The sequence below is a fragment of the Beta vulgaris genome, chromosome 2, assembly GCF_026745355.1.
Source record: "Beta vulgaris subsp. vulgaris cultivar EL10 chromosome 2, EL10.2, whole genome shotgun sequence".
Classification (NCBI taxonomy): Eukaryota; Viridiplantae; Streptophyta; class Magnoliopsida; order Caryophyllales; family Amaranthaceae; genus Beta; species Beta vulgaris.
In genome coordinates, this window is record NC_079203.1 from 43417707 (window position 1) to 43561885 (window position 144179).

Sequence of the window (144179 nt, forward strand, 5' to 3'; positions counted from 1 at the left end):
TGCAAGTTTGATAGATGAATAGTGATTAATTTATTATTGTGCAAATATTGCATATATAACAAACCTGTTGGAATTTGTATAATATTAGTTGATTTAGTTCCTAAAAACCTATTATACAAATAGACTTTTTCTTTGTTTTTTAGTCCATAACTTTTCGAGTTGACCTCAATTTGAGGCAAATCCATAACTTCACAAGAATTATTATAATTTATTTTTGTTTGTTTATCCAAACCAACTTATCTTAATTTTAGCCATACATGATACATGCAATTATACACATAAAGTATAGAAATGCGTAGTTTCCTTTGAGTCCCATATTTCTTTTCTGTTGAAACATCGCAAGCATTTAGGTTCCCAGTGCTTCATCATCTATACACATGTTGAAAGTGCAGCCTTTCCTTATGTTTATTTAATAGTGGGTTGAGTTGGTATATGTCATTGCCATTGGATTGCACACGAACTTTCTTCAAGATTAGTTCAATGCTGCTATTGAATATTGTTTTTTTTTTGTACTATTTCTAAATTATTTATACTCATCATTCACCCTTTTTATTCCATTTGATATTTTCTTAATTGGTACTTGTTTATTTTTTTTATTTACATTAATTAAAAAACGAAATTACATCCTACAAGCTATTAGGACGAAACATGAACACAAAGCAAACATCAATTACTATAAGTTTCACTAGCTCTTGGCCTCTTACATATCCTATTGAGAAAAACTAATGTTGATCGAATTCAAATGGACCTTGTCTTGGAAAATTTTTGGTAGGCCGTTGAAAATATTTTGTCGAAAAAGACCTAATATAATAGAGAGAGCATGTTGAAAATGACCTAGTTGGTACTTGTAATACTCTTGTGCATACTCATTCTAAAATTTGATTTTAAAAGAAAGTATTACTAATTCTGGTCCTCCCATTGCAAAAATTTGCTTTATTTTTTGTTCAAGTAATTGCTTGTCAAATTTTCTAAGATGTCCATAATACCATACATAATAATATGTGAAACATTTAATAATGATATAAAAAATTAAACTTAGAGTTTAGAAATATTTATTTATTTCTATTCTATTCCAAAAAAGAACAAGTAATAATAGTTGATCGAAGAAACTTTGTGTTTTAGACTAATCAATAAATTCAACATTATAAATTTGCTACAAGATTGTCGTAAAAAAGATAAACTCAATAGTCAACACTCGAGTTAAAATTCGAGTTAAGACCACCAAGATATCAGCATTTACATCACCACAAAGTCAACTCTACTCTTACGCCCAAAATGGGTCACTTACAGAAAATACTTTATCTACTTAGTGGGTCAACAACCCACTACTAATAGAAATGAGTAAATAGTGGAATCCAACTCATCAGTTTTAATAGTTTTTTAATGCTCTATTTCTAGTGAGTTAACTATCCACCGGGCAGATGTAACATTGTCCGTCACTTACCTACTTGAATGGCCAAATTTTAAATCAGCTAAACTATAGTGATTGAATACTCAATACTCATCTTAAATGATACTATTAGTTAGCAGCATTTTATCAATCTGTTGGCTTTAAAATCTAAACCCGCTTAATTGAAATAATGTGGAACCCAATTTGAAATTGACTTTGTTTACATAACTATGACTCTACAACAACAAACAAAAAAAAAAAAAAAAAACAGATACTATTCATTCATTAGGCAATGTTGGTGGCTGGTCCATCAAATGATTACATAAAAAAATTTACAATTACATATTCACATTGCTTCCATAAGCCTTTTTGGATTTCACTCATTTTAATCCTCCCTTACAAGATTAGTACATATCATTTCTTTTCTTTATTTTAAGTTCATTTTTGGATAAACAATGTTATCATTTCTTGAGGGCAATGATTTCTCTATTATATATGTATGTATGCTTTATTGATTGTAAAATCCACCATTAAACAGTAGTTCTTGGTAAAATTGGACCACTAAGATTAAAAATTGCATACACCACTTACCACTACATTCGATCATAATCATTTTGGTTGTAATATAAATTGGCAATCATGTTCTTTGGCCATATTCAAAGCCGTTTTACACACTACTTCACCATCCTTTTTCCTTAAGGCAATACATTAATTAAGGCTCTTCTCAAAGCCACAAAAACAAATAATTTCATTGAACCAAACCTTTTCGCTTACGATGTTAGGTTTCATAAAAGGAACTCTTCTTTATTCGACTGTCTTTTATTTTTTGGATTAAATGATGCATATACTCTGTAGAAGTTTTTTTTTCTCGCTAAATCTAGAATTAGTTGTCACAACATATTTTATATTTAAGAGAAACACTTTACATATAGTAGTAGATTAAAGGGAGTGTTCGGTACAAGCTTCTTAAGTAGCTTTTAGTGTCTTGATTTGGTTAAAAAAGTAATTAGAAAAAGATAATAGTGTTTGACAAGGTAGTGATGTAAATAGCTTTTACTAGTACAAGTAGTGTTTTAGGGCGTGTTCGACAACAATAGTTGTAGTAGTAGCTTTTAGCTGTTAGAGTAGCTGTTAGCTATGCTCGTACCTATTAGTGGTTGGTGTGTAGCTTTTTGCTGTTAACCGTCCAAGTAGCAATATAAGATATTGATGTTCGGTAAAGTAGTTGTCCAAGTAGCACTATAAGATATTGATGTTCGATAAAGTAGTTGTTTACAAATAATCAATTAAATACTCAAACAAAACTTTAATATATAATTTATGCACCACTAAAGCTACCCCAAAAGCTACAAATTGTAGCTTTTCACAAACACTACTAAAACACTACTTGTAACACTAAAAGCTACTTACACCACTACTTCGCCAAACACTACTATTTTTCTTAATTAGTGTTTTGACCTAGTCAATATACTAAAAGCTACTTAAAAAGCTTGTGCCAAACACGCCCTTAGTAGTATTTGTCAAAAGCTACAATTTGTAGTTTTTAAGGTAGCGTTTACTTGAGTGGTGTATAAATTATATATTGAAGTTTTGTTTGAGTTTTTAACTAATTTTTCGTAAACATCTACTTTGACAGCTTCTTTTACCGATCGAACATCAATATCTTACTCCACTATTTGGACAGCTGACAGCTAATCTGACACCTAAAGGCTACCACCACAGTTAATGTTGCCGAACACGCCCTTTCTATGTTTACCTATCAAATCCTATCACTTAATTTACATAAGGACATTCTTAAAGTACAAATGTATTTAATATAATATGTTATAGATTTGTTATTTTAAAAACATTAATGATTAAAAAAGCACATCAAGTCACGTGAAAAAGTGAATGAAACGCGAATTTAGAAACACGGGTTATTGTATCAAATAATAAACTTCAACTTTAATCTAGCAAGCTAAGCATCTGGTTCTTAAAAGTTTGAGATGAGAAAGCGAGTACCTAGGAATACATTTTGGTAGTCATGAGGTGTTAATTTGCTGGCTTTACCCTCGTCTCCCGGCCCCCAAAGTGGGTCTCATTGAAATATCATCCATAGAGATGGAGTCATAGAGCTACCAAAGCAAATGAAGGACCAACAACAAGTGGTGGACGACTTTATCAGTGAAGTTGCACACCGGTTTTCACGGGGATCAACAGAATGAAGTGGTAGATGTGCATCAACAAAAAAGGTCGAGCTACATCCTAGCTTTAGCCTCACTACAAAGTATGGTCTCCCTTTCTTTTTAATGGTTACAGTTCAGTTTTGATACTGTTTACAAATTTATGTTTGATTATCATTTGTGATTAACGGGTAAGTAAATATATGGTCATGTGAGATCTTGTTTGATTTCCTCATATGTAGAATAGTAACTTTTTATAATTTTTACCTCAATGCAAATTTGAAGATGTTAATGTTCCGATATGTACATTGACAAGCGTGAAAAGGTAAGTGTAACTATTAAAAAAAAATAAAGTAGTATATGGTAGAATTTTCTTATGAATGTAAGCTTTTATTTGTCAAAAATAAATACAAAACTTTTCTGAAAAAAAAGGCTAAATACCAAACTCTTTGGTGACGAACAACATGTATATTGTTTGTTTTGCCCTTTCTTTTTTTGCAACTACAATTTTTGGATGTTCTTGCTGCACAACCAATATGTTCTTAGTTGTACAATCGTAGTGACCTTGATGCACAACTAAACTGATCTTATTGCATAGTTCATTTGATATTGGTGCACAACCACATTCACCATCGTGCACAACCAAAATGTTGTTGATGCGCAACCAAGAAGTAAGGGTATTGGGGTCTTTTAACAAAATCGTTCCCAACAAACTATTTGCTAAATAGTTGCACTCTTTCTAAAGGTTTTGTAGTTAGAGAGGCAAAACCCTACTTTAAGATTGGGTGGTCTCTAGAAGAGACACTTTATATAGGTCATTTAAATGAGGAACCCTTAATATATCACTTAACGAGAAAGATAAACCTTAATGCAAATTTTAAATCACAAATACATGTTTTCTCTTGTTGAAAATACTTGCAACCAAACTTCTTTGCACAAACTTTAATTCAGAAGGTGATATATAATATGACAACTTTCCAAAACTAATCTAAATATGATATAAGATAACTGATTATTAAGTTATTAAAAGTTTAAGTTATAATTAAATTTTAGTTGGTGTCTTGTAAGATCTCTGGGTGATTGACCCTGTACAAGGGCAGGCTAGAAGAAATCCTTCTTATAAAGGACTTTTCGAAAGAGGGCTCCAAAAAAAAAATTGGCTAACCAATTTTTACACATATGGAGTAAAATGCTTGTTCTTTTAAATTAGTCAATCTATATATGATCCTTAAAAAATAGTACAATTGGAAAAGGATAGCTTGGACGTAGAAATACGAATTAGCCGAGTCTAGTTTGGATTAGATAGAGCATCATTTGCTTTTGTTATCCTCATGTCCTCATCCATCCATTATCCATCTATTATCATCATTCATTTATTTATCATCCTTAAGCTTCATTCTTTGGTTAATTCACAAGTAATGAGAAATGTTAGTTGAGTTATAGAGGGTCATTACTGATTTGTCAAACAAAAAAAAAAAAATTGAAACTAGTAAATATTGAGGTAGAGTTACTATATTTACATTAGTCATTTTTTTTTTGTACGATATCAACTCTCTCCATTACTCCCTCCGTCCCAAAATATAGTTCCCATTAATTTACATATTTGGTGTCCCAAAATATAGTTTTCATTTCCATATTTAGTTCCACATTTTTCCGTAATTTGTCTAGAAAAATCGTGTCTCATCATTTATTTGTTTCTTGATTTTTGTTTTTTCCTTTGTTTATTCAACCAAAATATTACAATTAATGCTCTTTCACCAATTATACTCCATTCTCGCTCCTAAAATCATCTTTTCCACATTTTTTAAAAAGTTCGGCTCAACTCGGCTCAATCCAAGCACAATAACCTTTGGTTTATCATGATGCATGCCTGAGGTTAGATGTAGATCAATTCAAACTCCATCGATGAAGGATCCTAAGAATGTGATATAGGCAATATACGTTGAATACGTTGATGCACATTAATGAGCTACACATGGGCATGTAGCCATGTAATATGTATCCTTACCTTAATCATTCGACGTCTCACCTGCCAACAACCCAATTTGCATAGATTTGCCACATCTTCAGGCATAATTCAAAATTTTATAAATACACTTTTGGCAGGGCCCAAATTAAAGTTAATGCATTCCCATGATAAGTATATAACCCCTTTTAACATATAGTAGTAGTCGTATTTCATACTCTTATGATAAAAGCAGCTGCGTGTAAGTTGTAACGACGTGTTTTCTACTTATATAAAATAATGTTAGTAACTGATTAACATCTGGATTTATTACTGGAGATCTTACAAAAATTATGAGTAATGACTAATGACAGCTTCCTCGTATTAGTAGCTTTAATTAAGATTCAATTCATGTGCTTTTTTGTCAACCATATAACATGAGATCTATCGTTCGAATACAAGTAAATATTTTCTTTTGTTAAGATTTGGGCCTACCACCTCAAGTCAAATTCTAATTATATGACCGAATCCCGACCACAGTGAGTAAGGGGGGTAATGGGGCTGGACTGGAACTTCGTGCCTATTGCAAAACCCAACATCGTCCCCTAAGGATAAAATAAGGTACCACCCACCAGAGCTGTCAATTCAGATGTGCGGATTAGATTAAGGTCAGATGGTTATATGTCAATGTGTTTTTTTTGTTGATTTGAATTTCAATTTAGTTGAATTTCAAATTAAGTTTATTCGAGATAATATTGTCATCTTGAGTTATCTTCCTTTGTCTGTTCATCATATGAATTCTGCTATTCATTATATGAGTTCCTTATATGTTTTACAATAACAATAACCAAAAAAAAAAAAAAAACAATGACAATAATGATCAGGATCATAATGATGATGATTGATAGCAAATAATTAATAGTTCCCAACTTCCCATGTTTTTAATAAATTGCAACATTTTAACTTGTACATTTGCCTACATACAACTTTGACTATTAATATTTTTAATTATATATTAGTAAAATATATATAAAAAAATTAGATATACATTGAAACAAAGTAAATAACGTATTACTTAATAGCATTTCTTTCTCTATACTAATAAAGTTCGGTTATGAAGTAAGACGAATTCATATAGCTTCAAACAAGGTCATACAAATCTAATTTAGTTGAACCGAGATAATAATAATAATAATAATAATAATAATAATAATAATAATAATAATAATAATAATAATAAATAATAATAGTAATAATAGTAATAATAACAATAGTAATAATAATAATAATTAATAATAATAATAAATAATAATAATAGTAATGTGAATTTGCTTATAGGTTTATTGATAATCAATCAATCATTACTCATTTTAAAAGTACAAAATGACTAGTCCTTTGCTTCAATGTGGGAAGTATAGAAAGTTTCCTAGCTAAGCATGGGAAATTATGGGTAGGTTAAAGTGTGGCTTTTTATGTTTATATCAACCAACATTAATTTACTACCACACTTATCACGAATTCGACTTTCCATAAGCCATGTTTTTAATTTACATGTCAACCAAACAAGTTCTTCCTCCGTTCTAAAATAAATAAAACACTTCTATTAAAAAAAGTTCCCATTAAAACACTTCTATTAAAAAAAGTTCCCATGTGAAAAAGAGAAGTATTTCATTTTCTTTTTAGAACGGAAGAAGTAGGGTATGTTCTCTGCGGCATAAAACAACTGAACTGAACTAAACTTATTGGAGTTGAACTGAACTGAACTGAACTGAATTGAATTAAATTAAATTGAATGTAATAAATATATAAATAATATTTTAAACAATAATAATATGAATATTAAATAATAATTATAATGATAAGTAATAATAATGAATAATAATAATAGTAGTATTTTGGATATTTTTAAATGATAGTTATAAATAAATAATATTAATAATCATAAATTAATAATAATAATAATTAATGATAATAACGATAATTAATAATAATTATTTATATTATTTGTATTAATATATTAATACTTGATGATGATATATAATAACAATAATATCTAAGAAGTAAATTAATATTACTATTTTAATAATTAGATTTAATAATATAAAAATATATAGTAATAAAAATAATGATTGGTTTGGACCACGAAAATTACATCATAAACCATCTTGACGCGATTTGATCGATTTATTGGCTAAAAAAAGTGGGTTTATTTGTGCTTTGACCTAAACCATGTTCCTCCTAATAATAATAGTAATAATAATGAGTAAAGCTATAATAAACAAAATAATATATAGAGACAACATAATAATAATAATACTTAATAGTAATGATATATATTTAAATAATACTACCTCCGTTTCTTTTTAATTGTTACACTTACACTTTTCACGCATGCCGATGCACTACTTTGAGCCTTTATATCTCTAATTTTGTATTTGTAAAAAATATAAAAACTACATATTAATAAAATACATACTAATACGAATCTAACAAGATCACACATGACTATGTTTTTATTCACGTATAAATCACAAACGAGAGTCAAAGTGCAATTTGTGAATAGTGTAAAATGTCAAAGTGTAACAATTAAAAAGAAACGAAGGTAGTACTAATAATAATAATAATAATAATAATAATAATAATAATAATTAGTAAAATAAATTATACCAACATAATAATAATATTTAACAAAATGGTTATAAAAGAATGGAGCTGAACTGAACTGAACTGATTGGAGCTGAACTGAACTGAACTGAAAATAAGCTAGAGAGAATAAGCCCGTATTGTGATTACCATTATATTTTATTTACAAAATTGTACTAAGATCCCTTTCCATTTCTACCATTCATTACCGCCTATAAACGGGATAGTAAGACCAACATTTGGAGTACCTCAACTCAGTGGACTGTGAACGAGGCAATGAAGGACCTATGCGTGCAAGTTTTCCAGCATAGAGTAGACTCACTAGATCTCCTGGGTATGTTTGCTGCCACTGCAAGAACTCTGAGTCATGTCTAATGGTTTAATTTTTGCATCCCAAACCACACTGAGCGACATCCACTGGCTAGTTCAAACATCTAAACACACACGTTGATGTCTGAGACACACACACGCCAAACCCATATAAACATCCAAATACATACATTGATATCTGATACATAAGTTGAAGTTCGGCTCAAATGTGACAATGATTGAGATGGTCTGTTGAGGAGCAGAGCCTGGGATGATCATGTGCTGTAACTAAGACATACATCAATCGTTTCCATTCCCATTCAACTCACATCATCACGAACCGAATTATCATTGTTTATGACAGGAGGAAGTAATCTACATACCGAGTTATCATTGTTTATGTCTAACAGGAGGAAGTAATCTAAATACTAGTCCCCAGCCTCTGGAGTCTGGACAGTCTACTCTTTTGCACCAAGCATAAGATACAACGTGATTATACCTGCAGGCTGCAAGCAATCAGAACTACACGATCAAGATTGTAGGTAGGTCGTCATGCCAGTGCCTCACAGCCTGATCTTTGGAACGTAATTTCTGTATCTTCATCGGTTAATAAAAACTTGTCTGCTTAGCTTCTTCTGATCAAACTAACTTCATTCTGGAAAGGTGAAAAATTCTTGATTGGACAATCGTGAATTTGGTATTTAAATAGTTTCACTCGTAAGCCTTCTTCATCCTTTTCTCCTTTACGCTTTCTACAAGTCTCAATCACTGTGAAGTTAGAATTGCAGACAGTTTTGGCACCATCAATTGTATCAATCATCTCAAGATCCTCATTAGCACCACCATCTTCTCCCACCTTTTGATCAATGCAATTGTTACCATCTGGCTCTAAGTATATAGGCCCATTTATCATCTCTGAGATGTAATTCATTGCTCTTTCAAGAAGCATTGAAAACTGATCATCATTGAAGCCTCTTAAAGCTTGACTCTTAAGGTGTACAAGCCATTCTGAAACAAAAGAATTCACTATCAGAGTTTGCATAAGAATATCACAAACTGTCTACTTCCCCCGTTTCAATTTAGTTGTAACACATTTAAAATCACGGACTCCTAGGCAATTTTTTCGAGAGGAGAGAGATAGAGAGAGAAAATAAAAGGGTCCCATGTGATAAGAGAGAAATAGAGAGAATTTATTACCCAAAATGAAAGTGTCACAACTAAATTCAAACTTCCTAAAATAGAAAGTGTCACAACTAAATTGAAAAGGAGGAAGTATATAAAATGGCTGAGTTGCCAGCATTCCTTTAGAATAAGGTGCAGCAAGTTCTTCAACGGAAATGAACTAATGATATAGAAAGTGCACAGAGCATGGGGGACACCGTATCATGTTTCATCCAAGTATGGCATGGCAGAAGATGCGGTGAAGCCTATGGCAGTAAAAAAAATATTAGGAGGGTCAAATGGCAGAACCACTCATGACTCACCCATAAATGCCACTGGAGTTGACAAATTTGTTTTATTTGCATCCTCTACCATCACAAATTGAGTAGATACCCACTTCAACAACTGACAGTGTATGAGAGATTCAGAGAAAGCTTTCGTGTACGAGATGACTTTAGTCTGGTCACCGTTATTCCTGCAGCCAAAATTTAATTAGAAGTCCTAGACATAACATAATTCTGGCTTCACAGTTAACAGTCTGTTTGGTCGGTGGTATAAACGGCAGTACTGGTGATGTCTATTAGTGTAACTTCGTAAGAAAAGTCTTTAGTCAGTATCAATGCTTATTCATCCCCAAAAACATCTCTTTTTAACATAGAATTTCATTACTATCAATTACCACTTTAGAAGGTGGTATTGAGTGGTAATGCAAGTTTATGAGCAAAATCACATAATTGAGGATGAAGTTTCATTATCATGGACATTGCCAAGGGATTTTTTTTAAAATATTACACTAAAATTCACTAGCATTGTAGCATCTCTCATACCTTGCAAATTGCAGCCCCTTGTCTGCAACAAACAGCCATGTTGTAGCAAGGCTGTTCAAGTGATGGCTACAAAGACGAGTTTCAAATCCTGGATTAAAGAAAGGATAGTCTACCAAAATGACAGCATCAAACATGGCTTTTCGCAACAGAACTTCATCAACCACAGTCTGCAGACACCAATACCAACAGAAGCTAAATGTTTATATGAATGCAGATTATACATTACCTGTTAAAGGAAAGAGATTGTTTACCCATGAATGCGTTCCCATCATTTAAACAGCACAAAGGTCCAAGAAAGAGAGTGTTGTCTTATAATTCAAGTATCCAGTCCGCAAGGAACTCCTCTAACTGTACAGTGTACAGAAGACTAATAGCTGACTACAACTACTGATGAAGTAAACATATTGTGACACAGGGCTAAGTGATACGTTTCACCTTCACATAACATTGATCTGATAATATCAGCGAAAGTTTGGAATTACTCATCTCAAAACGTGCAGAAAATATACACTTACCAGTAGAGAGTTAACAGGCAAACCGGACTCCAACAGCATCTTGAGAAGAGTATCTGTCAAAGATCCCCAATCAGATGTTTTCAGATTGTTTTGAATTATAGCAACTTTATTGATTCAGTATATATGAAAGGGTAAGGTGAAAAACTTTTCAAAAAAAAGAAGCAACTTTGGAGAGCACAAGAACCAGTTCTCATGAGAAAGCAAAAGAGAGTACACAATATAACAAACATAAACCTTTAGAGATAGCAGCAAAGGGTAACAATTTCCAGTTCTCCGAACTCAAATCATATTAATACAATTAAGGTTTTACCTGGAAAGACAATATGTAGGCCAAAACAACACCAAGAAAAGCATTAAAGATCCCACAGTTTGGCAAGGCCTATGGGATAAAATGAACCCATTCTAGCTTTAAGCAACTAAGAGTATATGAAGTTAATAGAGAGTCAAAGAGAATACATTTGCGGAAAGGGAAGTAGAAAAGAGATATGGAAAAAAGTAGTAGATGGTCAAAAGAGGACCAGCAAGCAGAAGACTTAAGATTAGAGTGAACATGCACAAGAAAGGTATTAGGAACATAGGGACTGAGGTGCAATATGCTAAGAAGCCTAAGTTTATAGGTAAAAGAGGACCCTTCTACTGCACTAATAAATACATCCTTATAAACCATAGTTCTCTAAGGTCAACATAGTCTTTACAAAAACAAAAAAGGAATATGCAATCCAAGTGGCCTCCTCGGAGAATGTCAGTTTCCTACCAGTTTGCATCATAAAACAGTCAATGTACACATCATCTGGATTTTGTCTAAGCTCAGAAAAGAGGTATTATTGCATAAGATAGTAACAACAATCATTCCCTAAAGCTTCTCAAAGCGGGAGAAAGATATGATCTATGGATCGTTCTTTTACAAAAGAGCAGAAGTGGACATTTATCTGGTTGCATTTCTTTTTAACAGCTATGCTCAGATCAAGCAGAGTTCCATAGGTATGCTTGATTCTGTCTTTCTCTTAAATCATTGAGAATGAACAAGTACTATATTTGCCGCAACACATTTGTTTGGAAAGTACGCAGACTATATCATAGCAACAAAAGAGAAAGTTCACCAGAATAGATAATCCAATCTCATAGAGCAAATGGTGTCACTCGGACAGGCCAATTTAATGAAGCACGCACTAATTGGTCACATTTAACAGAACACGAGAATAAACCAAATGCAAACAAGAGCAATAACTTCTCTATCTTGAAACATAGAGAAGATATAATTCAACAAAAAGAATATCACCCAAAAAAGTCACTAGATAGCTAAGCAAGTACTATCAAGAGTAAACTAGTACTACTATAGAAAAAGAAATTGTTAAATGTCTCAATAATAATAAAAAAAATCATCCAATTATAGAACATCCATAGCAAGTAAAATTCCCTCCAGAACAAGCTACAAGGAAATCTTACCAAAGAAGTAGCAACTTCTAAAGCCAGTAATAATATTAACAGCCAAGTTCAGGACATCTTTTTCCCGCTTCTCCTGTGAACCCTCCAAGCCAAACTTCAAGCAGAGACTAAGCAAAAAGGTCTGGCACATTACAATCCCAGCTAAAACACCAACCCTACTACCAACCCGAAGCCCATTGCGAACATCGTCACTAATCATTGGGAAAAACATCTTAAAATCATCCTCGAATTCGAAACCACTCTCCCTTCGTTGAGCCGTCCAAACTTTCACTAAGTCCACAAAACACGGCGAAAAAGCCAAACTATCATCATGATCATCCACCCCCTCATAACAACACAAGCTAATGAAACTCGTTAAACGATCGATCAAACAGCCAATCTCTACAATAATAACTTTATCTAAGCTCAACCCAGTGTGTTTTCTCAAGTCCAAAACCAAATTATACAACTCAAAAAATAGTGGAGCTAAAACAGCAACTTTTTTCAGACTACTACAACAAGGACCAGTGCTACTAACTAATAAGTGGAAAAGCTCTTTAAGAGCTAAAATTTTACCCAAATTATCATCTTGAACAATCATATTTTTATGGGTATGAAAATTTACAGCTGAATGAAACCATATAACTTCAATGGGTGGGGAAGGCATAGTTTGAATTAAGCGGGAAAACATCAAATTGAAGTGAGAAAAATCAGAAGTTCCAGATTGTAGCTGAGATAAGAAAAGTTGAATTGATTCTTGTAACATGGGGTGGTAAAATTCAGTAGAAAATGTGCAAGTTTGATTTGGAGGGTTTATGGGATTTGCAGCCATTTTTAAGCACGAAAAATGGGTGAATTGGGGAAATTAAATTGTGGGTTTGCTGAGAATTAGAGGGTTTTCGAAAGAAATTCAAGAAAATTAGATGTAAAATGTTTGATTACTTGGAATTTGATTGGGGAGTTTGAAACCCTAGGTTTGTGGGAATCGTGTGTGTGAAGTAGGAAAAGTGTGCGGTTTCTCTGTAACGGGCGAAAGAATTTGAATCTTTTTTTGGTGCCACTTTAAACTACAGGCAACAAGGTCTTTTTTTTTTCAAAATTATAGTCAACTATTTTCTTTATCTTATCCTGCCATTATAAAAAGAGAAAGCAAATTATTCTTTAAATGAACAATTGACCCTATTTGGCAAACAGAGTTTAGAGTTTAACTAATAAAGTTCAAAGTTTGGAGATGTTTGGTAATTGGATTTTGGAGCAAAAAGATAGGTTTGGACCACTTTTAGAGTTTTGACTAGTCAGAAACTCTAAAAGGGGAGTTTGGTAAACGAGAGTTTTAGAGAGAGTTTTGGAACGAAAACTCTAAAAATGAAAAAGCTCCTATTAGGAGCTTTTTCTTTAGAGGATTAGGTAGAAAAATATTTAATGACTTTTTTGCCCCTAATAATAATACTACACATATGTATGAAAATGTCTATAAATGTCATTTTACACAAACAAATGGCAATAAGTTTTTAGTAATCAGTTAATTTTTACCACACACACTTATAAAAAACGTTGTCAAATCTGCTGAATAAAAAGTTAAAACTCTAACAGCAAACTCTAAACTCTATTTTCCAAATAGGCCTTTAGCTGTTAGAGTTTAGAGTCTGTTGTTGGAGTTTTAACTTTTTGTTCAGCAGATTTGATTGCTGATTTGACAACTTTTTTTTATAAATGTATTTGGTAACAATACTGCTTGCTACAAGCTTATTGCCATTTGTTTGAGTAAAATGACATTTATAGACATTTTAATACAATGTGTAGTAGTAGTTTTAGAGGCAAAAAAGTCATTGAACATATTAAGAGCTTTTTCATTTTGAGAGTTTTCATTCCAAAACTCTCTCTAAAACTCTATTTTACCAAACTCTCCTTTTAGAGTTTTTGACTAATCAAAAACTCTCAAAGTGGTCCAAAACTCTCTCTTTTCTCCAAAATCTAATTGCCAAACCCCCCATTAACTCCTGACAATTGGCATGTATATGTCCTCCAAAAAAAAAAACTCTTCATATATGTTACTATGTACATTAATTTTAACAATAATAATTAGGAAAATTTGGATTTTAATAATCTGATCTTTAATCATTGTAATTGAAACAATATCACTTATTAGTTATTTTTAATAACCCAACCTTTTAGTGGTATCCTCTCATTATGGTGACTAGAGGTGTGCATCGATACAGGAATCGGCGAACCGGAATCTGATATTTTTTTGGACCGGGATCGGATTGGACCGGAATTTTTCCGGTCTGGTCTTGGACCTGTTGGACCGATTTTTTTTTTAACAAATTTTTTTAAAATTTTATATAAATATATATTTATAAACTAATTACAATAATCTTAAAGTAATAAATAGTAGGTTTTAAACTTTCTATTTTTTAAACTTTTTTTAACCTATTTTATTTTCTAAAGTAATAGAAATTCCGGTCCAAGCGGTATGGATAGAAAATTTTCAAGTTTGGACCAGACCGAACCGAAAATTCGGAATCAGTTTTTTTTGTGGACGAGGACCGGACCGGAATCTCCGGTCCGGTCTAAATTCCAGTTTAACCCTGATTTTGCACAGCCCTAATGGTGACTAGTGACTTGAACTTTCAACTATTTTTTTTTCCTCCTCCTACTCGTTTTTCTCTCCTCCCCTTTCACCTCCATATCTAGTTTGACCCACCCTTCCCTTCCACCAGCCCTACCCCAGCCACCACACCAACCCCCCCCCCCCCCCCCAAAAAAAGCCACCACCCCCCTTCAAAACAGGCTTCACCACCCTAGCCACCAGCCTCCCCACCTCGAAATCAACCCCCCCTCCGAAATAAGCCTCAACCCCCCCCCTCGAAATAAGCCTCCCCCCCCTCTCTGGAAATTAGCCCCAGTCCACCACTAAATTAGCCTCCTACCCCTGAAATAAACCCACATCCCCCTGAAATTAGCCTTTATCCAACCCGAAATCAGCCCCCAATCCCCCTCCCTCCAATCAGCCCCAATCCCCCCCCAAAGTTAGCCCCACCCGAAATACATCCCCCCCCCCGAAAAAAAAACCTTCGAACATCATACTTGCTAGGAACCAACAGTTCTCTTTTACCAAGGGAACTCTACTGCATCACTTCATCAAATACCAACCTATAACACTCATTTGTCGTGCTCCATTTATCGCTGCGACTTTGTGGTCAGCCTAAAATAGAACCTTAGCAGTCAAATGGGCTAAAATGAACGTTATGACCACTGCAAACGAAAAAAAAATCGATATGGGCCAAAACTTTTCTTTGTTGCTGCCACATCCTACGAAGTCGTCGATTTGTGTGGATGTCTCTTGTTTGGAGTAGAACCATGAGTTGTTCACGCTTTGACAGTTGTGGTTCTTGGTTGGGGGTCATTACAGGTGATTTATTACGGGGAGATGTTTTCGGACAAATTGGTATCTGCGAGTTTTGGGTATGGGGTGAGATGGGTGTGATGAAAAGGGCAGAATCGTACTATTTGTTGAACTTAATGGAATTAGATGTGCTGGTGATGGAGGATTGCTAACCACAGGGTATCAGTAGTGGTAAATTGTTGATGGGTGGTAGTAAGTGACCGTTTAGTGGTGGTAGGTGATGAGTTGTGTGAGGAGGCAAAACTTGATGTGGAATTAAGTGATGGTGAATAGCCTGGCAGTAGTGGAATGGAAGTAGGGAGAAAAAGGGGATCGTTGAAGGGTAACGGTGGCCGGTGTGCAAGGACAGATAAAGGTGGAGTTGGAATGGGAGGGAGAAAGATGGGTCGTGGTGGCCGGTAGGGTATTATAGAGAAGGGGGTTTTCTAAATTCAAAGTAAAGTTAAAAAAATGATATGACCAATGAGAGTTTGACACGTGTCACACTTGACCTGTTATGTCGTTCATAAACAGGTCAAGGACAATTATAAGAAGACACCAACAAAGGTTGGATTATTGAAAAATAACTCATAAGTGGGATTGTTTTAAGAAAATCACTTAAATATTGGATTATTAAAATTCAATTTTCCTAATAACTATCCATACTAGGCCTCCTCTTCTCCCCCTCTCTCCTCATCATCCTAAAAAATCATAATCCTTTCCTTCCAGATCAAGGATGACATCATTCTTTCGGTAGGGTTAAGCCCCCAATTTTTCTTTTTTCTAGTCTTTATCCATTCTCTCTCTTTTTGAGAGTTTTTTTACCCAAATTTGGGGTTCTTCTCTACTTTTACAGGAGATTGGAGTTTGATTTATTCTCTTCTTACGTGGAAGTTTGATAAATGCTATTGGAGTTGTGGCTGAAGTTTGAGACTATCAATATAAACATATTGGGAACTCGGATGCGGTCAACATGATTAGATCAATAATGTTCTACCCTAAACTATGTCAGGATGATAGACATCCCCATCAGTAGTAGATTGATTCAGCACATCAAGGGGATTGCACTGTGTTACTCGATCTGATTCATTATAGTTTCTTTCAAGACGAGTTTGTTTTAATATTGTATTATTGTCTGATAGAATCTTATTTTTCTTTAGGACTTGTTATAAATAATGTTCGGTCTACGTACAATTAATGGAATTTTTCTTTTTGTAAAAAAAAACGTATATGAATTTTAGCATAAAAGATAATACAAATTATTAGAATAGGCGGTCTAATATTAACATAAAATTAGATGAACTCAAGACTGGATTTTTCAAACAAGCCTATTCCATTTCAATCTAACCCAACACTATCCTAATCATCCCTTCTTTTCTCCTTCATTTTTTTCTTGATTATCGAACTATAACAGATAATTTCAGAAAAAATAACTCGATAGTTTTACCGAACGGATTAAACTAGTCAATAAATGTATTAAAGAATGTCATTACTGAATAGATTAAACTGGTCACGAAATATATTAACCTGGTCCCTAGATAGATTAAACTAGTCACTATATTAAAAAAAGTGGTATGTTCTCCTCTTAATACTGGGCTTTGGTCGTGCCTAATTTTAAGTCAAAATTAGGCGGTCTCTTACAAGACCAACTGAAAAAATAAACACTAGGGTACATGCATGAGTACATCCAAATATCTAATTTTGTGTATGTGTTCATTATTTCCTTACTAGTTAATGGGTAATTTTACTTTCAACCCGATTATTTTCAGACCATGTCACGGGTCTATTCATCGTATTGCCTCGTGTCAATGCAAGTTTCGGGACCGATTTAGTCTGTTGTAATTGATTTGATCCAAATATCAAATCAAGCAATTATATGTGCTTGGGACAAGGAGGCACGGGGATCATATTTAATTGGGACCCAATCTACTTGTCCAAAAGAAGGTGAAAAGCCATAAAAAAACACTTCCATACTTGTATTCAAATATGATACACTAGAAAAATATTTTTTAGTTCAAGACCATTTCGATTGGGTGGTTACCCAGTCGATCATATTCTATAACTTTCGGTTGATCCTAATTAGATTATATCAAACTTTATAACTTCGAGTTTTTTGGGTTTGTTTGCCATTGGTTCATTTTGAGTTTGATTAGACCAACATGTAAATCTCGGGTTTTTTAAGATTCAGGTTTTTGTTGGATCACTAGTTGTTAGGCCTTAGCAATACCCATAGTTGTTTGATAAGACTCTGTCATATAATTGTTTGGGTTGGCAATTGTCGTTTTATCATAAGTAGAAATTATAGCTTGATTGTTTGATAATGACTTGCACATCAAGGAATAAAGAGTTTGAGACCTCTTATAGTTATTTTGGGAGGAATGAAGGACGACACATAATACTTGTATACAAATGGGGTGACCTTTATAAGAAAAGGAAATACTAATTAGTTTGACACTCTTATGAACTATTGGGTTAACTTCAAATGGATATTTCTCACAGCACACTAAATATTTTGGGAAGATTCAACTTGGAGATGAAAATATGGCTCTCTAGCTTTCCAACGCCTGATCAAAAGCTCAATTTCGATAAAAATGAGTGAGATATAGTCTTTTGTAAATAAGGTTACACATCTAACGTGCGTGCACAACCACATCGTGGGGCGAGCCACATATAAGAATTTGTCTTTTTCTATTATTCCAAGTCATATTTAACTCTTTGTTTAGCTGCAGGAGTTCTTCTTATTGAAAAATACTACTCCCTCTATTCCTGATCCATTTTTCAATCTACATACTGTTATTTTTCTAGTTTTAATAATATGACTCGTCTATTTTTTTTTACCTTTTCATCTATGTGGTTCGTTATTTTTTAATATAATAACCCATCTTATAATTTATCTCTCCATCTTTAAATTTTTCTTTCTTAGTTTTCAATTTTCTCTCACACTTTTGGACTTCATTCTTGGTTCTCCCACAAAGTGAAGTGAGTAAAAAAGAAATAGAGGGATATAATATAGGCTCAAAATTCTATGTATTTGGTGCTCTATAATGTTAGTTATGCCATCTTAGAGGTGAAATAAGTTGTTGTATGTTGATGCTGGAAGTTTGGTGCTTGATTAAGAGTTTATTCTTCTTGCATGTTTTGTTTGTTTGAGATTCTTAACGTTGGATATGGTTATAATGCTGATTGATGATGTAGTGTAGGCACTAAACTTGTTATCGTTAAACCTTTGAATTTTGTGTCCATATATGTGCTAATTAGTTGAGAAATGAATTTGCATGTATATTATATGTCTGAATACAAAAGAAAGTATGTTAAATACTCCTTCAGTTCTTTGAAAATTGCCATATTCTTATTTTATTACTTCATTTGTTTTTAGTGATTTGCTACCTTGTTATGGGCACAAATTTAGAGGAAAGAAGGAAAGGTGTGGTGATGACTATAACTTAATAGCAAAATCGTAAATATTTGAAAGATATAGCTAGAAAGATGACAAAAATGAATGGGAACATTGATACTTTTTTGTGGGTCACGATTACCAAATAAATTAAAGAACTGTATCAAGTACTCCATCCTTCCATTTTCCTTATTTCCACTTTTGAACATTACTTTTTACTCTCTCCTCCACTTTTTCACATGTGTTTTTGACACCCTCATTCAATGTTCCTTCAATCTCATTGGTTGGGTGTAAAAAAATATTTTTTACTTTCTCTCTCCTCTTTTCACATGCACACCCATTTAATATTCTAATTCTTTTTTTAATTACAATAATTCCAAAAAATACAACAACTCCCAATGCAAGTACATAATAATTATCTATACTAATATATTAAAAGGCGTGCGTAAACCAGGAACGATGCCACGTGGCGCTCTCCCTAGGGAGTTTTAGTTCATGTAATCCATGTACAATAAAAAAAAATTAGAAATTACATAATATAGGTTTTGATCCCGTGACCTCAAGTTCATGCACTAAAGTTTTAACCACTAGACCAAATTGTATTTAGTGCTATCATATCAAAGTACAATATTAATAAATGAAATTATTCTTACCCGGGGGCCGGGGCATAGCCCGGGCCTAATAACTAGTTGTTTCCTTAATTCCCGTACCCAAAGTGAAACGAAAATTATAAAATGGGACGGAGGGGGTAAAAAGGAACATTCATTTATGAAAAATGTAGCTAAGTAAAAGGGAATAATTTACTAAGAGTCAGCCCCGGCACAAACAATATTGAGGTCTCGTGCTAAAGTCAAAAAATAAGTACCTATAAAATCTATCTCGGAGGCTTCTAAATTGTTTCAAAATAATTTAAAGGTATAATTTTTTCAAAAATATTAGAACGCAGAATAACACCTATAAAATCTATCTTGCGAGTTTCTAAATTTTCCAATAATCATGGCTTATAAAACCATTACATTTTCATTGAGTTTACACCAACAAAGCACACATATAATAAAATCAATATACATTTTCTCCAACAAACTTCCCTAACATAATATAAATCCATATTCAATCAGACAAAGCCCATAGATAAATCACTAAAAATATATAAAAGAATCTCAAACTCAACAAAATTAAGAACCCACATTTTTCTAACACACATAGAAATCACTGATAAGAATAATCTTCAATGAGATTATCCAAATTAATTAAAAAACCCAACTTCACATAAATAAATCCCACACAAGAATTCACTAAAAATTCCACATCCAACTTAATTCCATTTATAAAAAGAGGAAATTACCTCATATACCTCTGAGATTTGACGTAATTCTCAAATTATCCCTCACATTTGGGGAATTCCTTAAATACCCCTAAACTTTAACTTTGTGTTCAAAATACCTTACTGCTAACTGAACCCTAATGCCTTTAGTTTTTTTCTCTTTTTCTCCTCGATTTTTTCTCTCTCTCTCCTCCCACCACCCTTCATTAATTACTATATAAAGCTCCAAGCTTTCTCTCTCCTCGCACCTCGATTCATTTCTCTCTCCGCCCAAAGATTTCACAAATCCCAAACTAAAAACTCCATTAAACCTTTTCTTTTCTACTTCTCTTCACTTTCTCTCCTCTCACAATTTATATCTGAAAGAGATGTTTTGTTGGTTGGGAATGCTAAATCTACTCGAATCTTCATCTTAGTAACTCTTGTGGGATCTCACGAATTTTGTGCAAATCATACGGGTTGAGCCCCCAAATTTTGAGAATTTAAGAACAGTAATTTGTAATTTTTGATGTTTTAGATAATAATGGTGGCTGCCATTTCTATAGTTTTGCAAGATCCATTAAAAGGTTCATCTCAACAAGGAAGTGAAGCTCATGGTAGGTTGCCGTTGTTGCCATCACAGAGAAAAATTAGAGATCATTGTGCTGCTCTTCTAGACCTAGAGTGAGAGAATTGGACTAGAGGATACAGAAAGAATAGATGGAAGATGAAGACTGGAAGGAGAGATAAATGCATGGAGGTAGGAGGAAAGAGAAAGCTTGAAGCTTTAGATAGTCATTAATGGAGGATGGTGGGAGGAGGGAGAGAAAATCGAGGAGAAAGAGAAAAAAGACTAACGCTGTTAGGGTTCCGTTAGCAGTAAGGGTATTTTTGAGCATAAAGTCAAAGTTAATGGATATCTGAGTAATTTCCCAAATGTGAGGGGAAATTTGAGAATTACGTCAAACCTTAGGGGTACTTGAGGAAATTTCCCTAAAAAAATGAAATTTAACAAAGATTGAACATAAAAAAGGAGAACTTACTAGAATACCTAGACGAGTCATACGATAGTCTTTCATATACTCCTTCCTGTGGTTAAACATAAAATTCAAAATCTACAAAGCAAAAAATAAATAGGAAGAATTTTTTTTAAAAAAAAGTTACATCCTCTCTTGTACAGCGTACTCCTTTTTACTTTTTTTTTTTTTGATAATTTGGCGATTTCATTGCATTCAAAGTTTAGTACATTAGGGACCATTGCTTAGTTACATCAACAACGAATTATGTCTATCAAAACAACATAAACCAAAAATGAACACAAGCTAAACAAGCTATAACAAAACTCTAACCCAAGTTTGTTCCAATCAACACCAATTAAAATAATAATATTTTTATTTTAACCGAAATTGGTGATGTGATTTTTAGTAGCTTCATAAAAAGTTGTTCATAAAATAGCTTGTAAGGAGAGAGATAGAAAGTTCAGAGGTTTGGGGGGGGGAGTAGGGAGAGAGAGAGAGAAAAGTATAATACTTGATTTGAGTAAGAAGAGAGAGTTGCAGACTTGCAGTAAGGAGGACGTGATTTCATGAGGAGGGAGAGAAGTACAGCAAGGGGAGAGAAAAGTAAATAAAATTTGGGGCCATCTAAATGTGAAGCCCAGTGTTGAGTCCCATTTTGGACCGGCACAGGACCATGCCTGCTAAGAGTTGTGTTGAATGGGTAAGGAGTTATGTTTTATAATGTGTGGAGTAAATCAAAAAGTAAAGAGAAATAGTTGAGACCATGCTACCTAAATAGAAAAATAGCGAAATCACTTAGGATCTATGGACAATCTAAATTGAAAACTCTATCAATTCTTTAAAGGACAAAGGAAGTTTATCATATGATTTGCATGTTAAGTTATCAATTCCAAATCTACAAATCAAAATGTGTCTCTTTTTTATATCTATTTTTTCTGCTTTTCACATGACTTTCTTACAAAATGTAACAACCTACATGTTGCGACTTTTACGATCAATATAAAATGAAGGAAATCAGGAATAACTAGTAACATCTCATTGACAAAGAAAAGGACATCAATTGTAACACCTTGCGAAATTCCATCAATTATAATCTTCACAATTCAGTCCTTTTTTTCTCTCGTTCACTCCCACTTGCCACACCCAAAGCTACACTACTCACTAAAAGTCTAAAACCAAAACAAAACAAAACAAAGACTCCGCAACACATACATATACTACTACTTTAGAAAGAGAGAGAAAGTGAGTGAGTGTGTGTCTATCTGTGTCTGTAGCTTTTGGGAATCTTTCATCCTTTGAGATCATTCATCATTGAGATTGTGAAAACCCCAGAAAAAAAAAAAAAAACAAACCAAAAACCATAGTTCTCTGTTTTTGTGCAAAAAAATTAAAGAATCTTGCATTATATCCCCACTACATCGATAATATCTCTTAAATTAAGATACTATTGGGCATTTTACCTTAAACCCATTTAAGCAGAAAAAGAAAAGATTGGAACTTTAAATGGAAGTTTCTATTTCATCCTGAATTTATAAACTTGATCAGTTTATTCATGCAATACCCTTTATTTAATTGGTTGATTTTGATAGTGAATCTGATCAGAAACTTCATTTGGGAATGAAGGGTGGTGATGGAGTGATGGCTCCACCTCCGCCGTTGGATTGGAAGTTCTCTCAAGTATTTGGGGAGAGAACTGCTGGTGAAGAGATTCAGGAAGGTATAATCAGATCTTATTTTTTCATTAGATGTTTAAGTTTAAAACTGGGTTTTTGTCAAATTTTTCTGGGTTTTTCTGACTTTTTTTGTTTTATGTGATTTCAGCACTTTACTTGTTTGTAGTTGAATGTAGACTGTGAAGTTGTTTTAGAATTGGAAGTGTGGAATTTGAGATTGAATTAGTATGTGAATCAGCATTTCTTTGATTGGATTATGATGTGTTTTTAGTGACAATTTTGGTGTTTTTCCTTTTGTGATCTTTAATTTGAGATTTTGGTGGTGAAGTTTATTAGAATTTGAGTTCCCAATTTGGTAATTTATCTTTTGTAATCGAGGATGCATACTTACTAGTTACTACTATTAGGATTTGCTCCCGGCTTTGACAGCCGCGGTTACCTTCATTGTTATTGTGTATAGAATTATTTGATGATGAAAAGGTCTGGACCTTAAGTTTGCTATTGGGTAACTTCCTAAGTTATCGTTTTCGTCGAAACCACATCTATTAGCCTCCAATTCTCTTAGGTTATCTTCTAGCTTGGTTTGAGTTACTTGAAGATCCGAAGATATGGATTGAAGTATGACTTCTTGATTTTCAAACATCATAGGTCAATTTGATTTGCTGGATGATTAATGATTATCTGCAAATCTAGCTTATTAATATTAACTTGCTTTTCTGTTTCGATTACAAGAAATGGCATTTAAGGAAATACTAATATATATATGAGGTGGACCAGAGATCCTCCAAATCTTACTTTCGACATAGAAGTGTAGAACCCTAGTGAATGTGAGTGGATGTATAGAAACCCACCAATTGAGGCATGGTGCTCGCAGCTGCAACTTTTTGTTGGTTATAGCTTAAATCACTGATAAGATATGAAGGAAAGAAGATGCAAATTAAATGCTGTTCTGGTGCAATACCTGACAGAGACTGGCAGCACCTCATATATATTTAAAAAAGAAGCATGAGAAATTGACTATATTGATGCTTCTCGTGGCATGGAAGGTTTGTTCTTAGGACCCTGAACTTCGTGGACCTATCTGGTGAAAAAGTTATTGAAAGCCATTCTTTTCATTAGTTGTCTGTGGTAGAGTCAGGAACAGGCATCTTAGTATAACTCTGATATTTCTGCATGTGGGTGATCCAGCATTGTTCATTATAACAATGAATTTTCTTTATTGCAGTTGATATAATATCAGCCATTGAATTCGATAAAACCGGGGACCATCTTGCTACTGGTGATCGCGGGGGTCGGGTTGTTTTGTTTGAGAGAACCGACAAAAAGAATGTAAGTGCAGTCATGTTTGGTTGAATTTATCATGAATAAACTTCCTTTTTTTTGTTATATTATCCATGCTGTCCATATCACTGTGACCTATTTTTGATGTGATCATATGATATGTAGCATGGTGGACCTAGAAAAGATCTTGAGAAGATGGAATGTTCAAATAGTAGGCATCCTGAGTTCCGTTATCAGACTGAATTTCAGAGCCATGAACCTGAGGTATGTATCTTCATTAGTTTAGCCATCATGTTTGATGTTTGTCTCTCTTGCTCTTTGTAGTTCTTTATGTTCTAACAGCAGTGAGCCCACACTATTACTGTTTGGTTTCAGTTTGATTACCTTAAGAGCTTAGAAATTGAGGAGAAAATCAATAAAATCAGATGGTCTCAGATGGCTAATGGTGCATTATTTCTTCTTTCCACTAATGACAAAACAATCAAATTCTGGAAGGTGAGAAATGTGTCCTTCCATTATCTCTTTGCAGCTTATCATAGGATTTGTCTATTATCAAAGTACCGTTGTATTGAAATAGTTGGTTTATCCTGTATATGGAGGTATTAACTGTATCATGCTTCTTGTCTACTTCTTCCATATGGTAGTCTTGATTAGATCTAATACTCTATCTACTCCTCAAAGTGGAAATTGTATTAATTTGTTTGATGCCTTTTCGAAGTTTACTTGATTTAAGAACTTGTCTAGAGGTTTTAAAATGTGGATATTTAGAAATTTTGATACTTCTGTTGGATATGTAAAAGCTGAGAAATGTTTTCAGGAGAGTTAAGAATCTGAGATAAACAGGGCCTGATTGTATCAATGAAGAGAACACTCTTGTTCTGAATATTGTTGAGGATTTTGAGTAAATATTACCGTTCAAAACTTCAAATTGTTGGAGAGCTTGTTATTATGTTTATTAAGATATGGGAGAAATGGAGAGAGAAACGAGTGGAATATAGGTGGTTATTAGAACGTTGGATGATGAGAAAAGTGACAAGGTGTCATCATCTTGTCTTATCTTCCATGATTTATAATGCAAATCGGCAAAACGAGGGTTTGTCCATTTTCGGTAGACTTGAAAGTCATAACATGGCAAGAGCCAGAACTCGGCAATGCTTTTGCTTGTGTGTTAAAAGTGGATTTATTGGAGTAATTTAAACTCACACCTAACCATTCTGTGCTTCTTATGTGTCTCATAAGGAAGTTACGACTTAAGAGTGAATGCTTTGCCAATTAAGAGATTTGCCGTACTTAACTCTTGTAGGAGCCTCTTTAGGAGCACTCCTGATGATGTAGTATACCTATGAGTGACACCAAGGACATTAGAGGATTGAAGTCAAGGAGTCCCTCTGCCATGCATTTGCAGTTGAAATGATACTGATAAATCACTGATGATGGGCGAATTACTATGAGGAATTAGTGGCACGTGAAAATTGACTGGGGACCTTCACTATGAGGAACTTTTGGAATGTCAAAACTGTTGCACCTAGGACAATGTGACCTGCAATCAAGTTAACTGGAATTCCGAAGGAAGTATATCTCTTAAAAGAAGTTATCTTGAACAAATTTGGTAGTGAGAACTGAGAAGTAGTTTGATTCTTGTACAGTGGTGGCCGCGTTCTTAACTTATCTATATGACCTGTGTTAAATGATCTCTTTTATATCTTGCTGGACATTGGTTCTAATTACTAATTAGTAACCTGAGGTTGCATAATGTGACTTTTAAACTATATGAATTGCAATAATCATACATGTGATGCGAGAAGTGCTGCTAAAGATGATGTCAACTTTTGTGGTATGTTAGCATTGAATTCCACCTGTAACTATGTTTCTTTCTGGGACAGGTCCAAGAGAAGAAAATCAAGAAAGTGTGCAATGTCAATTTAGATCCGTCAAATATTAATCGAAGTTGTTCTTCAACTAGTGCAAGTATGCTGACAAATTCCAAATGCATACCTAACGGAGGATGCAGTCTCAAACCTGCCAATTGCTTGAGCACTGATTTTTCATTCCCGCCTGGGGGTATTCCGTCTCTACGCTTACCCACGGTAGTCTTGTGCAACTATCTGTAGGCAGCTGTAATTTTAGTATTGAATGAAGTGGTTGCTAATATGGGATTTTGCTATAATCTTTTCTACACTAATTGTTTATTGATACTCTTATAATTCGAAAGTACACAATAAGTAAGGATTCACTATGAGCATAGTATCTTCGTAAGCCATCATATTATTTGTCTTACTAATTTCCAAGGTCGATGTCCAGGTAACTAGTCAAGAAACAAGTCTTATGGCAAGTTGCAGAAGAGTATATGCTCATGCTCATGACTACCATATCAATTCTATTTCAAATAACAGGTTTGTTTCTTTTCATTGAGATATGTTTTCATGTCTTACCAATGCTAGTATGAGGACTTATAACAAATATTGTTCACTAGTTCTATTTGCAATTAGTACTCATCTTTTTTCTTTTTCTTTTTTCGTTTTGTATCACATAAAGTCTGTTTGACCATGTTTTTGCATGATTCTGCAGCAACTTGATTATTGGCACTTTGATGTAATTTATTTGTCATTGTCTCATGACTCCCATTTCTTTTATTTGTGTTTAAACCGTTTTTCGCTTCTATCATGAATTGCATAGAATGAATGAAGAAAACCTTCCATGCTCCGATTCTAGAATGCTATCCTCTTATATTGATGGACTTGTTAAACTAATCATTGTTTTACAAGTAGAAAGCATAGAATCCAGAAATTTGTACTTTTGGTAGCGACGTAGCGTATCGTTGGTATAGTTGTTCTGAAAAGCATTGAGCTATATTTTAGCGTTGACTTACATATTTACAATCAACTCTAATGAATACATCGCTGTTCTACCCTTTACTTATCTGCTATGAAGCAGTTGGTTTGTAAATTGCATTGTCAATCAAGGGTATAACAAAAGCAGTATCTTGGCAATCACAGTGGTAAGTTGCTATGCTTCTTGGTACCTCTTACTCTGTCCTGGTCAGACAGTGTTATTGTTACACTATGAGTTATGTACAAAAGTTATATGAGTTGTATCGGTTAGTTGTTGGTGGGTAATATATGTTCAGCTGATCAATTTTTGTTTGACTTCCAATGCACTGATAGCATTATGTTGGGAGTAAGGCTATTTACGTTTCGCTCTCTGTAATTGTGCTCACAAGAATCTCATTAGATGCATTTGGGTAAAGGTACGGTGACTGGTGTGGTTGTTTTGTCAAGGGTAAGGATGCATATTGCATACATCTTCGCCTGCTTAAAACTAATTGAAGGAAGGGTTCTGGTTGTTTACATATTCAACATTAGATGGAATGCAATCCTTTCACCTTGTCCTTGTGGTAGTTTTATTAAGCCTCAATCCTCCCACACTTTTAAATTATGAGCAGATGCATCACTATTAAGTATCAATACTGTAATAAAAAAAGAATGAGAAATGCTTACTTAGGCCATCTACGAAGTGGTATTGGGCATCAGTAAAGTAGATTGTAAAACAACGTGAATCGTTTGCAAATGTACATATAGACTACACAGTAGACTTTTTCAGGTATTGATGAAAAAAATAGGCGTTATGTTGGGTCAGTCCTACCCTGTCTCGTTTGTTAACATACATACACTTACGGCCCGTTTGGTTAGCGGTACTAAATGGTGGTAATGTTAATGGTTATTTAGTGCAAACTTGTGAAGGCATTCTCATGCCAGCATCCATGGTAATGCTACTTTATCTCAGAACACCTATTTTCTTCCTAAAATTTCATGAACATCCATTACTACTTGGGGAGGTGGTATTGGGTGGTAATGGAAATTTATGAAGGAAAACACATGTTATGACATCAAGTTTCATTACCATATATGTTAATATTAGAATGTCTTTATAAATTTACACTAAAAAGCATTACCATTACCATAATTTAGTACCACTAACCAAACATGCCATTTATGTTTAAACTCCCCATCCTGTCCCCTTGAATAGTTAAAAGGGAGGAAAAGGAAATTTTGACTTTCTATAATTTATGGTTATGACTACCTTTTGTCTGAAACACATCATTCTTCTTTGATTGATCTTGATTAGCTCAGTATCATTTAAAGTCTCATCTCTTTCATTTGGTATCAGTTGTCTCAAATTGTTTGGTTTATAGTGTTGGCTTGCGAGTAGAGCATCACCCTTTCGTTTTTCCATTTTTATAGTGATGGCGAGACCTTTATTTCGGCTGATGACCTCCGTGTAAATCTCTGGAACTTGGAAATTAGCAGTCAAAGTTTCAATATCGTTGATGTTAAGCCTGCAAATATGGAGGATCTGACTGGTAGAATTCTCTTCTTTATCAAGAGTTGTTACATACCTAAATTTATTTATTTTTTCTTTCATCTGCTGTACTTTTAAATTACTCTGTATGAACGGATGAACTCTTGCTAGTTGAAATTCTTAAAAACTTAAAACTTGCGTTTCTAACTTCTAACTCATTCTTTCTCCCCCTTTACGATAGAGATTACCTGCGATGGTAAGATGATTGACCTATTCATTTTTTGTTATTTGTTTATTTATATTTAAAGTGAAGGGTAACTAATGCATGCAGTTCAGAAAAAAAAAATTATGTTGTTAATTTTTTTTAATATCTATCTTGATTTTGTATATTTTGTCTTTATATTGGTTTGGGGTTAGGCTGTGTATATCTGATCTTCTCTAGATCCTGCTTATACAAGATGCCCAATTGATTGTTTTTCTGATTATTTGCCTGTTTTGAAGAAGTAGGACTATAACTATAAGCATAAATCTCCACAGTTATACTCAGGCTGTCCATTACAGAATAATTTAGTTTATCAAGTCAATTATTAAACAAAAAAGAAAAGTCCAGAAAATTAATTAAAGATCGGACAACTAAAGGATGGCCATCTACACTTTATTATGGCCTATGGGAACTCTAAATTGTTTTTTTGTACTTAATTTCATATGTCCAGTAACTACATGACTGATCTTCTCACCCATCCTATAGATGGTGGACTGTTCCTGTAGATGGATCAATATTGATTTGAAAATAAATCTTTACTCTGAATGAATTTTCCAATGCTATATTTGGGTACTGATACTCTTGAATCTTTTCTTGCAGAGGTGATAACTTCAGCAGAATTTCATCCTACCCACTGCAACATGTTAGCATATAGTAGTTCAAAGGGTTCTATCCGACTAATAGATCTACGACAGTCTGCTTTATGTGATAGTCATAGCAAGCTGTGAGAGATCTTTCAGTACTTGAGTTCCTCTTTCTTTTAAAATTATATCATAATACCTTTATAATTTTTTATTGTATGGGTAGATTGTTGATCCATGTCAAATCTCACAGGTTTGAGGTACAGGAAGCTCCTGGTTCAAGATCCTTTTTCACTGAGATAATTGCTTCAATTTCAGATGTCAAATTTGCGAAAGATGGTAGATATATGCTTAGTCGTGATTATATGACTCTTAAGGTCTGAATCTCTCTACTTCTCCATTTCTGGAGGCTTGCAAGCTTTGCAAGTTATCATGTGTGCTAGTTGCATTCCATAGTTTACATTGAAATTTTTGGATTGCTCCAGAAAACAAAGTAGTTTGGCAATATGCACCTACTGTAAGGAGAAATACGAACTGAGGGTAAATGATGAGTGACAACATATCATTAAATTAAAATATTGGACAGTTATAAAGGGTAAACAATGGTCAGACTGATGACATATGTAAACCTATTGATAAGCAGCTTTGATTAATTTTTAAAAAAATGTAATGAGGAATGAAACTAGCCGGAGCTTACTACAGAAGCGCCAATTTGAACCATCCTAATCATCTAGTCGGATAAGTTCGTTCAGCATCAGATGAAGATAACAAGAACAAAGGGCACTATAAAATGTTAGCTGTAGACCCACCTAACCCTTGAACTAGGTCAAAGAAAACTTTGTGAAAGTACCCAAACAAATGACAAGAAAGAAGCTACAAGTAAATAGGTTATCCACTCTCTCCGGAACGGAAAACCATGATGCTAATACCACCAATATGATTTCCTGAAACTAGAACGAAAGAAAACTTAACAGCCTTCAAACTGTCTGTATATGGGCTAAAATAAAAGGAAAAAAGGGATACAGTTCTAGTAGGATAACGAATTAGAACGGAACCGAGTTGACATCACTGAAGCAAGCAATGTCCAAGAAGCTGAGGGCTCAAGATTGATGGAGGCAGGGAAGCCCAGCGTCAACCAGAATGAATCTGACAGAGGCACTGATGAAGATCTGAAGATGACGATTGAATGCTGTAGGAGACAACAGTGGCTGGGAGCAGCTGGAGCTTGAGGCCTTCTAACACCCGTAAAAGAAGCAGCAATACCAGCAGTCAGAGAGCCAAAGAGAAGATACACTTCCAATGAGAACACAGAGCAGATATCACCGGAGGCAGGGAATCCCCTCCAACCTGACGAGTTCCAATGGAGGTTTATGTAAAAAGATTGGTAAACCTTTTTGTGTGTGTGTGTGACAAAGTAGAGGCTCATCTGGGAGGACTGACTATGTATTAGCTGGAAAAAAACCAGTACTAGAGTAAAGAAAAAATCTTTATCAGTCTGGCTAAATCTGATAAAGAAAGGCCTTTATCCAAAAATATCGGAGGATTTTGACTCATATAAGTGGCTAGATCTAGTTTTTTGAGGGTAGTTACTAGCGAAAGTTGGTCTTATGGTTTTGTTTTCTAGAGAGAGAAGCATTAGAAAACACAAACCTAAGTGCCAGCTAAAAGCTATAAAACTATAATAACCTTAGTGAAGCACCTTCAACTCTCAGTGCAGTGTAAGATATGTTCTAGAGATTTACATGTTGAGGTGTGTGCTACTATTCTTGGAACAACCGAACAAGCTCTAAAGCTGTTTTTTTTTTCCTGAGGTGGAGTTGCTAAAAAATGAGGTAGAAGGATGATGTCCTCCTCCAATGACTTGTTACATAAGCTCCATTAGTTGGAAGAGGGGGAGAAAAAGGTTTAATTCAATGCAAGCATTGAGTCAGTGAGCCACCTTCACTGAATTTCTGAGGCCTTTGCTCTTCATCTGAAATTCCTGACATTGTTTTTGCCACTCATTTAATATTTTTCACGAAGCAAGAGTTGTCCGAAGGTAATCGAGAGAGAGAGAGGGGGGGGGGGAGATAGAGAGAGGACTATTTCCTCAATTAAAACTAGCATACCTGGAACATTAACAAGCCACCAAAGATAAACAAGAAGCAATGAGAATCGAGGAATGAAAAAGTGGCATTGTTGAGCATTTTGCCACTTTTGTGCAGATCTTTTGTTCGGGTATTGTTTGGTTTGGGTAAGTTGCAGAAGTGTGTTTATGCTGTATCTTCAAATTTTAGTGATTGCAGATCCTTTTTATGGGGCTTATGCAGGGATCTGTTTGACAGATTGCTGCAAGATGGAAACACAATTTTATATAAATAGATTTTGAGCCTGGTTAGAGACATTAGTTTGATGTAAAATATCTTTTCTTCTGATATGAACAAGATTGTACCTGTTGTATTATTCATGGACTGCCTTTAGTATTGATAGAGTTACTGTTTGATTATACAGATTTTGGAATCAGACTTCTTTATATACTTATTTTTTTCCTTTCAGCTATGGGATATAAATATGGATTCTGGACCTGTTGCAACTTTCCAGGTTCATGAACATCTGAGACCAAGGGTTAGTTCTTGTATCAGTCTTTGCTTAGTCGAACGAGTTAAACTTCCTCCACATGTCTTTAACCAGCTTGCTAATCTTGCTGGTTTCCTTTTTATGTTCTTTTGTTGCTAGCTCTGTGACTTGTATGAAAATGATTCCATTTTTGACAAATTTGAGTGCTGTCTGAGTGGAGATGGACAGCGAGTGGCAAGTGGCTCGTACAGGTGATTATTATATCTAAACCACCTACTATTCTTCATTTATATTATCGTTTTCTACTGCTGCATTTTTCGATGTCTAAAGACATTCTCCACTCCCAGCAATTTGTTTCGCGTATTTGGCTGCTCTTCTGGAAGCACAGAAGCCACAACCTTGGAAGCGAGCAAAAATCCCATGAGGTGGAAGTCTGACTCCTAGAATTTTACATGCAATTTATTTTAAAAAAATAGTGAATAAAGATTCTACAATATGCATAAAGTAGCAAGTCAATCACCTCTTATTTGTTGCTTTTCATAATGTATTTCCCTCACCAGATATATCTGTGTTACTTTCAGGAAGCAATTTCCAGCCTCTACAAACCATAGACCTTCAAGACCTGGTGGCACCTTTACACGTGGTGCAAGGCAAGGTATGTACATTGTTCCTAGAAACTTTAGACAAGAGTATCACTTTATTGAAAAAGCTTACAATATTTTGTTAGTTATATCTTTCTTTTTCCAGTGGTTTGAAGTCCCATTTAATAATTATTAGACACTGTTCAAGGGCCATTGAGTAGTGTGTTCAATTGGGAAAAACAGTAAGCCGTTACTTGAGTCTAATTTTATGCTTCATCATGGAGAAATTAAGCCGCCTCCAAAAAAAAAAAATGGAGTCAAATTAAGCAGACGCTGTTATCTGCATCTGCCTCTTGGAGGACCTTTTTTATTTGCTAGGGGTTGAGAATCAAGCTCTTATACAAACCTTGAATATTGAAGAAATATTCTACACAAGAGCTGATATTGCGTCAATAGTTTCTAATCTGTGCTTCAATAGTTGCTCCATTGAAATTGGGCGATTTGGAACATAGCATCCTTGGAGATCAACTTCAGAATCTTAGTCCTAAGACGTTGGTAATGTGATTTTTTAAAAACATTAAAACAGTGGTTTTGAGTACACAATTTGACACATATGGGTGGTTTATATTTATTTTTTTAGTTTAGGTGGCTATTAGAGTAGACCCCTCACTGAGTGGTCCTTGGTTAAAATTCCTTGTATGAAGTATAGTAACTGCAGAGAATTAGATTAATTCCTTACAATTCTTTCCACTGATCCTTTGAAACTGCTGATTACTGATTATGTAAGCTTTACTTTCTCTGGTTACGAATAGGATCGGAGAGCCCTGGAAGTGATGCAAATGGAAATGCTTTCGATTTCAACATGAAATTGCTTCATTTAGCATGGCACCCCACCGAAAACTCAATTGCATGTGCTGCCGCAAACAGCTTGTATATGTATTATGCCTAGAGATATTCTTGGAGCGCAATGTGGTTCTACATTTTAAAGCTGTTCATCTTGAACGTGAAAATTTTAATGGTGAATCTTAGAGCATTTCTGGAATGAAGACTTTTGTAGATCGAAGTATGTTAGAAGAAGGATTGCCAGAAATGGCTACCCTCTGCTGTGAGGTCAGACTCAGATGAAAAATATAAGTTACAGGAAGCATTTTAACAGTAGATACTATCGCGAGGTTGTCTCGATCACTTGGCAGTGATGATGCTTGTGGACATGAACTTCAACTGCAGAATGCGATAATAATGGAGCTCTTAAGGTTCATCATTCATTCACATCAATATCATCCGCCTCTTGTATTATTACTGAACTATTAGCAGTTTTAGGAGTTCATGCCAAATTTTATTACTGTTATTATAGCCATTTTTACCTTCTAACCAATTCTTTTGCCCTTTGTTTCCCAACTTTGCTGTTGTATAATGATATGATCTTAATTAACCAATGCTTTTTTTTTTTTTGAACTTGTAGAGTTGTGATAATTACTTAATTAGTACTACTTTAGTTCCCATCAACTTTGTTTATACTCTCTATTTGATTCTCTTTTGCTTATTATCACTTGTTTCCCGTCTTCTCTTCTCTTATTGGATGCGTTCTTTTCACCTCTGAATTGAACTTGTTAGATCTAATTAACCCTTATTGGAACTTAATTTTGAGTGTTGTGTTAGATCTGATCAGACTTAATTTATCAGACCTAAAAAATTTCACGATGAATAGAATATACGGTAAGTTTTGGCTATAGCCTATAGAGAGTAAAATGGCAAGGTTGACCAACTTGACTTCTATTGCTCATCCCAATTCCCACTCTTCCAAACTATCAGTCTCACATATCATCTCATATCATAATAGAACATATATGAACAATAAGAGGGATAATACACCTACACGAGAATAAAGCATATGTTGTTGATACTTGACAGTCACAGTGGTGGCTATTAGAGTTGTACGTCATCTCTATTTTGTGGCTATATGAGTCGACAGACCACAGTAGTACATTTAATTACTTTGTTAATGCATATGGTTACTAGTTAGATGTCATTATATAGTTCTAGATGTCATCATATAGTGACTGTGTTTAGTAGATAGAGTTTAGCGGTTAGAGTTTATAGTTTATTACCAGAGTTTTAACTTTTTGTTCAGTAGATTTGATTGCTGATTTGACAAATTTTTTTATTAGATGTGTTTGGTAGCAATTAACTCATTGCTAAAAGCTTATTTCCATTTGTTTGTGTGAAATGATCTTTATAGACATTTTAATACATATGTGTAGTATTATTATTAGACGCAAAAAAGTCATTGAACATATTTTTACCTAATCTTCTAATAAAAAAGCTCATATTAGAAGCTTTTTAATTTTGATAGTTTTTATTCCAAAACTCTCTAAAACTCTATTTTACCAAACACCCTTTTAGAGTTTTTGACTAGTCAAAACTCTAAAAGTGGTCCAAAACTCTCTTTTGACTCCAAAATTCTAATTGCCAAACACCTTGTGTATTTTGATTTCTAAAATTTGTTTGGACAAGTTCGTTATCTTTTTTTTTGTTTTAAATTTCTTATATAACTAAAAACAAAAGATGGAGATAAGAAAAAAATAGTTTCCAATTTTTTTAAAAAAAAAACCCTTATACTTGCACTGTTGCACAATAGCCCTCCCTTGACAAATTACAGCTTAATCAAATGTTAGTTGGCAGCGATAATATCAATATGAATTTGTATTAAATATTGCTTCTACTTCTTTTTCATGTAAAATAAATTAAATCTATACAAATATATTAAAAGGTGTGTGTGACAATGTATACCCGTTACGTGGCATTTAGCCTCTACAAGAATTAAACTCGTGATCTCTTGCTATTATACATGACACAATTAACATCTCAACCAACTATTAATCATGCTTTAAGTATCCACATTATTATATTTGTACCTTTTAAATCTTGAATTTTCTTTAGTAAGTATATTTTAATGGGAGTGGGAAAAATGCATATCAAGTTCGAAAACACAATACCAACCCGGAGCAACGTCCAAACCCAAATACTACTCCCTCCGTTTCCTAAAGATCTTCCCTTTTTTCGTTTAAGGGTGTTTCCAAAAGATCTTCCCTCTTTTGCTTTATTACTTATTTGGCAAAACAAATTTCCCTATTTACCCTCTCATGTCACTATCATATGGTCCACCATTACATTATTAATTCAATTTTACTCCCTTTCTCTGTCCTACTTTAACCCCTATTTATTTGTTTATTTATCTTGACCCATTTCTCTCTCCTACTTTACTCACACCATGCCCCACACAACTTGATTTTCCTTGGTATCTGTAGAAACAATAAGTGAGAAGATCTTTAGGAAACGGAGGGAGTAGTTCTCTTCTTATAAAGTGTTCCATGGGTGTATCTAAATTTATTAAAAAGTTATATTGTACTCTCACCTTTTTCGAGGTTTACATAGTCACCTCACATGTGGTTAATATCGTTTTTTAACTTCCTCTTGAGATTTAAAACTGATTTAGTTAAGTAAGGTTCTTATTATAAAGTTTTTTTTTTTTGAGGGACAAAGTGAAAATAAATTAGCTTCAACACATTTTGTTTCTCACTTCATAAAAAGAAGTTTGATCTAGTTAAATAAAATTCAAACTCAAAATCATACTGGAACATATGAATCATCTCTCTAACAAAATATGTTAGCAAAGAAGTAATTTTAATTGTGTGAATGACAAAATATATCAAGGAAAATAATCAAATCGAAATTATTAATTTATATCTTATATAGATTATACAAATACTACATATATTAGCAACCTTTTGGTAATTTTGGTTCAAACAATTTTCTAAAATACACCATATTTTTGCAAGAAATTCTCATAAATACCCAATAGTTTTTCCAACATCACCGAAAATGTCAGTAATATATGCACTATTTACATTAGTAAGTAAATCACATAGGAGCATAAAATTAAATACACAATTTAAATAATTACTTTCTCTGTATTTTTATTATTACATGATTACATCAATAATATCATTCGGACTTTTACACTTCACACGCTTACCTTTGACTAACTCTTATAATTTAAAAGTAAGGAAATATACAATTACTAGAGTCTTGTTAAAATTTTCTTAATATTTGTTTCGAATATATATATATATATATATTTTATAATATGTAAGCATATTAATAGTTAAAGTCCCCGGGAGAGAAACTCTAACCACTAGTCTATACCTCACTCTCACCAAGCTAATTACAGATGATGTAATAGAGAAGAGATGAAGGATAATATATTTATTATACCTACATGACGGGCGTATTATGAGCATGATACATCCAAGATTATATTTACTTATTGCTTATTGGCTAATGATACGATGAATAAATAGGAGTGAGTAAGTACGTTGCAAATTTATTTAAAAGGTGCAAGTGTTTCCCGATCACCGGGGAAATAGATCCACGCCATTTCTCAGAATAAACCGAACCATTTCCTCATTTTCTCCCCTAAATATAACCATCTCCACCACCAAAAATCCCTCATTACATTTTCTCTCTCCTCCTTCAAGGCTTCAACAATGGCGCTCCTATCTCAGGCCGCAACCCGAAGCACCGCCATAAAAACCCTCCCATCTCTCTCCTCCATGTCATCATCTTTCCACACAACCCACCCTTCTCTCTCCTCCACATCATCAACCACCACTCAACCAACAACCTACGGCAAGGCCCCACCTCCTGCGTTACCTAAGTCAGCTGAGTACGTGATTTCTAAGGTTGACGACCTGATGAATTGGGCCCGTCGTGGGTCGATTTGGCCCATGACTTTTGGGCTGGCTTGTTGTGCTGTTGAGATGATGCATACGGGTGCGGCCCGTTACGATCTGGATCGGTTTGGTATCATATTTAGGCCCAGTCCTCGTCAGTCGGATTGTATGATTGTTGCCGGTACTCTTACTAATAAGATGGCTCCTGCTCTTCGCAAGTATGCTTCTCTCTCTTAGGGTTTTTAATTCAATCATTTTTGTGTTGTTTCATTGACTTTGTTCTATTTTCAATTTTAGGGTTTTCATATTTGAGCTTTGAATTTTATGATGAGATTTAGCTTTTTCAGGATTTCTTCTTTATAAGTACTCCCTCTAGTTTTTATTAGTTTTTCCAGTTTTATGGGGCACATTTGCCAACACGCTAATTTGAACTCGATAAGCAAAAATTACGAGAAGTTATATTTGGATAATACACATCGAGACAAATCTAACGAAATTTCATATGACTATTGTTTTCCCTAAGTACAAATAATAAGAGATATTGCCAAAAGTCAAAACGGGTAAACTGATAAGAATGAGGGAGAAATTAGTGCTTCTTACCGTTTCTTTTACTTGCAATGTTTTGATTTTAGCACTGTTCATGCACTTTACTTTCACCGGAAACTAGTGAATAATATGCAATATAGATTGTAGCGTGTAAGGTGTTGTTGGATTTATCTCAATATTTATATGTACAAGATTTCAACTTTTTGTAATTCTCACAAATATATTATCAGAGATATTAATAGTCACATCAAGCATGAATGTCAAAATGTTGCGGTTGTTTAGATTAGTTTAAATACTTTTCTACTACGGAATGCGGAATCTTGGAGATTTGAGGGTGCAGTGATGTTTGGTGATGGTGCGAGTTGTGATGGATAGAAGAAGTTTAGTTGGTTGTTAATGTAGATTCATTTTGGTGTGTTGTGGGGTGGGTTGCTGATTGAGTGTGTTAATTATTGGGAAATTGAGACGAGCACAATTCCTTTCAATGAACTGGGTATTTTGGGAATCAAGCGCAATGTTGTTTGAAGGTGGTGGTGTTTTTTATAAATGTGATAAGATGAGTTTGGATAGATTAAGTTGGCTTACTAAAATGGCTTCTGTATTTTTACTTTTGGTTGGGTAGATTAGTAGCTGGTAAGTGCATTGAAGGAGAGCAGAAGTTATTTTTGATGTACTCTAGTTGGCAGGTATAAGGTGGGTTTTTCATCCGGGAAAACATTGACATGTTACCTTCACTTTTGAGACTATGTGTAAGCAAATATATGCTTCAATGTTTTCCTTTATCATAGAAGGAAAGAGAAATGGCACACTGCTGTGTAGACATTATGAATTATCTGTTTTGGCTCAAGTGTTGTGATGGTATAGTGCCTATCCTCATTGAAGAAAATAACAGAAATATGTGATTCCTACCCTCTATTTTCTGCTCAGTGATGGTCAAAGGTTCATTGAAGATTTGGCTGTTTCTGCCTCTTTCCTTTTTGCTACTACAACAAGGCTATCAAGGGATGGACTTCCAGGGATGTTTGAGCTTTAGCCGTTTTTTTTATAGGTTGACTCATGCTAAGTTGTGTCTCCCAGCTTTTGGTGTGGGGAGCTGTGAGTCTTTTGTTATCGGATGAATTCGTCATCTGTCCCGGCTTCTGTTATTGGATCAATGTAAAGTTGGGGTTGTAGTTATAGATTTCTTTTGATGAAGGATTGACGAGGTTGGTGTCTGTCCTTGTCTTGACTGGTTGGGTTGCAAATAGAAATTTTGTTATTTGTTCCTCACAAACCTTCTAGAGGCTGTACCTGCAGTTTTTACTGCTCTTATTGCTATTTTTGGTTGAGAGTTTTTTTGGATTGGATATTCTGGTTGTTGCAGTTGTGGATATCTGCTGAAATTGATGTTACTATCACCCTGTTTTGAACACTGATTGACGAGGTCGTGTCTGTCCTGGTCTTACTCATGGGGTTGAAGTAGAAATTATGTTATGTATTCCTCCCAAACCTTCTAGTGACCGTACCTGCAGTATTAACCGCTGTTGCTATTTTTGGTTGATTGTGTTGTGGATTGGAGATTCTGGTTGCTGCAGTTGCAGATATCTGCTTAAATTGGTTGTATTATGACCTTATTGAAGAAGTCCGACCTGGAAGGTAACAACATTTGGGAAGAGAGTTGGTCTCACTGATGGCTGCACTTTGTGAACTATTATTTAATTTACTATGTTTGTTGGTCCTTGCTATATGTGTTCAATTTACCCTCTGTCTTTATTAACTTTTGAGGATCCTAAAGGTTAATATCTTGTGTGGTACACTGGTACTCCGTGACTTATTGTGCTGTTTTACAATGGTGCTCTCAGCTTACGAGTTCTGTGCTGTTTGTTTCGTTGGGAATGATGGTGTCTGATTTTCTATATAGATATCTTGCCTATAGAGCATACTCTATATGTGACGATGACTTTGTTTTCCCTGATTAAAACTTAGAAAGTTGCTCCAGTCCCACGCTCCCAAGAAATGTGTGTGCTCGTTGAGCTATGGTAGCCTGATAGGATCTATTATGAAAGAACATATGACGATGTAGCCCTTTGTACAGAGTGTTATGTTAGGCTATCTTGTATCTTGGTGTATACCATGCAAAGTTGTATCTCAAGTTAGTGATCATGACAACTTATACTATAAGATTCCATAATGTTCAACTATTATATTATTCTCTTTCATAAATAGGTACTATACGTGAGGCAAGCATTTTGGCGCTGTATCAAGTGTTTATCCTTGTCAAATTCATTTATCTTGATGTTATTGTCTGAATTATTCTAAATTTTTATATTCTGGAGATGTAACTTTACACTGTTTTTGTTGTTCTTTGAGATTGAAGTTTGCTCAGTATATTATCTAACTAAGCTTTGAATTCTCTGTTGATTGTTTCTTTGAGATTGAAGTTTGCTTGAGGCTGCATGTTTAGGATAGTAGTCGCTAGGATGTGACACTTTGAATTTTGAAATATTAATATGTGGACTAAAGCTTGAATCTGCTTTGATGTTCTAGCTCTTAGTGGTTGTGGTATGAAATGATAATTCTAGCCCTGCTTGTTTGTAATGGGAACTAGATTATTTATGTAAGGAATTAAAGAGATGATAGACATTTTTGGTAAATGACAACATGGTCAAGATAATTGTGATCTGCCACCTGCAGAACTGCAAGTGCACTAGGTGTAGCCAACTGCTCTTTTTCCTTGCTCTTCCCCTTGTTTTGTCTAGCAACTCTGGGTAGAATTTTTCTTCCTAGGGTAGAGCCTTGAAGCTCCTTGTGTTATCTCGAAACTTGATTTTCAAAAATGTCCTAACATTCATGTCATGAAATGTTCTTTTAGGGTCTATGACCAGATGCCAGAGCCCAGGTGGGTTATATCTATGGGAAGCTGTGCAAATGGAGGTGGATACTATCATTATTCATACTCTGTTGTTCGAGGTTGTGACCGGATTGTTCCAGTGGATATCTATGTCCCTGGCTGCCCACCAACAGCTGAGGCCTTGCTTTATGGACTTCTGCAGCTACAGAAGAAAATTAACAGGCGCAAGGATTTCCTTCACTGGTGGACCAAGTGAGCACATTGCGCTTATATTCCTTTGACATGGCTACAGTTTGGCGAGATAATAATCTGTGTAGTGTATGCCGGCTTGTTATGGCCAAGGGTCATTCATGATATCTGAAGAAAGCCCCTTGAAATTACTATGAACTGTAAAGCCCAGTTGTGGTTTTTTATTGTATCTGATGAGAGGTTTATATGTTTTTTTAGTTTCCTCAGTTCCAGATTTTTTTAAAATTTGAAATTCTAAATGTTTTTTGCTTTCTGGCCGAATTGAAGCTGTCTTTTGGTTTTGTATCTTGGGTTAAGGATGAAGAGAACCTTTGATAAAAATTCAGTCTTCTAATAAAGATTATGTAGCTTTGTACTTTGTTTAGTGCTGTGGAGTAGTATATTTTTGATATACACTCGCTTGGTTTCCTGTATTCAGTTGTTTTTTCTCTTCCTTTTCAAAGCTATATTTGTGAACTTTGGTAGTTTGACAGGAGTTTTAGATTGAAAACAATAATTTCTAACTATGGTCGGTATCCTTTAGATATCCTCTGCCTTTGCTTTTTTTTTATTATTTATATAAGTCACGAAGGTAATATAAAGTACAAAGAAGGGAAGGCGAAATCGACCTATGATCTATTATTCATAGCATTTCAATCTTAATCATCAGGTTAAGACATTTTTAGTCTATCTTTTACCTTTGTGTCTCTCAAGTTTTGAATATGTTGGTTTTGAAATGATATTAAATTTATAATATAAGCTACTTTCTTTTTTTATGTTATAGGGGATACTTTTTACTTAAATAAAAAGTTTTTTTTAAGAGTAGTACTAACCACTGAGTACGGCCCCCTTTAGGTCAAAAAGTTATCTTTGTTTTACTATAAACCATGGTCAAGGTCTCATGTAAATTTGTATTGTATTTTATTAGGTATGGGGGATGCATTTGCAAATACATATCTTTTATATTAATATTTCTTATTGGACATGGATAAAAATTATTAAATATTGATATTTTGAAAATATACATTGAGAGAATTGAACAAAAAATCACACGATTATGTTAAATTTATATATAGAACTTACAAAAGATGGTCAAAATATAATTAGTCTGTTAGTGAATAGTGTTGGAAGTCAAAAACTCCTATTAAATTAAAACAATACAATTAGTTTACTAGGAAACAAATTGAAGTAGGATGAAATTTAGTTTAAAACTCATTATAATAAATAAATGGGTTAGATAGATAAATTTCAAGTAGCTCGTTTAATATAATTGTCGGTCTTAGCCTGGAGTTTTTCTACCCGTCTAATCTAATTAATGAGTTATGTATGGGTAAAAATAGAGGATTTTCAAGCCATCCATTATAGGAGTTCTATTAGTTACAATTGTGTCGAAATACACGAGCTTGCTCCAAATCTGATGCAACGCGAATGACACAGCCACTTCTTCTTATCGACTATCAGCGTAAACCGTGAGGTACACCAAGACACCCAGACACTGGTTTATTGAACTTTAACCAATATTTTAAAAACGAAAGTTATTAAGTCGATTGATTGACAATCCTTACATGGTGAGCCACATTCACTAGTTTATTAATGTATGTAGTCGACATGAACAAGGAATACTACTCAAACATGATTGGAAAATTGGCCAAAATTAGAACTACCAAAGAAGAAAATGAATGGTTGACGTGAATTACTAAAATATGATCTTTAAACATTCTCAATATTTGATTAACTTAGAATATTCTCGCTTCATGAGCATTTCTTTTTCAAAATAGTCCCTTTTCACTTATATATCTTTTATTTTGAGGATTGCTACTTCGTCTCTTCCCTTCTAGTTATCGTCGGTCTAACACCCTGGTTTTTTTCACTTATATAATAAGTTATAATTTATGAGGTTGTGTCCACTTCATCTGAAACTTATCAGATTTAAACTTATTAAACCTGAACAACCCTTATATTTTACCTTATGTTTACACTTGATTGAACCTAATTGCAATGGTTAAACCTGGATAACTCTGAAACTCTTTTTTTTCTAAGTTGAAATTGCTTGTGACTTTTTTTTTCCAAAAGAAATTACCACGTGTGTAAGTTGTAACTACTAACTAGGGTGATATGAGCCTTACTTTGTGAACAGTTTAAACTCGACTAGGTTAAAGCTTCGCTCGTTGTGGCTCGGCTTGGTTCGAGTTCGGCTCGAGACATTAACGAATCGAACTGAGTTATGACAAGTTCGACTCAAAAACCTCGTGAACAGGCTTTATTACTTTTATATATATATGGAAATAATGTACTATGTATATATACATAATATACTTACTATAGATATTACACAATCATAAGTTATAAACTTATTTTGAAAACAACATAAAGATAAAAATGCCACCCCCTGATTTCCCAGGATAAGATTTGTCAACCTAAAACACTCGGTGGCTTGGGACTACGGAAAACCCTACCCCTAAATAGAGCTTTCCTAGCCAAACTAGGATGAAAAATCTTGTCTAACGAACGAAGTTTATGGATCGATCTAGTCAAAGAAAAGTATTTCAGGAATGGTACCTTTTGGTCTTATAAACCCAAACAAACTGACTCTCCTATTTGGACAAATTTTTTACAACAACGAGAATTTTTACGTAAAGATATTAGATGGAAAATGGCAATAATGAAAAGGACATCAATTTTGGGAACATAATCGGTGCTCCAACGACAACCTTTTAGTGATGCTAAATCGTTCAAAAGACCAAGTTGACACACAATTACGCCTTACAAATTTTATTCTTCCTAACCAAATTTGGGATTTTTACAAACTACAAACTATCCCCCACATAGTTAAAATCATCAAAGGGATTATGCTTCCTAAATCGGACATTCCGGATACTCCAATATGGGGGCCCTCCTCTAATGGCCAATTCACAGTAAAGTTAACAACATGGTTAGCACATAATCCCCACCAAAATATGCCCAAATGGTGTTTTAGTTGGATTTGGTCTCTTGACCTACCACTAAAACTTCTTATTTTTTTTCCCTCAAAAAAAAAAAAAAAAAACTTCTTATTTTTTTGTGGCAATTATGTCACAGTAGTAGTATAGGAGCTCGCCAAGTCCTTCACCAATGGAAAATTCTTCCCTTCGGTTCATGCCCTCTTTGCCACATTCAATATGAAACCATTGATCATCTCTTCCTAACTTAACCCTCCATTCAAAAATTTTGGAATTCACATCCAGTCCTTGAATGGACAGGCAACCCTCCACCTCGATGTCCCTTTTGTTTAACTTCTGGATAACCTTCGAAGTACAAAAAACACTCTCATTAAATTCATCTTATTATTTAGCATATTTGGAAGGAAGGAACCATGTTATTTTTCAGAGTAACACTCTTAACATCCACAAAATCATTCATAAAGCAAAATTCTACCACTACGAATGGACGTTACGCAATAAGGTCGATAATTGTTATCATACAAGTACCCTTATAAACCTCAACCCCTCCAACTCCAACCACTTATCAACAACTCAAACATCCCCAAACTCTCATTCACATCTGGTGGTGTGGGAACACCCCGACAAGCACTTTCAAGCTCAATTTGACGGCTCAGTTCGCAATCATTCTACTGCCGCGTGTATCATCATATGAAATTCATTGGGAAAACTCCATACCGCATCATCTTTCAATCTCACGGTATCCTTATAGCACTTCAACATTAAATTCAACATTTACAAATTGAAGGAGACAATCTCACGGTCATCAACACCCTCAAAGACCTATGGTCCACGCCATGGGAGATAGCTCATCTTATACAATATATCAAACATCTCATCCAACAGTTTCAATCTTGGACCATTAGACACATCTAGCAAGAAGCAAACAAAGCTGCAGATTGGATTGCCAATGTTGGTCATTTAGTTCAAGAATCGTATATTATTAATAATTGTATTCAGTCATAACTTAGTACCATTCTCGTAAACAATGAATTAGGAATTCTCTTGTGCGGAGGGCTTCATACTTTTATTTCTCCTTACTTTATTAAAAAAAAGTTAAAATTTCAAAAAGAAAGATATTTTAAAAAGAAATATAAACAAAACGAGTAATTTAAAGATAATAATAACTCAAACTTGTTTGTGAACCGTTTGATAACAACTCGCTCGATCAAAGCTCGGCTCGATCACAACTCAATTCGTCAAGTTTTAAACTCGGCTCGAATTCGAATAAACTTAAATGAACACGAGTCGAGCTAACACGAATTCAGACTCGGCTCGATCGATAAGCAACCCTAGTTATAACAATAGAAAATGAGAGAACCTCAAATCTCAATCGTCACCGGGTAATCAGTCGGGCTCAATAAAAGCCCGCAGTTTCTCCTTCAAATAACCTATCTGCTCTAAAACTAGGGTTTTGCTCTCCCTCCCTCTCTTTCTCCTCACTCTTTCCCCTTTCTCTCTCTCCTCAAAACCTCCGAGCTTCGACAACTATGGCGGACGAAGCTCAATACGAATCTCACAAACGAAAGTACGAAGAAGACACTTCTCCACCTCGCGTGCGTCGCCCTACTGGATTCTCCGATGGTCCTTCTCCCGCTCCGGCGCCTTACGGCAACGTTCCTCCACCATTGGAAGATTTTCAGCTCGCTAAACAGAAGATTCAAGAACTTGCTTCTCTAGCTTTCAACGCTGAAGCTAAGCGTTCCAAGTTCGATAATGGCGGTTATTCTTCCAACGTTAACGTATTACCAGGTAATTTCAACTTTTTTATGGTCGAATTTGCTATTACTTTGTATAGATTAATCTTTGGTACTTTGTATAGATTAGATGTATTTCGTTTATTTTTGGTTTAGTAGATCAATTATGAAGGAATCTTAGATAATGCTGATGGTGAAACAATTGGAAGGGTGATTCTCGCAGTGTTCAATTGGTTTTACTTTTTTTTTGGTTATATTTGTTAGTGTTTGTCTTTTCACTATTTATGTACTCTTTTATTATGCGCGTCCTTTGAAATTTTTTCTTTTATGGTTTAATTGTTGATGCGCGATTTCTTATAATTAGGAGTGCAGCAGGTTTTTGATAGCTCGGTATATTGGAAAATGGGAAGAATTATGTACGTCGTGGATTAGTTAGAGTTTTGCAATGCTCGGTTTCGTGGGTCATTGCTGCTTAGAAAGATATGAAACTGTTATGTTACTTATTTGGAAATGGCTGCTTAGAAATAGAGTTCTTATGCTGATATATTTTGTCATTTGGGGCCCTGGAAACCTATGGGGACGTATAGATCATTGAACTATGCACGAGTATTTTTTTTCCCGATTAAGGTTAGGGAAAAATCTAGTGAGATTTTTTAAGTTCTGTTTCGGTGGGATTTACAAAAGGATTTTAGGGTAAATGCTTCGGAATGTTCATATGTTAAGGAGTATATCTCAAGTTTTTTAGCCTTTTAAACAATGAGGACTGACTGAGTATAATCTCCATGTGGCAAGGTGGGAGGTCTACAATCTAGATATATATGACCTTACACTTAGTAGCTAAAGTCTTAGCCACCACTTACGGGTGCAAATTGGTGGATATTCTGACTGGTAGGTAGCAGCAGAGGAGTTGAGATCAGGTTTTTTGTCAATGAGTGTGTCTTGAGCTGGATTCTATTACAAAATTATACCGGTCCTTTATCAAGACAATCTATGAAGGAATGCAACTTGATGATAGATATGCTTTCTGCGGTGGCTGGGTCAAGTTCGAGGAAGACTAATGGTAGATTGCAACAGTTCTACATTCTATGCTGGATAATAGAATAAGTCTTAGTCAATAAACGACAAAATAGTTAATATACTGTTTGACAGTTTGGAAGCTAGAACCTTTACCAGGTCCTTGTGCTCACATCTTTAATATACTCACTCCTTCTCTATATATGGCCATGGTTCTGTTCTAGATCATTTCAACGTATTAGGCCACTTGCTTAGTTTTGTAATTTGAACTTTGAACTTTGCAGATTTCCCTCAATGGAACCCTTATCGAAGAACTTAAGTGATGTAATAGTGAAGGATATGTGTGTTATTTTAACTTATTTTTTAAGAATGACTTCTGATTAAAGGTTACATACATGAAAATTTTGAGCATTGAATTTTACGGTTTTTAATTTTAGTAGTGTCTAAGACACAAAAGCTGAATCTAAGTGATTGAAGATGGGTTCAATAACCCTATGCCTTGATGGTTTTTCAACACAATTTCTTGTTGACTTTCCTTCTTGGCTCCCATCTTTTGGGGAGAGAGGGGGTGGGTGGAGGGTATTTGCAAGCTACATTCGGCAGGGCCTTGTTGTGTTTCTTCCTAGCTATGGTTATATAATCCTATCGCACTGCAGTGTTCTTTCTCTGTGCTCTAACTATTTGAGCAGGGTATTTGGCCTTCCAATACAATTATGTTGCTATTTGCCAATCTGTACTGAAGCTGCCTTTTCATCTGCTCGTGATATGTTCATTTATTTGTTTGTTGTGCAATATAAATTGAGTGGGGTAGTAGCTTGTGTCAAATTATGTGAAGTTTCTACATAACTGAATGTGCTGTATGCTGACGACTTTTCTGTCTATAGATCAAAAGCCTCCAGCATCAAACATTCAGGTTGGAAGCACAGGGCATAGCTACTCTGGTAGCAAAAAGATTGACATACCCAATGGGCGTGTTGGTGTTATAATTGGAAAAGCTGGGGATACCATCAAAAACCTTCAAATTCAATCTGGAGCAAGAATCCAGGTTACTAGAGATGCAGATCACGATCCAAATTTTCCAACTAGGGCTGTTGAGCTAATGGGAAACCAAGATCAAATTGCAAAGGCTGAACAGCTCATTAATGAGGTTCTTGCTGAGGTGAGGCTTTTGAGTACGGATACATAGATGCTTTGACAATGTTGTTGTTTAGTACTTCATAATCGTAAGGTCTGATTTCCGAATGAAATTTATATGATATCATATGAATTATGAGGTATATGATGATTTCTATCTTTAGGCTGAAGCTGGAGGTCCTGGGAGTGTTTCAAGGAGAATGCCAGGGGCCAGTGGTGAATCAATTTCTTTGAAGGTCCCAAGCAACAAGGTAGAACTTTGTAAATCATTGAAAGGATAATAATAGCTTCTTCCAGCAGCTTCTTTGGTTGATACTGGTTGAGTTTTTCAAAATATATCAGGTTGGGTTGGTCATTGGTAAAGGAGGTGAGACCATTAAAAACATTCAATCTACATCAGGAGCAAGAGTCCAGGTTGGTTTTCGAAATTAATATGCCATTTACCTTAATTATATTTGGTTTTGGATTCCCTCTTTTATCTGTCTTTCATGTTTAATTTGATATTCATGCAGGTTATACCGCTGCATCTTCCTCCTGGTGATGCAACTATGGAAAGAACAGTGCAGATTGATGGTACGACTGAGCAAATTGAGATTGCAAAACAAATGGTCAATGAGGTTATCGAGGTATGCATAACTACTCTCTTTATGGTGATTTATCTTCCTTTCAGCATATATCCATATATAACCTTTGGGGAGGACTTCAACATCTTATAAGCTGGTTTAAGAAACTGAATTCTTGTTTATGTTTTCTACTACTACCTTTGTTTCTTAATATGATTGCATGAGCCAAGGAGAATGAGAGTGAATCATAGCCCATGTGATTAAAAAAAGGGAAAGCTTTCTTTGCCTAACAGTTTAACCAAAAGAGAAATTTTGGAAGTAAAGTGAAACATCGCACCACAAGAGAATATGTTGCTAGTATTAAGATACGGTGGTAATGGTAGTATAGAACTTCCGGCAAATCACTGTTGCTATGTTTATTGATGATTTGACTGTTTCAGTAGTATTGCAATATATATTATCGTATGTTCCCATAATATGAAAATGCTATGTATCATAACACATAGAATATACATCTTTGGTCTACTCACCCCCCTCGAATTACATTGTTTTGTGTTTGAAGCATTGTGGCTTGTTGGTTGCCTTGTAAAGTGTAAACCCCTTTCAACTTTTGTTTTTCTTGCTTATTTATATTGGTAGTACTGTGGAATATGATGGGTTCCAATCTTGGTGACTTCAATAGCTTTTCTTAGGATATTTCTGAACTGTTCTTATGGTTGACTTAGTTCTTTTATTTGCCATCCTCTTCTTATTACTATTATTAATTAGAATGCCCATTTAGGCCATATTCTTTCTTTAATACATTTCAGATGTCCTCTTTGTATATTTTTTAGATGGCATATATCTCAGCTGTCTCCCTTAATGTGGGTTTTTGATGCATGAGATTGGTGCTTATATGTATCAATAGGGTCATTGAAAATGTCATGTTACTGACGTTCCTGTTATGGAGTGATTGCTTACACCTTTATGGGTTTTTCATCTGGTTGTGGATGGTTGGCCTGGTTGGTAAGGATTGTAGGAAGGGAAGTAGATGGGTAAATCATCAATATTTCTTACACTAAACGTAATATATTACTTTATAGCTATGCTCCAAGATTTTTGTTCTTTGCTGTATATAGAATGTTGTGAGACAGATTGGTGTCAGAGAATATTTTTGGCATTATCAACCACAAGATAATGAAGGGCAAGGAAGCTAGTTCTCTCTTGTTTGTAAGTTGTAATTTTAGTTCCATATTGAATTGTTGGATCTACAGTATGGGACAAGTGATGAACAACTAATCTCACATTGCTTCCCAGAAGTTTGTTTAGGAGAAAAATGTCGATCTGGTCCCCTATATGCTTGAGAGATTTTTTACAGTAATGAAAAACTAATCTCACTAGCTTTGGAAGTGCTTTTAAGCTAATATTGCTTTGATTGACTTTACTAGAAGCTGTCGTAGGATATGACGACCTGGCATTTACAATTGGCACATATTGTAATGTTTTTATTCAACTCGAAGTTACTAGGTGTCCTTTTGAGGTTGAGGCTGCCAAATATTTTTGTTTTGTAGTCAGCAACCAGATGAATATTATGGATTTAGAAGTTGACTGTCCTCATTCTGCATAATGTTCAGTTTGGTCATGTATCTTCAGATTCTTATTTCTCTCTAATTAACCATTATAAGTTTATGCAGCACCCATCCTTTTTAACGCATCACAATTTTACAATTATATGATATGTGAATTGCAGTAATTAGTGTTTTTTTTGTAACTAGCTTATGTCATATATTTTTTTGGATATATTTTTCGGAAACTCTTCTTGTTAACCCTCTAATTCTAGCAAATATGTATTCATGAAGTATATGTTATTAAGAAATGAAACTCTCTGCACATGGTACTCTCGGAAACTGGGTTTCATCCAGTAATGCCACTTTTAGAAAACTGGGTTTCGCCATCCCAAAATCTGCGCTTTCACCCTCTCCTGTGTCACAATTTAGAGTAATTTACTCTTTTTCATAACTTAGATGGCCTCGCAAAGTTCTTTAATATGGGTTGACTAACCTTGAGATAGAAGTTAAGCAAGAATGGTAATCAACTGTTCGTAAGTAACTCATGTGGCCAGTGAATTGCTGTTGGCCAGAGTAATGAGAGGAGGAGGTATGAGTTCTCTTAGCTCATGAAAAGCTGTTGAAGGCTTGAAGCCACCCCCATCAAGAATTTGAGAGAAGTGCATCAAGAGAGAAGGCTTGAAGTGGTTTGTGCTTTACAGTAATAAACTGCCTGAGTTCACAGGGTACAGGAAGGGGATTGATTTGTTCAGTGGCTGTTTTTTCATTTATGTACAATCATGAACTTACCTCACATGTGAGTAATGAATGGAAAACTGACGGTATGCTTACTGAGACTATGAAGCTCAATCCAGAGGGCTATCATGAAATTTTTCTGGGTAATGTAATTTCGAGAGCTAGAGGGGAACCATGTGGAATTTCCCTTTTTTTGTTTCTGGGCCTTTTGTTCTGTGTATTTTCTTAGTGTCACTCGTTGAAGTTTGGTATCTTTTAATTAGTGTACAGATCCCTTTTCTTCTCTGGTCATTTTGTAAGTGCCAGTGTACAAAATATCGTTCTTACTCTATTATCTCCAATTAGTCAATCTCGTTTCCTTTTGGTTGATGCGACAACTATGAGTTCACTTCTCTTTTTGCTCTCTCTTTTCAATTGACGGCTCTTGTTCATTGCTTACCAATAATACTACTTCCACTACTTTTACTTTCTCATTAATTACTATTTATATTGCGACTGCCATATTCTTCTGCCTCTCTCCAGACTTATATTGTTCATTGGCTATAAAACTGCCGTATTTTGATTATATATACTTTATATATGTAGTATATGGTAATTTTAGGTTAGTGATTGGTGCTAGCCATTGTATGCTTATATGTTAGTATTTCTATAGTTTGTATATTGCTTGTACCCTTGCACTTTGAATAGGGAGTGGTTGGGCACCCGCTGGAGTAAGTCAATACTTCTACAAAAACCAGTACGGTATGTAGGCGTCTTAACCCCCTCTCAATATTGAATTTTGACAACTTGATAGGTACATCCTACATAGCCTTATGATCTAATTAGTTTTTTTATTGATAAATAATGCTTTATATTGTTTCTGTGCTTACTATATGACATGCTTTAATTATATTGTTCTGTTATACTTCGCATTGCAAGTTATTGTCATTCTCCACATAACCTTATTTATAATTCCACTGGGAGTCTAGACCTGCATCCTTATTTTTCTTTCTTCTTTACATGCAGAATCGTGTCAGAAATCAAGCAATGACTGGAGCATATCCTCAGCAAAACTACCAAGCACGGCCTCCAACGAGTTGGGCCCCTCAACCCCCACAGATGCAGCAACCTGGTGGTTATGGCTACATGCAGCAGCAGCCAGGAACATATCCTGGTGCACAATCTCAGTATAATGTACAAACTTACCCTGGCTATCCTCCTCAAAACTGGGACCAGTCAAGTGCTCCACAGAACCAGCAACCTCCTCAAGGAACTGGATATGATTATTATGGGCAGCAGCAGCCGCCTACTCAACAGCAGCAGCAGCAGCAGCAGCAGCCGCCTAATGCACCCCAAAGTGGTAACACTGGTTACAACTACAATCAGCCACCATCAACCGGTGGATATAACCAACAAGGATATTCCCAGGAGGGTTATGGAGCTGGATACCATGGTTATGGCCAGCAGCCTGCAAATCCTCAATCTGGGTATGATCAACGCCAGGGTTATAGCTCTACGCCAAGCTACGGCAATGCGACAACCACTCCAACCCAAGATGGCCACCCTCCTGCCTATGGCACCCAAGGTGAGACTGGTCAAGCACCATCATCTGGGCAACCTCAACAGGGATACATGGGGGGACAGCCTAGCCCTAACCCTGCATACCCAACTCACGGTACTACTCAACCTGGTTATGGAGTGCCTCCAACCTCACAATCCAGTTATGGGACTCCATCTGTAGCTCAGGGGTATGGTCCACCGCAGGGCCAAAAAACACCACCAAATCCATCAGCATATGGTCAGCCTCAGCAATCACCATCTCAAGCAGGTGCATATGCTCAACATGCTCCTGGTCAGCCAGGATACCCGCCCTCACAACCAACTTCCCAAGTAGGTGTTGCTGCGACTTATGGAGGGGGAACAGCTCAGCCAGGTGCTTATCCTCCGGCCTATGGTGCACCACCTGCCACCACACCGGCTTATGGACAGCAGCCATACTATGGCGGTGCTTATTCCCAGCCTGCTGGATATTCAGCTGATGATAATGGGGTGGCTACTGCTCCTGCGCCTGCTTATCAACCTGCTGCTCAGCCAAATGTAACTGCCAAAGCATCACCTCAGAGCTAGTCATTTGTGTGAGAGAGTCGTTGCTAAGGAGTTAAACAGTCTTTTCTTGTATTAGGTTCAAGGTAGGATTTAAATATATTTGGTGCTTTGTAAAATTTTGGATGGTTATGTTAGTTTATTCTGTATGATAATGATCGACTTATCTGGGGTTTGCTTTGCTCTTCGTTGGATGGACTTTTCCTATGGAAATTGGTCTGTCTAGGGGAAAAGTGATGCTTTAATTTGCATTCTTAGTTTTGGTTTGAACTGGAGAGATTGCTGTGTTAGGAAAATGTGTTACAAAGTGCCACTCTGAACTCCAGTTAGCCTGTTGAGGGGAATTGTTAATTTGACCGACTTGTTTTGAAATTGTGTTCGAATCCCACTCAGCAGAAGATGGAGATAAGGCAGTCGTTGGATCGTACGAACAATCTTCTTCTTGGGGATAATGATGAGCTTTGATCTATATTACATCTATATTCCTGAAGTATAAATTGTTGGTTCTTTGATCTCTATTATGTATTTATGTCTATGTTCCTAAAGTATAAATTGTTGGTACTTTGATCTCTAATACGTCTATGTTTTTGCCTTTATTGCATTTTTGAAGAGGTTATTTAGTCTGATAGAACTAACTGTGGCGGCACAATGTATTCCTTGTCATTCAATTATTAGCATTTCTTGCATGATTCACGAGAGATATAACTCCTTATGAATGTGGAAAGTATGTCGAATTAGTTGATTCGAATTGGAATTGTCAAGTTATCCATACCTCTTTAGTTCAAAACAACAATTCTTTTTAAGTTGATCACCTCGTTTATTTACTGCAAGATACGCCTCGTTTCAAGTTTAATTGTCTTGAATCTTATTTTCATTTTGTTTTTGTATAAAATCAAAATAAGATATGTATGATATAAAAAATGTAGATAAAGGGTCCTTTTTATTTGATCTTGAAGTAGAAAGCGTTCCATCTATTCTTGAAAAACCTCTTTTAAAAGGGACTAGGCTTCCTCGGTGAATGCCTTGGTAGACGATGTAATTTCTTATAACTCTGGTTATTCGTTTTTACATAAGTACGTAATTCAACAAGATAAATTTAGTTCCTTATGTTACTTCTATATGGGAAGTCATTAGCAAATACGAAGTGGACTGTACCCCTGCATGATACTTGAGAGGATTAGGTATAAACGCATGGGGATTAAGGCATAACAAGAAAAATTCAAACACTATACACAGCTCTTTATACAAAGGCAAGAGTTATAAACATATGTCAGAATAAAGTTTTTGTTGGTACACTCGATGATGTATATGCAGCTTAAAACTACCTGTAAAAAAAATATTACTATAACCCTTGCGGGGGGAGGGGCTTAGAACAAAGTTGTTCAAGAGGATGGTCGTTGGCCGCCCTGCTACGCTGGGTCCACGAGGCTGCGGTTATGGCTGAGAGTTCAACAGTGAGTAGGGAGAATGAAGTGAAGAGGATTGACTTCAGGTTTATGTTGGTACACAATCTCATACCAATTACCATACCCGTAACCAAAGCAACACAAGGACTTCAAGATATGGCACAACGCCTCTGAATATACTTTCAGGCAATACTTAAGGTATTTTCATAACCTTCATCCATGGACGACAAAATAAAAAAGAAGAATACAAGCTATTTGGTGTTACCTAATTCATTAAATCCCTTGTGAATCGCAATCCAAAAACTACAAATTAGTACACACAAAGTTGTATACTCTTGGAGTAATTCTACATGTTACGTGGCGAATTGTGTTCCTCTATCCATTCTAGTGTGATTTTTCAGTCTATTTTGTGTATATCTTCAAAATCTGGTGAACACTACCATCTATTTTTACAAAAGGCTGTTCTTAAATGCGAAAATCATTTTCGGGGACAAAAGCAGGACGAAGGCCAACAGTGAACCAAAAAACAATTTTATGAAATACTTGACTGGATCATTATCAACTTCTTCAGCTGTGCTAGTTGACATTGCAGTTGCTGAAGGAAGAGCTTCAGCTACAGCATCAGCTAGATCATTGATGAAAGAAGAATTGCAGTTAAGAGCAGGAACACGACCCCAGTTCTCAATGCCAGATTCAAGCGCCAATTCCTTGTACTCCATATCGATCTCTTCAAGTGTCTCAATGTGCTCACTCACAAAGCTGCGACAAGAGATTGGCAAACAAAAATGCGTTACACTCCACATAAAAAAAATTACTGATCACTGATGCGGAAACTTTGATCCCCACTAATTTCTAACTTCTATACAAATTATGGTCCCTTGCAACAATTTAATAAAACAAAAGTGATATCATTGAAAACAGCATTCAATTATTACCGCTCAGAATTGCATGAAAAAATCTAACACCATAATATGTCAGCAACAAGTAGGTAAGGAATACACAAAACTCAAAAGTAAGCTCTTTGATTGATAAATTGCGACTCACCTCACAGGAACAGCTAGCAGACTCTTGACTCCTTTTTCGCCAAGCTCAACAAGAACTTCATCAGTATAAGGTTTCAGCCATTGCACTGGACCAACCCGACTCTGAACATAGAGGGTATGAGAAATGAAGTCGGCAAAGCAAACAAGATAAAACACAACAACCAACTCCATGGTATAAACATCAACAGCGTGGTGAAGGCATAAGAGTAAAATGGAAAAGCAGAGTATCAAAGAAGCGACTAGCTGAGATCCGAAACCACGAAGGCTAGAAAATGAGAGAGTTTGCTCACAGCATACCTGGTAAGCAAGTGTATGATCATTGTTGATTCCTCTAGATTTTAATTCTCTCATAATTAAAAAAATGCAATCCTCCATCTGATCTTTGTATGGATCTCCAGCGTTTTCCACATAACTTACTGGCACCCCATGAGCACTGAAGAATATCATAACCTAGAATTTGTAAGGGCAATGACAATTAGTTCCACCACATCAGAAGATAGAAGAACGCTAAAAAATTCAAAGACATGTGACAAGGTGCAACCAGAAACCCATGGTTAATAAAAGAGCCTAACCTACCTCATCTGGCATGGAAAAAGACTGCAGCTCTTTCTCAATCAAGTCAGCCATGGACTTGACATAACCTTCTCGCTGGTACCAGGACTGGATGATAGCGATGGGAAGGTGAGATAGATATGCATCCTTCCTGAAATGTTTAAATGAAGGTAAGCTAATAGAGTAGGAAAACATAAAGATTCCGAGTCAGGTAGTGAAGACAAGTTTACCTGAAAATGTTTTCGAGAACGCGGAGGCTAGAACCTGTTGTAGATATAGAAAACTGAGGATAGAGAGGAAGAACGACAAGCCTTGTGACCTTGTCTTTCTTTATCTGAAAGTTCAAAATAGAACAAGGTTCAACTACATTGCTCCAACAGATTGCCATAGACAGGGAGTTGAAAAAGATAGTTATACCAGCCACCATATGAAAGATGAAACAAGCAGAAAGTCCTCCATATAATGCTTATAAAATTGAAAAGGTAGAGCTGTAGTAACCAGATAAACCAACAGATCCTCTCCCTTAGCAGAAGGGTCGAAAACATGTAAGATGCTCATCAGGGAGAAGATAAAACACGACATCAGCAATTAGAAGGCTCGATACAGTTAAACGCACGTAGCATCACTTCTAGGAAAGAAGATGCCAAACAAAGCTATAGAGGAAGGAAAAGGGTTTATTCCAACTACAAATTAAATCAATTTAAACCCTAGGGAAGCTAATGAAGCTGATGCAAACACTGAAAGGTTGACCTTGAGTTTCAGTCCATTAGTCAACACAAAATCAGATCAACATTATAATAAGTCTGTTACTGTCATAAGGCACTGAATAAGACCCAATTGGTTTGCACTTTGTTTCCCCAAACCTAAGGGGAATTTTCCTGGGATATAAATGTGGAAGTTAACAGATTATTACACAAGTCACAGGTTCACATAAACAGACATGAGATACGGTAAACCTAAGGGAAAAACATCTCAGTTTCCAGCGTACGCAAAGAGCAGATAAAAAATGAAGTTCCACGCAAATCCGTGTCTTTTCCAAACAAGCACTCTTATAAGAATGATTAAAGAGTAACAATGAAAGCTAACCTGCTGAACTGCCTCCTCTGTAAACGGGTACCAGTACCTCATGGCAACGTAGACAGATACGTTCTTTTTCTTTGCTTCCAAGGCCAACTTAAGTACATTTGCCTTCAGAAAAAAGATTAAATATTAATGAGACAGTAAAATAAGAGAATTAGACAACCATATGTGAAAAGAAATCAAAATAATCATTATTAAGTCTATGATGGAGAAGAAAGCAGGGAAGAAAGTCTGCAAGAGAAAACTTATCTCACCTGCTCGTCAGTTATCTTTCGCAATGGTGAACCCCCTCCTATAGAAGCATATCCTTCTTTGCTTTTAGGGGCTCTAAGCTTAGAAATCAATTGAGCTAGAGGTCTTTGCAGAAAACGGAACAACATAGGAAGGCGAATGATGTCCTATTCCAAAATTTTAAGAGACGCATATCAGATAAATCTAATAGCTACACCTACCTTAAACTACTAAGAAAAAACAACAAACCAGTCTAGGGAGCACATACTGGGTCAGCAAATAGATTAAACAAGAACGGTTGGACATCATTAAGAGTTTCGGGTCCTCCTAAATTCAAAAGAAGCACCCCAATCTTTTCCTCTGCAACATGTGAAGGAGCTATAGCCAAGTTCTCGTCGCATGTGCTTGTCTGTATAGCAGCAGAACAAAAAGTTTTCCCCACTCCAAGTCTTTTCTTCTCTGGTTGACAATAAGAAAATCCACTGATGTTGCTGCTTTGAATTTCAACAAGGTTGGAAGGCAATAGTGCATATGAACCCATTGAAGAATGCCTACATCGGCTACATGTATATCTACAAGGAGGCATGTGAGCTCTCGTTTGTGGGCATGACCTGCCAACAGTCAGCAGAACAATGCAATAGCAAGAAGTCAGAGTGCGTACTATACAAAAGCAAAAACCATCCAATTCGACGAGTACATCGTCTTAGATCTTCTTCGTGTTTCTACATACTCACACAAAATCACAACACTAGCAGATAATCTCACCGTTCCTGAATAGTAACTACTACCTCCGGTCTTTATTAGTTTACCTGTATTCTTTTTGGGATGTCCCTTATTAGTTTACCCATTTCTTTTGTTTCTATTTTTGGAATGGGGCCACTAACTTTCCATCACAAATACATTCAACTTTAATATAAAATAATCATTTCTCTTTGTTTTTATATCCCACAACATTATTTCTCCTAAAACTGTGTGCCAAAGAAATGGATAAACTAATAAAGACCGGAAAGGCACCCACATTTCTCAAAATATGTTTTGACCCCCTACCATCTCTTTCACTACTACTCTATGACAACTAAAGTTTACTAACTATTAGATTTATCGAAAAGTTTACTTCTATAAAATTATTTTCTATATTTTAATATATATATTTATTGAGAGCGATCAACAGTCAATGTTCGATCTCGAATATTGTACGACAGTACAATGACAAGATGCAACTCAACTGCGAAATGCCAGGTTAATGAACAATAAAAAGTGTCACATGTGAGAATTAAACATGCTAATTCGTCTCAAATTATCACTTGAAGGAGAGTTAGACTTACTATATTTTGAAATGGAAACATACAAACTCTAATTCTATTATTCTAACAGTTCATAACATTGATTTTTCATCAACCCGGAAAAAATTGCAGCCAACAAAAAGAGCAAAAATTTCATAATATAAGCTAAAACACGATCAAACCCATGATCAATTCACCAAATGTGAGAATATAAATAGAGCATCAACAATCACTAAAAATGATTCATTTCGTAAGAATATAATATATGATGGAATAACCCACTTACTGAAAGAATCTAGTTCTGAAATTTCGAAGTGAGGGAGATGATACTCTTATCTGCGAAAACATGGCAGAGCTTGTGGTTGCATCCATGGCGTCAATTATGAGATACCCAGAAATCCAGAAGCCTGTAAATTGGCAGTTTAGGCTGTTGAAACGAGGAATTTTTAGGGATTTTGATGGGTATATAAAATAATATTACAAGTTAGTAGTATATAATAAACATATTAGGAGCAACGTCGATGAATGAAGGAAGAATAAAGAGAGAATTAAAAAGAGAAGAGTGGTACGTGTTCCAACAATGGTGGTTACTGCCTTACTGGTTAGCGTCTACATACTACAGTTTAGGCACACCTAATGCACGTACACTATTTCCAATATAATTAGTATTTAGGCCCCGGCGATGTCTCGGATTTTCTCTTTGCTATAATTTATTAATAGTTAAATAAGTATTCTTATACTCATTTAAAAAAGTCATCTTATTCATTATATATGTATTTCAAATGTTTTCCATTCATATGTCATTATTAATTTTGATTACAAAATCAATAATGGTATGGTGGAGTAATGGTTGGATTTCTTACTTTCATACGTTATGGGTTCAGGTGAGAATGGTGTTTTACTACCTCTGTTTCCTAAAGATCTTAACTCTGTCCGTTTAAGTGCGTTTTCAAAAGATTTTCCCTTTTTTACTTTATTCCTTATTTGGAATTTTTTTTCCTTTTTAGCCTCTCATGTCCCTATCATATGGTCCTCCATTACATTATTAATTCAATTTTGCTCTCATTCTCTCTCCTACTTTAAACTCTTTTTGTTTGTTTATTTATCTTAACACCTTTCTCTCTCCTAATTTACCCACCCCACACCTCACACAAATTAATTCTCATTGGTATCTGTAGTAACAGTTTCAAGGAAGATATTTAGGAATCGGAGGTAATATATGAGAAGTGAGAAAAAATCTGATACGTTGGATGAGCGAAATCCAATGGCCACCCATATCATTAATGGCATATTTGTCAATAACTCCGAGCTTCGCGTTATTTCCTCAACCTTTGTTCTCTCTCAGCGTCAAACTCTTGACAGTTTCCCCTTTCTCTCTCCTTGGTACCAGAACTATCTCTTCCTCACAACAGCTTCAATGGCGGACGAAGATAAAACCCTAATCTTGTGAATTGTTGCTTTTGCAAAGAGGGAAGAAGCATCTATGGTGAAGAGGAAGAAAACAGATTAAGAGGCTTTGAGAGGGTGCGTAAGGAAAGAGAAATAAAGTATAGTTGAAGTTACACTCGATATTACTTCCTCTCCAGTCATCCATTATTCACCTCCGAATTTTCACAATTGAAAACCCTATCATATCTTCTTCAATTTTAAGCTCAATTAGAACTTTTCCCTTTTTCTTCAACCCTAACCGTGATTTGTTTGTTTTAATGAGGTTGAATATGCAAAGTTTTAACAATTACTTTTAATTATTTATTTTTCTTAGTCAAATTTAAATGTATTTGTTATCTTGAATGCACTTCGAGTTGGTGTTTGGAATTAGGGTAGGATTGATTCTCGTTAAAAAAAAAGAAGAAGAAGAATTAGGATTGATGATTTGCTTAATTTGATCATATAGGTTTATTTTTCTTTACTGTTGAAGGGTATGAATGATGGGAATTATGGTTCTTCAATCGATTTTTATTTCAGTTGTACGCTAACGTGTAGCATCTTGTTTCAATTGCAATTTCAACATCGAGTAGTTTGTTATATGTTTCATTTCATTTATGTTTCATTGAAAATTGAGAATCATATTGGGCGAAGACGGCAGTTGGTGGAGATGGTCTAGGATGAGTCAAGTAGAGGTTGTTAGAGATTTCGGAAGCTCGAAATTCAATGGGTTTTAGGGGATTTTCAGGTCGTATCGTTGTTAGGATTGTTGGTTCATTTGTGGGACTATTTATTCTACACCTTTTTTAGAGTTATAGGAAGTTAATAATAAGAATTATGCCAATATGTGATTAGAACTACAATTGAAATTATGTTTAAATGGAATTTGGGAACTAAAGAATTCTTTTTACATTGCATAATTGTTGTACATAAGGCGCTTTACAGACTTTTGAAGGATTTGTGGCAGATGTGATGGAAACCATTCACTATGTATATCATCTTTGCCTATTGTGGCAATGTAGAATTTGTTTTGTACATTTACTATTAATACTATCACCTTACTCCGCTCCTTTGTAGTGACAATTATCAAGTCTACTTAGCTAATTTCATTAGTAAGGGTATACTAGTTCTGTTGTGTTGCTTTTCAGTTCATAGCTCAAAGGCTTGAGCCTTTTCATTCTTAGCACTCATTTTGTAGGTGGTTGCCACAAAATTCTATACAGTGCCCTATGAGTATGTACAATTAAACAACTCAAGCCTGAGCTTGGTTAAGCCTTGTTTTTGTGCTTTTATCTATCTCTTCTATTTGCTTGCAAAATTGTTGATCTCTCCTCCCTGCTTTCATGTACTTGGTTCATTTTCCATGTGAAATTCTCTACTGATTTATTAGCCTTCTTTGATGGTTAGTCTACACTTTAATATGGCATAAGCCTATGGAGTGCTAATTGATTCTTTGAGTGAAATTTTAGCATATTTTCTAAATTTAGGTTGCCCATGACCCGTTTTTTTTTTTGCGTGAAATTTCGGCCCGACCGCCGGCCATAAAGTTGTGCACAACACCCTCCCATTTTCGGACCAATCCCGCGGACCGGACTCACCTTGATTACCTCTAATTTTGCTTATTAAAAATCATATTAGATCAGATAAAAAAAAAAGTTCAAGTTATATCATATAAGTTTAGATAAGATCCAATCATATAAGTTTGAATTAGATCAGATCAGATAAGTTCTGATCATGCTTATTTTTAGAAATTTATTATTATTGTTATTGGTATCATGATTATTAGTATTACTAATGATATAATAATAATAATAATAATAATAATAATAATAATAATAATAATAATAATAATAATAATAATAATAATAATAATAATAATAATAATAATAATAATAATAATAATAATAACGGTTTTTTCACCATATACCCCTGACAAATTTTTTGAATGATTTAGGTTAGTTAAGTAGGATTAGGAGAGGATTAGGGCCTAATGACTAACGGAAGTCTAACACCGTTAGTCAAAAGGGTAAGTTGATGTATTTTTCGAAAAGTGAGGGGTATATGGTGAATTTGAAAACTTGAAAGGGTATACGGTGCAAAAAAAAATTGTCAGAGGTATATGGTGAAAAAACCGTAATAATAATAATTTTTGTAACATGGAAATCAATGACTCTCCACGCGACACGTGGATTAATCTGAAACACTCACGTATCTCCTGCTTGCAAATAAAAAGTACCATGCTAAAAGTAGAGTAACTGAAGTACACATTCCTATTTAGGGGAAGTATCAGCCGATCTCCTTTGTTTGGTACACACTCAGGCCCAAGGATGTCTTGAAAATTTTGGGGCCCCAGTTCTAATATGAAAATTGGACACCTAAATTTATAAAAAATAAAGATGGAAGGTTCACGTTTTAAAGATAAATCATTGAAAAATTTATTAAGGGTGGGAAACAAGGTTGATTTCTTCAAATATGAAGTAAAGTTTTCAAAATAATATATTTTGGGGCCTTTATAATTTTGGTGGCCATGTGCTGTTGGGCTCCTTGCACACCCTCATCTACCCCTCTGCTCAGGCCCAGGACATCAAAGAGCCTTGACATATGATTGGATGATGTGTACTTTCCAATCATCGCTTGCCACATGCGTGGCATGCTCCTATATTTAAATTAGGGTGATCTAAGGGTACAACAATCATTCCAAAACGCTAAAAGTCCTTAAAATCAAGAGAAAGATACATTTTTCAAAGCAGTGTAATATTACTTTGTCACAATTTTCTCTCTCTCCTTTGCCTCTCTGGGTACAACAATTATTCCAAACCCGACTTAAGTTTCGAAGGGGGAGCCACCACCCAAAGGCCAAACCTTCAAGATGGGTCCCTTTTTTGCAGGTTCAAGATCTTTTGACTAGGATATTGTTGCACTAGTCAAACACTACGTAACAATAATAATAATAATAATAATAATAATAATAATAATAATAATAAATTATTATTATTATTATTATTATTATTATAAATTGTGCATAGAATAAAATGATAGTAATATTAATACTAATAATGAAATACAAAGTAATCATAATATTAGTTATCATATATTTTATAAAAGATAAGTTCAAATCAGATTAATATAAGTTAAGATTAAATTAGATTAGAGAAAATAATATCAGATAAAAAAAAGTTAAGATCAAGAAAATATAATTTCGATTAATCAATAAAAAACAGCTTAATTCTAATGTACTTCTTTTAGGTGAAAAAAAAAGCAAAGGCCGAGCGTTATGTACTTATGTTTAACTGACAAGTGAGGCACACAAGTGCACAACTTTGTCTCTGAAACTAGGGTTTTCCTTCTCATCTCACTTTCTTCTGTATAAATTTGCGCCGTTGCTCTTATTGTTCACCCAACTCATCTCCCTCTCTTCTCACCAATCTATACTCCCTCTCTCTTATTCTCTTATCAATACCATATTTTTAGACGCTCAAAATTCCAATTTCATATCAGATCTCTTTGTATTGTCAATTGTGGTAAGATCAAAGATCCAAACTTTTTCTTTCATTTATTTTTCTTTTGTCTGGGTGTATATTTATACCAAATCAAACAATGAGTTCAATTGGAATTTGATTCAATAATTAAATATTTTGGCACATTTTTCAGACACGGGTGTTAGTTTTTATTCAATAATTAGCTACCTTTTGCACGGTGCCTATAAATTTGCTGAATATCACGATTGAAGGGAACTTTTTTCTTTATAGTTCCCTTCAAATTTATTTTAGCCACATTTATTTATTAATTTATACTATTTTTCATTTTCAAATCTAAAAATTTCCCTTTTTTTTTTAAATTATGCTATGTATGAATGTATGTGATTTATTGTATGTTATGAGTGTTATTATGCTATCATTATTGCTTTAATAATAATAAGAATGAATTAATTATGGCTCCATCTTAAAGAGTCAACAGCAAATACCCTTTAATGGTAAATTGACTGCCGCTTGGAGCCTATATGAAATCTAGCCGTACGAAGATTGCTTGAAACTCATTGTTGTTTCATGCCACAATATTCGGCTATATCTCTTTGTTACCTCATTAAATATTATATTATATTATATATGAGGCAAACTTACAATAACTTATCGTATAACATGTGAGTTTTTTGTTGAATTAGTTATTGTAAGTACGCTCACCAAATATGGACTTGTAGTGTAGATAATGAAAATATTTTATTGATTGATTAGATTGATTAGATTGATTTGATGGTATTTGGCATTTGGTTGCCTCTTTGAGTAGCCTTATGAATAATTCAAGGTTTCATATTGGCTTAGTTACGGGGCACAAATTAGCTTGGGTTTAATGTTTTGTTTGATCCTTTGTGCTAAGGCCTTTTGAGTGGACTATTCTTATATTATAGATTGTCCTTCAACCAGTCTTGGACATTTGTTATATATGTAGGAAAAGATTTAGGGGTGAATTTTGATGAGATAAAATAGGGGGATTTTGAAAAGAGAATATATGAACGATTGATTTTTTATTTAATGGTTGATATTGCTTAAACTCTATTTTGTACAAATTGTGTACATAGCCTTCGAATAGCTGAACGGTTGGTTTTCGGACCGCATGGAACCGTCTGGTTCAGACAGAGGCTTAGATTGATCAGGGATAAGATCCCCCGAATGTATTACTTTCGACTTTCGAGTCTCGACGAATGATTTATATATATACCTCATTCGTTTCCTAGTTTAGATAAGTTCGGATATATTTTGGTGTTTGAAATTTGTTTGAGAAACGTGGAATGATAGTTTTTTGTCGATGATGAGGTTGTGTAACACGTAAGAAGATTCAGCTTATAGTTGGATCTTCAATGCAATACATTTGTTAACGCTTGGCTTCTGAGATTAACTGTTAATATCATACATGAACTTAAATCTTCACTTTTTTGGAAACTATGGTTGATGATGAGGCTTTAACATATAAGATGATCTTACTTTGTGTTTGATCTTCGATGAAATACATTTGTTAACGCTTGGCTTCTGAGACGAACTTCAAATTTCATGCATCAACTTGCATTTTTCACAAAAAAACTTGAAAAACAATTGACATTGAGTGTGCGATTGTGTTTTGTTTGCTGATAATGCAAGGTTTATTCCTTTTGGTAAGGAATAAGTTGGGAGTAAAGGGGATCCCAACTCGCATAGGTTGTGAAATTTAACGTTACGGTCCGAATTTATATGTACATAGGAGGAGAGGGAAAGTGAATCTGATTCATGTTAACTATCAGAGTCTCTATGTCCCATAAAATTACTATCTTCTCCAACAAAAAAAGAACAGGATTTTAATGCTTGTGAACCTTGCTTTGTGGTTTCCAAGTTTGGCTTTTCTGTAATATTTTTCCTACTGTTTTATTTTTCTCAGGATACATTTGATATATTTGACATTTTAAAATCTCATCTGATTGTATAGTTTATACTCAGATTCCTTGAAACTATTACATCATTCATCTCTAAGGTGCTGAATAACATGACGACTATACGCTCTTCCCTCTTGAGTCTTGACAAATCTGAATATGTTGGCACACTTACTTTGATTATGGAGAACTCATGTCTCATCATGTCTGCAAGTTTAGTTAGGGTTTCAGTTTGGACAGGATCTGAATTAAGAAAAGTGGAGCTTTGGATACAATCTTTACGGATTTAGAATATGACTAGATTGGATTTAGGTTATGTTTGGTTCACTTTATATTTTATCTTATTTTAGATCTAATTAAATCAGATTAGATTAGAAAAAATAAGTTCAAATCATATCAGATTATTTTATATTCAAAAAATTCATTTTTACCATTAAATATCTTTTATTAGATATTAGTTAAATTATAATAATTGAATATTAATAAAGTATTTATAAAGATTTGTTCTTTTTGGCATAAAATAGTTAAATTGAGTTGAATTGAATTAAATTGAATTGAATTAGATTGAATGTAATAAATATATAATTATTATTTGAATAATAATATAAATTTTAAATAATTTTTATTATATAAGGGAAGATGGGACTCATGGTGTCCTTTTTTGAACGGATTATTTTGCTCCTTTTCTCTTTCTAAATTACAAAAAAAAAAATCAATACCAAAATGGGGGTTCAAAGTTCAAACAAATTAAAGCCATCGGAAATTAAATTTCTACATCACTCACAAATCACTTATATCATGAAACTTTACAAATCACTCAAAGAATTGAGAAAATCACGTTGAAGAAATCACGCAAATTACTCACATGATCAGAAACTTTACAAAAAACTAAAAATTAACTTACAAACTAAAACTAATATAGTAGAATGTCAATACATACAAAACATTCAAAAAATTCACTTACAAATCATTGTTCTCAAAAAGCATTCACAATTATATAATCACAAAAATTACTTATAAACACGAATCTGAGAAAAACATAAGATTTTGACAGTCATATCACACATTCGTCTCGGCGATTTTCGAACTTTCAAACAGGTACATAATTCTTTTAATCTATAAAGTTATTTCACATTAATCGATTGTCATGTAGTTGAAAAAATGGATAATAGCAATTAGTTGAGAAGGACTTTTACATAATTTGATTCATTTTCATATAAAATTAGAAAACAAGATGTGTATGAAATTTGTTTAATTTATGACACTGATAAAAATTAACAATTTTAGTTCTTTTTTATTAAAATTTCAATATAAAATTTTTGTCCAAAACTTTTGCAAAATATCCATGTTCAATTAAAGGGGGTATGTACTCTTCGGACAGTAAATACTATTCTCAATTAAGAGAGGTGAATAATAACTTGGCTCTAAAAACTGCTTCCTCTAAAAAACGAAGATTAATAATATTTTTGCAAAAAGTATAAATTATGAATAAAAGAAAATGAAAGAAAAAGGAAAAGGGTAAAAATAAAACAAGTAAAAAGTGGGAGAAAATAAAAAGGAAAAAGAAAACAAAACAAGAAAAAAGAGAAAATCGAAGAGTATAGCAAAAGCCAAAAGGTGTAAAAAGAAAAGGAAGAAAAAAAAAAGGAAAAAGAAAATAGAGATAGAGAAAGGAAATCATAAACTGAAGCATCAAACCCCCTTTCTGCGAACAACTTTTCCAAAAATCCATTTTCAGAAAAATAAAATTACATTAATTTGCGAACTCAGATTGTGTAGGAAAATTTTTAAAATTTTATTTCAAATATAATTGAAACTCAAAGTGTTAAAATTTAAAAGAGAAAAATTAAAAATGACCATTTCATGCTAAAGTAGATTGTGTATGAAAAACTTAAAATTTTATTTCAAATATAATTCAAACTCAAAGTGTTAAAACTTAATAAAGGAGAAAAATTAAAATAACCATTTCATGCAAAATCAAATTGTCTATGAAAAATTTAAAATTCATTTCAAATATAATTGAAACTCAAAGTGTTAACATTTAGAAAAGAAGAAAAAAAAACTAAAATTGTATTATACTTTTCGGTTACAAAATTACTGAAATCCATGATTTAAGAAATTACCTTTCTTTGTTACAAAATCGACCCAATTAGATCTACTGTTTCACGAGACTTGAATTGAAATGCTTGATATTTTGATGTTGTTCTTTGACGTTGACTTGAAAATCTACTGTTGCATGTATTTCTTTGATGTTGTTCGAAAATTTCCTGATTTTGTTATTGTATATTGCATACTTTGATGAACTGGTTGAACTAGGTTCCTTCAAAATATAGGTTGTAGATTTGTAGTGAGAGGAGAGAGAAAATGAATAGTTAGAAATATACTGAAATTTTTAGGCCGAGAGGAGAGTGAGAATGAATAGTTGGAGCATTGTTTTTTTTTATCTGATGGTCTTCAATTCACTCTTACTCTTCACCAATTTAATCTCACTCTTCACCAATTTACATCCACCAAGTAAGATCATGGAGATTAATCAGTTTCATACCATTGATTACATATTTGAAGTTGACTGGCCTGATGAGTGTGCGTGGATTTTCAAGAAAATTAGTTAAAGTAAACAACAGAGTTGTTACAAATGCAATTTCATATTTATACTTATTTATTAAAGTGTTTTAAAATACTATTTGATTGTATTTCAAAGAATCTTATTCACAAAATGGAAGTGACCTTAAATACTAACTTGCATTTTCTTTTTGTTTACTAATTAGTAATAATTAGGCCCAAAAATGTCATCGCACGCATCGCGTGCATAAAAAACTAGTTATTATAATGATAAGTAATAATAATGAATAATTAATAATGGATAATAATAACAGTATTTTTGGATATTTTTAAATGATAGTTATAAATAAATAATATTAATAATCATAAATTATTATTGATAATAATGATAATTAATAATAATTATTTTATATTATTTGTATTAATATATTTATACTTGATGATGATTATATAATAACAATAATATCTAAGAAGTAAAATATTATTACTATTTTAATTATTAGATTTTAATAATATAATAATACTCCCTCCGTTTCCTAAAGATCTTCCTTCTTTCCGTTTAAGGGTGTTTCCAAAAGATCTTCCCACTTTTGCTTTATTCCTTATTTGGCAAAATAAATTTCCATATTTACCCTCTCATGTCACTATCATATTGTCCACCATTACATTATTAATTCAATTTTACTCCCTTTCTCATTTTCCAGAATACTATGTAATAAAAATAGTGATTGGGTCGGACCACGCAAAATTTCATCATAACTCGTTTTGACGCGATTTGATTGATTTATGGGCTAAAAAACATGAGTTTATTTGTGCTTTTGACCTAAACCATATTCCTCCTAATAATAATAATAATAATGATAATAATAATAATAATAATAATAATAATAATAATAATAATAATAATAATGAGTAAAACTATAATAAAAAAATAATATATAGAAAATAATAATAATAATACTTAATAATAATGATATAAAAATAAATAATAATAATAATAATTAATAATAATGATATAAAAATAAATAATAATAATAATAATAATAATAATAATAATAATAATTATAATACTTAGTAAAATAAATCCGAATAACATAATAATAATATTTAACTAAATAGTTATAAAAGAATGGAGCTAAGCTGAACTGAAAATAAGTTGGGGAGAATAGACCCTAAGTGAGAAAGATAAAAAAAATACAAAGGGAGTATTATTATTTATTAGTACCTTTGTTCAAAAGGATTATTATTGTTGCTGTTGTACTTATTAATTTTTAATATTGGTAATTATTATTAATCTTTTTGTTATTATTATAAATGTCATTGTTATTATTATTTTAAGTTATTTTATTGTTATTAAATAATAGAAAATTAAAATCCACGTGTTATGATAGCTCAAATTCATGACAACAAAACTACTTTTATTTTATATGAAAAAAAGAGTTGAGTTTGTCGACTTCTCAAGTGTGAAACATTTTTTTTAAGGGAAAGTGTGAAACATTGTATAAGTGCTCTTATAAATTAATGACTTGGGTTTTATAATTATTTTTAGTAATAATTATTATTATTATGATTATAGTTATTGTTGTTGTTATTATAATAATGATAATATTAATAATAATTATTATTATTAATAATAAAAGTTGTGTAAAAGTTGTAATAGAAAGAAAATGATAATAATAATAATACTATAAATAAGATCTTATAATGTATTGCATAATAATGAATTACAAAATAATAATATATAGTAATAATATATTTTATAAAAGATAAAATCCTGTAAATCAGATCAGTTCAGATCAGATCAGTTCAGATCAGATCAGATCAGAAAAATAATTCCAGATAAGTTCAGATCAGAAAATTTCAGATGAATTAAACACAACCTTAATCTTGTGAAGTTTGAACCAAGTCTACAGTTCATTGTGATTTAGAGATAAAGATAATATCTTTGGACTATATTGGATTGGACTATACTTCCTCCTCTGTTTCGAAATAATTGTACCGTTTTATGTTTTTTCGCTTGTCGATATATGGTTTTAAATATTAATATCTTTAATTATTAATGAATAAAAATCATAAATAGTTAATATTTAAAAAATATATGCATTGAGATGAATCTAATCAACAGTTATTAGATAAATAAATTCTTCTCGAAGGTTGTGCTACAAAATCTCATATGACTATATTTTTTCTAAAATATAAATTACCAAAGATAATTAAAGGGTTTGGTAAGATAAACGAAAATGAAATTGAAAGGATTATGATAAACAGGGGAAATGATGATAAAAAATATTATTTTAAATAATTATTTGATATTATATTGGAATGGAAACAATCATAACACATCCTTTTTCCTTATGTTTGGTATAGTTAAGGATGGAAAGAAAACACTTTTGTTTAATTTAATTAACAACCCTCACCAACATTTGTTAAATATAATTAACATCAAATGATTGGCCTAGTTATATATACTAACGTAAACCCCTTAATATCTCTCTCTCTCTCATCTTCTTCTTCTTCTTCTACCCATTGTCAATTCTCACACCCACCAACCACTACCACTATACCTGATAAATCGGTCGGGTCGGTTTTGGTCTGTCAGAAATGGGTTTCGATCATTTTCAAGTCAGTCATTTTTCTATAACGGATCGACTTTCTTTGTTCATGACCCGTTTCTTTCGGTAATAGGTCGATCGGTCTAACTTTTTGTTCAATTCTAGTAAAGAAAAGAAAGGGAAGGGAAAGAAAAGAAAGAAAATAAATTTCATATTCCCATGTTTGGTTTAAAGAAAAGAAAATATATTTCATTTCCTTGGTTAGAAAAGGAAAGAAATTACTTCGTAATGATATTATAGTGGAAGGTCTATGTGGCGACTGTAGTTTTGATGAAGAATATGTCCATTTGTATCAATGTGTTATGTTCTTGTTGGAATTGAATATCTTTATTGATGTGGTATAGCTTTTTTATTAATGAAGTGTTTTTTTTATATAAAAAAAAATCCCCTATTTCTTACCGGAAAGAAAAGTGAAAAATTTGTAAAGTTATTTTTCTTTGACTTTCTTTCTTTTTCAATCAAATCCTTTATTAACTTTCTAACTAAACATCAAAAGGTGATATATATTCAATTCCTTTCCTTTCTTTTAATACTATTCAGTTCATTTCAATTGTTTTCAGCCGAAAAGAATGGAGATGATAAGAGAGCAAACAAACTTTTGTTAAATTGAAATAAAGATATAAGGGCATTTTAGGATTTTCCCTTTTTACATTTAGTAATACATAGTGCATTTAGCAGCACACAAAATAAACGGATGAAATAACATAATTTTAAGACATATATCCCAAGAAAATAAAACTGGGCACACAACCTATTCATTTAAAATATTTCTCCCAATCAATAAATAAAAAATATCTTCAACTTTCGTTCAAAGTACTGACAAAATACTAAACAATTTACATTGTTCCTTATTATGGCCTGAAATGCAACAGATCTAAAAAGTGTTACACGCTTAGTGTTCCAATAAATCAATTTTGTAGTAGTGGCCTGAGTCTATGTGACTAATGTAGTTTTGATGAAGAATATGTCCATTTGTTTCAATGTGTAATGTTCTTGTTGGAATTGAATATCTTTGTTGATGCCGTATAGATTTCTTATTAATGAATTGTTTTTTTCTATAAAAAAAAACCCCTATTTTTTACCGGAAAGAAAAGTGAAAAATTTGTGAAGTTGTTTTTCTTTGATTTTCTTTCCTTTTCAATAAAATCTTTTATTAACTTTCGAACCAAACATCAAAGGTTGATACATATTCAATTCATTTTCTTTCCTTTCTTTTAATACTATTCAGTTCATTTCACTTGTTTTCAGCCGAAAAGAATGAAGATGATAAGAGAGCAAACAAACTTTTGTTAAATTGAAATAAAGATATAAGGGCATTTTAGGACTTTTCCTTTTTACATTTAGTAATACATAGTGCGTTTAGCAGCCCACAAAAAAAAAAAACGATGAAATAACATAAATTCAAGACATTTATCCCAAGAAGAAAAAAATTGGGCACACAACCTCTTCATTTAAAATATTTCTCCCAATCAATAAATAAAAAATATTTTACCCTGTATATAGTAAACTATTAATAGTCAATAATATACTACAAAGTAAATGTATTTGTGGTCATATGTGTGTGTGGGAGATTATGTGGGAGTGAGCAGTTGTTTAAATTAATTATGTTAGGAAAACAATTGTGCTTATACTAAAATAACCTTGCTTAATTAAATAAAGAGCGAAGAATGATTAGTAAGGGCAGTATAGTAATCTTACATGATTATATTATATTTAATTTACTAAAATAACCTTACTCAAATAAAAAGTGAACAATAATTTGTAAGAGCAGTAGTATAATAATATCTCATGTGATAATAATATATTCAATTTCCTTTCCAAAAAAATGCATATTACCAAAAATTTTTGCTCCAAATTGTAATGCTCCAAATTTTCAGCTTTTTGGAGCCAAAATCAAATGTTTTTTCAATCCATAAAACATCCCAAAAACTATAAACCCTCCCATTTCAGAACATTACAATTTTGTTCCTCTTTCCTCTTCTTCTCCTACCTTAACTGTTTCATTGTTCACAAAAAAAAACATTCAGCAATTAGACACTGTAAACACATCACCTTAGTTAAATTAGTTTTACCAATTACTTTGTACAACAAAAAAAAAATCACAAAAAAAATCAGATCGCTTCATATCATTGAAGAATTTGCATCATGAAGGATGGAGGACTTGATGACCCAGGCTTCTTCTCAATTGAGTAGCTATTGTGGGAGGATTTTGAGCTACAAGCTCAGAAATAATTGAAGATGAGGAAGAAGAACTTGCAGAAGAAGAAGCAAACATAAATGCAATAATTATACGGCACAATAGAGATCTAACACTACCACAAAGGAGAAAAATTGTTGATTGTCTACTACTAAATGAGAATGAGGGGGTAATGAAATGGGGATTTCAAAGTAAACTTGCAAAGGAATTAGGTGTCCATTAAAGCACCGTAAATCGCATCTACAAAGATGTAATGAAACAAATAAGTCCTCACATATAATGTAATGCATGTTATGAAGATAATGATAGTTAAGAGTTCATTTATGTCGTACTACTTTTATTTGCAGATGAGATCAGGTTATTGGAACTACCCACCCAAGTCGTATATGGCAGACAAATTACAAAATTGATAACTTAACATCATTTGACTTCTTTAATGCATCAGGATTAACATAGTCATCAATACATAATCCATGTTTGATTCCTCAACAAGTTTGAACCACAAAGTGAATTCAAACTTGGAGCCAAGAACAGGGTTATGTGATATGTTGAATCCCTTTCATCATTTGCATTAGTTGTGACTATTATCTCTCACAAAATGTTCATTGAGATGTAAAGGGATTCATTTCAACCAAACACAATCCATCCAAGCAAAAAAAACAAAGCGACAAACAATTACAACACAATCCAAGTGAATTAGGAATGCAATTTAACCAAATTGTCAAGCAACAAACACAATCCAATATGTAGTCCATTCCAAAAACCAACAGAACCAAATCCATTCCCATCCAATCCAACAGTCCAACCAACAAACCAACAGGATCAAATCCAATCCAATCCAACAGTCCAACCAAGAAACCAACAGAATCCAACTGAATCCAATTTAATTAATCCAACAATAAATCCAACCAATTTTCATACACAATACAAACATGCAACCATAGATAAATTCACCAATAAAGAGAGACTCAAAATACTGTTCATGCTAAATTGGGACTCATAATAGATTTGCCAATGTGAAAAATAATCAGCAAACTCAACATACCAACAACATAGATGATCATAAAAAAAATGGTCAGGTTCAGTATAGTATAGATGTTGTTTCATATGACATTATTATGTACTTGACATCTAATTAACCTTCCCAAGCACTCGTTCACAAACTATTTTATGGAAGTCTGTATTAAGTAATTGACACTATTCTAATTTTTCCATTTATAATAGTCTACTCAATTTTTTACAATTTTAACATAACTTGACCCCCACTCTTAACAAAAATCTCATTTCTTCTAAACTGCCTTCATTGGACACCACTTCCACGAGTTCCACCACCTGTTTCACTTGCCTTCATCCTAGTAAATATATAATGAACATCGATATAATCGAAAATAGCATCAATGCCATGTTAAAGACAAATGGAAATAATCACATTAATACTTAAAATAAATATATAAGTAAAAATAGTTTTTCTTACGTTTTTTTTTAACGACAAAGGAAAATAATCATATTAATACTTAAAATAACAACCTAAGCACCAAACCATAGTTTGTGCATGCAAAGCTAAGTAACAACAAGTAGCAAAAGTATAAAATATTTTGCCTAAACATGAACCACTAATCCGTAATTTAAAAGCTTGTTGTTCACTCTTTCATATTTGGTACAAGTATCCCAAATATTTTGGATGATCCAATAATCTTCCTTCACTCCAGTTTCTACATGTTCACACTGACCACATCCTACCACCATCACAGCATGCAATGGCCTCACTAACTCATCATTGGCCAAGCAGTTGTAATATTTGGATTTCATCACTATAAGATCTACTTTGTCTTCAATGTTGAAAATACTGCCATAAAAGGGCACAATTTGCAAATGCTCGCGCAAAACCTCAAACTTCTTGTTTTTGTACTACTCACCCATGAACTCATAATCTCCACTAATGACATTATAACCCTTGATGGTGTGAGCTGTACAACCAACCATGTTGTAGGCATCAACATTAGCAATCCCGTTTCTGAGATTTTGGAGGCCTAAGACCGAACCTAATTGCCCTAATTAAATCGAAGATTTTAAATGTTTAATTAGCAAAAAACTCGTATTTTTATTAGCAGAAATGACACGATTGACCTGAGTATGGATCATTGGGTCACCAACAATACCATTGATGTCTTTGCCTTCCTATCGAACAGTAAAAATTTGGAATACAGGATTGAGTTAAGCGACTTTATCAACTTTGATTTTTTCTTTGACTGCAATCTTTTTGTAAGTATCATTCTTGCTCTTTATTTGTTAATTGTATAAGTTTAATTACTTTTATTATCCAGCATTTAATGTCATCATAATATACATTTATGTCATTATAATTGAGTTTTACGTCAGAATGATTCATTCATTATGTCATTATCTTTTCTGGATCAACCGAAAAATCAACAGTGTTTTGGTCCAGAATCTTTTTCTGTGATAAGAATGTTTTGAGCTGGGATATGAACGTCATATTAGCAGAAATGACACGATTGACTTGAGTAGGGATCATTGGGTCACCAACAATACCATTGATGCCTTTGCCTTCATATCGAATAGTAAAAATTTGGGATATAGGGTTGAGTTAAGCGAATTTATCAACTCTGATTTCTTCTTTGACTGCAATATTTTTTGTAAGTATCATTCTTGCTCTTTCTTTGTTAATTGTATAAGTTTACTTACTTTTATTATCTGTTTACTTTGTGTCAGTATAAATTATCGATAAAGTCACAAAGTAAACTGATAATAAATGCAAATAAACTTATACAATTAACACATAAAGAGCAATAATGATATTTACGAAAAGATTGCCGTCAAAGAAGAAATGGGAGTTGACAAATTCGCTTAACTCAACCCTATATTCCAAATTTATACTGTTCGATATGAAGGCAAAGACATCAATGGTATTGTTGGTGACCCAATGATCCATACTCAGGTCAATCGTGATTTCTGCTAATTGAAATACGACATTCATCTCTGAGTTCAAAACATGCAATTTCTTCAACCTCCTCCACAAGATCTTTATTTTTTTATTCCGCTTCCTCCTTAGGAGTCAAGTCATGAAGATGGCGTATATTTTCAAACTCTGAGTAGAAACAATAATTAGTAAAACTCAATGCTGTCGTCGACATATTCTCATACATATGAGATTTGTAGTTAAGATGACGGATAACAAATACTCTTCCAAACTCTTTAGAAATAAGGTATGTGGTTAGACAACCATCTCATCTTTTTCCGAGCTACGTTCACAACAGAAGATATTCTGGACCAAAAAACTAGTATTTTAATTAGCAGAAATGACACGATTGGCCTGAGTATGGATCATTGGGTCACCAACTGATGTGTTTGCATTCATATCGAACAGTAAAAATTTGGAATATAGGGATGAGTTAAGCGAATTTGTCAACTTTGATTTATTCTTTGACTGTAATCTATTTGTAAGTAACTTTCTTGCTCTTTATTTGTTAATTATATAAGTTTATTTACTTTTATTATCGAGCATTTAATGTCATCATAATATACATTTATGTCATTATAATTGAGTTTACGTCAGAATGATTTATTCATTAGGTTATTATCTTTTCTGGATCGACCGAAAAATCAACAGTTTTTTGGTCCAGAATGTTTTTCTGTAATAAGAATGTTTTGAACTCGGAGATGAATGTCGTATTTTAATTAGCAGAAATGACACGATTGACCTGAGTATGGTCATTGGGTCACCAACAATACCATTGATGCATTTGTCTTCCTATCGAACAGTAAAAATTTTGAATATAGGATTGAGTTAAGCGAATTTATCAACTCAGATTTCTTCTTTGACTGCAATCTTTTTGTAAGTATCATTCTTGCTCTTTATTTGTTAATGGTATAAGTTTATTTACTTCTATTATCCAGCATTTAATGTCATCATAATATACATTTATGTCATTATAATTGAGTTTTACGTCAGAATGATTCATTCATTATGTCATTATCTTTTCTGGATCAACCGAAAAATCAACAGTGTTTTGGTCCAGAATATTTTTCTGTGATAATAATGTTTTGAATTGGGAGATGAATGTCGTATTTTAATTAGCAGAAATGACACGATTGACCTGAGTATGGATCTGCTTATGATCATTAGAATGCTTGATAGGTGGGAAATTCTAGTTAACACCCAATACCAAAACAAATGGGAAAATTTGATGAACTATAAAAATAAATTCGAAAGGATACAAGCACCATATGTCAAAAAGGCTAATCCAAAAGTGCAAGTCAAAACACCTTGTTTTTGAAAGAAAGAAGAAGAGACGAGAGAGGAGAGATGAGAGAGGAGAGAGAAGAGAGGAGAGAGAAGAGAGTAGAAAGATAAATGAGGGTTTCTAAACAAAATTGCTAGACTCTGCCAAAAAATTTAAATGACCCTTTTTTGACCCGACCCGACCAGTTAATATCTTATTAGGGTCAGACCCTATATGACCCGACCCTATTTTAATTGGGTCGGGTCATGACCCTATAATAAAGGGTCGGGTCAAGGGTCTTTTTTGGGGACCCGACCCATTGAACAGGTCTAAATTACTTACACAAAGATTGCAGTCAAAGAAGAAATCGGAGTTGACAAATTCGCTTAACTCAACCCTACATTCCAAATTTATACTGTTCAATATGACGACAAAGACATCAATGGTATTGTTGGTGACCTAATGATCCATACTCAGGTCAATCTTGTCATTTCTGCTAATTAAAATACGACATTCATCTCTCAGTTCAAAACATGCAATTTCTTCAACCTTCACGACAAGCTCTTTACTTTTTTTTCTTCCGCTTCCTCCTTAGGAGTCAAGTCATGAAGATGGCGTATATCTTCACACTCTGAGTAGAAACAATAATTAGTAAAACACAGTGCTGTCGTCGACATATTCTCATACGTATGAGATTTGTAGTTAAGATGACGGCTAACAAATACTCTTCCAAACTCTTTAGAAATAAGGTATGTAGTTAGACAACCTATCTTGATCTCATCTACTTCCAAGCTACATTCACAACCAAAAAATATTCTGGACCGAAAAACTCGTATTTTAATTAGTAGAAATGACACGATTGACCTGAGTATGGATCATTGGGTCACCAACAATACCGTTGATGCCTTTGTCTTCATATCGAACAGTAAAAATTTGGAATATAGGGTTGAGTTAAGCGAATTTATCAACTCTGATTTCTTCTTTGACTGCAATCTTTTTGCAAGTATCATTCTTGCTCTTTCTTTGTTAATTGTATAAGTTCACTTACTTTTATTATCCAGCATTTAATGTCATCATAATATACATTTATGTCATTATAATTGAGTTTTACATCATAATGATTCATTCATTATGTTATTATCTTTTCTGGATCGACCGAAAAATCAACAGTTTTTTGGTCCAGAATATTTTTCTGTGATAAGAATATTTTGAACTGGGAGATGAACGTCGTATTTTAATTAGCAGAAATGACACGATTGACCTGAGTATGGATCATTGGGTCACCAACAATACCATTGATGCCTTTGCCTTCATATCGAACAATAAAAATTTGGAATATAGGGTTAAGTTAAGCGAGAGAGTGTTTTATTATGTCTCATAAACTGATCAGAGGCACTGATTTTATAGCAGAAAATCAGGCCAAAAATGGAAGGCAGTAAATAGGAGGATATCAAGGGATTGCCATCAATCATGTAACGGTCAAAACATTACCAGACTCCAATTGTCACACACGCGCTCAATCCCGGGTCGAAAACTTTAGTTAAGTTAAGTTTATTCCCCAAAGCCCATGGCCTTGGCCCGATCCGAACGGGCAGCGCGCGCGCGTATGATAGCAAGCCCAAACCAAATATGACTCCAACCCTAAAAGCATCTCAAGTACCAACTCATTAATAGGAAGGAGGGAGAGAATATATAAACAAGGAGGCATTCCCTCCCACAAGCAATGTGAGACAATTGAATAAAAGAAGCTAAGAAGCTTTAATTCCAACAATCCCCACAAAGGCTCTGAAAAGCAAAAGAAATTCCTGGGTAAGGAAAGGAAAGTAATTAAGCACCAATATCTTTCGATTTGAATTGATGCATAGTGAAATGAGGCAACAACTTACTATCTAGTGAGTGAATTTCTCTTGAACTCACTAGAGTTCCGTTGAGACCCCCACAACACATACCTACCTTAAGATCGTGCAATCTCCGCGATACATCACAAGCGCTTTATAGCCATGCGCATTCCTTGGGTCTAATAAGTGTTATAGAAAGACAACCCAGTCTTTCATAGAAGGCGGCTTAACCTCCACACTTACGTAGGTAGTCCATCAAGTGTTTCTCAATAACACCACCCCGGAGGGATATGGAACTATTAAGAGTAAAGCTCAACCTCTCAATGTATATCCATCAAGTGCGTCTCAGTAGCACCACCAATAGGCTATGGATAAAAAGCACTACCATGCGTCATAGGGATGAGATATGTAGTGCAAGTTAAGATTTTATGGCTTCGTTTGACCTCAAACGGGTATCCACCTTAAAATCTCAACTAATGGGCTTTAGCCCCATCCCCCTCGACGACTCTAGGACAACTCTCCTAGATAACCCCTTAGTAAAGGGGTCTGCAAGATTTCTTTCGGACCTCACATAGTCCAAAGAAATTACCCCATTTTTCAGGAGTTGTTTGACGACTCCATGTCTGATCCGTATGTGTCTCTTCTTACCATTTAGACACTGTTCTTAGCAACACCAATGGCTGCTTGAGAATCACAATGAAGAAAGACAGGTGCACCCTGTCCTCCCATAAGGAACATCAGACAACAGATTTCTCAACCATTCAGCTTCTTGCCCTGCCAACTCGAGGGCAATGAACTCAGACTCCATGGTGGAACGTGCTATACAAGTCTGCTTCGAAGACTTCCACGATATAGCACCACCACCAAGGGTAAACACATAGCCACTAGTTGAACTAATCTCATCATTACCAGATACCCAATTTGCATCACAAAATCCTTCAAGAACAGCAGGAAATTTAGAGTAATGCAGACAAAAATCAACAGTTCCTTTTAGGTATCTGAGAAGACGATGAAGAGCACTCCAGTGTTCATTACTAGGGTTAGTGGTATTACTAAGTCTACTCACTGTATAAGCTATGTCAGGTCGAGTACAGTTCATGAGGTACAGAAACTACCTATGATTTTCGCATATTCACTTTGTGAGACACTTCACCTAAGTTCTTGGTCAAATGAATACTAGAATCATAGAGAGAACTTACTGGAACAACATCAAAGGAATTAAACTTTTTAAGCACCTTTTCCACATAATGAGACTGACTAAGGGAAATGCGATCGGAGGTTTTCTTAAGTCTTACTCCTAAAATCAAATCAGCTTCTCCCAAATCTTTCATCTCAAACTTTGAAGACAAAAAAATTTTAGTATCATTAACCACCTTTAAGTTGTTACCAAAAATCAGCATGTCATCCACATAAAGACATATAATAACACAATTTGAAGGATATCAAGGGATTGCCATCAATCCTGTAACGGTCAAAACGTTACAAGACTCCAACTGTCACACACGCGCTCAATCCCGGGTCCAAAAACTTTAGTTAAGTTTATTCCCCAAAGCCCAAAGCCTAAAGCCCAAGGCCCATGGCCGTGGCCCGGTCCGGGCGTGTGATAGCAAGCCCAAACCAAACATGACATCCAACCACAAAAGCATCTCATGTACCAACTCAATAATAGGAATGAGGGAATATACAAAAAAGGAGGCATTCCCTCCCACAAGCAATGTGGGACAATAGAATAAAAGAAGCTAAGAAGCCTTAACTCCAACATATACAAAGGAATGGTTGTCCATATCAACTTCATAGCTCAGCTGTTGAGTAGATCTGACCAAGAAATGTTCTTTGTTGTACTGTCAATCCCGCGATTCAGCATTGAGGGAGGCTGAGAGAATTGGAAGGAAGCCTTTGTTAAAATGGAAGCATGTCGTCGATTGGAGAAGGTTGATTCTAGTAATGGTCCTTGCATTCCCAAAACAATGACGATAGTGTTGGAACAGTTATTCATCCCAGTCCATGAGATGGGCACACTGCTGCAGATGGAGATGACGTTGCTGGTTATGCTTTCATGATAATGGGCACTTGTATCTACTAATGAGTTTGCCCTGGGTGGATTTCTTTTTAGAGTTCGTATTGTGTCGGACTCGTCCGACACAATCAGCCCGTCGGACCACTTCACTTGAGTTTCAGGTAGTCTTCATTTTTTTTTCAGGTAGTCTTCATTTTTTTTTCAGGTAGTCTTCATTTTTTTTCAGTTAGTCTTCATTCTTTTTCAGTTAGTCTAAATGAAAGTAAGTTACCTCTAAATGAAAGTAACTTAGGTCTAACTGAAAGTAACTTAGGTCTAAATGAAAGTAACTTAGGTCTAACTGAAAGTAACTTAGGTCTAGATGAAAGTAACTTAGGTCATTTTTTTTCAGGTAGTCTTCATTTTTTTTCAGGTAGTCTTCATTTTTTTTCAGGTAGTCCATTATTTCTTTCAGTTGGCCCATTATTTCTTTCAGTTGGTCCATTTTTTGTTTCAGTTGATCCATTATTTGTTTCAGTTGGTATACATATTACGAAACAAAGTCCAACTGAAAGAAAACAAAGTCCAACTGAAACAAAACAAAGTCCAACTGAAACAAAACAAAGTCCAACTGAAAAAAAAAACACTAACCTCTGCTTTCTCTCACTTTCTCCTTCTTCTTCATTCCTCTTAGCTGATTTTTTTCTTCTTTGTTAGATCAATAAAGAATCGAGACTGAGATTAACCTTGCTTTATTTCTCACTTTCTCCTTCATTTTTTTTTGATAGTTTGCCGTCTTTTCGTCTACTAAGTAAGTCGGCAAACTATCACAGCCTTATATAATGAAAAGACGAAATGTTCCGACTTACTTAATTCGTCTATTAAGTTTGATTACTTAATGAAAGAAAAGACGGAATGAAGGGTGCGTAATTCGTCTACTTAAGTTTGATTACTTAAGAGTCCAGTAGACGAAACAATCATGGTTTGATTACTTAATGAAAAGACGGCAAACTATCAAAAAATGGAGACGAAATGCATTTTCGTCTACTTCATTCTTTGTAGCACACTATGATTGTTTTTATTCATGTTCCGACATTTTCTCTCTCCTCAGTCCTCAATATGGGTGCGTAAATGGTGTTTGTGGGATGCAACGGAGTTAGTGGTGGTTGAGTGAGAAGGAGGGAGGGGTAAAGGGAAAGAAGGGCGGCGAAGTCTGCATTCTCTTACTAAGGCCATTTGAGTATTGGGCTCAGCCCGTCTGACAGTAAGTATTGGTCAGACGGTCTGACCCAATACTTTCACTTCTTTTTATGTTTTGGGATGGTTAATATGATTTGCGGTGGGAAACTTTACCACGTCTATCTAGTGTAACACTTTTGGGATATTTGAAAGTAATGATAATGCATATATGTTCAAAATTTTCAAATATGAGCTTACAGTGGTGTTGTGGAGCTTTTCTATGAAGTTATTGTAGGGTTTAAACTTTTTAAGTGTGCTACTACTATGCTAGGCTACTAAATCGCAAATTCAATTATACTATTGGTTGTATATCTTAAGATATTGAATTTTAGTGTATTTTACAGAGATCAACCAAACAAACTACTAAAACAACGCGGATAGAACATTTAGGGGTGTTTGGCTTGATATATTTTGGAGCTAGCATTTTGTGGGCTAAAAAAAGTGGGTTTATTTGTGCTTTGATCTAAACCATGTTCCTCCTAATAATAATAGTAATAATAATGAGTAAAGCTATAATAGACAAAATAATATATAGAAACAACAACAACAATAATAATAATACTTAATAGTAATGATATATATTTAAATAATAATAATAATAATAATGATAATAGTAATAATAATAATAATAATAATAATAATAATAAGAATAAGGATAATAATAATAAGAGTAATTAGTAAAATAAATTATACCAACATAATAATATTTAACAAAATGGTTATAAAAGAATGGAGCTGAACTGAACTGAACTGATTGGAGATGAACTGAACTGATTGGAGCTAAACTGAACTGAACTGAAAATAAGTTGGGAAGAACAAGCCCTAAGTCAAATTCATTATTGGATGTCCTAGTAGAATTTTCTTTTAGCCGCCAAATCGATTTTCATCTGTGACAAGGTTGCTGCAATAAAGAAATTGAATCATGTTGGAAGAAGCACATTTATCATTTATCCATCACACAGGGCTAATTTAACATGATACAACTGGCGGATGTTTAAAATTCTATATGGATATAATATAGCATCTATATTGTAATGACAATTAATGAAATTGGATTAGTTGGGTTGATTTTGCATGTTTTTATAATATGTTTCAACAAGTGCAAGGTTCAATTTTAGAAAACTGACTTGTGTTTCGTAATTTTAATTTGTTTTTTTCTACTAGTTATAAAATTTGAACCCAACTCAACATAAGCTCGTTCTAGCATGATTTACAAGTTGGCCCACCAATTAGTTTGCTCATTTAAATTAAAGTTAAAAAACATGAAAACAATATGAGCTAGGCACAACACGAGTCGGTTTATCTTGGCACTAGGCATTGATCGATCATTTTTCTTGAAAACCTGGTACAACACGACTTTATCTTGACCCGTTTAAGACACTACATTCAAGATATGGGTGATCTTACTTATAATATAACAATATCTTTGAACATCTCACTACTACATTTATGTCAGTTTTCTTTTAAGGGTCCGTTCTCCCTATCTTTTTTCAGTTCAGTTATATACTTATGTTCACTTCAGTTATGTACTTGTGTTCACTTCAGTTCCTAATTTCCTTCTCTCATAAACAATTCATTTCAATTTAGCTCAGTTCAAATGTTTTCGACCGAAGCAAACATACCCTAAGTGGTTAATCAAATTGTATTAGTAATATACTAGATTAATACCCGCGCGATTCACGGTTTTTGAACATATATCATCTATGCATTAAGTTTTTTCCGAATCATTTAAAATTCTATGTAACATTAATATTAAAATTAATTAATCAATTCAACCTTCATCACTCAAGAGAAACGCTACTGATAAGGTAAATATTTTAAATGTCCATATATTTAGAAACTCAAAAGGCATATTGCATACATGTTTCTGACCCGTTTCATCTTCTACCTGCTCAATGTCTATTTCTATTTTTTTATTAGGAAATCAAGTCAGCCCAAATACCAACACATTGGCTGGTAAGGCATGCATAGCATGCTAAGAAAATACTAAGTATCGGACCCTTGACTTCAGGAGTCAAGGGGGAGCGCTCTACCCACTTGAGCTAACTCCTACCTTAATGTCTATTTCTATTTAAACAATTAATAATGTAGTATCCATCTTTAAAAATATTAAAAGTATTTTATATACACAAGTGAAGGTAAATTCATATAAATCTTTATCCATCACTTATACAGCGTTTAAAATATTAAACTTATTTACCCTATTACCTACTTAGTCATATTCGTACTTAGACACTCGGGGCCATCCAATAATTTCCCCACCATTTTACCGCACTCTTTTTTCTCTCAATTAATAAGTTTTCATTATATCAACTTATTGAAGTGAAAAAATTTAATTAACAACTTAAAATAGTAAACATTTATTATTTTTGTACAATTTCTGTAATGAAGGTCGTTTCTTCTTCTATTCAATATCTCAAAAAGGTTTGGTTAATATGTGAAAGTGGCCTAAGGTTGTTTGTTATAAACAAATTTCTTTTTTAGATCTTAAGTTGCCAGAATAAATTTAAAAGATTGTTTTTCGCACAATGTGATATATAAAAGGTCTATTTTGACCAATTTTCCTAATTTGAATACGTCAACTTCATGTGTGTATTTTGGACGCATGTGTGTAGTTTGGACGCATGTGTGTAGTTTGGTTGTGTTTCTCTTGGATTCAAACAATGTGAACAACAAAGGAAGGTGCAACATCAACATATGTCATACGGGGTTGTTACAAGAGACGCGAGAATTATTGTTGTGCTTTAATTAAAATTTGATGCTGCATGAAATGGTGTTTAGATACTTCACTCTTTTCAAAAGATCTTCCTATTTTGACGAATTTTCTTTTAAAAAAGATTCCAAATAGCATGAACAAAAATAGTGGTAGGGAATTTGTTTTTAACATGAAGCTGGGCTCTCGAGTGAAAAATAAGAAAGAGCAGTCTAGAACAACACACTGGGGATCGTTATTGAAGATAGTACGAGTGTGGAGAATAATTGTGTTAACCTGATTAGGCTAATCCTGACATTCAATATATATAGTGTTTACAATACAGACCTATAACTAGTAAAAGACTATTCCATCCTTTACATATAATTTTACTCTAATATACCCCTTCAATCTTTATAAGGTGAAACAACGGATAAATTGGTACGATCTTATGCTTTTGCTTGTTTGTTAAAATTTTCCTATCAAATGTTTACTTCCATTGTAATATAAATAATTGCCTTTTACTTAACAATTATTGGGGTGGTGGCGCAGTTGGCTAGCGCGTAGGTCTCATAGCTAAGTTGAGTGATCCTGAGGTCGAGAGTTCGAGCCTCTCTCACCCCAAGTTATTTTTGCTGCCATTATTTTCCAAGTTTCATGTACTGATGTACTATTCTACAAGTTTATACCCATAGTCTGCGTTTCTCTTATTAACTTTCTTTTTTTTCTTTCTAAAATGACAAGTTAAAATGACAAGTTGCCGAATGCAGAAGACAAAGATTAATTAAATTATACATGTCAATGACCCTGTTTTCTTAGATACTACTTCCTCTACACTTGCTATACTTCATTTCTCTCACTGGGTTGCTAAATGTCGTTCTTGTTTTCTTACCAACACCCAATATACATACTTCTTATGTATTTATACTCACACGTACACATTCCCTTACTCTTCCTCGCTCTCCCATTCTCATACTTCCTCGCTCATACTTCCTCTCCGACTACTTCTTCGGCCAATTTTCTGATCACTATCTCATCTCACACATTAAAGGAGGTTGAACGATATCATCACGCCATTACTCCTTCCTCAACATCTTCAACAACCTTTCTGGCACATTATGTGCAACTTTTTCGGCCACATTGTTGCATTATCAATATTAATGGAATTTCGTACTTCATTTAATTAAAACAAAGTGGACTATAATGACTTGGATTACCGAAAAACTGCTCAGGCATCTGTCACAGACGCCTTAACCCATGGTCAGGCGCCTAACCACATGTATATGCTCCTAAAATAGGCGCACGTACATGTTGTTGGACGCCTATTTTAGGCGCCTTTACCTATGGTTGGGCTAGGCGCCTGACCATAGGTTCGACGTCTCTGACAGATGCCTCAACACTTTTTCGACGTTTTCAAGTCAATTTCCGGCAAATTTTAATTTAATTTGAGATATTCTAGTTGACCTAATTTGAGACAATAAACTAGTTTTATTCGAAAAAATCTTAATTACATTAGCATTTTCCCGCGATATGACGATGTGGTCAAAAAACTTGAATTTGTTGAAAAATATGAACTTGTTGGCAAGTTCTGAAATCCTGTAGTCCTTCAATGAAGTACATGTAAGAAGATGAAAGGGATGAGAGAGAGAGTGAAAGATGAAAGGGAATGGAAGAGGTGATGAGAAATGGAGGGAGGATGGAAGGGGAATGAATGAGGGAATGGAGGCAAAAAGAAAACGAAAGACCTTTTTACTTTTATACAAAAATACAAGGCGCTAGTAGAAAAAAATAAGGCGTCATTTAGCAATACTCTTTCTGAAGACATTTTTTAATATTTATTTTAAGAATCAAGGTTGGCCTAGTTGGTTGGAGGCATTACTTCCACTTTTGTAACAACGGGTCGATTCTTACCCCTTACAAAGTAGGATCCCTAAATTCGTCCCCTCCCCAACCCCACACTTGTACAAGAGATACGCATCTTATTTCATTTAAGTAAGAATTTTATATAACGAAGGGAGTAATAGATTATTACATAGGATAAAAAAATAGATAAAAATAGATATACACGCATGTAACAATAGTTATTTCTTAAAATTTTAGGTTGCCCTTATGATATGCATGTAAGTTATAGCATATACGATTGATATTATTGAGAGGAATACAAAAGATTTTAACTTATTATGATCATATAATCTTATTTCTAGTGTAACTCATATGTTGTGTTAAGACAATAAAATTTTAATTTCTATATAATTACTTTAAATTTCATAATACTAAAACCATAAACAAACAAAAAAATTAATTCTTAATGATTATGTTTTGAAGTATAATCAAAATATTAGTATTTACCTTTTTTGAAGTATTTCCCAGATCTTATACTTAATCCTATTATGATTATTAATTTTGTAGGTAATTTATTAAAACACCAAACTCTATTTTTCTCTTATATTGAAGATTAATGGATGTCATAGCTAATACTATACTCCAAGCTTGTTCAACATTCCAAAGCCTCCTGTAAAAGAAAAAAAAAATCCCAAAGCCAATACAGCAAACAATTCCTATATCAGTATTGCTCTAACAGGTGTTGATGTGTCCTATAGCTTTGAGCCTTCAACATGAAAATTACAAAACTGGATCACATTCGAAATTCTACAAGTACAGAACCTTCTTAATTGAATTTCCAAGAGTTAAATGTTAGAAGCAACAAGAACAATCAAATGGGCAAAGGCCACTGCTACCAGCATCTTGCTTGTTAATCCTCAGCTCTTCCTCTGAGTAAATAGCGAGCCCGTCGTTTGTTCTCCTTCTAGGCTTTGAATCAGAGTTAAATGGTTCAGTCTCTTTTGGGATACGCTTCTTTTTCTTTATCTTCTTTGATTTTTCATTTTTGACTCTAGCTCTTTCAGATTTTTCTTGCTCGGCCTTCTTCCTCTTTTGGCTTGTAAAAATGTCATCAATTTCATCAGCCTTTTTTAAACTTGCAGTAGATGGTTCTTCTGGTACAGCCTCAGACTCATCAATTCCATCAGCCTTTTTTGAATGACCAGTAGATGGTTTTTCTTGTACATCTTTAGACTCTTCTTTTGTGACACCGGATGTCTTCGAAGACTTCTTTTTAGGCATTTTAACAGCTGGCTGCTGTATGCACTAGATAATCAATCAACTGTCCTGAAATTCCAGAAGTGTTGATGCATATTGGTCAATAAAAACACAGTTAGAGGAATGTACTATACATGAGCCAGAGCAAAGACTTCTCTATCATAGAAACTTATCATCTCTTAGCATTTTAACTTACTTCGGAAACAGGGAAGGGATTGGAGCTGGTAAATTCCGTCTCTAATACAATATTGGTATCTAATCGAGTCTTGAGAAAAGGGCAGGAAAAGCTCAATCCCCTCATCACTATGGAAGACTAATTTCCCAGCTCCTATTCTTCCGACACGCCAATCCATTCCCCTCAAAATAACACGATTAGTATACAATTTCCAAACAAAAAGTAGTTTCTAAAGTGACAAGCACCACTAGCCAAGGCTAAAAGATCAAATAAGTGGTTGTATGGTTAAATGTAGGAAGTGTAACATCCTAGGACGTTCCAGTGCCAATACATTTTCATTCATTTTCAAGCTAAGTATAAAAAGTTGCTTGGTTGAGTATGGGAAACTCCACTAACCTAGGGGGCTAACCGGCTAACTAAGGTGATTCTTGATTCACCCATTTTATGATAAGAACTCCAAGATGTGACACTCACTTTCCAGTTTCCACTTCCTAGGATTTCCACCTTCCCACGCCTTTTCATTTCAATCAAACAACCATTAGCCTTAGATCATCATAGAATTATACTTCACCACTCACACAATATGACTCCCTCCTCCCCTCAGAGAATTGCCCATATTTCTATTTCATTCTATCCAATTCTAGATTATCCCTTGTTTTTTTAGGATTTGATATGCTATCTTAACTTACTCTCATCATTATAAAATTTACCAACTATTTAGTACGCAACATAGATCATAGATCAAACCAGTGTCACATAATTCCCTAATCTCCCCGCGAACTGTGATCCAAAAAAAGCGAATTATGGTCGGCGTTGGCCTATTTTTTGCCCATTTTGGGCGAGCTGCGAACTGAAAAAACAAATTATATAGCGAATTATGTGACACTGGATCAAACACCTCCACAAAGATTTGTTATTAATCCAACAGAATGTACCTTCTAGTAAAATATAGAGGTCTTATATTACTGGTGATAAGCAAACAAGGCCGGCCGCAGCACTGAAGTGATAACACAAAGAAAGTTTGACAGAAAACTTAGCAAAGACAACCCAATTCCTAAAACCTCGATATATTAAGGAAATGAGGAAATTCCAGAACAATCACACGAAAAGCTGATATATTTTTCCAGCACTAGATTTCCATGTAAAAACAAAAACAAAATATGGCAATCATATTTATTCCTATGAAACTGATACAATTCTTTTACCTAGGTTAAGCAGTGCGTATCCAAATTCTGGAACTTTTAAAAAAAATTTGAGCTCACATACTGTCAATATAAAATCAAATAAATTCTTACTCAAATATTTAATGTTTAACTACAAACTTGAAATATTTAAACTCACAATATATCGCCGAAAATATCCTTTGATTTGTTCCCTCGAAATTAACTTGAATTGATGCTGCAAATACGAAATTATCGAACTTTTTAAATAGAGTAAAGTACTGGAATGGAATCTGGAATCTGTAACATGTAGGGGAGATGGGTTTTTTTGGGTTTGAACAGAGAGTTAGGGTTACAACTTTTCTTTTCAACGTTTCTTTTTTTCTTTTTATTTCATTGTTTTCCCTTTTTCTTTTTTAAAGTCTATCCTTTCACTAACAAAAAAAAATTGAGAAATTTCCTCAGGTATCCCTGAAATTTGGCATAATTCCCAAATTATCCTTTACATTTGGAGAATTTCTCAAATACCCCTGAGGTTGGTATTTGAGCTCAAGATACCCTTACTATGGACGGAACCCTAACGCCGTTAGGTTTTCCCTTTCTCTTTCCCCAATTTTCTCTCTCCTCCTATTCCCCTACCCACTACCAACACCCTTCCCCCAACCGGCGACCACCACCGGCTCTGGCGTCAGCGACCCTACTCCCTCCCTTCGCCGGCTAGAACAGCAGCACCCTTGGCGATCCCACCCTCGCCCTTTCCCCCACCCTCGACACCCTTGCTTGCTATGACAACCTTGCTCCCCTTGGCAAGCCCATCGAACTCGAAGACCTTATTGATCATGTTTTTGCCGAACTTGCCTCTTACAACTCTGTTATTGATGTTATTATTGGTCGAGACATCACTATCTAATTTAAAGAACTTCATATATAAAAAAATTATTAACAAAGAACTCTCACTAGTCTCTACACTCTCCCAAATGACCTCCCGTCACAATCTTTATTGTCACTTCACGCCACCAAAACAGATCATCGCGCAACTCATGGCCCACAACTCCACCTCTTCTTTTGACACCCGACCACCACCACCAACGATCGTACCAAGCGCTCTCCTCGTCCATTCCTTGGCAAATGTCAGTGGTGTCATGAGCAAGGACATGTTTCTCAATGTCCTAACTTCACTCAACATTTTCCTAATGTTAGCCCACCCCCACCCAAGGAGTCTCGTAGCATCACAATTGTTATCTTCCCTTCTCATCACATCCTCATGCTGCCACCATTGCCTCCTCCTCATCCACTACCACTTGGCTCCTTGATAGTGGAGCCTCTCACGATGTTACCAATGACCTCCAAAACCTTGTCCTTCATAATCCTCATGATGACACTAAAGAACCATCTTCGTCCAATCAGCCTATGCAGTGTGCCTCCAAATGCCTGGTTAACAGAATGAAGGCTCAGCTCCCTTCACCAAAATGCCTTTGTCCCAGGTCGAAATATGGATGATAATATTCTGATCAACCATGAACTCACGCATATTATTAACAAACAATGCTCCTCCACAAATTACTTGGCGGCCTTGAAACTAGATATGAAAAAAGCGTTTGATAGAGTCAGCTGTGTGTTCGTACTTAAGGTTCTTACAGCGTATGGGTTCCCGACGCAATGGGTTCAACTTATTAACGAATGTATTTCTATGGTCTCATATAAGATCTTGGTCAACGGGTCAGCATCTCAAAATTTTAAACCTGAATGTGGCTAAGATAAGGTGACCATTTGTCACCATACCTATTTTTATTCTACATGGACATCCTTTCCAGAATGACTTCCATGACCACTAATATCAATCAATTTAATGGTTTTCCAGTGTGCAAGGGTGGGAGGCTGGTGTCGTACCTCTTCTTTGCCGATGATGATGCATTCTTCTTCTTAAAGATCAATACCTCTGCCTGTCAGGCTGTCATATCTGTAGTACAAAGATTCCACGATATATATCTGGTCAGATGTTGATTAAAAAAAATAATCTTTTGTTAAATCCAGTCCTAATATTCCTCAGGAGCGGCAAGCTGAGTTCAAAAACATCCTCAGTATGGACTTTCCTCATAACATGGGTATGTATATATCTCGGGGTCCCCATTGATATTCAGGAGACGGAAGCTATGCACTTTACATATCTACTAAACATGATATCCGCCAGGATAGCAACATGGAGCCAATGCGGAGTCTCTTAATTTAGTAAGCTTCTCATAATCAATTCAATCCTGATGGCCTCTCTAAATCATGTTCTCTCAATTTTTGAACTTCTAGCCATGATATGTAATAGAATAGATGCTATGATTGCAAGATTCCTCTGGGCTATGAAAGATTTGAAAGGGATTCATTGGTGCAAACGTCAACACCTTCAATAACCAAAAGGTATGGGTGGACTCGATATATGGAATATAACAATGTTTAACCAAGCCATATTGATGAAAAAGGTCGGGAGATTCATCAAAATCCATAATTGCTAGTAGTTTACGAGGCCGCAGATTCGAGGGACAAAGTCCAACATCTCGTGGGGTCTTCGAGGCTTACAAGCAGCATAGATACTTCTCAATCAGAATTGTGCTGAAAATAGGAAATGGGAAGTCGGTGATGATAACTAATATAAAATGGGTTAATGGCACTATGCTCGTATATCCGGATTGTATTTCGATATGAGATATTGGGAAACAAAAGTGGCAACGCAAATTACTCCGGGCCATCAATGGAATCTCTCTAGATTTTCTCAATTATTTACTCCCCAGTCGGCTCGCAACATCCAAACTATGGAACTGCCGTGCAACAGCTCCACACATGACCTATCTTATTGGCTCTCCATGACTTCAGGCGAGTATACCGCACCAAGACATGATATGCTTATTTTTTTATGCAAAAGCAACAAGAAATCAGTAGCATGACAACTCTGTCTTGTATAAAGTTTTTTCGTACCATTTGGAGCCAGAACATCATGCCCAAATGACAATTGTTCCTTTGGAAACTCTGGAATAACAACCTAGCCACTAAGATTAATCTTCTTCGACGGCAAATAGGTCAGGATGACTCTTGTCTAACTTGTGGCCTAGCATCAGAAGATCTCCAAGACATCTTCAAGTTTTGCCTCCTTGCTTCGGGGGCTTGGATGACGAGTAATATGAGTATTAATTCCCGGGATAATGGACATATACCACTTATTGGCTCACAAATTGGATAATATATCTCCGCAAAACATATGGACATGATAGCATTCGGATCCTAGTGTTTGTAGCCATCCTTTGCGGTATATGGAGCACTCATGGGGTCGTCTTCTGTAACGTGACATCCAACCTCCTTCAGGTAAAAACTCGGTGGAAGCAACTCTACAACAACACAATACCTTTCTTCAAGGCCCTACCCATGCATGCAAAGTGAGGGGAGACCCTACCCTACACCCGGGTTTCTCATTGCTAATATAGGACAACACAGACTAGGGCTTCCCCAACTGGTAATCCAAACTAACGGTTCTTGAGATAAATTTTCGGGCAAGGCGAGTGCAACCTGGATCATCGCCAACCCCCGGACGCTTCAGGATAAGGGAGAAGCGGTGTTATTTCATGCATATACTGCTCTACTCACGTAAGCTCGGGCTTGTCTTCGCGTTTTTCAATGGGCATCATGTTGCCATTATGACTGTGTTTCCATTGTTACTGATTGTGCCCAGCTGGTTCAATATCTACGCAGCAAAGTGTCTGAACATCCAAACCAGAAACACTATATAGATATTATACAAATTGCTGAATCCCTTCAATGGTGTACAATTAATAGTCTCCCGGATGCAGGTACAACAAGCGCATGAGCTTAGCGCATGAGCTAGCTACTTCTTGAAGAAGTAATAGTGTCCCTTTTAGTAACTTATAGTTTATTGTACGTTTATGTGATGTAAAAAAAACTAATTATTGGTGATAGTTCATGTCTAAAAGTATCCTATATCGAGTCTCTCACTCTTTGTCACTCATACCCTCCCCTTACTCTTTCTAATGTTCATTCTACATGTTCCTTCTATCTCTTGTAACATCATATGACCTATTGCTCAATTTTGTCATGACAATAATGTTTTTATATATATATATTATATATATAATATATATATATATATATATATATATATATATATTTGGCTGCTCTAGTCATATGCAATCCAAAATTCACTCATCTATAGCAGACTAGCTATGAGATTTCTTAATTTTTTCATTATGACACTAGAAAACACAACAGTTTCATACCAGGAAGTTCGACTTATAATATTTGTCGTCAATATTCTATAACACATTAACACTCAATTAATGTCAATATTTCTATTTCCTTGAAAGAGCAAAAAAGAAATGAAAATAAAAGATATCAGATATGCAGGATGGTGGATAGTGGATTTTCAATCTCTAAAAAATATGCTTAAGAAAAGAAGAGAGATGGAATCTAAACAAGTACCATATCTAATAAAAATGACTTAAAATAGAAGACATGTTTTCGCTGGCAAATCCAACAAAAACCAAACAAAATGTTTTCCTTTTTAAACTCCATATATCTATTATTCATATCTTCCATCCATTTTTTTTTTTGTTTCTTCTTGGGTCTAATTCATTCATAAACTGAAATCTATCTCAAAAGAAAAGAAGCTTTTGAAAATATATTTTCCACAAGAGAAAATCTTATTCAAAAGTTTAAAGGGGGTTTGGCCAAATTCCTTGTAATTTTGGCCTTCCCCCTTTAAATCAAGGGTAGATTTTCAGTAACCCCAACATGATGGGATCCTTCTTTGAAAGATTGTGTTGGGGAAACTGTTTAATGGGGCTCTGCGGATCATCAGGAGACGACGACGACGATTCGTTTCATGCAAACGGGAATGTGCAACATATTCTTACGATTGAAGCTTGGGAGGAAACCTTAAACCTAAAAGGAAAGGTCATCGTAGCATGTTTTAAAGCAGCATGGTGCGGACCTTGCAAGATAATTGCACCATTTTACGGGGACTTGTCTCGAAAATATGCATCCTTCTATTTCGTTAGTGTTGATGTCGACGATGTACCTGAACTTAGCGAAGCATTCGATATCCAAGCCACCCCGACTTTCTACTTCTTTTTGGATAGACAGGAGGTTGACAAGTTGGTTGGTTCGACCAAGGCCGACTTACAGCAAAAGGTAGCTTCCGTTTTTGAGTTATATGGTAAGGTACCAGAGTAACATACCATCGGAAACTGTTTTTCCCTAAGCAGACACTACTCCCATCAACGCCTTGCTAATTGCAATTACCAATATAGCGCCAACTCCCTGTATGTTTTCAAGTTCTAGAAATTTAATTGGATGGGACTAATGTATTCTTATTTATCTGTTCTAGACTTACATATAAGATCTGATAAACGTCCAGGAGTCAGGCCGTCAAGGCAAAGCATTGCTATATTTTGGTTGTATTCGGTTGTCGACAGTTAAATGTAGATCAAAAAAAATTGCAGGGCAATTTATGCCTCATTAATCCAGAAGATGCAAGTTTTGCTCATAGTCTCATACGTCTTAATATGCATCCTAGATAATAGACACAAGTTCACAAGGTAACATTTAACAGCAAAATAACTCTTCCTTTTCAAGGCAACTAATTAGCAAAATATACACTGCCAAATATTTGTCAACAGGTACAAAGTACTACTCAAAACTCGGTAAAGCTAAAACCCTCTGAAAAACGAATAGTCCCTCTCTGTGGACAAAGGAAAACCAAGTCTAAGGCATCATCACCATCCTAGGATACCTGCCAAAGAGCCAAACGATGGAAATATAAATATACTTGAAAATTTTGTTACATGGTGAAGAAAAAACACAGGCCAGATTATCAATGCGAGATACAAATTTTTAAGACGGTATTTACTCTACCATGTTATGTTTCATATATAAAAAAAGATGCAAAATACCAGATTGACAATCTTATCTGGTTTTCCTATATGAAACAAGTAGCTTAACAGCCCAGAGGCGAGAGAATTGGGATCAAGGCATAAAAGAAAGAAAAATCCAACCAGCGTTGGGGTCAATGGGAATTGAGTACACCCAATGACCCAATACCATTTCTCTAACATGCCAAAACAAATCATCACAATACAGAGCGAAGCGCTTTCTGAACAGAAAGCTCCAAAATATAGGAGAGAAGAATAACGAAAAGAACCAGTCAAGACTCAAGATAGAAATTCAGCACAAAAATCTAATTCTATTTACTTGTGGTTAAACAGGGACAATGTCCAACATAAATTAACTAACAGTAGAATCGAACAGAACCTCATCCTCAATAAATTCAACACTAACTCCACCGAAGAATACTATTCCAAGCTGGTCAGAGTTTAAGACCAACTCACATGCTACACTATAATATAACCAGAAATTCTTGCAAAAGCAAACAGAAAAAAGTTCTCAAAGATTGAAACTACTATATATCTAAGGAGTATCTTTTGTGCCTCCAATAGAAGAAAACCGTAATGTTAATGTACATCCCAAAATGTCTCAAAAGATGAGTGAAAGATGATTGGAATATGCAATACACAATTAAGGTTAATGTGTATGTTCAGAATGATAATATTATGCCAGATATGAGGTAACTATGCGATGTTTTGGGATGTCAATATTGGAAGGATAAACAAGTAGCTAATTCACAACAAGAAGTTTACAGTAGAACGGTGAAATTTATTAGAGCCCTTTAATACAAGAAAGTAGGGTTACTGTTCATGATTTGCTGAAAATTACAATCCAACATGCCAATCTGGTTTTCTAATCTGATTAGTAGCATATAATTGTATGCTTTTAGATCATTTAATTATATCAAATCAAATTGCAATGCTTGTGGTAAGCAGGTCCATGTTTTTAGATTGTCAGGTTAATAATATTTACCAGGTAAATAAAAAAAAACCAGGGTACACCATAACAATCACACAGATTATTTATAGCAAACAATGTCGATTAGAAGCACATCTTTAATCCAAGAACATAAGAGTAAATTTAGATAACAGCAAACATACCTGAAGTTTTATAATCATTGCTGCTGGTTCTGAGGTGGCTGTTGAGGATTTGGAGGAGGTGGCATCCCTGGACGAGGAGGTCCATAGTGCATCTGACCACCAGGGGGTGGCGGCATACCAGGATGAGGTGGAGCTGGCATTCCAGGTCTGGGAGGAGGAGGTGGGCCACGCATCATGGGAGGAGGTGGCATCCCAGGACGCTGGGCATATTGAGGAGGCATCTGGAAATGCCCAGGAGGAGCTGAACCAGGTCTCGACCCAGGGGGATACTGGCCTGGGGGAGGGACCTGATGAGGTGGGCCTCTTGGTGGCCCACCTGGAGGTGGGAATCCTGGCATCTGCTGACCAGGCGGACGGATCACAGGAGCACCTGGGTAATTCATCGCAGGAGCCGATAGCTGAGGGGCTGGAACTGGAGGTCGGGAGATCTGAGGCTGCATCATGCCCGGAGCTGGACCACCAACGCCACGAACTGGACCAGACAAACCAGGTTGGGCATGAACAAGAGGTGCAGTTGGAATACCTCGTCCAGCGGCTCGACCAAGACCTGGACCAGCCATGGCAGCAGCCCCCATGGACTTGGCGCGCGACTCTTCAGGAGGGGGAGGACCTTCAACCGTCATGGAAATGACTTCTTCACCCCTGAGGACGAGAAGGCCGAGGGTACGGCGATCTTCTCTCTCCTCATTAGAATTAGTTTTGTTAGATTTGCTTCCCTTGGTGGAAGGAAGCTTCCGAAATTCCTCACAATCTCCAAGGACAAGGTTCATGTGACGGTCAAAGGCCAGGAACTTCCCAACAAGCTGACGCCCATCTTGGATAGTGACCCGCATGCGGTAGTTGATATACTGTAACATCTTCGAACTCTTAGACATCGACATGTTGATGTTTTAGTTCTTATCTCACCCTTTAAACTCTAAACACCAATATGACCTGCACATAAACCCCAAAATCTTTAAACGCCATAGACATTACCTTCAAAGCAGTTTCAGCAATTCAGTCCACACAACCACTCAATAAAACACGCTATACTAAGTTCCCAGGATTGACATACGAAATTAGTTCCTCCTTCCTCCCAAGCACATACAACAGTAATCTTACAAAAGAATAATTATTGATTTCAAGTGGCTAATCAGCTATTTTTGTCATTCAGAACAAAACCATCAACCTTTACCATGAGTATAGCAATTACAAAAGCAATAATTCTTCTTGCACATCTTAAGCACAAATTATGTTAATTCTTTCGGAATCAGAAAACCCACATCATCATTTGCTTCCAAAACAAAATTCACATAGATTGCAGTGAGCATACACCTCAATAAAGTGCAAATAACACAGAATACATCATAACCTAAATCTCCAATTTACTCCAAGCACCTAGAACAGTCAATTCGAAGCAGAAAAGTATAGACAGCTAATAATTAGACGGAAAACATCAATGCTTACAAACAATAAAACAAAACCCAGTTCAAAAATTCGACATCAACAAGTGAGACATTTCATCGAACACATAGAAGGCAATATTCTTACACAAAGATTTTCACCGACCAAACAACATATTAACCCATGCTTCACATCAAAGGAAGTATAAATAGATCAAATTCTTAAGAAATTCATAAACTAAAAAATAAGGGTTTTATCAGTAAAACAACATTAATCCCCAAATTACTGTGAAAAAACAAAGTAATTTAAGGGTTTTGCTTTTCCTACTTGAAGTTGTAAGCAATTTGCAGAGAACAAAATGAACAAAAATGTCGAGAAAAAAGAGGGAAAGAGAGATTTACCCAAGGACAGTGGAGTTGCGAGTTGCGACGGAGAAGAATGGAGAGAGAAAATGCAGCAAAAATAAGAGCAGCAAAAGCAAAAGCATGCTCTGAGGAGAAAATAGAAATGCAGTTTCTCGCAAGTAAGCGATGAAATTTAAAATACGTCTGCGTCTGTTGCCCAATACCCTAGTCCCTATTACTTCTGGCCCGTTTGGTAACAGATCATAAATGATAGGAATGGTAATATATTATAGTGTAAATTTGTATTAAAAATTTAATATCATTACTCGTGGTAATGTTACTCCATCTCAAAATATTCATTTCTTCTTAAAATTTCATTATTATCCATTACCATTTGGGAATGTGGTATTGGGTGTTAATGATAATTTATAGAAAGAAACTCATGTTTTGTGGTAAAGTTTCATTCCCATGAGAACTTCTTTACAAATTTAAACTAAATTTCATTACCATTACCACTAACCAAATGCTAGTAGTTTTTTTAAGCTTTTTCCGTCAAAAATTTTAAACTTTTTTTTGTCAGAAATTATAGAGATTGGAAGAGCATCCACATTCATTAACATCCCCTTAATTTCTCTCTCCTCACCTTATTCGTCCATATCTTCCACTAAATTTATCATCTACCCTCCCCATCTCACAATTTCATACCTACATTCATTAACCTCCCCATTTACCCTCTCTCTTTTACTTTTCCATGCCCTACCTCCTTTTCTCTCTCCTACTTTTCATACCCCATCAATATTAATAAAATAATTTGACTCATCACATTAATTTCAGATAATATTAATTAAATTAAAATATAGTAATTATAATTTGATAATTGCCTTATAATTAATCGGATTAAGTCATTAATTGTATTACGTTAACAAAAAAAACGTTATTTTAAATATACCAGTTTACCCATTTTTCCTTTGTGGTTTAATTTGACAATTACACTGATTGCTAATTATAATAATTTACCCGATTTTAATGTTAATAATAACAGTAAATAGATATGCAAAAAAAAAAACACCATAAATTCATTTTAAAAAACATAGATGAAATTTAACAAAGTACCATACAATTAATTTTAAATAAAAGATTGCAATAATTTAGATCTTCAATCTATAACGTCGGTTAATAAGATAAGATGCAATATGTAACGTCAATGGATAAGATAAGATCACATTTACACTAAAATACAAGTACATTAATCATAAATATTGGTACATGAATCATTTAAACACAAGTCCTTTACCTGAAACACGCTTACATTTAACAATTTAAATAAGTATATTAATCATAAAACAATACAACATTAACTATTAAACACAATAACATTTATCCTAAAAATATGTGAATTACTTCATGAACTCTTCCGCTTAGAAAGAGATGACTATCACAACATCTAAAGCTTGATTTCACGATCTTGATTGATAAAATCACCAATGGGGAGTATTGGGAAGCTGATCGAAAACCTAACCACCATACATAATACATGGACTCCCTAATAAGGAAGGGAGCCATCAGAAACCCACAATCTTCAAAGAAGAAACCTAAAACTAATGATAATACAACACAATCAATAATCATCATCATCCCATCAATGGGAAGAGAAGAAATTAGAGCACATATAGCCCAAACTATACGAATCAGCGAGACAACAACCAAAATAGGACCAACAACGAACTCACACACACGAGCCCTAGAAACCCTAACCAGGGCACCAAATTTCAATTTGAAAGGAAGAAACAAGAATCCTTTGATCCAATCTAAGGACTAAAAAAGAATTCCTAAATAAGAATTAGATGAAATTATCTGTACAATATCTAGGAGATAAGGAACTTTTCGAAAATTTAAGAAATTTTTGTGGAATTTACAATCACCATTTCGGGGAAGATTTAGTGTTGAATTACAAACAAATTTGAGAACTGGAATCCAATAGTATTTCTACTCACAGACTTGTGGGATATGGAGTATTCTGGTTTACGAAGGCTTGGAACATAGCAAGGAATTGAGGATTGTTTAGCATGTTTGGATCAAAAGGAGTATTTGAAATTGGTTGGGAATCTGAATTTTGTTGGGAATTTGGATTTTGTTGGCAATTTGAATTTTGTTAGGAATTTGAATTTTGTTGGCAATTTGAATTTTGTTGGCAATTTGCATTTATTTAGAATATCGAGTCTTCGATCCAAATCGAAATTTTGCAGGCTTGGACTGGATCGGACCGGAATAAAAGACCAAAATCCTAGTTTGGACCGGTTCAAGTCCAAATGGCGATCTAGATCGAATTGTGTACACCCTAATTTAAACCTCTAGAATTTAAGATGATGTTAATACCATTAATCAATCATCTTGGAGAGTTACATTACTCATAAGGTAGTAGGGAAAAGTTTAATATAATCTGGTGTTATTTGGCTTCAATTTCATTTGCCATGAAAATATATGTTCCCACCCTTCCTCCTTCCTTTTATCTCTACTTTTTTTTTTTAATTTGCGGGGCTAGCAAGTAGCAACCTACTAGGCTACCACCAGGCACCACTCTTTGGCCATCCAAGTCTCTTTTTCGTTCTTTTCTCTTTTGTAATGTAAAATTTTCCCTCATTAATACGAATGTTTTAAATTAGCTTTCGGATTATAAATTGACTTTGTTTTTCTCTCATTTAAAAGAAAGAGAAAAAAATTACTATGTAATTTCAATTATCATAATTCAAATTTTCCTGCCTAGGAATCCTTAATTCAATCAGATTATTAAGACCTTCGATATATTATTAGGATTTTCCATAAAATTATGCTAGTTTTGTTATTACACAGTCTCGAAGACGTACATTTGACTTTTTATATCTTCAATCATATATTAATAAAAAAAATACTAAAAGATGATATTAAGAAAGTACACATTAATGCCAATCTAACTTGATCCCACATGAGTATGATTTTGTTGTTCTGAAAAAATCAATTAGGATATTTAATCAAAGATTTTAAAATTTTACCCCTAAAAAATATATAATTCACTATATCTCTAGAATGGAGGGAGTACATACTTGCGGTAGGACGCTCCACTCTTAGGATGACATGGGAGCCTGCTACCCGTTACACCATGAGAAAGTAAACTACTGTCTTTTGGCTGATTTTCATGACAAAGTAGACATTTACTCCCTCAAACATTTACAAAGCATGCAAGTGTTCTGAGTTACTGCAGTATCCAGGTACGAGACTATATAATTTGTTGGATTGATGGATCCTCAGTTACCGACTAGGCAAATATCAATTGTGCCTCGCCTTGGCCTCACCATAGCAATGTAGATGACATATCCGAATATCGATACTTGTGCATAACATTGTAAAAGAAGAGAAATTAGAGAGCATTTACAAGGAGTCCAAGAAACATGACCGGATGCATTCACAAATGAGCTGCCTTCAGTATGAAAGAGGTATCGGTACAATACACAATGCTAGTATAACAGTAACTAATGGATGTACACTGATGTAGTACGATTTAACGGAACAGTTCTTCGGGGAAACTTAGCCGTGACTTCTTGGATCAGCAACTTGGTGAACCTTTCTAGCCTCTGCATTTGAATACTGCCCAACAACACGAGCGTGAGGGATAGAATCCTTACCACATGCTAGAGCGTCCACATTTTCCAACAAATATTGTCTGGGAAGCCTGCCAACCACATTCCCCTCCTCGTTACCATCCTTGTCCAAGAACGCAAAATGTGGGATGCCCTCAACACCAAATTCGTCTATCTCTTGCTCCCACTTTGTGTTGTCAACATTCAGCATCACAAAGTTCACACGATCCCTGAGAGATTTGGTTTCGTCAAAATCATAATTTTATAACTATATACTCAAAAGCCACTAACTTGAGCAACAACCACCGTAATTAGCAAAAGTCAGCAGGAAATCAGATAAAACTTCACCTATACTGCTGCTCAACTTTGTATACCTCTGGTGCTAATTCCCTACATACTTCGCACCAGTCTGCATAGAATTCCACAATTGTTGGTTTTCCGTTTGATAAAGCCTATAGAACAACAATATATGAGCGTCAAAATTGTTATTTAGCCACTGAAAGCTCAATTGAACCAGGTGAGACATGGCAAACATAGTTTCGTTAGCATAATAGAATTGAAACATATAGATATTGAACACTAGTCAAGTTATTCTCCTAAAAGGCTAAAACCATGAAGGTAAGTATGTGCCAGTATGCTACTATTCCACAGCAAAAGTATCAAATGAGATTACTAATTCTTGCAGTCCCAAAAATCAGCATGGGAAATATAAACTTTCTACTGAGCATGGCAGCAGAAAGCTAAGAGTAAAATTAAATGATAATGAGGCATGCATCTTAAGTAGTTTTTTAGTATCAGAAAAATGCTTAGGCGTGCATTTTGATTTTCAACCTCAGACAAATGCTTAGGGGTCCAATAGCACATCAAACTAGAAATTCCAAAAGATGTGCATTCTTTAGTTGAAGCGAAGTTTTGAAATAATTCTCAATTGGAACTCTGCAGGTTTTTTATTTGTGAGAGAGAGAGAGAGGGGGGGGGGGTGCTCAAAGCAGATTGAAGGTGGAGATTTGTGCAGCTGCTAGAGGCTATTGACAAGATATAAAGAAGAGGAAAGGATCATTAATAACATTCAATCATTCATCAGACCTCTGACTTGCATTTGAATTCCTTTAGCTGTTTTTAGGGAGTTCGTGTAACTATATACTATTTTTCAGTCTTGATCCACTCATCTTAAAATCAGATGAAGTTACTATTTTTCATTGCCATGAGATTGCTAATATGTTTGCATTACTAATCATCAAATGTCATCTCAACAACAACATCGTTCTGCATAATGCAGAACTTCCTCTCCTTTGACTGGTCCGAGAGTCATTGAAGTGAACCCAGGATCCCAAGGAGGATGTCAAAGCCGCTTTAGGTGTTAAGGGTCTATCAAACCCTTGGCACATATAATTTCTTCACTAACAGTTATATACACGAGCGTTTCACTTAGATTCTGCAAACAGTTTGTCAATGATGCTTGGAATTGGATATAACTACAAAAAAAAAAGCTTGCTTAGATACGAGGGTCAGACTTGGGTACAGAGCCAGGAGTTTGAGATGGAAAATCTTCTCTTGAAAATATGGAGAAACGGTTGTGAGCGTCCAAAGATAAGATATCGGCACAGGGATATTTTCCTCTGTCCTATACTAGGTTGCACATAGACGGGTATGAGTGCAGATTCGGGTATGGGGGCAAAAAATGGCAAGATTTTGAAAATTTAGGAAAGGATACGCGTACCCATACAGGATACGTATCGTATTGGGTACGGGTGCGGGTACGAATACGTGACCTAGAAGAAGTACCCATGCTACATAGGTCCTATATGTACAAGTAAGAAAGTACTGAACTTCCCCTGTTTTGCAAATTGAAGTATCCAGGTGCTCACACCATTTCTATGTGTCAGCACAAACATTCAACAAGGATACTTTTGAAACAAATCTCCATAGAATTATAGCCTCATGTTGTCCGAATTTCCTTCAAATAGTTCTGTTGACTTCTTTGCTCCAAGAAGTAGCCTCTACTTTCACTAACCATCATTTTAGCAAGTAGCAACATATAGAGCACAAAGATGTAGGCATAAAAGACATACCTCTTCATATGGTAATGCTAAGGCAGTGAGGTCACCCAATGAAACACCAAAATCTAAACGTGTCGATAAGAAAAGCCCAAGAGCCGCGACAGTGGAAAGCAGAGCAATTCTCTTATTCACTTCTTTGTTTGGAAGTTCAGGAAGGCTAGTATCAGAGGAAGAAGTTGTAACAGTTTTATCATCGACTGAACTAGGTTCGGAGGGTGGCTGGATCTCCTGGACAAAGATTAGAGGACAATAAGAGGAGTGGACACATATGATATGTGAAAAATAAATCCTCCATCACAAAGAGAATCAAGATTTCAAATAAAGTCAAGCTCTTTCCACTAATGGCCTGTCTGGTAGTCAATAATACAAGATGGTAAAAGTAAAAACCTTTCAGGTAATGTTATAACGGAAGTCTTATGTCAATTTCAACGGTAAGGTTTATCCATCCAAAGTATCTATTTTTCTTCATAATTTTCCATTACCACTTTCAAAGTGGAACTGACTAGTAATGGAAATTCATGAAGAAAAACACATATTTGAGTATGAAGTTCCACTGCCATAGGTAATCTTTTTTTTACAAAACGACATGTAACATTACCATCATTTATTATTGGCCACCAAATGGGCTGTAAGGTTAGACATCATTTCATTAAATGAAACTGAGCTAAAGAACCAATAATAAGAAGAATTTGAAAACTGTATCACAAACTATTTTGAACCTTGGCTTCTGAATAAACTAGACACGAGGTAGTATGAAAAATTGATAATCGTAGCATGGAGTAATGTAGTCTCTAATACACACTTGAGGAGTAGAATTTTGCAGCAAGTCAAGTTTCCATAAAAACCATGAAAGCATCCCAGCTAATAATAATTCACCCACTTGGCAATTGCTATGACAAGTGTTATATAATTCGCTAATTCCGTAAACTAAAACACAAAAAAGTAGAGCTGTTACTCTGAGTGGTACACATTTGAACTAATTAACAAAAGTAATAGTGAGATGCATTCCTAAATCTAATCTTGTACGCAAATAAGTAACACTAGCTAAAAACTATTGTGAACCTTGGCATCTATATAAACTAGACACGAGGTAGCACGATAAATCATAGGAGGGACTACGTAGTCACTAAGAAACACTTGAGGAGTAGGATTATGCAACAAGTCAAATTTCCATTTAAAACCATGAACCATCAGTCCATCACAACTTATGAGAGTTCACCCATTTGGTAATTGCGATACCTAATGAGTGACTAGTGTTACCTAGGCTTCATTTGTTATGGAGGGCAACTATTCCCTATTTTTGATTGTTTGGTTGGACAAGGAATTTAAAAAGAAAAACTATGGTGGAAAAGACTTCTCCATCCCTTCGTAAACATTTTCCTCCAAAATTTGAAGGAAAACCATTGTCCTCCACTCTCTCATTCCCAACATCTCCATTTTTCTCTTCTTAGCTTAATAGTGTTAGGAATATTACCCCTTGTAAGGAATATATTACTCCTACCTATTCCGAGGATCTGGTTGCAAATTAGACAACATTAATATACTAATTATTGAGAATAACACAAACAAACAATATTTAGAGGAGAACAAACACAAAAATACGGCCAAGGAAAAGAACGAATCCACTAATAAAGATGGAGAAAACTAACGGAGAATTATAGTACTCCCACACATACAAAAGGAGCTCTTAAAACAAAGTTAGCTCAGCAATTAGAGTACTCTTTCAACTCTAAAATTATCTCACTTGATTTCTCAAAATAAAATTGAAGCCTAAGCAAGTTCAATTGATCTTGTGGCCAAGCATACATGTACAGGAACAATCTACCTACAAACCATTAAACCTAGTAAAAAGGAAAAAATAGCAGCACAATATAACTGAGTCGGCAAAAACTTTCCATAACACTAAAATTCTAATACCATTATAAAAAAGGAAGCTTCCACTATCAAAACCAAACCTTCCAAGACTAAGGATACTAGTTGGCATTTAATTCCTTTAGCTAAACAATACCAAACAAACTTGCCATAAGAAACTAAAAGCCACAAAACTAAGCAGATCAAGGAAATAATACACGGACCAACACATGAACCACTTGAGAGACCATGTACTATCAATACTCATATTCGAGACACATCCCAACAAACTCCACCTTGGATCCAATTCACTAAAATCCATCACTGATATAGTGGACACCAAGAAACGCCTCAGTCTCCTCCAACATAAAACCCAACCTGGGATCCACCTTAACATGAGGAATTTTTACTTACCCCCAAGACACACTTAGGCAATTGTGAACTGGCATGCTCTTACTCAACCTTTGTGCACTTCGAATGCAAAATCCCACATCAAAACCGCTACAACAGCAAACCAAAGAGAAACCTGAATTTTCCACATTGCTTCTCACACTCTTAAAATCTAAACATGATGCACCATATGAACCACTCATATTCACCATAGACCCAGCAAGCTCATAATTGCCACCTCTCTTACCCTTCACCAAAACTCGAGTGCCTCTAGAAATTAAAGCCACACCATTATTAAGAACACAATAGTAGCCTTGAGCATCAAGAGCACCCAAACAGATAAGTTTAATTTCATATAAAGAACGTGTCGAACATTAGTTAGTATGATCACTGCACCATCAAACATTCTCACCTTCGTTGTCCCAAATCCAACAACTCTGCAAACCTCACCATTGCCAAGCTTAACTTCTCCACCTTAAACTAGATCATAGGTAGTGAAGTAATCTCTAATAGGACAAACATGAGAAGAACTTCTAGAATTAATAATCCACTTGTCATTGGAACTAGGCACAACATCTACCGCCAAACTAACATCATCTTCGTCATAGTCATCAAGTGCAACGTCGGCATATGCGAGATCCTCCTCATGGCCGCTTTTAACCATACATTGTTGATCCTCTTAACGCTTCTTATTTTTCAGTTTGGAACAATTTCTCTTAATATGACGTTTCTTATGACAATAATTGCAGACAAGATCCTTATGTGATAAATTAGACGACTCACCAATAGCATAACTACCTTTTGCAACGAGTCTCGCACTAACTCCAGGATTAGAATCTTTCTTAACCAATTGTTCTTGAGTTAATTCATGTTGCAACAAGGCATCCTTAATGTCTTCAAAATTAACCTCATCACGACCATAAAGCAATGTTTCTCTAACATGCTTGTATGAAGGTGGTAGTGAACATAAAAGGTAAATCGCCAAATTTTCATCATCAAGCTCAATATCTATATTGTGTAAATCCATAACGATTGAGCAAAATTCATCAATATGAATCTTGATTGGCTTACCTTCTTGTAGCTTCAAATCATGAAGCTTGCTCTTCAACAACAATCGATTAGTGACAATCTTTGTCATATACATCGATTCCAATTTTAGCCACAACCCAACAGTTGTTTCTTCCTTTGCTACCACTTGCAACACTTCATCCGACAAGCACAACTGAATCGCAGACAGAGCCTTTAGATCTATCTCTTTAAACTGATCATCAGTCATGGATATAGGTTTCTTGCTCTTCCCAGCCAATGCTTTCTCCCAACCTTGTTGGACTAAGATCACACGCATCTTACGTTTCCACAAGCCAAAATTCACAGATCTGTTAAATTTCCCAATATCAAACTTGAAAGTTTTCATGATAACCAAAAAACCACACAATCTAAGGCTTTTGATACCACTTATTAGGAATATTACATATAAGGAATATTACTCCTACTTATTCACGGGATCCGGTAGCAAACTAGACAATACTAATACATTAAGTACTGAGAATAACACAAACAAACACAATATATGTAGGAGAACAACACATAAAAATATGGCATAGGAAGAGAATGAATCCACTAATACATATGGAGAAAACTAACGGCAGAAGTACTAATAGTCCCCCACACACAAAAGGAGCTCTTAAAACAAAGTCTTCTCACTTGATCTCTCAAAATAAAACCGAAGGCTAAGCAAGCTTAATTGATCTTGTGGCCAAGCATACATGTATAGGAACAATCTACCTACAAACCATTAAACCTAGTACAAAAGATAGAGCTGCTGCACAATATAACTGAGCCAGCAAAGACTTTCCATAACACTAAATTCTAATATCATATTAGAAAATAGGAAAGCTTCCAGTATCAAAACCAAACCTTCCAACACTATATATACCTAATATGTGGATTGTGATCCCAGGAGCAGAATAAGAACTGTGTCCCCACAATGCAAAATAGAACATTTACGAAAATGAAAACGAAAATTTTAAAGTAGAACATTACAAGAATTCACTTATACAAACGACCATTTTACTGTTGAAGTGGAACATTGAACATTTTATTGTTAAGTGGATCATTACCAGAATTCAATTACGAAAATGAACATTTTACTGTTGAAGTGGAACATTAACATAATTCAATTACTTAAATAGAACATTTGCTCATCAAATATAGAACATATTTTTCACGGAAAATAGAACATATTTTTTGCTGAAAAATAAGCTTAAAACGAATATTTTTTAAAATAAAACATTTGCTTATCGAAAATAGAACAATTTTTACAAAAAATAGAACATAATTTTCTGCTGAAAAATAAGCTTAAAACGAGCATTTATTGAAATAGAACATTTACTTATTGAAAATAGAATAATTTTCACGAAAAATAGAACATATATTTTTGTTGAAAAATATGCTTAAAATGAACATTTGTTGACATTAACATTTGCTCATTGAAAATAGAACAATTTTCACGGGAAATATAACATATTTTTCGCTGAAAAATATGCCTAAAACGAACATTTGTTGAAATAAAACACTTACTCATCGAAAATGGAACAAATTTACTGAGTGCACCATGTGCACCTACTAGCTAGCATATCATTCCTATAGCTAAAGAATACCAAACAAACTTGCCATAAGAAACTAAAAGCCATGAAACCAAGCACTCAAGCGACCAAGTAAATCATACATGGACCAACACATGAACCACTTGAGAGACCATATACTAGTTACTACCAATAGTAATATACTAAAATTCGAGACACACCCTAACTAAAAGTTATCCATCAAACCAAACAAAGAAAACGAGTATTGATTTGCGTTTTTCTACCAGAAAATATCTTCCATGAAAAACCATTTTCGGTGAAAATATTTTCCATTAAACCAAACAGATCCCTAATCCGCTAAATCCCATGTTATTTAATACAAAAATCACAAAAATTGACCGGGCAAGTGTATCCAATATCTACGACAAAAACACTATCATAAAATTCATAACCACAAAAGTATATGAGAATGAAAAAATTTATAAACTCTGTTTAATTTTGAAAAAGAAAAGGAACGAGACATACCTACCGTAAGAGGGGAAGAATCTGAGGAGGATTGGTTGGGTTGACATGAAATGGATGTGAATCTTCGAGTTCTGAGATGAAATTGTTTGGAAGATTTGAAGAGTAATTGAGAAGATGGGTGGAAATTAGAAATTGGAGAGAATCTTCGAGCACTTATCAGGTTAGGAGAAACTTGAGCAGCCATGTATAATTAGTGTCAAATTGTGCAACTTTGTAGATGTGGACTGTGGAGTATACTGTATATGGAGGAAGGTTTGTGGCTGAGGTTAGTGTACGTCTCATAATAGGCCAAATCAAGAGTGAAAGACTACTTTTATGTGTGTATCACTTATTCACTTAGATTTGGAAGAGTAGCATATTATGAAAGCATTGTAAATTGAAATTTTTTTAAAAGAAATTCGGGATGTTTTGTTTTTTACTTATTTGACTCTAAATATATAAAAAACCAATTTCATCTTACCCCGATTCATCTGAACCTAGCTTTACTCAAACCAAATCTACTTGAAACTCAACTCGACCTAACCTAAGTTTGCATGAAATATGATTTCACTTGCATAAATTTAAACCCGACCTAAGATTACCGAAATTGATTAGACCTAACTCCAAAGTTATTAAAATTGCGATTCAAATCTTAAAATCTTACGATTTTACGATTCAAAATATGGTAGACGATTCGATTCGAAAACCTCGCAAGTTTATATCATGCTAACAAAGAAAATAAGAGATATATATTGTTAGTTATTGCCAATATAGTGGGTAAACAACTATTTTTTCCAATTTTTAGGTCTTTTAACTTATAATTTTAGCATATTCAATGAAGATTGAGTGCAATATCTTGATTATACATGTTTGTAGAATCTTACGATTCTACGATTCGATTTTACGACTCGATTCTAAAGGTTGTTTTCGATTCAAACTAGAATCTCGATTTTAACAACATTGCCTAACTCAAACATGACCTAACTTTTGTACCGAACCATACATAAGTCATACATTGACCACAACTTCGTTCTGGTAGTGGACCTGAACCCAACAAAAACATACCCGACCTAGGGTGGGTCAATCCAAACCCACCTAGTACCTAGTTTGATACCTTTACGGCTTTACAGATGCATCTAAATGTAATGAATTGCTAAATTGTAAAAAGTGGGATATGAATTGAATCACAATGTGTTAGCAAAAGTTGAAGCATTTTTATGCTATGCTTAAAAATCATTTTGACGAGGAATTATAAGGAAAAACAAATACAACAACCATTTACTGAACTAAAATAATTGAATTACGTGAGTCTTTTTTTTTTAATGGAACTCGATATGGCATCTACAATCGATATTAAAAAAGAACGAAATACAACATAACTTGATCAAAAGAAGTCCCTCTACGATATAACTATGATAACAATGAACCAGGTCTAACAAGATAACATACTCGTTTATTCGCTGAATTATGCAGATTTCTATGACAGCGGTTATTATTCTGATATAGTTTTGAGACAATATATCTTTATTGAATCGAGTCGATAGTATACAAAATCCAATACTAAATAGAAAAATCGAACTTTAAACTCCCTCCAACAGAGACTAACAAATCAAACTCTAAACTCCCACCAAATGATACAAATAAACTCATAATTGGGTAGAAAACTCTTTAACAACGGGAGAAACGACATCTTTTTTAACGAAAACTAGATAGAAGTAGAAATTGGAGCTTACCACCACCGAAAAGGATGATTACAGCCCGAAACTAATTGGAAAAATCCTAAAATATTAGGATTTTTATGGAGAAAAGGAAGAGACTCCGACTACATGAAAATTAGTTTCACTGTTTGGTTTGTTATACTAGTTCGGTTTGTTATGCTAGAAATTAGAAAATATTTGAGTTGGGGAATAAAGTATTACCCAGTTCAAATTGCTCAGACCATGTACTCTATGAAATCTACATAATTATTCAATTTTCTTTTTCCATAATCTTTCCCATGCAATTTCACCCGCATTTCTTCATCAAGTTCAATTCCAAAAAACACAAGTGTCGGAAAACTGGCCAATTTTCTTACCTAATCCAATAGATTAGAAAGATTTATCTCATTATTCTCACGGTTATAGTGAATAGGTTTAAAATTTCTTCTGATTCTTAAAGTGAAGAAAAACTTCACATTAAGTAAGCAAAATGCAGTTCATTCAGAAATCACAGAAGTAAAAAGAGAGGCAAAATTTATAAATACAACCCTCCTTGGGTTAGTACAATACAAGCAGTGTGTTCTGGGTCGAAACATCATAATGTTGCATAGAAACACTTTCAAGAGGTCCACGTTATTCAGCATCAGATGGATACAACCACCGATCATACGAATCACCACAAGAATCAACTTTTTTCTAACTGACTGTGGATCATATGGGTATAACCATATAAGCTACTCCTCGTAAGTAGGTCGTAAAGCACCGCTTGCCTCACAACCCAGGCAATGGGAACTGGGTGGTCAGAACTTCAACTCTTCTCTGAAGGTCTGAAATACGATCTCTTAATGGGAAATCAGGAGATGCCACAAATTTTAAAAATTCTTGAAGCTTTGTCTTGGGGATCAGCTTGTTTGCTTCAAGAGTTATTTGGACGCCCTCGTGAATAAAGTCCGCTGTTGCAACAAAGTCACTCTCTTTGAACCCTCTGGTTGTCATGGCAGGTGACCCAATACGTATACCACCAGGTACTAGGGCACTCTTATCACCTATGTACAATACCACAGTATTTTTAGCCCAAAAGTTTGAAGCAGCCACCACTAGATGAGAGATGACATAGATGAAAATTTTGAGAACTACTTACCAGGAACAGAGTTCTTATTTAGTGTGATAGAAGCCAAGTCAAGGATTTTCTCAACCCGAGCACCATCAATTCCCTAAAGAAAGAAATTGACTTTGATCAACAAAATGGAAGATGGGATAAAGGTCTCAGCAAAGACAATCAATGAAGTAATGCCGATGCTTAACTTCAAACAATTTAGCAGAATTATATAAATTCTTCAATTCTTTCCATTGCGGAACTTCACACTCTCCAATACACAACTCTGAGCTTATATATCTTCTGACTTTTAAATCTATATGTAAAAATTATATGGTGTTCAATATATACATTGAGACAAATCTAACATCTCACATGATAGCAATTGATTTTATATATTAGTAGGAATATGGTCAAAGTTAGCAAAATTTTGCAAAAGAAGTAGTGAAGAAAAATCTTAAGTAGGAACTAGATTGAAAGCTTAGCAACAGCCAACAGGGTCAAAGAGCTCAGCAACTCACCAATGGCCTTAGATCCACTAGAACAAGGTGGTTATCGCTCCCACCAGAGACAAGCTTGTATCCCAATTCAGCCAATCGGCTTGCAAGAGCTCTACAGTTTGAGACCACCTGCAAGCCACAACGCCTCAATATCAGCACAAGGAACTGGAATCTAGACACAAATTTGAGCCATCTGTAATAGGAACAATGTGTTTACATTATTTTGGTATGTTTTAAACTCCGGAGACTGTGCATGCTTCAGGCAAACTGCTAGTCCTCCTATGGTGTGGTTATGAGGGCCACCCTGCAAAAATAATGATGACATTTAGAAAAAGGTAACGGGAATGCTGTACAAGATGGAGATATACAACAGGGCAAAGGAAAAACAGTAAATTCAAGGACCAATAACACCTTACCTGTAGGCCAGGAAAGACGGCATTATTGATGGCAGTTTCCATATCAACTCCCAACACCGTATCCTTCTTGTAAAAGATCATTCCACCTCTAGGACCTCGTAGTGACTGGAAAAACATTACAAGTTGCGTAAGGAGAATGAAAATTATATCAAAATGATTTGAGAGAATACACTTATCACCAATTTGCCAAAAGATGATATTGTATAAGCTGAAACCACTGAAGACCTTCACTTTCTAGCCAAATAAAAAGTTTTCATTTTCTTCCCCTGAGGTCATATCTCTTATCAATAAACCTCAAAAATCAGCTTTCTGACATAATAAGCTTTGCTCAAACTATAAACATGTCGGCCAAGCACATGAACCACATCAGTTTGACATGAAGTACAGGCTAAAGTAACAATGATCCTGGCACAAATGAAGTTCATCAAATCATCATGCAGGGTGGGGAGATTTTGTTGACTTCCTTAAATCCCAGTCCAAAGAAGGTAGGGAGATGTCATTGGTGATGGAGAATTATTAAAAATTCAACGCCAAGAAGCCGGGGAGGGGGGGGGGGGGTGTTGAAATTCTAAAGCACGGTATACCAGTAAAAGATAACAGCACATTCTACAACAGTGAAGAGAAGTCCAGAAATACCTTGTGGGTTGTAGTTGTCACTACATCACAGTATTCAAATGGGTTTCCAACCACAGAGGCAGCGACAAGCCCACTTATATGTGCCATATCCATCATAAGAAAAGCACCAACAGCATCTGCAATCTTGTATTTCAACAACACTAAAAATCAATTACGGGCAAATGGAAACAATCAGGAAGGAGAGGGGGGGGGGGGGGGTGTTAGGCATCATTGTATAAAAATACATACCTTCCTCATACGAGGATAATCAAAATCTCGAGGATACGCACTGGCACCAGCAATTATGAGTTTTGGGCGAAACAGAGTCGCAGTTTTCTCAAGCATGTTGTAATCAACCAGACCTTCTCTTCCCATAAAAATACATCAGTGACCAAAATCAAGTGTACAATCACAACTATCCACCTTTTTAGAAACAAAATATATACGTATATACCTGTAGATTCATCAAGCCGATAAGGCATAGATTCGAAATAAATTGATGTGCCTGATACTCGTCTTTTAGGAGTCATGAAACCATGAGATAAATGTCCTCCATGAGGTAAATCTAAACCCTGAATCAATAAGAATGGATTAAATAGAAGTAATGAACCAAATAACTGTGCGATAATATGACTAGTAAATCTAGATGCAGGATAAAAAAACTCACCATGATACGGTCATGTGGATTTAAAAGTGCAGTGTAAACCTCAAAGTTAGCAGGAGAACCAGATAATGGTTGAACATTCACACCCCACTTCTCTCCATCTAAGTGAAATGCTTCTAAAGCCCTCTGTTGACATAGGGTTTCCAGCTCATCAATATATTCATTGCCACCGTAATACCTAGGGCAAGAACCAGTTGTAAGTGCTAAGTCCCATTAGGGCCAGCACATAAGATATAGTAGCAATATAGATACATGCACATAACTCGCTCACAGCAAGCCTTACCTTTTACCCGGTAATCCTTCAGAATATTTGTTAGTGAGACAAGAACCAACAGCCTCCATGACAGCTCTAGATGTAAAATTTTCTGATGCAATAAGTTCCAGACTTTTATATTGCCTATCCTTCTCCTTGCCAATGATCCCATATACTTCTGGATCAGCATGAGTCAGCTCAATATCTTTGAAGATGCTTCCATCATCTGAAATGCACCAGAAATACTCATGATTAAGAACAATTTTTTCCAATATATCAATAATTTATTATACATAATATCCAAAATACATTTTAAGATTGTGGAAGCCTGCAGAGTGCAGAGATAGATGTATATGATGGATAATGAAAAAAGAGCAGCCAAAGCTGAAGAAGAATTTCGCACATTCTGAACATTCAAGCTAACACCATATGTGATGCTACAACACAAGAAGCCTACTGTATCACATGCTCATAATCAGAAAAAGTCGCTAAGCTGAGAACTCTGTGACATCTATTGACTGCCAGAAGAGAACACAGTCAACACACAGTCAGCAGCATATACCAGAACAAACTGTGCCTCAAAACCAAAAGTAGCCAAAATTTAACTCTGGATCAGTCTCACTCAAATCAAGATGTCAATAAAGTAAATCCAGAAGGAAATTAGCTTCCAAAGAATCCATAATAACAACCTACTTCCCCTAAACTAATCAAAACCCAAAATGAAAGTTGTAATATTAATGTCATGAGACTAATCCGCATAAGAACTTGTTTGATTGGGAGGAAAACTTTTCCCAAAAAAGTGGTTCTCCCATCTTCCTTCTTTGGTTTGTCGATGGTGGAAACAGTAGTCCTCCCAAAGAAAGCCACATGTTCCTCCCTAAATCTTACCTCTCTTTCTCTTCTTCCATACCTCCTCTCCTATCCATTTTCATTTTTTCTCCTCCCCAACTTTTCTTGTAAGGAACCAAACAAAGAAAACTCATTTATCATTAGTATTAATTTAAGTTCATCCAAACACAACCTAAATATGATAATATAGAAAATATCATGAAACTAGCTTTCTCAGCGGAAAGACCAAATTCAGATGACATAATTGGCCTGCCACTAGCCCATCATATCAAAAGATGGCAACTGTCAAAGAACCATACTATCAAACCACATATGATACAATGAAGAATTAAACCAAATAACAATCTACAATACCACCAATATTTCACATAAATCAATTTAGGAAGGTACAACAATCTGCCAGTAATAAAATCATAAATGAGCACCTATGCATGCATAAAACAAGAAATGCATAAATCAGAACCGTCTTGAACATTTTTTGTTCTGAATACTTTTTGGTGGTATATTAAGTAAAAAAATAATATATTAATTTATAAAAGGTATATAAAAAAGGTAGTTTATTAAAATCAAACATTTTTTTTATAAGGAAAGATAATTGATCCGAAAACCAAACCCTGCTAGGCTACTGGCCTTCAGGGCACACCAGCTTAGAAGTTTGGTACAAGGCTAAATAGCCCAGAAGTACTTCCCCAACATATTGTTGGGACGAGGATTCGAACCCAGGGAAATGTCCTAGAATTCGGGGTGGTACTCTACTGAGGTACCACCTCTCCTTTTTATAAAAACCCAACATGATTATTGGTATATTAACATAGACATAGTGATGTTTTTGTTCTAATATACTACTTTATTGACTAAATGTACTAAATTTACTAGATATACTACTTTTGTTGATTATTAAAATTAAACAAAAACAATTACACAGAATCGTTCTGAATTGGGCAAAGCTCAAAATAAAACATAAACAAACTAAAATTAAAACGTAAAACACTTATATAGACATGGTCTACACTAAATTAGGATGGACATAATGTTAGTACACGTGATTTATAAAAAGAGGGTCACTATGTCAATTACAAAAGGTGATTATATGAGAAAAAAAATTACTATATCATAACGTGAAGATCCCGTCATGATAAACTAATGTAAGAAAAGGTGACTGTATAGAAAATTGTCATTATGTTAGATAATAACAACTTAGTGTAACTTAAGATTTTAAAAAGGTCACCATATAAGAAAAATGATCACTATGTCAATATGGCATATATGGGTGGTTTTGGTCTTGGTCCACAAGACCTAGACTAGCTCAACTAAAACAGGAAGAAAAATCTACATGCAGCATATCATGATATCTTTGCAACATTCATAATAAAGTAAACTCACCCAGAATAACATATTTTCCTAATAACATTAGCTCAGCATATTAATTCAATAGTACCCATTGCCCAATAATTCCAAGCATAATCCACAGTAAAAAAAATCCACTTTAGTTGCTAAAAAATTTCAACCAAAACAAACCCAAAAAAAAGACCCAGATGCCAGATAAAAAGTAGCCTGTATTTTGAAATATAAACCAATTTAACAGTAACAATCATTAATCATCTAAATAACCAAAAGTGATATAAACTAAAAAAAGGGCACCTGGAATATCAGGAGCTGGAACAGAGACAGAAGAGGGTGGTCTGCCAGTAACCAAACTATTGGAAACAAAATTAAATCTAGAGGGTTTGGAGAAATGATTAATAAAATTGAGATTGTTGGACAATTTATGAGGAAATTGAGAAGGGGAAATTTTGGGGGTGTAAGATGGGTGTTGAATTGAACCCATTATTGCTGCAGTTTCTGCTACACAAGCAGCTTGCATTGTTGCTTATTGAAAGAGAGAAAGATTCTGGAGTTGATAGTAAAGCTTAAGGTGTTAATGAAAGAAAATTGCAGAGTTGAGTTAAAGGTTGAAGATTAGTGTGGGTTTAAAGAAGTATGAGGTGAAGTTTTAACGGAATTAAATGTCAAAAACCCTAACGTTGCGTGGGGTATTCCGCGCCGTTTATGGTTTTGATATTCTTTTTCGCAACTCTCCAAGACCCCAAATTGGGGATTCAAATATTCATCACGAAACCTCGAAACCGGTTCGGCAATCAGTGGATACCTTTTTTTTTTTTTTTATATCCTAAATTACCTTTAACTTTCATGTTTTTGCGAAAAACTACCTTATAAAAAAATTGTTGTCCCAAACTACCTTAATTTTACCATTTTATTGTTTATAGCTACCTTATGTCGGCATCCGGCATTGACTTTTGTTTTTTTCGATTTTTTCAGTTTTTCACGTAATATCACTTGACCTCTTCAAACACTTTTTAATTTTCCCCACCCTAATTGTGCGTGCTCTCTCTTTCTCATATCTATGTGACACTTTGTACCACCAATCCACCATTAAAGTTCTCTTCTATTTTAACTAAAATTGAAACAATCACCCTCCTTAATTTCCACAAGAGTAATGTTGTTTTTCCCACAATTTTGAACTGGAAAAACAAAAGTCAACGTCGCAAATCGGCATAAGGTAGCTATCAACAACAAAATGGTAAAAGTAACGCAGTTTAGGACAGCAATTTTTTAATAAGGTAGTTTCTCGCAAAAACTTGAAAGTCAAAGATAGTTTGGGACAAAAAATCCTTTTTTTTTATCCCTATGAGCCATAAAAATGGTACAAAGAAGGGGAGGGGAATTTGAATCTATGACCTCGTTTACAACATTTCAATTTAAAAATGGATAACTCATAACTCTTAATTGATTATATTAACTTATAGTTGATTGTATTAGTTGGTTGGACTAGTTGATATTGGCGGTTTGTATAAAGGTGTTTGTTAAAAAAAGGATTTTTTGGTAAAAACACCCTTATGTTTGGTGATTTTTAGAACAATTCCCCTTATGTTTTTTTTTTGAAATGCACCCTCAAACGTTTTATAAAAAATTTGGTTGCATCCCCAAAACCTAACTTCCGTCAAATTCAGACGTTTGTGGGGCCCACCTAAGCTATTATATAACAACCACTTCATCCCCAAATCAAGACATTCCCTCTCTCACAATGGTCATTTTCCGACACCCCCAAATTGAAGCTGATAATCCAAATTTTCGAACGAAAAATTGCAATTCCACCCTCAATTGGCAATTCCTGACATCCTTCAAATCAAGTAAGTGTTACATTCATTTCTAGGCATTAAATTTTGGGTAATTTTGCGATTCTAGGGTTTTATCTGCTACAATTAATTTGGGTTAATTGTTCAATTAGGGTTATGACAACCAAATGCAATTGTCGAATTCCTGCTAAGATTTTGAGGTCATGGACTCATGACAACTCTGGAGGAGTTTCTATGCATGCAAATTCCCAGATGTTCATACTGGAAGAGAAGGGTGTGGATTCTTTGGATGGGTTGACAAGAACCAGGAGGAGTGGCAGAAGGTGGTCATTAATGAACTGGTGCTGGAGAAGAGGTTGTTGACACATGAAGTAACGTTTTTTGTGAAATAGCAAGGATTCAAGACACTAAGCCAAAGGTTGAAAATTTCTGACTGAAGCAAGTGAGAGAGATGAATTCAGAGAACGAAGGAATTGAATGAGAGAGATGAAGAGGTTAGTTGAAGGGTTTTATTACCCAAGGATACAAATGTCATTTCATGCAACATTTAGGAGGGAAAATGGAAAAAAGGGCCCCACAAACGTCTGAATTTGACGGAAGTTAGGTTTTGGGGGATGCAACCAAAATTTTTATAAACGTTTGGGGGTGCATTTCCAAAAAAAAAAACATAAGGGGGATTGTTCTAAAAATCACCAAACATAAGGGTGTTTTTACCAAAAAAATCCTTTAAAAAAACTAATAGTTAATTGTCACTCCCTCTGTCCCAATTTAGTTGCTATATTTGCTTTACCACAGTTTATGAGATGTAACTTCAAACACCAATATCTTGAGTTACATATATGAAAAAAATTATAAAATATATATATTTGGAAAATACAAATTGGGACGAATCAAATAAGATCTAACATGACTATGTTTTTTCTTATATATATGGAGTAAAAGATAGTCAAAGTTATGACGTGAATAGTGCCTACAGTCAAAATGTAGCAACTAAATTGGGACGGAGGGAGTACTTAATTGTGTAAAATGACCAAACTCATTATTAACTTTTTATTGTTTATGAATGTAATTTTCAAGAACTTTAGGACATAAATGACCAAACTCATCCCAAACTCTAATGTCAAAAAGTTCACTCCACAACTTTTTCAAATTTTTTTTTTGGGCCAAATCAATTATTTTAGACCTCTCTTTAGCAAATACTCAAATTAAAGGATCGACTAGTCAAATTCTCTATGAGTTCAAATCTCTAATTTTTCCTCAAACCCCTTTTTATCAAACAGGACCTAAGGGTGTACTTCTGTTGTATTCATCTGTAAAAAAGCCTGCCTGTTAGGGACGCCTTGGACAAAAAGAAATCCCTTTCACTAATTGCAACCTCTGTACGTAATTTTCACTAGGGGTGATAGTGAGCCTGACAAGCTCGCAAGCAGCTCGGGATCGGCTCGGTCAAAGCTCGGCTCGTTGAAGCTCGACTCAGGCTCGGCTCGAAACTTAAACGAGCAGAGCCGAGCCGAGCTAGGCAAAGTTCGGCTCGTAAAACTTGTGAACAACTCGATTATTATTTTATACTAAAAAATGTTTTATATTTAAAAAATATTTTATATTAAAAAATATTTTATATTAAAAAATTATTTATATATTAAAATTATTTATATATATTAAAAATTAATCGAGTTCACAAACCGAGCCTAAACGAGCTCACGAGCCGAGCTCGTGCAGCAAATTCTAATCATGAGCTCGACTCCCCCAAGCTCGGCGAGCTCACAAACTGAGCCGAACCCACAAAAAGTTAAACGATCTCGAGCCGAGCCTAGTGCTATTTGGGCTCGGCTCGCTCGATAAGCACCTCTAATTTCCACCATGAAATAATTGACCACCTTTTGTTAACTGTCCGAAATTTCAAGATTTATGGAGTAACCTGTTACTCCAAAAATGGTTGTAGTCCCCCCCTCCTAGTACCCCTCTTACCTTTTTTCAACTCCATCAAGTCTCAGAAAAAACAACTCACCAAACTCATCTTCCTCATTTGGAGCTGTTGGAACGAGAGAAATGATATTCTTTTCAACCTTGTTACCTTTAACCCCAATAGAATCATCCTCAAAGCCTCTTTTATTGCCAAAGAATGGAGTGTGCGCACCTCCATAGACAACTCATCCAACTCTTCCCCACCTCCCTCCCACCCATCCCCCTCCTAACCCTACCTTCATCCCCGTTGCATAGGAAAAACCTCCAGAGCATTCGTTCAAGCTAAATTTTGATGGCTAAGTCCGAAATAGTTCAGCAACAGTAGGAGCAATTATAAGAAATCATCAAGGTCAATTAATTGAAGCCATGACATCTAATCTAGGATATTTAGCAGTTCATATTGTTGAGGTCAAGGGACTCCAAATGGGAATCCAACTTGCAATCAAAAATAACATCCCCAACATTCATATTGAAGGTATTAATTTACTCGTCATCAACTCAGTTAATGGTCTATGGCAACCCCCGTGACAGATTACCCATATTATTCATGATATTCACACTCTACTCAACTCATTCTCATCACATACCATACGTCATATCTACTGCGAAGCAAACAAACCAGCTGATTGAATAGTAAACGTAAGATATCTAGTTCACAATAGTTTTTCCACTACTGACTGTAATAATCCTAAGCTTCATGATATCCTTGCAAATGACTCGTTAGGTATTCCACTTGTGCGAAGGGTTTCCTAACTTATTTTTTCATTACCTTATGTATAAAAAAAATACATATAGTTCCTCTATTTCTAAAATGATACAACATTTTCAAACTAACCACGGTCCATCTACCAACTTTATATTATATTATCTCACAAATGTATACAAATAATCAAATATAATCAAGTGTGGTGTTATTTGATTTTTCATAATGCATACTTTCATAATATCAACTTTTTATAATTTTTTACTTATACATAATTAAAGATTTTAAGGAATAATAGTATATTGATAACATATAGGCAGTAAACGTTGCGCGTATTTAAAAGTCCAGGAAGTATATTTAGTGAGATTCAACCATGAGAGTTCCTTAACTGTGATCACAAATGTTCTATTAGTCAAATTGCGAGTGAGTATCATCATAATGAAAAATATTTACAACAAAAAGATGCAAGGAGTGTAAAATTAATTAGATTTATTTTATCAAAAAAACATCTATATGTTACAATTTGTGTGAAAAAAAGAACACTTTGAAGATTTCTTGTGAAAGCGAGCATGATCAGTGATTGTCCTTTTGTTTATGAAACTATTTATCAGATACTTCACTAAATTCCAGCCAATAAAAGAACCTGTTTTTCTTTTATACAGCAAAGAACGCCACCTTTTCATCTCTCTCTTCTTTCATCATCCTCTGTCCTATATTCTGTATTTTCCTTTCTAACTTCTTTTTCAAGGAAATCTAAGTTGAAATTTTGTTTTGCCTTGAGAAAACAACTTCCATTAAAAATGCTCCATCCAACCAAACTAAGGCTATGTTCAGTTTACCTTATTTTTGCTTATTTCAGATCCAATCAGATCAGATCAGATCAGATCAGAAAAAATAAGTTCAGATCAGATCAGTTCAGATCATGCTTATATTTAAAAATCATTATATCTTTCATTACATATTAGTAAAAATTATAATAATTGAATATTAATAAAGTACTCATTGAGACGAATCAAACAAGACCCCACATGACTATATTTTTTCTTATATATTGAGAAAAATCTAAAAGATAAGATCTTGTAATCAGATAGTCAAGTTCAGTATCAGATCAGAAAAATAAGCATATCAGATCAGATCAGATCAGAAAATTTTCTGATTTGATATGATCTGATCTGAACTTATTTTTCTGATCTGATACTGAGATCTGATCTGATCTACATCAGCTGATCTGATTTACAAGATCTTATCTTTTATAAAAATATTATTACTATTATATTATTACTTTGTAAATCATTATTATGCAATACATTATAAGATCTTCTTTATAGTATTACTATTATTATCATTTTATTTCTATTACAACTTTTACACAACTTTTATTATTAATAATAATAATTATTATCATTATTATAAGCAACAATAATAATTAATAATTATTATTATTACTAAAAATAATTATATAACTCAAGTCATTATTTTATAAGAGCACTTATACAATGTTTCACACTTTCCCTTAAAAAAAAGTTTCACACTTGAGAAGTCGGCAAACTCAACTCTTTTTTTTCCATATAAAATAGAATAAGATATACAAACAACTATGACTTGAGCAAAAAAAATAATAAATATCGTGCAACTTCAAATAGCTAAAGAGATTTGGAATTTGGTAGGAAGAGGTATACCGAATCTAAATTTATAATTTGTATCTCACACTTAGCTTATTTTGAAATGTAATCCGAACATTAGTAGTTTCGTTGTCATGAATTTGAGATATCATATTTTATATATTTCTTATTTTTGCGTCAATCTTATGTTCTTAACACGTGGCTTTTAATTTTCTATTATTTAATAACAACAAAATAACTTAATATAATAATAACAATGACATTTATAATGGTAACAACAAGATTAATAATAATTACCAATATTAATAATTAATAAGTACAACAACAACAACTAATAATTCTTTTGAACAAATGTACTAGTAAATAATAATACTCCCTTTGTATTTTTTTATCTTTCTCACTTAGAATCTTGACACTATTCACAATTAGAGATAATCTTTTAGATTTTTCTCAATATATAAGAAAAAATATAGTCATGTGGGGTCTTGTTTGATTCGTCTCAATGAGTACTTTATTAATATTCAATTATTATAATTTTTATTAATATGTAGTGAAAGATATTTAATAATAATGAGTTTTTAAATATAAGCATGATATGATCTGAACTGATCTGATATGGTCTGATCTGATCTGAACTTATTTTTTCTAATCTGATCTGATCTGAAATAAGCAAAAATAAGGTGAACTGAACATAGCCTAAGCCTTTACATATAAGGCAGAGGCCAACACTTTTCGCAATTATGCGTATCGATTCACGAAAAATTTGCAACGATTTTGCTGCTGAATCACAAGACTTCCCCATGATTCATGAACAGAACGTATATTCATCTGGTGAAGGTTCTTGGTCAAGCATTGCTACTAGACATGCCACAGCTTAAGTAACTTGTCAAAATAAGCACAAGAGATAGCAGAGATACTACAGCAAACTTAATTCCCAAGCGAGAAAGAACCGCATCAATACTGAATAGAACAGTTTTTTCAATCTTTGTCTCTCTCCTGTAGCAGGGTGTTCAGATAACAGGTATAGTTAGTTTTTGGTAGTCGTAAGCACGTAAATATACTAGCAGAGGCATTAACCTAATCCCTCTATGACTTATAGAATGTACAGTATTAAGTTAGTGCATTAACGATCAACAGCTGTTGATGTCACGACCATCACTCAGTTTCAAGTTCTGCTGTGTTAAGGTATTGCAGTAAAGAAGGCAAACATATCAGAAGTCTAATCAGGTATTCTCAGGCATACTGGCTTCATTACACTTCCGAAACACCACCTCCTGTCTCAGCACGTGTCCTGCATAATAATAAGAATGTATTGAGAAGGCAACAAACACAAAAGTGTCGAGAAATGTTGCTGATGTATATATAATTATATAGCATGACGTTTATCATATTTGCTAGCAGCTCTACCCAGCCCATATAAAATTCATTTGACACCTACATACTTCCATTTCCAATCGTTCATCCCACTTTGATTGACTTGCATAACTTTGGCAATTTGAATGCCCAAGAGTCAAGATTATTAAACTGTTGAGGGCTGGTTTGGTAGGTAGTAACAGATTGTGATAACACTAATAAATTTTTAGGTATGTTTTTGAAGAAAATTTTAATCTAATGTCCATGATAATGTTTGTCCATCCTTAACACGTCTCTTTCTTCTTTAAAAACCGTTAACATCCACTACCACTTTAGAGCTGGTATTGAGTGGTGATGGATTTTTGCGGAGAAAAACACATGTTTGGACTTTGGAACATTAGCATGAGACTTTCCTCATAAAATTACAAACAAATTCATTACTAATACCACCAGCCACTCCTGGCTGGCTGACTGTTCAAACTGGTCGTAAGGGTTAAAATACAACAAGGAAATGAAAGCACATAAGATTATCTATTAGCATTCTTGGGAAGACATCATCTTGTCTTTCATTACTTAATTGCAAATTTTAAGGCATAAAAGGCTTACTTGTGGTCAGATGGATTCGGCATAATTTCATAAACAATATTAACTGCTACATCCCTCTTCAGCTGATATCCATTGTGAAAGAAGAACTGTTAGTCAAGTAGACAAGAATAACAATAAACAAGCCATTGATAAATAATCTGTATCTTTGGCAGAAATAATACCTGAGTTGCTTCACCTTTCAAGCCAATGTAATGTATCTGACCTGTGTCTGCACCAAAGTTGTCAGGAAAGTGCAGAGTCAAATTGCCCACACTCTGGAATTTTGAGTACCTGTTCACATAGCCACATGCCACGTCAGAGCATTAAAAAATAAAGCAAGCATGCAAGGTGAGGAAGATGCCGAGATCACAAATAGCAGTCATGGAGATGGCTTTCAGCCGTAAAAACTAAGTCATGATGATGCAGGAATGGACTTTTTCATTTGAATTTTTAGACTTGTTGCAGCATTAGGTGTAAGTGCCAAATCTGGAGAACCCAAGTTCTTAATTATATCAGCTGGTGAGATATGGGCCAAAATAGGATAAAGTACGAAGTAAAAGCGAGATCTAGCTTGATGATATTACAGCAGAACAGCACGCTTTTGACAAATGTCCCAGATCATAGGGGCAACATGAGGGCTCTTACAGTGCCAAACCTATGCACACAAAAGAGTATATGCCGAGAAATGGGTCAGTCTAGGTATTCTTGAGGAAAATACGAGGCAAGATTAGCTAAATGATATGTGTCACTGTTTATTCATGACTGAAAAGCCGGAATGAGTTGCTTTGGTAGCAAAAAGCAACAGGAATGAGAAGAGAGATTACATCTCTCTGGTTCTAGCCACCAGATACCTGGAGTAACAAAGGGAAAAGGCAGCAAGACTATCACCTTGTTTGATATTCCAATACTCCTTGCAGATTCTCAGCCAAGTCCCATTCCTTACGAAATGACAAGGTTCATTAGAAAAGGAAGAAAGAAAAGAGAGTATATAATATATATTAACATAAATCTTGCCTTTAACAAATTGATACCTGGACAGGTTGCATACTTTGCGCATCAGAGAAGTCAATGCCCTCACGATTGATGAACCTAAAGGTAGTTAACAGGGTCATAAGAATAATTATAACTGCAAAGATATTGATGTAAAAACAAATGAAAAAATAAAGGCATTTAAGCTGATGCACCAAAAAATATAGAACCCTCTACTTTCCCTGTAAAACCACAAACATGTTTAGGTTGCTTGCCGAAAAAAACTATTTAAATGTACTAAAACTTGTAGGTATTATATTGCTCCCAATTTCAAAGGTGTAAAATTCAATAAAGACTGTAAAGATTCATTTAAAACGTCTAAGTAGTATTCTGAATTGGGCGACAATTTAGCTGATTTTAGATAAAAGGAACTCAAAAAATTTGTTAGTTTGAGTTGCTGTGACTTTTCAATCATATGATTGAATAGATAAATCAGTACTTTAGTACATTAATTCATATTGCAGCAAGGCAACAGTGAAAAAGTTTAATGCAAGTTCATATAGAGAAGTTGATATGGCATAGATGGTAACAGCCAACAATTTTCTCTTTCCTTCATTCAGCAATAACTACCACTAAACAAGTCTTGAAAAACCCAAACCTCCATAACCCCCCCAACAAGGATCAACTTAACGAAGCTTAAGGTTGATCACCAATTTTAGAATTTGTTGCATATAAAGGGATTTTCATACCTCATTATACAGTAAATGTAGGAGGTCGGGTTATCAGATATTTTGGAAGAAGTCGGGGGGGGGGGGGGGGTCGCAGATGACTAGGATGGAGGGCATTGGAAACAACATGAAGAAATTAGGTTCGCGGGAGCATGTAGCACTCGATAGAAAAGATTGGAGACAGAGGATTTATATAGATGACCAATGAAGATAAAATCTTGACAGTAACACAAAACTTACGCTCTCATCTTTGAAGGACTTGTTCCATCAGCACCACCTACAATTGATATGCCCTTGATCTTGACATCAGAGGTAAATCTGACGATGAAGTTTCCATAGATTAGCATAAAGTCATAAACAGTTTAACAGCACAACCTGACAAGTAAATCCTATCGTACTTACGGAATGAAAACAATCAATTCAGGATCACCATCATTGCTTTCCAAGAATGCCTGGTGCAATAAAGAAGACTTATATTAGACTTCATGCTTACTAGCACACACGGTGCAGCAATGATAGCTAAACCCAAAAAAAGTGACAGGAAAGATAACCATAAAAGAAAGAAAGATACAAAAATGAAAAATGAAACAATGTTTTAACCAAGCGAAAGAATAAACACACCAAAAGGAAGTGCATTATATAAACTAGGTTCGGAAAAATACGAAAATGCCAAATAAGAATGTGAATAGCATTAAAAATTAAATACGGTTCATCAACTAAGTTCCTAACAGCAGAGGCAAAAAATATCAGAACAGACAAGTGGCAAAGCTTCCCTTGGCTTCAGCCACTTTTACATCATCCTGAAGCACAAGCAGGGGAGAAACTATTGTTTCAATCTTATGTTATCAAAGTTCCGAATAAAAATCTTAGCACTCTCATGTCAAGCATTTATGACTCATATACAAAGATTTTGCAGGCAACTGGAATTCTGTGAGGTGCCAAAGGCACACCCTTGGTACCTCAAGCACATAAGGTGCATCAAGTCCATCTCAGTACAATCTATTTGGTGAAAGCTAAGCAAGTCATCCCACCTCGAACCTTCCTCCTAGCTTCTAGAGGCTACCTTTTCAAACGATGCTTGAATCTATTTAGTAAACAAACGGAGGCATTACATTTCACAGCAAAATTAAGGAAAAGTAACACCTGCTTACCATATCAAAGATAAAAGATATTCCCCTGTCTATAACAATATATAACTCAGCAATGCCACCCCCAGTAATTGAAGCTATTTGTGCTTAGTACATGAAATCAGGGAAGTAAAAGAGATCTAGATTTTGAAACTAAATACTATTACATGATAAGCATAATAAAACTATAGAATAGAAATTGTAATACTTAGTAGGATTTTTTGCAAAAAAACTACCTTTTAAATTCATTTTTTTGCGAAAAACTACATAATAAAAAAATTATTGTGAAAAACTACCTAATAAATTATTTTTTGTTGTAAAAGACTACCTTGCACTGGAGTTGGGGAGTTGACTCAGATCTCCGGCGTTGACCAGGTCACGTGAGTTGCATGTGTGTTTTAATAAACCCTTAATCCCCCCTCCCTCAAGTGATTCATTCAACTCACCAGATGTACTAAATGGAAGAAGTTTGCTATTGAGGTGTCTAGTGACGAGGAGTTGAATGAATATGATGATGAAGTACACAGCTAGGGCAAAATTGGAGAAATAAGGGAAAAGTGTTAAAATTTGGGATTTATTAAACCACACGTGCAACTCACGTGACATGGACAATGCCAGAGCTCTGAGTCAACTCCCCAACTCCGATGCAAGGTAGTCTTTCACAACAAATTAGGTAGTTTTTCACAATTTTTTGTTATTAGGTAGTTTTTCGCAAAATAATGAATTATAAGGTAGTTTTTTGCAAAAAAACCTACTTAGTATGATACTAATGGAAATGGACCTAAATTGATAATTGAACAGAGTAGCCAAAAGTAAATGCAACAGCAAGGTCTACTATAGCTCCATAATGTCATAAACAATAACTTCTGTTGCATTACCCCTGAAGAGTTTAGACGCTGCTCCCATGATCTGAAAACTGACTTCGCACTTCCTGGAACCGCTTCATTCAGAGCAGACACCTGCATAAAGCCTATGGTCACAACTTTTACATTTATGGACAACAGGACAAGTGAGCAGTAACAATGTTTGAATGCAGAGTTGTACTTAGAGAATATAACCCAGAAGAAACCAAAATGAGCAGTCTAAATGTGTGTCCTTCATGGGTCACGGGCCTCAGCCAGTGCCAACCACATGTTCATTCACAGGCAAGCAAATGCCACAGTGTATGATGAAACTTGACATTAGGATCATTATATGAAGAATAACATGGACGATTCTTGCAATTGCAATCAACCTTTGAAACAAGTGTATACAACTACTCTAAACAACTTGAAATTTCCCCTTTGGCGTGTAATCTTTCACAAAAGAATCTCTAATCCCAAAGTCTTGTTCATATAAAGAAGGAAAAATCAAAGAAGTCCACATAAACTCTGCATGCAATGATCTGTCAGTTCCCCTTATCCAGATATAGCTTACCCTAAGATCTTCATGCACTCCTAAATCCTAACAGTTCTCCTCCCAAAGCAACATATCCAGTGGTTTGCTAATATCTAGCATCTCTTAGGATCAGTGGCTTTGATCATAATATGCTATAAAATATATAAGTTTTTTTTCTTCCAAAGGATGAAAAAATTCTGTCCATTGGACATGGCTATCTGAGTAAAATGTGACCGATGCTCTTTCCATGCAACAAATAAGCAAAATACCACAACAGTGTGAATAACAAACAACTCATTTCCTTAGTCAGACACAACTTGATTATCACCAATAATCCTGGAAAAGCTAAAGCGCAAGCGCAACACAATCAGCTCATCAGCTCATCAGCTCCTCAATTATGACACCTAGGAAACGGATACCCATTGAAGCCATCATAGATTTACCAAGAGTCACTTTAATAATGCAATCCTAATCCCTTACATGGATCATTGTTTAACAATGACATCCACTTAAACTAATTTTTCTTTTACAAGCCATAGTAATGCCATCTCAACCTCGAACCCAGGAACAGCCAACATTACCCACCTCTTCAGGACCCTAAGTTGGGCCATGTCAGATAGGCCTCAGAGTTGACACTAAAGTGATACTCCTAATCAATTCAGAGTTCTAAATCATAACTGCTCCATAACTTAAACCAATAACAAGCAACCGCACATACATTCGAGTTACACGGCTTTCGCCACCACAAGTACTGCAGGCCGAAGATGGCAAAAGCCACAAGCATCCATAACCCAAAACATAATATATGATTCTCAACTTATATAACTCATCAAATATTCAAATTCAAGGAGTAACGTATTCCTAACTCTTATAAGAGTTAAAAATCTTGAGTTTCACCATAAAATTCACCAGAAGAACAAAATTAAACAATCAAGCATACATTTTTTGGGTGCAACAATCAAGCATAGTACTGAGGCAAACACATTTTACTCTACACTTCCGGATTAATGGAATAACTATTTCATAATAATAAACTTAAATGAACAGAAAACACTAATGGGTATTACATAAACTATTTAACCCATCAAAAAGAACTATTTTTCAGAACAATGGAATATTTTAGACTTTAGAGTTGAGGAAAAATTGATGAAAATTTTATAAAAAAAGGAAAAGAAATGGGAGAGGAAGAAGAACCTTAGAGAGGTCGATGTGTTTGTAAAGAGACCAATCAGATGAACAATTGTGATCTTCGCAGCTATGATCGTGTGAGCATGCCATTTTTTTTCTCTTTCTCTCTCCTAATTTTAACGCAAATTTGGCTACTCTTAAGAAGATGATGAAGCTACTACTGGAAATTGGAATAAAATGCTCTGTTAAATACTTCATTCTTCTGCAAGAAAGGAATTTTGGGTACAAACGCACCGTTTTATGTTTTATCCACTATCACAAATTCCCCCGGCCTTAAAGAAAAAACAAGACCAACACATGCTTAGATCAACTGTAAGGGAGTTGTTCTAGCTTAACCAGAGGTCTCAAGTTCGAGCCCGGGGAACGCAGCAGAGTGTGTTGGGAGAACTTTCCCCCCAATTGGGGCATGACCTAGCCCGAATCCGAATTAGTCGAATCCAGAAATGAATTTCGGAAACCGGGTATGGTTCACCAAAAAAAAAACAATTTTTTTATAAAGGTAAGAAAATAGAAAATTAGGAGGTTTTCTATATGAGGGGAACTCTTAATTTATCGTTACAACAATAGAATCTAAATCGAGTTATTATGTAGAAAAAGAGTTGATTAGGTGACCTACAATCATGGTTATCCAATTTGTTGTTTTATTTGCTTATCTATAGTACTCTCTTCGCTTTTATTTATTTGCTACATTTTGGTTTACACAAAAATTTAGGAGATGTCATTTTCATTCTTTTTTTAGTGTACTTTTTGACCCCTTTAGCATTAAATAGGGTGGGAAAAGAGAAAAAAGTTGTACTTTTTGGTGGAAGAAGGGAAACAAATATAATACTAATACTTTTTGGTGGGCCAAGTCTCCTTATAAGGAAATGTAGCAAATAAAAAAAAAGCAACCCTTTTTGAAAAAATGTACTCCCTCCGTCCCATAATATAGTGCTTGTTTCTTTTTTCACTGTCTCCAAAACGTAACTTTGACCTTTAATATCTTCAATTCCTTATTAATAAAAAATATAAAAGTTGATATTATGAAACTACACATTGAGACGAATCTAACAAGATCCTACATGAATATGTTTTTTATATATACAAATGAGAATATTCGGTCAAAGATTTTAAAGTTTGACCACCAAAAATGAAATAGGCACTATATTATGGGACGGAGGGAGTAGTAAATAAATAAAAGCAGAGGGAGTATAAAGGATGAGGAGCTAGCTCATGTGGTAGAGCACTCCCATCTAATCCTTGAGGTCATCTTCTACCCCAACATTATGTTGGGGTATTTCCTTAGCATGCTTTACCAGCCAATGTGCTGGTAGTTCCTACAAGGCTAGTAGCCTTGGTAGGGGTTAACCATTGGGCTGACTTAATTTCCCAATCAAAAAAAAAAAAAAAAAGCAGAGGGAGTATATGTTTAATCTCTTTAATTTTGTATTACTCTCTCCGATCTTTATTAATTTATCGATTTCTTTTGCACAAAGTTGTAGGAGAAACAATATTGTGGGTAGGGATGGGCATGGGTCCAGGACCCTACCCAGACCCTGTTGGACCCAACCCTAATTTAAGGGTCTGGGTCCAACTTTTTCAGACCCTAAGGGTCCGGGTCCGGGTCTGGGTCCAAGTAAATTTTTTAGGGTCCGGGTCCGGGTCTTAAAGTTTTGGACCCATACCCTACCCAGACCCGACCCTTAGACCCTAAACTTATGTAATATATACATTTTAACTTTTTTTTTGAAAAAACAAACAGATTTTCTAAAAGACTAAAACCTAAACTAAAACACCATTCTAAACTCTTATGTAAGTTGTGTTCATTTCGTTTTTTTTCAGTTCGTATGTTTGTATTTTTATTTCGTTTTTTTTTCAGTTTATATGTTTGTGAATTGTGTTTGTTTCGTTTTTTTTCAGTTTATAAGTTTGTATTTGTGTTTGTTTCGTTTTTTTCAATTTATATGGTTGTGTTTGTTTCATGCGATTTTTTGTGTTTGTTTCATGCGAATTTTAGATGATTATTGATATTAATAATGTTGAAAATTTAGCAAAATAAAAAATTTAGACCTGGACCCTCCAGACCCTCTAGACCCTCCAGACCCTAAGGGTCCGGGTCAGGGTCCAATTTTTTCAGACCCTTAGGGTCCGGGTCCGGGTCTGGGTCTGCAAAAATATTTAGGGTCCGGGTCTAGGGTCCAGCTGGACCCGACCCAGACCCTACCCTTGCCCATCCCTAATTGTGGGACATAGAAGGAAAGAGAAACTATTATTTTATGTCAAAGTTGAATGTATGTGTGATGGAAAATTAGTAGTCTCATTCTAAAAACAAAATAAATGGATAAACTGATAAGGAACATCCCAAAAAAGAATAGAGGTAAACTAATAAAGACCGGAGGTAATATATAACAAAACATGGAAAACACCAAAATATAGATTAAGAAAAAAAAATAACTACCTACTTATTTTAAACAAAAAAAAAGAAAAAAATCACATTTAAACTGAACAACTACTTTTTTAAAACAAATTGTAAAAGACAATTGTTTTACACAATTTGTTATGTTAAAAAATAATGTCATTAGTTTCTCCCAAAGATACCAAATTAAGAAGGTGAATTTAATGACTATATTCTTTCTTGACTTAATAGATTGGTGGGCAATAGGTGATTTAATTTATAACTAGTTATTAGGTTCGGGTTATGTCCTGAGTAAAAAAAAAATTCTATTATTAATATAATTACTTTATGATTATAACACTAAATACAACTTAACCTAGTGGTTAAGACTTTAGTATATGTACTTGAGGTCTTGGGATCAAAACCTATACTATGCAATTTCTAAATATTTTTATTGTACATGGATTACATGAACTAAAACTCCTTAGGGAGAGCGCTACGTGGCACATTTTTTTGTTTATGCACGCCTTTTAATATATTTATATAGACTAGTTATGGGCTATGCCCCGGGTAAGAAAAAAATATTCATTTATTAATATAATATTTCATGATAATAACACTCTATACAACTTAACCTAGTAGTTAGAACTTTAGTATATGTACTTGAGATCTGGAGATCAAACCCTATACTAATGGGAGTAATGAAATCCTTTTTAGAAAATTAAAATTCCTCAAAAAGTGTAAATTTATTCACGCACCTTTTCCTTGGTCATTCAAAATGCCCACATCAATTTATGAAAGTGTGAGTTCCCCGATATCAACCAAACATAATAAGGCAATTTCTTAAGTTTTACATAAAGGAAATAACTTTCTACGGAATGAAACTTCCCGCGAGAATTAAATTCTCATGTAGACCAAACAACCACCCACTTTAATTGATAATACTCCTACTTCAAAACCGTAGTTGATACTTCTATCATATTCTCATAGTTTTGAACACCACCTTTAGTCCTTTACCACATGTCCCCCATCGTTCTATTTTCCAATTTGTAATGAAGCTTTCTCCAAAAAACCCTATTTTCTTTTTGTTTCTGTAAGGAGTACCAACCTTATATGCACCATATGTGTGCGAAGTTGAAGTATAACTGTATAAGTGATAACTTATTGGAAGTTTGTTAAATCAGTTTATCCCTTTTTATTCATTTTTAAACTAATAATACGATAGATATTGTATTTTTTTTTAAAAATAGAGATATATTGATAAAAAGAAAATGAATATCAAAATTCATAATAATTTCCATATATAATAGAAATTTACGAAAGTTGTATTGACATGTGCACCTTCTAATTTGCAGAAACACCACTCTTATGCAGAACAAAATCTTGCTCATAGTTATAACTTATAAACTTGTAGTTCTTCCTCCCACACAAGCCACCACAATCTGAGTCTGACACAAAAAGATGGAAGGGGTTGAGGGAAGCAGTAGCGGCGGAGCACCGTACACATTAAAGGCAACAAAGTACAACAACGAAGACATACTGTTCTGTATTGACGTTGACTCAGAAAGTATGTCCGAAATGAAGAATACGGGTCCAAATGGTCGACCCATAACCCGACTTGATTCAATTAAACAATCCATACTTTTATTCATCCATGCTAAACTCACCATCAACCCCAATCATCGTTTCGCTTTCGCCTCTCTCTCCAAATCTGCTTCTTGGGTACTCATCTCTTTTTTCTATTAAGAATTTGATGAATTGTTCAATTGTTTGAGGGTTTTGTTTTAATGTATGTAGAATTGTCAATTGTTTCGTTTTTTGGGTGTGATCAATTGTTTGAGGGTTTTGTTTTGATGGATGTAGAATTGTCAATTGTTTCGTTTTTTGGGTGTGAAATTCATTAATTGCTTCTGCTGCTTAGATGGGAAATTTTGATGTTTTGATGGTTTGGGGATTTATTTATATGTTGGGAAAGCTGAATTCATAGTACTAACTTTGTTGGCATTTTTTATGTAGGGAATTTTTTTTGGTATTGTTGAATTGGGCATAGTATGATTAAAATGAAAATCTCAGGTGATATTGGGATATGATCAAAATTGGCCTTTTCTATAGTAGAATGGAATTCCGAGGGTTTTGCTAGTTGGGAAGTAACGAGGGTCGAGGGAACTAATTGACATAGATTTGAGTAGGGTTTATGCTTTGTGATTGTTATTATGGTGTTGTTTGTTATAATGCTGTGATTCAAGGTACAAGTTTAAGTTGGAGGCGGATGTTTGGTAAGTTTCTTTCATGATAGTTCGTCATATCAGGCCTTGTTTGGTTGACAAAACAAATCATGGGAAGTGCAAATTCCTAGGAAGTAGAAGTATATGAAATTGTTTGGTTGGCAAAATCATGGGAATTTGCACTTCCTAGGAAGTTCTACTTCCTCCAAAATGGAGGAAGTTACTTACCTAGGTCCCCCTAGGTAAGTAGAGCTTCCCATAGGAAGTTCTACTTCCCATTGTCAACCAAACACAACTTTACACTTCCTAGGAAGTTCAAATACATGGAAAAAATAACTTCCTAGGAAGTATGACTTCCTATATACAACCAAACAAGGCCTCAAATTAAGCCGGGAGTTTGCGTGAGTGCATATTGGCGTGTATTTGATTGCGTTTGTCTACTGTAAGTTAATTATATGTGATTGCTCGAGAAGTCCTTATTGTAGATAGCCAAGATTCTTTATTGTTTGAGTATTGGTGCTCACATCAGTTTGCTCCATGATATAACTTTAGCTTATTAAGTAGGATCTTGGAACAGTTTTGCTCTGAATTTTCATTGAGGTGTCATTTAGGACTCTAGAAGGAGAAATCAATGCAATATTGCAGCATGAGATAGCTTGAGTAACATTGCTGTGACACTGTGTTCAGGTCTTCCCTTAAATCATTTCTTGGCTCAGGAGGAATGCACCTAGACTAGCATTCTTTTGATCTCTTTCTTAAAGTATACTTGCGTAGTTAGTTCGATGTTTTTGAACACGCAAATGAGGTCCTTGTAACCATTTGAACTCAGATGTGAAAATTGTGTTCCCTGGAAATAATACGCCCAGTTTCCTTCTTCATGTCCTCTTTCTTGGTAATTCCAGCTGTATGCGAACTCATTTGACATGACTCTGGCTATAGTTCTCATGCTGCCAAGATTTTGAATCAAGGAAAGCCGTCTCAGATAGGCTGATATGTGCCATAGGTTAATATAGTAGATGGTACTTAAATGTTTTTCCGGGAGTATTAAGAATGTTATTTGACTATGTATATATTACAAGTACTTTATCTGTGAATGCTCACTTACACAAACAAGATTATGGTTCCCGAGTTGATCTTTTGACAGGAAATATTAATGCTTTGCAATTGTTTTGTTGTCCCTCAACTTGTTCGACTTTATGTTTTTACATTCTAATATAATGTGAACATATCTTTGCCATGCCTCCTCCATTTGTATCTTTACAGAGGTGGAGTAAGCTTGGAAGTTCTTTCAGCCTCAGAAATCATTAATTAGGAGTTATATTTACCTGTCTCTTATTTTGTGTGTCTGAAGGTGCGAAAGGAGTTCACTAGTGAAGTTGATTCTGCAACTGCTGCATTTAGAAGTTTGTCTGTGAGCTCATCAGGGGGTCATGCAGACCTTACCCAGCTGTTTCGGATTGCAGCTCATGAAGCGAAAAAATCAAGGTCTCAGAATCGAATATTAAGAGTGGTAAGTGAGTTCTGGAGCCTCTTCATCTATGTAGGCAGACTTGCAGGGCAGAAGTTTAACTGTTGTTAATGTAAAGCTAGAGTCATAGTTAATAAGTCTGCAAAACTTGATCACATGATATCTTTACAGAATGTTTTGCTGATTGATTATTAAGTGCTCTGGGATCGTTATTATTATTTTGACCTAACTGTCAATAATTATTTATTTGACTGATGAACTTATCGTTGAGTCTTGAGGTTTGGTTGGCAGCAAATTGTTTTGCTGGTAAATTATATTCTCATTTTTTTATGTTATTCCTTTCTAAAGGAAGGAATGCCAAATTGTCCTCCCTATTCCTCAGCCTCTACCTTCCTCTGATTCTCTCGTCCCATATTCCCATCCATCCTCTTTCTCCATCTTCATTTTCCCCCCTCTCTAACTTTTCTTATGAGCTATCAAACAAAGGAAAATAAAGTTATAATGGTGTTTCCCTTTTGACTTTCTTTTTCATGGAAAATCGTTTTCTTTTGAAGATGTTTGTCATCTAACCAAATAGATCCCCTCTGACCAAGATTTTTAACTCATTTAGGGTGGTTCTGCATGCTGGATATGTTATAATTGTATGTCTCTGTACTTTATATTACACAAATTGAGTCTTTTATCTAGGTGACAATTGATTTTTGCATATTGGTGAATGGGTTTTGGCATATAGATCTTATATGCTTAATTATAGGCTTTGTGATTATTTTCTGCCTTTTTCCGTTCGAATTATGTGGTCTCAAAACTTCAACATTCTCTATTAGGCCTTTTGGAAATTATGAAGGTTCATGCACACTTATTTGTTAGATGCTGCCACAAACTTGTCTAACTTATTTTTCTTAATCCCTATGGTATGCGTAGATCTTACTATATTGTCGTTCATCGCTACAACCGCGATTTCAATGGCCTGCAAACCAGAAACTCTTCACTTTGGATGTGATCTACCTTCATGACAAGCCAGGACCTGATAATTGCCCCCAAAAAGTGTATGATGCTCTTGTAGAAGCACTGGAACATGTTACAGAGTATGAGGGCTACATCTTTGAAAGTGGTCAGGGCTTACAACGGGTTCTTTTCCGTCACATGTGCTTGTTATTGTCACACCCTCAGCAGCGATGCCTACAAGACGACCTTGGTTTACCCACGACCCTAGCAAAGAAATTGCCAGCAACTGACTCTACACCAGGTGAAGACACCATCTCTGTGTCTAGCCAATGAGAATGTTGATGACTTGGTATTCAGTTTCTGCAGCAGGTGTTAAGGTGATTTATTTTTCGAGATTTTGCTGTAATTATCAAGGTCATCTTCAGGCATTGTATGAAAGTTGAAAAAAAGGCAGCAGTTGCAACTTTTCTTTTCTTCTTCTTCTTCTTCTTTAGCTTTTCTCTGCTAAACTGCTTTGCTTTCAAGTCAGCATTATGTAAATTTAGGAGCTTTTAACGGCTGTTGCTCAGTAGGTGTAATTGGAGTAATATGACTAATATCAATTTAATTCTCGTTACTACATAATTACAGTAGTTAGAAAGATAAAATTTTGCTGGATATGGTGGTTGTTTTTATGATGTTGAACAGCAAGTTTTTATCAACTCATTTAGGGATTATTAAGTCCCCTCAAAAGATAACCTCCATAACAGTTGAAAAAACGTAAAACCCCATTTGAGTGAGTTAGGTTATGGTTTAAACTGAATTAAACTTAATTCGTCTGAATTGAATTGAACTCAATTTGTATGAACTGAATTGAATTGAATTAGACCGAATTAAAAATGCGACACAAAACTAATTTGTCTAACTTGAATTGAGTTTATCTAAACTGAATTATTTAGTCTAAAAAACAGAGCTTTAGTCCGAGATATAGTCATATAACAAATGTGACCGAATTTGCCCATCAAATTGAGTGCAAAGAAGAACACCTAAACACAGGGCTATATTATAGAGTATATCTTTTTCCATAATTTTTTTAAAGTAGTTTATCATTCAATATTTTTAATGTTTTCCAAATTTCGTACTCTGTATAATTTTTAGTGAATTTCTGTAACTTATACTTTAGGACCACTTCCTTAGGACCTACACAAGCTACACAGGTACACTACACCCACTTTTAAGGAATATTTAGAAGATATGTCAAATACTACATTGTAGTACTTGGTCTAGTAGTTTGGTTGGTACATCAATTTTGAGGTTGTGGAATCAAATCCCACTAGAGGCACAGACACTTTGAGGACGGGAATTTCCTCTTATCATTCTCTATCCACTCCCGCGGAGCCTTGTCTACAAACCCGAGCTGGGTTTATTTGTACGAGGTTATGGTCCGATTATAACGCCTTCTTCTCACCTAAGTCAAATACTACATCTTACCTATGGATAATAATTATATTTGTTGAATAAGCACTATAAAGTCAACCCTAAGTGACAGCTCATTAAAAGAATAAAAGTATTAAGTAATTTTTAATCAACATCCTCTTTCAATATAGTTTTATGTCAACTTCCTAAAATAAAATGACATTTTTTTAATGTGCTTGGTACTTTATTCTGTTACCATATTCCACTTCCGGGAAGTTTTCAATTTGTAAGACTTTAATTTAAAGAACATTTTGGTAGTAGAAAAAATTTGTAAAATGGGAAATAGAGTAGTATCAAATAAATCCGTTCCAGAGGGTCTTGGATGCATTATACATAATGAAGATGAAATGAATGATATTCATAATGATCAGATCAAATTTGGGTCAGTCTACTCTAAACGTGGTGGTAAGATTGTAAATCAAGATTCTGCTGTCCTTTGCCAGGTACTACTAATATTGTTGTTACTTTGTTACCTAATTTTTTTGTCAACTTATGTTGTTCTTTCACATATAGATTAATCATCAAAGATAAGTTCGTTTTGTTATACCTTGTTGGAAAAATGAAACTTATATTTTGTGGAGTTCGTATCTAGATTATTTACGCATTTTGCCTTATTTTTTTTAAGTTGGTAAGATGAAGGGACCCTACTGAACTAGCACTTCGCATAGGTATAAGTTACAACCAGTCAGGTTTGGAGGTCAAATACTTTGGAGCCCCTAGTGGGATTTGATCCTATGATCTTGAATCATAAGGCCAAATCTTTACCACTAGGCCAATCCTTACTTGGTTACGCATTTTGGTTTATGTTTGACATGTATTTTTTGGATGTAGGAGTTTATTTTCCGATATTATGAATCTATGATTGTCCCCTGTAGTGTACTTCCTATATTTAAGATTGAATAAGTGCAGTGACAAACACACACAGTTAAGGTAGGAAAGACAACTTAACATGTAATTAAAGTGTATTGAACCCTGTTTGCAATTCAATTAAAAGAACAAACTTGTAGTATGTAAATTTGTTACTATCTTTAATAGGTTGTCTAGAAGTACTTTATTCTTTTCTGATTTAGACGGTGTGTTAGAAGATGTCTTATTTTTTAGTAAAGATTTTGAGTCTATTAGATGGTCGCATGTGCTATGGGATGGGAATTATGTTACCCACCACCTAGCTCGACTGATTCCTTTTGGTGTTGAACAACGTTGGGAACTGTCATTGTCCAACGGAGTTAGCCCCCTATGTGCTTATGGACGCTTTGTCCTATGGTTAATATATGCACTAGCTATCTCCCCTCAAAAAAAAAAAAAGCTTATAGGCATGTTTTGAAGGTTGTGAAAATCAAACAATATGGTGACCTACTAGCTATGATCTGTTTTTGAAGGGCTATGGATCAACATTAGATGGTGTACTTTGTGGAGTATTCGATGGTCATGGCGAATATGGTCATGTTGTGAGCAAAGCTGCTAGTCGTCGCTTGCCATTGTTATTGCTTAATCAAAAGAATGCAGTATTGTCGTCTGAGGTACCAACTGAAAGTCAATCAAGTAATTGCAATGGTTCATCATCACTAGACAAGGAACTTGTTGAATGGAAGACGGCATTTTTGAATTCTTTCAAAGAAATGGATGATGAAGTGATGAAAATGGCGCTCAAGGAGCGCTACTTTACGAGTGGAAGTACTGCTGTAGTAGCCCTGAAACAGGTCTGTTATATTACTATGCAGACTAATATTAAGCATTTAGTAAACCATCATTTTATCATCTCTGTTCTTTTTGGTTCTACTTGCTTTCCATGTAAACAAAAACACATAAAACAATGGTTTGGATTCTTCGTATTATTTCAAGTACCAGCCAGTGTCGGATCTTCGACACTCAAACATGAGTATAACACTTAGACACTTCATTTTGGGTCAAAATCCTCGAAAAATTTCACAAAATAGCCGAGTCAGACACTGAGACATGTATCCGTGGCTGATTGTGGGTACCTAAGTCTGTGTAACATTGGTTTTAACATATCTTGGCTCTCTGAAATGAGGGATCGTGTGTAGGTACATCACTTTGCACCTTTTTCGACGGCCTAAAAAGTATCTGCATAACTGAATATACTTTGTATTATATCCCTTTTAAGTTTAATATGAGCAGGGTGATGATCTTCTCATTGCTAACCTTGGGGATTCAAGGGCAATCCTAGGAACTAAAGGAGATAATGGAGTTAAAGCTGTTCTACTGACCATTGATTTAACACCTAGAATACCTGGTAATCAATCAATTATATATGTTTTCATATTTCGGTTCTTTTGCAAATGATCAAATCAAATGTATTCTGGACTTGTAACTTGTGATGTGTAGATGAAGCTGATAGAATACGAAGTTTCGATGGTAGGGTGTTTGCATTGAAGAATGAACCAGGGGTTGAACGAGCATGGATGCCTCGTCGTAATTCTCCAGGGATGGCTATGTCTCGTTCTTTTGGAGATTTTTTTATGAAGCAGTGTGGCATAATTTCCACTCCAGTCATCACTCATCACCATATAACTTCTGATGACCTCTTTATCTTGCTTGCAACTGATGGAGTAAGCTTAATTTTTCCAAATTTTTAACTACAATCGCTTAAATTTGTAACTAAGGATGCGTTCTCTGCACCTAATTATCACTCATCTAAATCTATATGAATTTACATTAATTAACCAATCGGAACTTACTCGCCATGAACTTAACTCATTTGAACATGAGCTTATTGGCTATGTACTTATCTAGACTTTTTATTCATATACAACTTTTTTGAACTCATCATTCCTGAGTAACTGAAATTATGGAGAGGAGATCAAACTTGTTAAAAAAAAAAAAGAAAGATACGAAACTGCTGTTTTGTCGGTATAAAAGATGAAATTTGAACTAACATATTGGAAGTAATAACAGATATGGGATGTCCTTAGCAATGAGAAAGTAGCATCAATTGTATGGGGTGTTGAGAATGAAAAGATGGCATCAAAAGCAGTTGTAGACGCGGCTGTTGTAGAATGGAAGGCGAAGTATTCACTTGATCGACCTGATGATTGCACTGCTGTTTGCTACTTTCTGCAGAAGAAAGTTCAGACACCAAGTAAACCTACCTGATCTTCATGATGACTGATGATTGATGAAGGAACCTTGTACTTAAAGACCAATTGTTCATTTTTAAAGTAAGTTGTAACTTGTAACATAATATGTGGATATTAGAAACTAACCATGTAGATATATTTGGTGATTTTGACTCGAAAATGGAGGGACTCGCTCTTTGGTGATTTTGACTCGAAAATGGAGGGACTCTATGAAGAGGTTCTTCATGTCTTTGATGGTCTGATGGATACATAAACAAGCTTGAAGGATTGGGGCATGGATGCGGAATGTTTTTGAATTCTTTAGCTTGTGATGGTCCAAACTTCAAATAGATCCTTTAGAATGAGGGAAATTAGTAAAGGGATTAGAGGCTTTCTTACCCATTCTCCTGTCTCGTCTATTCACTTTGTAAAAAGGATCGTAAATGTGCATATTGTACCAATTGATTGCAAAGCTAGATCTTATGAGTTACTAGTATATCTTTCCGTTCCTTTTTATTTGACATAGGCTGATTAAGCAATGGAACATTACTGATTAGTAGTGAAAGATAGTACTACAATGGTTAGTAGCAAACTAGCAATCTTAATAGTAACTTGAGAAAATGCAAGAGAGAGACTGTTAGCGAGAGAAAAGCTTTGTAGTACCACTCACACGGAATAAAGTCAACCTCCTAATTAGAACTTTGGTTCGACAGATGTTCATAGACTTCAAATTCAGAGGTTGTTTGACAATCGGTTGTTGGCTTTTAGCGTGGTTTAGTTGGCTTATTTGACTGGGTGGAAGCATTGGTGGTATGTATTGGCTTTTTAGGTTGGCTGTTTAAGCCAGCTGTTTGCAAAAGTGTTTGGTAAAATTAGTTATTTGACCAAATTAAAAAGTCAAAAGCCAATGAAAAAGCCATATACCAAACATGATCCTAGTCTGAGCGTTTGCCTTCCTTTTTGCACCGCAAGGTGTGATAAGATAATAATATGTACTAATTATATTTATGTACATATATCGTTTTCCACTAAATGTTGTATATAGTGTAAATATTGCAATTTCACTAAGCGTTCATAATGGGAAGTGGGAACAACCCAAGACAAAGGAACTTACACAATCTCATACCTTGTGATCTTTGTGACTTTCTATTACTCTTTTCACCGAGTGCACAAATTAAAAGATCTATGTTATATACTTTCTCCATTTTTTCAATTATAACATTTTTCTTATCTAAAAGTTTCATATTAATTACAATATCTTCTTATTGTTAATAATTTAGAGTAACATTATATTTTACACCATAATTAACGTAAAACGACGACCGTTAAAATTATGTTATACACACCACAGTGGCGGATGCATGTACATGAAAAGTGGGGTCACTTGACTCCACCAGGGGGAAAATAATATAAAAAAAACCTAATTTTTATTGTATAAATGTAGATAAAAGTGTTAATTAGTAGTAAAAAGGACCCCATTCAACACTAAAAATAACATTACTGTTTCGGATACTTATGATAAGTGACCCCATTGCATATAATTTCTAGATCCGCCACTGACACACCACAACGACCACAATTTTTCTTTGTAGTCTACATATGGTTGTCTTATTTCACTATCATAGATTTTTTGAACACTAAGAGTGAGCCTATTGGATGATCTACAAGCAAGATCATGAGGAGAGAGGGAGAAAAATATTATAAAGAATTAGGAGAGAGAAAAAAAGAGGAGAGAGACAAGGATGATCAGATCATTACAATGATATCATTGGATCATAGTTAAAATTCATGAAAGAGAATAATTGGTAGGCCCCATGTATGATGAGTTGGCAACAATCTAATGGCATTAATAAAAGCAATCCAATGGTTAAAAAGCCTAAATTTTAGATCATCCATTGTGGGTAAAAAAAGCATAAAAAGTAATGATAGATAATAAGTGAAGTGGAAGAGAGAGGAAATATTAAAATAATTGATGATCCAAATTTTTGGATCAACCATTGTGTATGCTCTAATCATTGAGAACTTCTTGAGCAATAATGTTCAGTTCGATATATAAAGGGTGAAAAGACTCTAGATTATAAACTGCTATCTACGGGAAAATCTATTCAGTGCATGAAGCTAGGTTATTTGATGACTGTAAGAGTAGTGATGGGTACAAAAGAAGGTATAAAGTGCAAGGATGTATGTCAAGAGAAGATTATGGTTGCATCTTCCGATTCTGGTCAATCAAATCGCATTGGTGTAATAGGAGATACCATTATGGAGTTGGAAGATCAAACGACACGGAGTGTAACTCAGATTCCCGTTGAGTCACAAAAGGGAGATGAGTACAAAGAGAAAGCGGAAGATAATGAAGCTAAAAAAAGTGTTAAAGATAACAAGTATCATAAGGACACACTCATGTCTGAGGTTGGATCATTTTCCAGTCTGTCACGAGGTTCAAGTGGGAAGAGAAGGTTTTCTCCTACACCAAGAAGAATGAAGACAGTGAGAAGTGGTTTAAGGAAGATACGCACTAAGGGTAAGGACATTTCTTATTCAATATCTAATTGTTCCTCTGAATGCAGGTTAAGCGTTGGTAGGAAAAGGAAAGATCGGATACCCCCTTCCTCATGTTTCTGCAACCCTCCAAGCAAAAGGCGTCATTGTATTACTGGTTTTGGATCGGTTAATAGCTATGCTAATATTGGTTCTCTTTGTCAGATTTGTAGTGCTTCTAATAATGTAGCTCGTGAGATGATGTATGTTGGTAGTCAGGTGGTTAAGGGTGCCCATGAACTGGCAACTGTTGTCAGCGGAATGTCTGGGTCCTTTAGCTTCTCCTAAGGTTTTCTTTGTACGTTTGTTCTTGTCGCCAAAAAAAATAAAAAATGTTCAGTTCGAACCCAGCTCATTGAAAACGAGTCAACTCGAGCAAATCTTTTTTTACTCGTACGGATTCCGAACACTTCACGAGCTAGCTTATTTGTAGCCCTTCGGTATCGAGAAAAGAC

At 34.7% G+C, this 144179-nt stretch overlaps 12 protein-coding genes, 1 long non-coding RNA gene and 5 other non-coding genes across 19 annotated transcripts; 11 read left to right on the top strand and 7 right to left on the bottom strand.

The window, feature by feature from the left end:
• Window positions 1-8261: 8261 nt before the first annotated feature.
• Window positions 8262-13449, bottom strand: LOC104886504 (uncharacterized). The gene is made up of 5 exons (XM_010670949.4): window positions 12399-13449; window positions 10953-11005; window positions 10438-10604; window positions 9934-10085; window positions 8262-9457 (listed from the first exon to the last, which is right to left on the bottom strand). The coding sequence occupies exons 1-5, from the start codon at window positions 13207-13209 to the stop codon at window positions 9075-9077; spliced, it is 1566 nt and encodes a 521-aa protein (XP_010669251.2). The 5' UTR covers window positions 13210-13449; the 3' UTR covers window positions 8262-9074.
• A 9199-nt stretch (window positions 13450-22648) lies between these two features.
• LOC104886503 (serine/threonine protein phosphatase 2A 55 kDa regulatory subunit B beta isoform) lies at window positions 22649-34159 on the top strand. Its single transcript, XM_010670948.4, has 14 exons — window positions 22649-23195; window positions 24377-24480; window positions 24598-24696; window positions 24808-24927; window positions 26316-26519; window positions 26734-26825; window positions 28674-28792; window positions 29594-29717; window positions 29828-29951; window positions 32110-32178; window positions 32290-32381; window positions 32478-32555; window positions 32712-32785; window positions 33524-34159. The coding sequence occupies exons 1-14, from the start codon at window positions 23096-23098 to the stop codon at window positions 33658-33660; spliced, it is 1536 nt and encodes a 511-aa protein (XP_010669250.1). The 5' UTR covers window positions 22649-23095; the 3' UTR covers window positions 33661-34159.
• A 2940-nt stretch (window positions 34160-37099) lies between these two features.
• LOC104886502 (uncharacterized) lies at window positions 37100-41433 on the top strand. The gene is made up of 2 exons (XM_010670947.4): window positions 37100-37662; window positions 40842-41433. The coding sequence occupies exons 1-2, from the start codon at window positions 37259-37261 to the stop codon at window positions 41074-41076; spliced, it is 639 nt and encodes a 212-aa protein (XP_010669249.2). The 5' UTR covers window positions 37100-37258; the 3' UTR covers window positions 41077-41433.
• Window positions 41434-45413: 3980 nt separating this feature from the next.
• On the top strand, window positions 45414-53170 carry LOC104886501 (uncharacterized). Its single transcript, XM_010670946.3, has 6 exons — window positions 45414-45778; window positions 47622-47896; window positions 48036-48122; window positions 48214-48285; window positions 48384-48497; window positions 51722-53170. Exons 1-6 carry the CDS (start codon window positions 45517-45519, stop codon window positions 52820-52822), a joined length of 1911 nt encoding a protein of 636 aa, XP_010669248.2. The 5' UTR covers window positions 45414-45516; the 3' UTR covers window positions 52823-53170.
• Window positions 53171-54361: 1191 nt separating this feature from the next.
• On the bottom strand, window positions 54362-59008 carry LOC104886500 (ferrochelatase-1, chloroplastic). The gene is made up of 9 exons (XM_010670945.3): window positions 58680-59008; window positions 57379-57721; window positions 57134-57277; window positions 56886-56987; window positions 56030-56133; window positions 55824-55950; window positions 55545-55697; window positions 55249-55349; window positions 54362-54963 (listed from the first exon to the last, which is right to left on the bottom strand). The coding sequence occupies exons 1-9, from the start codon at window positions 58763-58765 to the stop codon at window positions 54654-54656; spliced, it is 1470 nt and encodes a 489-aa protein (XP_010669247.2). The 5' UTR covers window positions 58766-59008; the 3' UTR covers window positions 54362-54653.
• Window positions 59009-63073: 4065 nt separating this feature from the next.
• LOC104886499 (uncharacterized) lies at window positions 63074-65491 on the top strand. The gene is made up of 2 exons (XR_789201.4): window positions 63074-63339; window positions 65318-65491. It is a non-coding gene; the product is annotated as an uncharacterized LOC104886499 (long non-coding RNA).
• LOC125495364 (small nucleolar RNA U19) lies at window positions 64127-64251 on the top strand. Its single transcript, XR_007272002.1, has one exon. It is a non-coding gene; the product is annotated as a small nucleolar RNA U19 (small nucleolar RNA).
• On the top strand, window positions 64616-64710 carry LOC125495334 (small nucleolar RNA R24). Its single transcript, XR_007271973.1, has one exon. It is a non-coding gene; the product is annotated as a small nucleolar RNA R24 (small nucleolar RNA).
• LOC125495335 (small nucleolar RNA R24) lies at window positions 64759-64851 on the top strand. Its single transcript, XR_007271974.1, has one exon. It is a non-coding gene; the product is annotated as a small nucleolar RNA R24 (small nucleolar RNA).
• On the top strand, window positions 65078-65200 carry LOC125495358 (small nucleolar RNA snoR98). The gene has a single exon (XR_007271996.1). It is a non-coding gene; the product is annotated as a small nucleolar RNA snoR98 (small nucleolar RNA).
• Window positions 65492-85130: 19639 nt separating the features above from the next.
• On the top strand, window positions 85131-85217 carry TRNAM-CAU (transfer RNA methionine (anticodon CAU)). Its single transcript is given in 2 exon segments — window positions 85131-85168; window positions 85182-85217. It is a non-coding gene; the product is annotated as a tRNA-Met (tRNA).
• Window positions 85218-87083: 1866 nt separating this feature from the next.
• LOC104895139 (hypothetical protein) lies at window positions 87084-89625 on the bottom strand. The gene is made up of 2 exons (XM_048639158.2): window positions 89209-89625; window positions 87084-87761 (listed from the first exon to the last, which is right to left on the bottom strand). The coding sequence occupies exon 2, from the start codon at window positions 87714-87716 to the stop codon at window positions 87288-87290; it is 429 nt and encodes a 142-aa protein (XP_048495115.1). The 5' UTR covers window positions 87717-87761; window positions 89209-89625; the 3' UTR covers window positions 87084-87287.
• A 4880-nt stretch (window positions 89626-94505) lies between these two features.
• Window positions 94506-98010, bottom strand: LOC104886497 (uncharacterized). The gene is made up of 3 exons (XM_010670942.4): window positions 97852-98010; window positions 96068-97000; window positions 94506-94815 (listed from the first exon to the last, which is right to left on the bottom strand). Exon 2 carries the CDS (start codon window positions 96946-96948, stop codon window positions 96082-96084), a length of 867 nt encoding a protein of 288 aa, XP_010669244.1. The 5' UTR covers window positions 96949-97000; window positions 97852-98010; the 3' UTR covers window positions 94506-94815; window positions 96068-96081.
• A 3196-nt stretch (window positions 98011-101206) lies between these two features.
• Window positions 101207-109070, bottom strand: LOC104886496 (thioredoxin-like protein HCF164, chloroplastic). Its single transcript, XM_010670941.4, has 4 exons — window positions 108824-109070; window positions 103481-103696; window positions 101757-101860; window positions 101207-101638 (listed from the first exon to the last, which is right to left on the bottom strand). Exons 1-4 carry the CDS (start codon window positions 109001-109003, stop codon window positions 101356-101358), a joined length of 783 nt encoding a protein of 260 aa, XP_010669243.1. The 5' UTR covers window positions 109004-109070; the 3' UTR covers window positions 101207-101355.
• Window positions 109071-111012: 1942 nt separating this feature from the next.
• On the bottom strand, window positions 111013-117001 carry LOC104886493 (serine hydroxymethyltransferase 3, chloroplastic). The gene is made up of 11 exons (XM_010670940.4): window positions 116530-117001; window positions 114070-114265; window positions 113790-113964; window positions 113577-113694; window positions 113372-113484; window positions 113144-113266; window positions 112508-112612; window positions 112309-112395; window positions 112113-112220; window positions 111637-111709; window positions 111013-111541 (listed from the first exon to the last, which is right to left on the bottom strand). Exons 1-11 carry the CDS (start codon window positions 116750-116752, stop codon window positions 111267-111269), a joined length of 1596 nt encoding a protein of 531 aa, XP_010669242.2. The 5' UTR covers window positions 116753-117001; the 3' UTR covers window positions 111013-111266.
• Window positions 117002-123256: 6255 nt separating this feature from the next.
• LOC104886492 (uncharacterized) lies at window positions 123257-129818 on the bottom strand. Of its 2 annotated transcripts, XM_010670939.4 has the most exons (9): window positions 129649-129817; window positions 127956-128036; window positions 126353-126402; window positions 126191-126268; window positions 125285-125342; window positions 125142-125191; window positions 124436-124544; window positions 124275-124336; window positions 123257-123606 (listed from the first exon to the last, which is right to left on the bottom strand). In XM_010670939.4, the coding sequence occupies exons 1-9, from the start codon at window positions 129730-129732 to the stop codon at window positions 123567-123569; spliced, it is 612 nt and encodes a 203-aa protein (XP_010669241.1). In that variant the 5' UTR covers window positions 129733-129817; the 3' UTR covers window positions 123257-123566. The 2 variants fall into 2 exon arrangements, with proteins under 2 accessions (XP_010669241.1, XP_048495116.1); XM_048639159.2 differs by lacking the exon at window positions 127956-128036 and having other exon boundaries at window positions 129649-129818.
• A 3562-nt stretch (window positions 129819-133380) lies between these two features.
• LOC104886487 (hypothetical protein) lies at window positions 133381-137278 on the top strand. Its single transcript, XM_010670935.4, has 3 exons — window positions 133381-133738; window positions 135593-135751; window positions 136631-137278. Exons 1-3 carry the CDS (start codon window positions 133478-133480, stop codon window positions 136985-136987), a joined length of 777 nt encoding a protein of 258 aa, XP_010669237.1. The 5' UTR covers window positions 133381-133477; the 3' UTR covers window positions 136988-137278.
• A 963-nt stretch (window positions 137279-138241) lies between these two features.
• LOC104886478 (probable protein phosphatase 2C 72) lies at window positions 138242-141658 on the top strand. The gene is made up of 5 exons (XM_010670928.4): window positions 138242-138552; window positions 139489-139809; window positions 140249-140363; window positions 140456-140679; window positions 141026-141658. The coding sequence occupies exons 1-5, from the start codon at window positions 138385-138387 to the stop codon at window positions 141221-141223; spliced, it is 1026 nt and encodes a 341-aa protein (XP_010669230.2). The 5' UTR covers window positions 138242-138384; the 3' UTR covers window positions 141224-141658.
• The last annotated feature ends 2521 nt before the right edge of the window (window positions 141659-144179 follow it).

Bases quoted from the DNA above. Each gene is read 5' to 3' on its own strand.
- LOC104886504 (XM_010670949.4), bottom strand. From the start codon at position 13,209: ATGGCTGCAAATCCCATAAACCCTCCAAATCAAACTTGCACATTTTCT. The intron at 10,086-10,437 runs GTATGAGAGATG...TTTTGGCTGCAG, and splicing joins AAGGGGCTGCAATTTGCAAG to GAATAACGGTGACCAGACTA. The intron at 9,458-9,933 runs GTGAGTCATGAG...CTTTTGTTTCAG, and splicing joins AACTCCAGTGGCATTTATGG to AATGGCTTGTACACCTTAAG.
- LOC104895139 (XM_048639158.2), bottom strand. From the start codon at position 87,716: ATGCCTAAAAAGAAGTCTTCGAAGACATCCGGTGTCACAAAAGAAGAG.
- LOC104886503 (XM_010670948.4), top strand. From the start codon at position 23,096: ATGAAGGGTGGTGATGGAGTGATGGCTCCACCTCCGCCGTTGGATTGG. The intron at 24,928-26,315 runs GTGAGAAATGTG...TTTCTGGGACAG, and splicing joins AAACAATCAAATTCTGGAAG to GTCCAAGAGAAGAAAATCAA. The intron at 26,826-28,673 runs GTTTGTTTCTTT...CCATTTTTATAG, and splicing joins AATTCTATTTCAAATAACAG to TGATGGCGAGACCTTTATTT.
- LOC104886492 (XM_010670939.4), bottom strand. From the start codon at position 129,732: ATGGCATGCTCACACGATCATAGCTGCGAAGATCACAATTGTTCATCT. The intron at 125,343-126,190 runs GTAAGTTTTGTG...AACTACCTTTAG, and splicing joins AGTCCTTCAAAGATGAGAGC to GTTCATCAATCGTGAGGGCA. The intron at 124,545-125,141 runs GTGATAGTCTTG...CTATGTGAACAG, and splicing joins GTATTGGAATATCAAACAAG to GTACTCAAAATTCCAGAGTG.
- LOC104886497 (XM_010670942.4), bottom strand. From the start codon at position 96,948: ATGTCGATGTCTAAGAGTTCGAAGATGTTACAGTATATCAACTACCGC.
- LOC104886496 (XM_010670941.4), bottom strand. From the start codon at position 109,003: ATGGCTGCTCAAGTTTCTCCTAACCTGATAAGTGCTCGAAGATTCTCT. The intron at 103,697-108,823 runs GTAGGTATGTCT...ATCTTTGTCCAG, and splicing joins CAGATTCTTCCCCTCTTACG to GAGATCCAGCCACCCTCCGA. The intron at 101,639-101,756 runs GTGAAGTTTTAT...CAAATCTCTCAG, and splicing joins AAAGTTGAGCAGCAGTATAG to GGATCGTGTGAACTTTGTGA.
- LOC104886502 (XM_010670947.4), top strand. From the start codon at position 37,259: ATGGCGCTCCTATCTCAGGCCGCAACCCGAAGCACCGCCATAAAAACC. The intron at 37,663-40,841 runs GTATGCTTCTCT...ATGTTCTTTTAG, and splicing joins ATGGCTCCTGCTCTTCGCAA to GGTCTATGACCAGATGCCAG.
- LOC104886478 (XM_010670928.4), top strand. From the start codon at position 138,385: ATGGGAAATAGAGTAGTATCAAATAAATCCGTTCCAGAGGGTCTTGGA. The intron at 139,810-140,248 runs GTCTGTTATATT...TAATATGAGCAG, and splicing joins CTGTAGTAGCCCTGAAACAG to GGTGATGATCTTCTCATTGC. The intron at 140,364-140,455 runs GTAATCAATCAA...TGTGATGTGTAG, and splicing joins TTTAACACCTAGAATACCTG to ATGAAGCTGATAGAATACGA.
- LOC104886501 (XM_010670946.3), top strand. From the start codon at position 45,517: ATGGCGGACGAAGCTCAATACGAATCTCACAAACGAAAGTACGAAGAA. The intron at 47,897-48,035 runs GTGAGGCTTTTG...TTCTATCTTTAG, and splicing joins TTAATGAGGTTCTTGCTGAG to GCTGAAGCTGGAGGTCCTGG. The intron at 48,123-48,213 runs GTAGAACTTTGT...AAAATATATCAG, and splicing joins TGAAGGTCCCAAGCAACAAG to GTTGGGTTGGTCATTGGTAA.
- LOC104886500 (XM_010670945.3), bottom strand. From the start codon at position 58,765: ATGGATGCAACCACAAGCTCTGCCATGTTTTCGCAGATAAGAGTATCA. The intron at 57,278-57,378 runs GTATGTGCTCCC...ATTTTGGAATAG, and splicing joins TTAATCTATTTGCTGACCCA to GACATCATTCGCCTTCCTAT. The intron at 55,698-55,823 runs GTAGGTTAGGCT...TACAAATTCTAG, and splicing joins CTTTTTCCATGCCAGATGAG to GTTATGATATTCTTCAGTGC.
- LOC104886487 (XM_010670935.4), top strand. From the start codon at position 133,478: ATGGAAGGGGTTGAGGGAAGCAGTAGCGGCGGAGCACCGTACACATTA. The intron at 133,739-135,592 runs GTACTCATCTCT...GTGTGTCTGAAG, and splicing joins TCTCCAAATCTGCTTCTTGG to GTGCGAAAGGAGTTCACTAG. The intron at 135,752-136,630 runs GTAAGTGAGTTC...TGGTATGCGTAG, and splicing joins AGAATCGAATATTAAGAGTG to ATCTTACTATATTGTCGTTC.
- LOC104886493 (XM_010670940.4), bottom strand. From the start codon at position 116,752: ATGCAAGCTGCTTGTGTAGCAGAAACTGCAGCAATAATGGGTTCAATT. The intron at 113,965-114,069 runs GTAAGGCTTGCT...TTCTTGCCCTAG, and splicing joins GAAGGATTACCGGGTAAAAG to GTATTACGGTGGCAATGAAT. The intron at 113,485-113,576 runs GTATATACGTAT...TGGGAAGAGAAG, and splicing joins TCGGCTTGATGAATCTACAG to GTCTGGTTGATTACAACATG.